The sequence below is a fragment of the Vipera ursinii genome (genome assembly GCF_947247035.1).
Source record: "Vipera ursinii genome assembly, chromosome: 2".
Lineage (NCBI taxonomy): Eukaryota > Metazoa > Chordata > Lepidosauria > Squamata > Viperidae > Vipera > Vipera ursinii.
In genome coordinates this window covers 199,347,228-199,466,185 of record NC_139513.1, presented here as the reverse complement: position 1 = coordinate 199,466,185, position 118,958 = coordinate 199,347,228, and the positions used below count along the sequence as shown (strand labels likewise).

The 118,958-nt window shown below is 41.2% G+C and overlaps 4 protein-coding genes across 4 annotated transcripts; 3 read left to right on the top strand and 1 right to left on the bottom strand.

The window, feature by feature from the left end:
* Positions 1-13,240: 13,240 nt before the first annotated feature.
* LOC310633279 (purpurin) lies at positions 13,241-25,379 on the top strand (the record flags this gene model as incomplete). The annotated part of the gene is made up of 5 exons (XM_083350979.1): positions 13,241-13,360; positions 15,229-15,365; positions 21,623-21,735; positions 24,226-24,438; positions 25,262-25,379. The coding sequence occupies 5 exons, from the start codon at positions 13,241-13,243 to the stop codon at positions 25,270-25,272; spliced, it is 594 nt and encodes a 197-aa protein (XP_083207105.1). The 3' UTR covers positions 25,273-25,379.
* Positions 25,380-28,312: 2,933 nt separating this feature from the next.
* Positions 28,313-83,718, bottom strand: IDUA (alpha-L-iduronidase; the record flags this gene model as incomplete). The annotated part of the gene is made up of 14 exons (XM_083353739.1): positions 28,313-30,261; positions 31,287-31,387; positions 33,079-33,155; positions 34,768-34,893; positions 39,830-39,951; positions 41,276-41,485; positions 42,421-42,637; positions 48,822-49,001; positions 51,428-51,630; positions 53,604-53,699; positions 60,019-60,126; positions 63,782-63,864; positions 81,605-81,745; positions 83,576-83,718. The coding sequence occupies 14 exons, from the start codon at positions 83,716-83,718 to the stop codon at positions 30,164-30,166; spliced, it is 1,905 nt and encodes a 634-aa protein (XP_083209865.1). The 3' UTR covers positions 28,313-30,163.
* Positions 73,289-78,719, top strand: SLC26A1 (solute carrier family 26 member 1; the record flags this gene model as incomplete). The annotated part of the gene is made up of 2 exons (XM_083351944.1): positions 73,289-73,894; positions 77,108-78,719. The coding sequence occupies 2 exons, from the start codon at positions 73,289-73,291 to the stop codon at positions 78,608-78,610; spliced, it is 2,109 nt and encodes a 702-aa protein (XP_083208070.1). The 3' UTR covers positions 78,611-78,719.
* Positions 83,719-84,101: 383 nt separating the features above from the next.
* Positions 84,102-111,055, top strand: LOC310633514 (protein regulator of cytokinesis 1-like). The gene is made up of 15 exons (XM_083351234.1): positions 84,102-84,146; positions 84,993-85,216; positions 87,749-87,881; positions 89,477-89,599; positions 91,587-91,820; positions 92,961-93,134; positions 94,867-95,019; positions 95,129-95,276; positions 96,943-97,079; positions 98,984-99,079; positions 99,616-99,756; positions 100,213-100,302; positions 102,374-102,466; positions 104,712-104,813; positions 110,465-111,055. The coding sequence occupies exons 2-15, from the start codon at positions 85,194-85,196 to the stop codon at positions 110,537-110,539; spliced, it is 1,722 nt and encodes a 573-aa protein (XP_083207360.1). The 5' UTR covers positions 84,102-84,146; positions 84,993-85,193; the 3' UTR covers positions 110,540-111,055.
* Positions 111,056-118,958: the final 7,903 nt, after the last annotated feature.

Genomic DNA, 118,958 nt, shown 5'->3' with positions numbered 1-118,958 from the left:
CAGTGGATTTGGGGCACATGGGTTGGATTTCTGCTTAAGGCATTCAAATACTTTGTGTCGTCTCCTGCTTGGATAATCAGCAAAGAGGGAAGCACACACGGATATCAGTTAGGTTACCTGAAATTAAATTATCTTGAGTCGGGTGCAAAAGAAGTCCTCCTTCCTCTCAATTCTGCATTAGCTAGAGTTCTCCTCAAAATATTAGCTTTAGTTCCGGATATTGCTGTCCTGGAAAAACAATGGAAAAAATGTGGATTTCTCCAGAGGAAAGCATACAAAGATCTGGAAGGAAACTCTCACATATAATAGAAGATTTGGATATATCTAGCTTGGAGAAACAAAGGCTCAATCAACGGCAATGAGGAACACAGGGGACTGCAAGGTGTGGTCCAAAAAGTCTAGAATTGTGGCTGTGGCTATGTGTACATGTCCCTTGCCTGCTTTCCATATGGGACCAAAACATTTCCTTGTTTTAGAGTATTTCATTTCTTCATCAGTCCTTTAGATGGCACTACAGCCCAACAACTGCAATTTCAAAGGCTATTTTACTCAAGAAAAATTTCTCCTTCCAGCATATGTTGAAGATCCTGAATTAAATTAGGAGGTACAAATCACGAAAGACCAAGGCATCTCCATCCTCAGCTTTGCACAAGTTTATTAAGTTGGAACATGCACATGATATTCAGAAAACTGAATCCCAAGAAACAGCAGAGATTCCATTTGGGCCAGATCTGCAGTAGCAACAGCCATAGGACTTAGACTTATAGACTGCCCCATAGTGCTTTACAGCACTCTCTGGGGCATGTCAACTGTCCAGTTGGCGGATCCAGAAAAAGAAAGACCTCCTGGGACATTATTTTACCAAGAGTATAAACTTTACTGAATAAACCATATTGGCACAGACGAAGCAAATCCAGCTCTGGGTTTCCCGCACAAAAACTAGCATAGTTAATCTCCCCCTTTGCTTACACAGGGGGCCACCCATAGTCCATTACATCCACCAATCGCTTCTGTTCATTTTGCTATGGGAACCAGTGAGACACATTAGTCCACCTGCTCGATGAGCTTTGGGTTGGAGCCAGTGGTGGGATTCAAATAATTTAACAATCGGTTCTCTGCCCTAATGATTGTTTCAAGGAAAAACGGAAGCAGGAAACAGTTCCAGAGCCACAACCCCAGCTAATACTTGGTGGCCTCTCCCCATTTCCCGTGTGCACCAATCGGGAAACTAGAGAGATAAAGCGTCCATTCCTGAAATTACCTCTGAGAAGCAACACCTAGCTTTTGCTTGAATGACGTGATTGAAGGCGCCACATCTCCATTTGGTTTTCGTCGCTCCTCTCTTGGACTTTTGGGGAGGGTTTCTCCCCCTCCCCCGCCGCCACCTGGAAGGAAGTTGAACGAAAACCAGAAGTGTTCTGGAAAACACAGATTTATTATAACCGGTTCGCCGAACTCAACAAAAAATTAGGGATCGGTTCTGCTGAACCGGTGAAAACCGGCTGAATCCCACCACAGGTTGGAGCACTCTCTCATGGGAACTGACGATGATCAGAGGCAATTGCCTTCACCCTCCTCCATTTTCTTTGTCAAGCTGTGATCGAAGTGGAATATAGGTGAAAGTGCAAATCAACGTCAGCATATTGCCCCCAACAATTTGGGTCCTCATTTTACTGACCTCAGAAGGATGGAAGGCTGAATGAACCTCAGTAGTTTGAAGCAAACTGGGACCAAACAGAAGTAGCTTGATTTGAATCTGGATTTCAAGAAGCTCCAATCCAATTCATAAAGCTAACGATGCTAAACAGGGCCATTGCTTCTGTTAAAAAAAATATTTTAACTTCTTTTGCAAATGCCAAATAATGGAGACAAATGATAGAGAAAATTGAATTTGGTATTTTTTTGACAAGGCTTACTTCATGTCAAAGGGATCATATTAATAATTAGACCACTGCGGTCAATCTAGTCATAATGGAATTATAATTGTCTATTATGATTTGTTTCATGTGTATCTTTATAATTTCTCAGTAGTGCACACACCATGAATACTGTTGGTTGTCAGATGATCCTACAATTACTCACTGGTATTTAGATAAAGCTCACTAGCCCTTAAATGACTCCTTTTTTTTCTTACTTTATTCTTTGATGGCATGAATATCAGATCTTGTTAATCAAGTTACTTGTGGAAACTTACACTTACAAATAATTAAGTAAAAGACTTTATACATTGCCCCCTTTCCGGGCCTTACCAAAGAATATTATTATCTGGAATGTTACTTCCTTCAGCACATTTTGACCAAAACTCCTGTTCTTCTTTCTGAAAATTTAAATGGCTGTTTCACAGAGAATGAATATTGATGGTAAATGTCATTAAATCTATCCCCAATGTATAGGTGGTCCTCGACTTACAGCCATTCATTTAGTGACCATTCAAAGTTACAATGGCCCTGAAAAAAGTGACTGATGACCATTTTTCATACTTATGACCATTGTAGCATCCCCACAGTCATGTGGTCAAAATTCGGATGATTAGCAACTGGTTCATATTTATGACGGTTGCACTGTCCTGGGTCATGTGATCACCTTTTGCAACCTTCTGACAAACAAAGTCAATGGGGAAGCCAGATTCCCTTAACCACTATGCTATGAATTTAACAACTGCAGTGATTCACTTAACAACTGTGGCAAGAAAAGTCATAAATGGGGCAAAACTCACTTAACAACTGTCTCATTTAACAACAGAAATTTTGGGCTCAAATGTGGTCATAACTCAAGGACTATCTATGCTTTTTTCTTTTCCTTTTACAAAAAATATAGAATTGGGTTCTTCCTGTACTAGATAATGGGAAGCATGAAGCTTTAAACTGATTTTAAGTCTAGAAGATTGAGGACTAAGTCCAAATTGAGATGGGACAAGTGTTGGGATTCAGTAGAACCGGTAGCCAATTTTTTGTTGACTTTGGCAAGCCGGCTGATGCTCTAATCTAGCCCTTTTTTGCAAGGCCCAGACTGGCCCACTGGAAGTGGTGTCCACACACTTCTGGAAGCCTGTTTTGAGCCGGGGAGGCCTCCCAGAACAGCCCACCAGAAGTGTGTGGACGCTACTTGCAGTGGGCCATTCTGGGCCTGGGAGGTGTCCCCCAGGCCTCCGTGGATCAGAATGGACTTCTGCAAATGGTGTCCAGGCACTTCCGGTAGGCTGTTCTGGGCTTGGGAGGCCTCCCTGGACTTCCGGAAGTGGTGTATACACAGGTATTTGAATCCCACCACTGGGTGGGACAATTCCCAAATTCTGAAGCTGGTTTCCCAATTATTTCCAAGACATTCCTTGGTCTTCAATGAAAAATTTAAGAGTAGGCAACTCATAGCAATGGAATAGAATAGAACAGAATAGAATAGAATAGAATAGAATAGAATAGAATAGAATAGAATAGAATAGAATAGAATAGAATAGAATAGAAACTTTATTGTCAGTTTAAATGTATATTAATCAGCATACATTAAAATGAAATTTTGTTGCATTCAGCTCTCAGAAAAAATATGTATATACCTACACACATACACATATATAACACAGAGAAACATCACAGACTAGTTCGAGTATATACATATACATGGCAAAAAAAAAGAATCCTGCGAATTTACAAGACAGATGTAATAAGGAACAAAGCTCTTACAGAATCTACTAGTTCTGCTATAAATACTTTAAAACCTCCTCCCAGAGGGAAGCAACAGAAACAGACCATGAAGTGGGTGTGTGGGGTCTCTAACAATGCTTCGAGCTCTAAGCATGCAGCACTTGTAAGCAGTGTCCTGAACAACAGGAAGCAAGCTTCCTATAATCTTCATCAAGATCCAATGCAGTCAGTGGTATTGACTGATCAAATAACAATATTAACACTTACCTTGGTAGTCCATTCAACCAACATGGCCAATAAATTATTTTAAGTTCCCATTTGATAAATCGGTGGGTTTTGACAAATGGATTGAGAAAATTGTTGTAGTCCTGCAATCAAGTGCAGTCATATCCACAGACCTCTTATTTGTCCAGGCAGATGATCTGAGTATTTTCTTTCTTCCTGATTTATACTAAATAGTTTACATTTGTGGTTGAGGATCATTCTCTACTACCGTATGTTTTCAATCATTTTCCAATCCACTATTTATCTTAATGTCAAATGTTTGATTTTTGTCTTTCTATAAAAATATTAATTTCCAATGTCTTATACTCTATATGCTCATATTTGTAAAAAAGTCAGCTTTGCTATGATGCCTTGGTTAAAGATTCCTGGTGGCGCAGTGGTTAGAATGCTGTACTGCGGGCTAACTCTGCCCACAGTATGGAGTTTAATCCTGATGGGTCTCAAGGTTGACTCAGGTTTCCATCCTTCTGAGATTGGTAAAATGAGAAGCCAGAGGTTTTTTTGTTTTGTTTTGTTTTGTTTTGGGGGGAGGCAACAGGTCGACATTATAAACTGCCCAGAGAGTGCTGTAAAGAAGACTTTGGAGCAGTATATAAGTCTATACATTAAGTCTAAGTGCTACTGCTATTCAAGTGCCCATTTAAGTATCCACATGCTATCTTCTCTCATGATAAACCTTCTTGGGCCTAAGGGACAGCAGTAAGCTAAGAAAGCCAAAGTCTAGTTGCCACACTCCCCATCCATCTCTGGACCTTCATATCTCCTCCATTCTGTCTCACTGATCCCATCCATCATTCATAGATACCAGTTCATGCTTTATTTGTTAAGAAAAGCAGAAAAGCAGGTTTCCTTTTGCCAGTGGTCAAGAGGCAGCATATTCTGGTATCCTTCCCATGGTTACAATGGTTTAATACTACCCTGTACTTTGAACATTAATATTTATTTCTTTGGATTATTTTAATGATGATGATGATGCTCATTGTCTTTGGAGTACTTATGCCTACTCTCTTTCCTATTCTTTTCCCAGCCTTTCTTGCCCTTCCCCTGTAGATACAACTGAGTTGGCAATAAATAAAACCAATAACTAAGAAATAACATTCAGAGAGGAATTGGAAACAAGAAAGATTTCAGTGGTTGTGGCTAGCAGCCCAGATTATCTCAATATAGCAAGCCATTATTCTGAATTTATTTATTAAATTTCTAATCTGTGGTTCTGTCTATATGTCACTTAGGGCAGCTTACAACATTACAAATGAAAATGATAAAACATAGCCATTAAAAAGATGGAATGAAAACCAAGACCTAGTTAAAATGAATCTTAGGAAAGGAATACATTAATTCAATGAACCAGTAAAAATTGGAGAAAATAGATGGATATTGCCATTTTGCTACTGACTGGTGATGTAGGATCCAAACACCCCCTCCTGGGGGAGAACATGCTGGCTGGGGAATTCTGGGAGTTGAAGTCCACAAGTCTTAAAGTTGTCAAGGTGGGACATTCTTGCTGTGGAGAGACTTATAACCTGACTATAATTTATAACGAAATGGCGCTATCATGTGTCTCCCGAGATAACATATCATTCTATTAAAACAGAAAAAGCAGTTTTGACAATGTCCCTCTCCACTTTTAGACCATGGGAATTTAGCAAATTCCATGTTTTCTCACTTCAAAAACCAGCCTCCACTGGCCTCCTTAAAACGTTTTATTGACATGTGTCTTTTTTCCACAGTTGAAGCAGTATCTGATCCTGACTGAAGGACTGGCTGCCTAGGATACGAACTTCTTTGGCCTTGGACTCCTTAGCTATTTAAATCCAGCTTCAAGAGAGTTATCATATTAAGCTTAGCTTATCCATAAGTGAGTAGGCTGGCATTTCATTGCCCTCTGGAGAGCTGTGGGGACATGGCCTGGAAGCAGGTGTAAGGCACCCAACTGACTGATTAGATGCAGAACACACAATGACTGCAAATGAATTGGATCAATTTTATGCATTTGGCAATGCTCCTGTGTTTTCTTTTTCCCTTGCAGATTCTTTTTAGAACATCCAACTGCATTAAGCAAAGGCCACCGGTTAGATTAGGTGCTCTTGGGCAAAATGGCCTCAAGAGGTGTATTTTTCCTCTCTGCTATCACTCCTTTTTTAAATTCTATTCTCTCTCCCACTGAATCCAATCCATATAGCTCTCTACAGGACAGATTCCTCTCTTCAACCTTGCTTCCTTGGAGATGGGCGGTGAAGAGGAAGGGGCAGCAAGAAAAAGCAATCCCTGGGGCATTTTGGAAGTCTTATGATGTGAGCTTGTGTTTAGAGCAGTTGAGGAAGGCTAGGATCAAATAAGATACCGCAAGGGATGACTGTCTGCTATCAACCTTTTGCAGACAGCAAGCAGTGAAAACAGAAGTACCTAGGAGGCTGTGTATAGATTAATCCACTATCTGTCAAGTGCAGAAAATCTGAAGTCAAGACAGTTCAAATGAGTACAGGCTAACACTCTCTACAACAGGGGTGTCAAAGTGCTGGCCCACGGGGCTGTTGCATCATACCGAGACTGTGCCCACCCCAGCTCCGGCAATGCAAAAAATGACACGATACATCACAACACTTCACATGACGTGGCGAGTTTGACACCTATGCTCTACAAGAATCTGAACAACTAACAATCAAATCAAATTGGTGGTAGATAAGAATTCAAGGTGGGCTGGACGTAGATCTCTTGTGGGCACAAAGGAATTCGAGACTGATGATACTCTTGACCCTTCCCTTGGGTTCAGTCTGGTCATCTCCTATACTATTGTTTCTGATTGAAAAGTTGTATCAGAATTTGAAGACCCACAACACCCCAGAAAAACAGGGCGATATCCTATGCACAAGGACAACTTTCAAGGCATCCTTTGCTATTCTTTTAATACTTCTCACTATATTAAATCTCCAACAGGTTTATATAGCAAGCCAAATTTCAGTTTGATCATAGCCACTTTGTGAAAAAAAAATGCAGAGGAATGGAAGTGAGATTCCCTTGACTCCTTTTTTCACACCTTCCCACTTTAAGAACATACATACAAAATACCAGAGCTAAGCAACATCCTGACAAATAAACATTATATGAATATTGCAATCTGTAGGCAAATTTTGATAGAGTTAATCAATATTCTACTGTCATCGCAGTGCCATCTCTATCACCCTCATCCTCAGATCATGTTTGAAGCCATTCCATGCTCTTAAAAGTGAATGCATACCTACTGTATGCCTATAATCTTGATTACAAGAAAATCTTCATATCCTCATTATTTTGTTTCTCAACTGTTGAATGACTAGAATGTCCCTCAGATTTATGGCCTACTATTGCCTGGATCTGGTTGTCTGTTGTGAGCTGATCCCATGTGAAAGGAACATAATCAGTGAATAACCTAGTCCTATGTAGCCCATTCTTATGTTCTAGGTATGGCACAGAAGATGAAAGAGGAAAAATTATGTTACTAGGATATTTTTAAAAAGTAGCATGTGCGAATCTACTTTCTCTAACAGCTTTGGTCAGGGGTCTTCAAACTTGGCCCTTTTATGACTTGTGGACTTCAACTCCCAGAATTCCTCATCCAACATGCCTGGCTAAGAAATTCTGGGATTTGAAGTCCACAAGTCATAAAAGGGCCAGATTTGAAGACCCCTGGCTTTGGTGAATAGGATTATATTACATTCCTCCAATTAGCTAAAGATGATTAGTTATAAAGAGGTATCATAGAAGTGAATGTTCATTGATAAAGCTGCTTTTCTATGTGTTTACGTTTCCTGTTGAGATTTGGTAACAATAAATCTCAGCAATAGCTATAAACAGTGCTTTTTTTGTAAAAAAAAAAAAAGCTGCCAGAACTTACACACGTCATACAACCTGCCTTGCCTACCCTACAAGGTTCCATCCAAAAAAGGTGCCGGAACTCCATTGTGGGTGTTCTATGACAAAAAAAAGCCCTGGCTATAAATATAGGATAATCTATTCTCGGAGATAAATGGATTCTAATTCTAATGAATTTCTTATATTCATTTTAATAAAAAATATAACGTTCATTCAGGATTTTAATTAGAGTAATAAAATCTAATAAAATTAAAAGAAAGAAGAATAGAAAGAAAGGCAAAGGTGCAAGAGAGAAGAGAAATGGAGAAAATAGAAAATAGAAACTATAATGAAGAGAAAGACAACAAGCCTCTTGGTTTGTTAGTTCTCAGCTAGTAAGATATGTGTGAGCAAAGAGCTTTTGTATTGCTTTTGGCAAGAAAGAAGCAAAATGGTATAAAGGTCTCACTGGTCTTAAATATTTTGCAAAAGCTAAGTAGACATGGGCTTAGCTAGAAAAAGTATGTTTAACCTAACACAGATCTTGTGGTGCAGATTTAACTGCCTCTGTTTCACAAGGCTGAAATGACATGAAGTTTTGGTTCTAGAGGTTTTGGGGTTGGGATGGTTTCTTCTGTTATGTAAAAGATGCGTGGATTGAAAATTGAAGATGGACAGCCTAGTACAAAGATTACAGGTGATGTTTTTTACATAATGGATAATCCACAGCTAAGCATCTTATTCAGATTCAACAGATAAATAGCCAATCAGGGTCTTTTCAAGCTTCCTTATTTAAAGGCAAGAACAAGCGGAGTCACCTATAGCCCAACAACAACAAGAACTATTCGCAATGAATTCCAGAAGCTCCAACAAGGTATCAAGGTAGGTTTTTCAGCGAGTTTGTTTAGAAAGTCTGTTTTCTTTCTCTTATTCGCTTATTTAAAAGAAAGGCCATGTTCCTTGCTGGCAGATATTAAGTAAGATACAATGCTATCTTAAAGTATTATCTGTTTATTGTCTTCATGAGAGAGAACAGATAGCTGGATTCTATGGATAAATGCCTGAAAGACATTTCATCGGTAGCCCATGAATGTTCTTGGCTATTCTTCAGATAACAGAGATGCCAGACCTTGTTAGGAAAGATCTTGCTGGCTTAAATCAGTTCATTCTAAGCCGATAAACATTGCAGACAAAGTCTGGACTTCTCTGCGCAGCAGGAAGAACTCTGGTTTTGGGATAGGTGTGTGTGTGTTTGAATCTTCTGCCATTTGGAGAGTAGATTTAAGAACATTGTCTCAGCAAAATATTAAAGGAGCTGAAAAATTATGCGAAGGAAAAAAAATAAAGTTTCCTCTGAGATGAGCTCAACTTACGATGATTATACGAATAAATCCATGTGATATATACAGTATATATATATATATATATGTGTGTGTGTGTGTGTGTGTGTATGTATGCATATGTATATGTATATATATATATATATATACAGTATATGTATATGTATATATACAGTATGTGTGTGTGTATATATATATATATATATATATATATATATATATATATATATATATATATTTGTTTATATATACAGTATATGTATATGTATGTATATGTGTGTATACACACACACATATTCATTTATTCATCTTCTTAGCTAATAGGCCTCAAATTTCCTATTAGTCTCACATCCATGTATTAATTAGCTCTGAGCCTGCTTAGCTTTTTCAAGATTAGTTAAGGTTAAGTAGGAGTTACAGTATTCTCTGCTGTTAATAAATTGTTAGGCAAGAAGCTGCCATCTGTGATTATCATCAGCTTGACTATCACTGAATGGACTTTCTAGACCAGTGTTACTCAACCCTGGCAACTTTAAATTGTATGGGCTTAAACTCCCAGAATTCTCCAGCCAGTATGCTGGTTACAGAATGCTGGGAGTTGAAGTCCAGACCTCTTAAAGTTGAGAAATAGTGGTCTGGACTGTTAAAGGGACTTCACACCATTTTGCAGTTTTAGATATTTCCAACACTGGAGAGATAGAAATTCTGCTGGGAGTTATAGCTGTAATATTTGAAGAATGAGGATTACGTGTTATTGTTTAGGCAACAACTCAAGAGAGACTTTACGTTTTGCATTTTTGTAAAGTTTCAGTTGTCGAAGAACTAAAACCTGGAAAAAAACTTTATCATTTGAATCTCCAGACAGTGTGAACTAGTAGGGCAGGCTGTTCGAATTGTTAAAGGACAGCATCACAAAACCCAAAAAAACACACACATTTAGTCTTTGGAACCAGGGAAACCAGAAACTAGACTTTGCTCAGAGATCAAGGCCAAGCAAGGTGTAAACTTACCTGCGACATTGCTCTTCTTATTTTCCGTAAAACATTGAAAAAGGGCCACAGGCAAGTTACAGGGTGCCTTATCTAGCTTAAGGGAGTCCTGGGAGAATCAGTTAGGAGAGAGCAACCCAAATGTTGATTGCAGTATAATATAGTTCCTGATATAGATTCAGAAGTATGCAAACTCCAGGTAGTGGTTTGGGAAGAGCAATGCTGATAGTTTTGCAAGATGACACATTTGATCGGGTGATCTCTTTCCATTGGTATGAAGTGGTGTGGCCAGAGGTTCAACAGGTCTTTTGAGAAACAGGCCATTCCTCACCTTTTTGTTTTAACTCTTGAGAGAATGAATATGGATTAAGGGTGAGTTTTAAAATCTTGGAGTTGTCTTTTGAATGAATAGTCTTAGAATAAGACTGCAAAGGTATCAGAAACAACCATCTTGAGAAAAGGAACATGGAAGCATGTGTAAATTAATCAGATCACGAGAGGACTAGAGCCATTTGCATTAGAAAGCCCAAGAGATAAATGACATCTGTGATCATAAGCAGATATTAAGCGGGGAGATAATAACCTGCTGTCTTTTGCATTCAAACAATTCTCTCTGCTGGTGTTTCAGCAACCATCTATCTCAACAACTGCAATTCTGGGATGGTAGCAGGCCTCTTTAGGAACGAGCCACTTTAGAAAAAGCCTTAATGGATACAGAAGAAAGAACAAGATTTGAATAAAATTATTCAAAGGAGGAGCTGTAGGACTTGTCTGTGAGAGAGGAGGGACAATGGCGAAAGGATTTACTCTACCAGTGCACATTTAATGCATGCATGGAAAGTTTGGGGGGTAAATGGTCCAGGTGAAGTGTTTCCACCACAAGGGGAAATAACGAATGTCAGAGGGATGTTTAAGACAACCTATGATCTACACAGAGTCTCACATTTCTTTGTTCTCTCATTATAGCCCCAAAAGGAGCCCTCAATCATTTTCATCGTAGTTCTTACAATCTAGCTGAGCTAAATAACCAGAAGAACATACCATATAACCCCTGAAAGTTGCTGCCAAGTTAGAATGTTAAATGTGGCCCAAGGGGGACATTATTACATAGATGGAAAATTATTGATAATTAATCATATTAATTGAGCTAATACGGTTTTGATTTAATTACACTCTAATTTCTCTTTAGATTATATTAAATGAAATCTAGCATTTGTCCTTCTCACAGCCAGACGTTGGTGATGACTTGGCCTTTTTTTTGGCGGGGGTGGGGGTGGATTGTGGTTTATTATCATCATGCACCTTTAAAAGTCAAGGGCAACCTTCCCAAAAAGGTTTTGAAAATTTGAGCTAGAGAGATTGGAGGAAGGGACAGCAACAGGCACGATGTAAAAAAGCAGAGCCTGGGATGGAGTCAAGAGAGGAATCAGCCTGAGTCCTTACCATTCCCACAAGCGGTCTAAGTTGAACCCCTCTTGCATTCCACTAATTCTTATCTAGTGCTAATTAAGTGCTGACCATTAGTTGACTCCATTATTGTGTATACAATAGACCTGAGCAATAAATCAGCTTAACTGAAACTCAGCATGTGCTCATGATTCTTTGTGCCTGACACAGGCCCAGCGGCCGACATGAATATGCAGAGATCTCTAGGGCAGCTGCTGCTTTCCACAGCATTTTTTTCTTCCTATTGTTTTTAAAAATTATATTGTTCAGAGGGAGTCACCTAGACATATATATATACTATTATGTATGCTTTCCCCACCTTTGTTATCCTTTATTACAAGCTTAAAAAAGAAGCCTAGCATCTAACTGCAAAATGTAAGGTCTAAAATTATGTAATTGTATCACAGTCAGAAACTGATGTAGCACATTTCCACAATTTGATTTAAGGAAAAAAGAGCATTGCTCCATTTTTCTCCATGAGAAAAATGTTTCCTTACCTTCCTCAGCTGTAGCTCACTGATACAGTTTAAGAGGGGCAGGATCTGCCACCCATAATCATCTACTACCTTGGAGATATTCCATAATAGATATAAACAAGTCAGAGTTTGGTTCAGTAAAATCTAGGACAATTCTGCACATTGCTGTGGCTCCACCCCCATGCTTTTTTGAGTCCATGGTGATGTTGCTGTTATGGTGCATATTAAGATGCTGAGGGCCTGGTTTTCCAGTGCAAATGCTGGAATTCTGCAAAGTTTGGGAGCAATCTATTCCCACTGGCAGTGATTTCAACTTCTTAGCTCTCTGTGAAGGAAGACTTTGACCCCAAATGGGTAATTATGAACCCTTTCTAATATCAAGAGTAAAGAACATGTGGTTTGAATTAAACTCAATAGTTTCTCAATCTCACAACTTTAAGATGTGTGGGCATCAACTCTCAGACTTCCCTAGCTTGCGTGGCTGGCTGAGGAATTCTGGGTGTTGAAGTCCACATATCTAAATGTTGCTGAGGTTGATAAACACTACCAAAGAGATTTAGCTGCAGTAGTAACATACCTTCTTGTTCTCATCCGAACATTTGTCACTTTTTAAAAATTGTGAACAGAGAGATAGTCCTTTGACAACTCTCCTGAGTTTTATCAACTGAGATATTATTATTTTTTTACAAAATACCAAAGAAGACAACAAAAGTGTGGTGTGGTGGCATACAGGGTGCTTTTTTAATGTTCTCCCGTTGGTCAGCTGGAAGATTCATTAACTGGATCATATGGGGAATTGCAGCATTTGAGGTCTGAGGTATGGACAATTGTGGTTCAGGATGGAACTATTGCTAAGGAACTATGGCATTTATCAGAAGAGTGTTATGGAAGCTATTTCACCTCTTTTTCTAAAAAAACCTTCGAAAATGTATGATGCTATGTGAAGTTAGGAACTAGTCACCTAATTATTTGGCCTTTGAGTGGGCTGCTAAGTGCTCACCTTGTTCTGTATCTTGACGTCAGATTCATCTCCAGTTTATCCTCTTGTGACAGTATCTTGCAGAAGTTACCTGTAGGAATGTATACCCTGACTTTGAACTCAAAGCAAGGGAAGAATCTTTGTAGTTAAGTACTAGTAGATGAATGCAGGTAACCAAGTCAATAAAAACAAGACATTACAGTGCATACAGCTGGGTTTTTTTTTAAATCTCGGCTGAATTGTGTTGCTTTACAGAATGAAATACAATCACTACACCATCCTGATGACCCTGATCTTCATGATTAATGATTGCATGGGGCAGACTTCATGTGTGGTAGACTCATTCTCTGTGAAGGAAGACTTTGACCCCAAACGGGTAATTATGAACCCTTTCTAATATCAAGACTAAAGAACATGTGGTTTGAATTAAACTTATTGGTTGAAGTCCACATATCTTTGTGCACATGAACCGGAGAGTGATCACCAAGGCAGGTAAAACAGCCTAAAATCTCCTTCAAATCCAACTCTACTCTTGCTGATTTCATAGTAGTCAGGTCCATATTGGTTTTTATGACAATAATATTTATTTATTTATTTTTATATACCGCCCTATTCCCGAAGGACTCAGGGCAGTTTACAGGACAAAGTTTAAAAAACAATATAAAAGTTAAAATAGAAATTGAATTAAAATAAATTAAATTAATTACTAGCCCAACAAATTAAAACAAAGTTTAAAACTTAAAACCCCTCAGTCCAGGCCAGATAGATCAAAGAGCCAAGTTTTCAGGTCCCGACGAAACGAACGAATATGAGAGCAGTATCACATTACTTTCTCTTGATTGGTTGTGTTGTTTCTTGAAAACTTTTAGTTCATCCATTCCATTCCATTCTGTTCCGTTCCATTCCATTTTGTTCTGTTCCATTCCATTCCACTCCGCTCCATTCCATTCCTTCATGATTTTTTGCTGCCTGGAGGCAATGCTGGGTGGCTTACAAACATTAAAAGTCAGTAAAACATTACACAATAAGTAACTATAATAATTTACAATTGAATGTTGGGGAGGAAGGGGGCATGAGACACCTGGGGAGAGATGGGATCTTCTCTTAATCCATCAACCACCTCCAGTGTAATGCACCCCTGTTGGGCCCCCAGGCCATCTGGCAGAGCCCGGTCTTCAGGCCCTTACAGAAGGATGAATAGGGATCTCACTTGTGTGTGTGTGGGGGGGGGAGTACAATGTTCCAAAGGGCAGGAGCCGTGGCCAAGAAGGCTCTTCTCCTGGATCCCATCAGTCAAAATTCCTTGCCTGATAAGGTCCACAGCATACACTTTCTGCAGGCCAATCCTATTGGGGTGAGAGGGTTCCTTGGTTAGCTGGACCTAGATGAACTTCCCAGTCTATTCCACACTCTTTATATTTCTTGGTGGCACTGGCTCCTATTCAAGTTCTAAGAATGCCTGACTCAATTTAGTCTCCTAGCCCAAAGAAGTGGCTTCCAACTCTGAGGCTCTTCCAGGCAGAAGCGAAGAGGTGGTGGTGGTGGTGGGGGGGGGTTGGGGGCCTCTCAATCCAAAGCACTGGAACACAGTGTCTCATGTAGATAAATGGCAGATTAGTTAACCTGTATCTGTCCACTTCTTGCTGAATTATACTCTCAGCAATAGCTACCTAATATTGCCCTCACAAACAACAGTGAAAATTACCACTTTTTTACTGCAAGAAATAGATTATTACTCGATTCTTCTGTTTGACTGGCTTTCAGCTTTCATTAATTTACTTGTATCCTGCCTTTATATATGTTTTTATAAGTAACTCAAGGCGGCAAACGAACCTAATATCCTTTCTCCTCCTATTGTCTCCACAACAACAATTTTGGGAGGTAAATTGGGCTGAGAGAGAATGACTGGCTCAGTCACCCAACTGGTTTGTATGCTGAGGTGGGAGTGGAATTCACTCTTCTAGTCTCTAGCCTGACTCCTTAACCACTAGACCAAAATTCCAGCTATTTAGACAGATTCAGGAGATGGTATTACCAGTAGGTTTCACTGTATCCAAATTAGACAATTGTTTAAGATCTGTGTTTAAATTAAGGACGTACAGGCAATCAGTTTGCAAGAGTATCTCCATCTCTCCATCAGATCCAATTCATACTTTAGCTTGTAATCATGTCTTGTGTAGTGTTCATCATGAAGATGCATTCACTGTCCTTGTAACCTTACATATATATTTTTTTGTATTTTAGTATGCAGGTAAATGGTACGCACTGGCCAAGAAAGACCCCGAAGGGTTGTTTCTACAGGATAATATCTCAGCTGAATACACTATTGAGGAGGATGGGACTATGACTGCATCTTCCAAAGGCAGAATGAAGCTTTTTGGGTAACTAGTGTTTCTGTGTATCATTGGGCACTTGTTCATTTTATACAGAATTACGTTTTTGCGATCAAGATGCCCAGCGACTGTGATGTGGAAGTCACGAACTGGAAGCCCTGACCCATATAGCCATGGTTCATTGAATGAAACAGAATTTGCTGAGTTTGCACATATGTAGCCCACGACTCACAAATCACAATGACTGGTTTTGCCCGGCATGATAGCCCCAAGCCAAACAACCTATGTCATTATTTATTTATTTATTTATTTATTTATTTATTTATTTATTTATTTATTTATTTATTTAATTTATTGGAGTCTTATCCTGCATTTATTATTTTTATAAATAACTCAAGGTGACAAATATGCCTGGTAATCCTTCCATTCTCTATGTTTCCCACAATAACCTGTGAGGTGAGTTGGATGGAGAAAGAGTGACTGGCCCAAAGTCACCCAGCAGGCTTTCACGCCTCAGGGGGTTGGGGAAAAAATAGGTCTCCTGTTTTCCTCCTAGTGCCTTAACCGTCAACTTCCCTCCGTCCAGTGCGCTCCCACAGAGAGGGCCTCCTCAGGGTGCCGCCGATCAAAGAATGCCGGTTGGTGACCCCCCAGGGGGAGAGCATTCTCTGTGGGCGCGCCAGACCTCTGGAACCGCTTACCGGTTGAGCTCTGGATGGCCCCCGACCTTCACTCCTTCCGGCGCGATCTCAAAACTTTCTTTTTCGAACAAGCTGGCCTGGTCTGACGGGATGGGGTTGGGTTTTTTATAAATAGCTTTAATTTTAATATGTATTAATTTTATGGGCATAATGTTTAATGGCTTTTTAATTTTTGTATTCTATTTTTATTGTGTATTGCCCTGTTCACCGCCCTGAGTCCTTCGGGAGAAGGGCGGTATACAAATTAAATTATTAATTATTAATTTATTTATTTATTTATTTATTTATTTATTAGTTTTTATAAACCGCCCTTCTCCCGAGGGACTCGGGGCGGTGTACAGAGGAAGGGAAGGTATACAGACCGAACAATAAAATAATAAGAGACACTAATGCACACAAACTGGGACCCCAATTAACGCTATCATGCCAGGCCAGCCTGCTGGAACAAAAAAGTTTTTAAGTCGCGACGGAAGGTACGGAGGTCAGGGGCCATCCGGATTTCGGTAGGTAAGGTGTTCCAGAGGGCTGGCGCACCCACTGAGAATGCCCTCCCCCTGGGGGCCACCAGCCGACATTCCTTGAGCGGTGGCACCCTGAGGAGGCCCTCTCTGTGGGAGCGCACAGGACGGTGGGGTGCTGACATCGGCAGAAGGTGCTCCCGTAGGTAGTCCGGACCCATGCCATGTAGGGCTTTGAATGTCATTGTTAGCACCTTGAACTTCACACGGAAGGCAACCGGAAGCCAGTGCAGCGCACGGAGGAGAGGTGTGATATGGGAGTATCGGGAGGCTCCCAAGAGTGTCCGTGCCGCCGCACTTTGCACCAGTTGAAGCTTCCGAGTGGATCTCAAGGGCAGCCCCATGTAGAGAGCGTTACAATAGTCTAGGCGAGATGTCACAAGGGCATGGGTGACTGTACGTAAGGAATCCAGGTCTAGATAAGGCCGTAGTTGGCGAACTAGTCGAACCCGGGAGAAGGCCCCCTTGGTCACAGCTCCAATGTGGTCTTCCAGGGAGAGCTGCGAGTCTAGGAGGACACCCAGGTTGCGGGCCCTATCAGCCGGGGGAAGTAACTTGTCCCCAATGTTAAGCAGTGGGACGTTCTGACTCTCCTGGCTTGCCGGTACGTACAGCCATTCAGTCTTGTCCGGGTTCAGTTGAAGCCTGTTTCTCCCCATCCATTCCCGGACCGCTTTCAGGCAGCGGGACATCATGTCTAGGGCATCACTGATATTGTTAGGAGTTGAGATAAAAAGCTGGGTGTCATCAGCATACTGATGGTACCCTACTCCAAAACTGCGAATGATCTCACCCAGCGGTTTCATGTAGATGTTGAACAGGAGAGGCGAGAGGACCGACCCCTGAGGGACTCCGCAAGCGAGAGGCCTCGGGGTCGACCTCTGTCCCCCTGTCAGCACCGACTGCGAGCGACCCTGGAGAAAGGAGGAGAACCAACGTAGAACCGTGCCTCCCACTCCCAGTCCCCTGAGGCGTCGCAGCAAGATACCATGGTCGATGGTATCGAAAGCCGCCGAGAGGTCTAATAAGACTAGGACAGAGGAATGGCCCCTGTCCCGGGCTCTCCAGAGATCATTCATCAGAGCGACCAATGCCGTCTCCGTGCTGTAGCCCGGCCTGAAACCCGATTGGTACGGGTCTAGATAAACCGCTTCATCCAGGATCTGAGGAAGTTGGTGCGCCACCACGCTCTCAACAACCTTCGCAAGGAAGCGAAGATTGGAGACTGGACGAAAGTTATTCAAAGAGGATGGGTCCAAGGTGGGCTTCTTGAGGAGAGGTCTCACCACCGCCTCCTTCAAGGCGGTGGGGAAGTGACCCTCACTCAGAGAAGCAGAGATGACCGCTAGGAACCAGCCTCGTGTCGCCTCTCGAGCTGTATAGGCCAGCCAGGAAGGGCACGGGTCCAGTAAGCATGTGGAGGAGCTCAACCTTCTCATAATCCTGTCCACTTCCTTAGGAGTTACAGGATCAAATTCTTCCCAGATGACGTCGACAAGACTGTCCATGTCTTGTTCTTCCATCTCAGCCCAGTTGGAGTCCAGACCAGTTCGAATCCGAGCGATTTTATCCAGCAGATATTGACCAAATTCCTCGGCTCGACCCTGCAAGGGTTCCTCCCTCACCTCTTGGTTTAATAGGGAGCGAGTCACCCTGAACAAGGCAGCCGGGCGATTATCTGCGGACGCGATGAGGGTGGAAAAGTAGTTGGATTTTGCCACCCTTATCGCAGCGAGATAAGACCTGGTGAGGATTCTTAGTCGCAATCGGTCGGATTCGGATCGACTGGACCTCCAACGGCTCTCTAGGCCCCGTCTCCGACGCTTCATCTCCCGGAGCTCCTCGGTGAACCATGGGGCTCGCTGGGATCTGCGCCGGGTCAGAGGCCGCAAGGGTACAACTCGGTCCAGAGCCTCCGTGGCTGCCTTTTCCCAGGCTTCCACTAAGGCTTCTGCCGAGCTGTGAGCAGGGGGTGCATGCGAGTCCCTAAGCGCTGCCTGGAACTTATCAGGGTCCATTAGGCGCCTAGGGCGGTACCATCTGACTGGCACCGTGCACCCACGGTGGGGGGTGGCAAGGGGGAAGTCTAGCCGCAGGAGGTGGTGATCGGTCCATGACAGGGGCGTAATAGTTGTGGCACCCCCACCGACATCATCACGCCACCGTCCAGACAAGAACACCAAGTCTGGGTTGTGGCCTCTCTCATGAGTCGGCCCAGAAATTATTTGCAGCAGGTCCATGGCCGTCATGGAAGCCATGAACTCCCGAGCCAGTTCGGACGATCCTCCCAGGGACGGTAGATTAAAGTCGCCCAAGACCATGAGTCTTGGGAATTCAACCACCAACCCTGAGAGGACATCGAGTAGCTCGGGTAGGGCCGCCGCTGCACGATTAGGTGGTAGGTACGCCAGCAGCAGACCCAACTGCGCCCCTGGGCCGAATCTCAGTAGGAGAGACTCACACCCGACCATCTGAGGGACGGTGGTCTCTCGCGGGCTAAGGGATTCCCTGATGATAACTGCCACTCCCCCGCCCCTCCCATGAGCCCGGGGCTGGTGCAGTACCTGGAAACCTGGCGGGCAGAGGTCTACCAGAGGAACACCCCCCTCTGGGCCCAGCCAGGTTTCCGTGATGCAGGCCAGGTCCGCATGCTCACTCTCCACTAGGTCACGAATGAGGTGAGCTTTGTTAGCTGCGGACCTTGCATTCAGGTAGACCAGCCTTAGCATGGGAGGGTGCGCACCTTTGCTCCCGGGTCCTCCGGGGGAGAACAGAGGGTCGGAGCGTCTCACCGCCTGTACAGAGCGGAGATGACACTCCCGGTGACGATACGGCCCTCTGTCTGTGCACCTTCTGCCATTCCCCACCATCCTAGGGATGGGACGTTTGTCAGTACGCCACTGGGTGTTATCGGCGACTGGTCCTCGTTGTACGCCGTCGCGAACGGCCGTGGGCCTGGCATGCGTTATGGTGGCTGGAAGGCGTGCCTTTCCCGCACAACCATAGTCTCCTCCCTCCCCCCTCCCTAACCCCACAAAAAACTTAACTAAGAACTTAATCAGGGGCCTCTTGTTGGGCTTATGCTGGAGGCCCCTGACCCTGCCTGGCCATCTCTCAGAGGCCCAGTGGTTGGGTCCGTCATCAAGATTGGATGTGATGCAGGCGGGTCGCACCCAGGAGAGTGGGGAACCCCTGAGGGCGTGCAGTGCTATGCTAGAGTATTGAACGAGCATAGTCACAGGTGGTTCCGGGAAGGCTGTCCCCCGGATGGTGAATTTGCAGGAGGGTCGAGTCGGGTAGGTGCGTATCTGGATCGTCGCCCTGCCACTGCCACTTGGCCGGGCGAACCCCCAGAAGCAGGCCACTCCTCATCCTCTCACGATGGGTTGTGTCTCTGCTTCCGGAGGTGGTCCAGAACGTACTCTGGGTGAGGCATACCCCATAGAGCTCTCACCTCTATGGGGTAGCAGGTGTAAGGCCCAGCCACTCTGCCACTGTGGCTAGCACCCAGGCCCGTTATGTCCTGTGGGGAGAGAATGGGCAAAGATGGGTGAGAGTGGGCAGAAGGCAGGATGGAGGGATCCATTAATTGGCGTCAGCTCCGGTGGTTCAGCCGCCCCAAACAGTTCTCTCCCTGATCCTCTGGGCGTTGCTCCCGGCCTATTGATTGAGGACCGTCCAGAGCGTGGTCTCCCAGAGGTACGGGAGTCCCTGGTGTCATGCCCCTGGTGTTGCCGTCTCCGATCAAGGTGTCTCGAGGAGGTGGCTCGGGCCGTCGCCTCCATTGTCCAGCGTCTCCTTTGGTGTGAATCTTTCGGAGGCACCGCCGTCCAGGTGAATTGAGGCATTGTGAAGATTTCAAATAAGTAAAATGAGGGTTTTCAAGATGATTGGGTTAGCGAAGTCTTCAAACTGCAGAGTTAACCATCAACAATGTTGGGAATTGTAATCCAAAGTTATAGAGGGCACCAAGTTGCCTTTGCTGAATATTACACTGTAAGTTTAGATCGTCTAGCGTGCCTGGCTGAGGAATTCTGATAGTTGAAGTCCACAAGTCATAAAAGGGCCGAGTTTGAAGACCCCTGGATTAGTATGTGTCATTTCAGTTCATTAAGTGACCATTCAATTTTAAAACGGCACTGAAAAAAGTGACTTACGAACCATTTTTCACACTTATGACCATTGCGGCATCCCTATGGTTCTGTGATCAAAATCAAGACACCTGGCATATTTATGACAGTTCCAGTGTCCTGGGGTCATCTGATCATCTTTTGCAACCTTCTGGCAAGCAAAGGCAATAGGGAAGACAGATTCATCGAACATCCGGGTTACTAATTTAACAAGTGCAGTGATTCATTTCAGTGCTTCCTGAATGTACACAATATAACAAACCAGAACATCACAGAATGACCTAAGTTTGTGCATCATACCAAGTCACAAAAATGCCAACCAAGTTTAAAAGATACAACATGTAGCGTTTTTGTGCAAATGCAGACCCAAGGTTTGTTGTACATGTTGCATGAACAAAAAGGAGGAACTAATGCAGAGCAGATGCGAGGCAAGCAGATTGCACTTGGCATAACATGGCATGGCTTTGAGCTAGCATCTTAATTTATTTTTATTTATTTTTTATTTTTATTGCATTTATATCCCGCCCTTCTCCGAAGACTCAGGGCGGCTTACAAGCTTAGCAGTAGCCTTCATTCCATGTATATGCCTGCTTATTAGGGCTTTCACACACACCCCAAGCGGCATTATTACAAAGTCAGCTTAATTGCCCCCAACAATCTGGGTCCTCATTTTACCTACCTCGGAAGGATGGAAGGTTGAGTCAACCTTGAGCCTGGTGGGATGCGAACCTGCAATAATTGCAGGCAGCTGGTGTTACTTAAGGAGGCGTTAGCCCACTGCTCCACCAAGTGTTTCTCAATTTCAGCAAGTTTAAGAGGTGTGGACTTCAACTCCCAGAATTTGCCAGTCAATATGGATTTATTGTTATAAACAGGATGCGAGCACAATATATTCCAGAGCAAAAGAACAAAATGTTAGTGACATATAAAAATTTTAAAATTCATTTCTGTTCCAGATTCTGGATGGTCTGTGCTGATATGGCTGCTCAATATTCGGTGCCTGATCCTACCACACCAGCCAAGATGTACATGAATTACCAAGGACTGGCAAGCTATTTGTCAAGCGGAGGTCAGTTTTTCCCCCTCACTTTTTAAACTTTTAAAAATGAAGTTAAAAACGAATACAAACTGATATAAAGTAAGAAAAAGGAGAAATCAAAGAGAAAGCTAACAGTGAAAGAAAGAAAGTGAAAGAAAAAAAAAGGTATCATGGGGCTGTTTCCAATTTTCTTTACAGTAATTAGTACAATTACAAATTTACTTCTTTTTCTGAAATTAGTTCATACCCTCTTCTTTCTACAATCTATCCTGCCTAATCATCAAGTCATTTATATTATTTCTCAGCTAGAAAGAGACATTATCATCTCTGATAGTGGAGTAAATATGCGGTACATTGATTGCGTTGTATGCCATTGATATATCTTTAAAGGCTATTATTGCATCTTCTGGTAGAGAATTCCATAGTTCAATTAGGTGTTGCACAGAAGAAAATGGGAAGTTCTGAATCTCTCACTAGTTTCATTACATGACTCCAGAATGAAAGAGGAAGAAATACTTCTATTTACTTTCACCATATTGTGCATAATTTTAGGCTCCTCTACTCTATTGTTTCCAGCCATATTTTTTGGTGCTTTTCCTGTAAGTTTATAGCCAAGAGTGTAGAGGAAAAATTATGTGTTGTACGTCCTAGATATATCAGAATGTTCTGAAATGGTGCTTAAAATCCAAAATTATATCCATTTGAGATTCAAAAGTGCTTCTTCAAAAGGCAACTGAACTGTTTTTTCCTTGAGGAAGAACTTTTTTTTCCCCCTTGAGGTTCTTCTTCCTCAAGGAACAAAACAGTCCAGCTGCCTTTTGAAGAAGCACTTTTGAGGCAACTATGACGTGGATGACTGAGAATCTCCACAGACATATATATCCATTCGAGTATTTGCAGCCTTTCTGGCATTATCTTAGTCCTTTGTATGCGTACCCCTCTTTTTATTGTTGATTGTATGACTCACTGTTTTGTTAAAAAAAATATTCAGGATGGCTTCAGTAAGAATGAAAATTATGTCCTAATTCTAAAAAAAACCCTCCGACTGCTTCTTGTAATGCCAGCAGAACATTCTGAAATAAATTCAGCTTAAATTCTAAGCAAAGTCACACAATCCACTAAGAATGGAACTTGGCGCTGAAGCAGATGGGGAATTCTGGAAGTTGAAATCCACACATTTTAAAGTTGCCAAGTTTGGGAAACCCTGCTTTAGAGTATTTTGCAAATGGCGGGCATCGTGACTTGAAAAACGTCTTAGTAATGGCGGGAAAACCTACACTGTTATATTTTCTGGAAAGAAAAGCTATGTCATCCTGCTTCTTTATCCTCTCTCCTTTCTGCTGCTTTCTATCTTTGTTAAGAAAGATGAGCAACAACTTGAAGACATTAAGATTTTAATCCCTCAAATGACAAATCTGGAAATTCAGCTGTTATCTTTGTCTTTTCAATGTATATGCCCTGCACCAGCAGCCTCCAACCTTTTGGGAACCAGGGACCGGTTCCGTGGAGAGAGTTTTTTCCATGGACCGGAGGGGGCGTGGTTTCCTGTGCTGCCTGCATCCCATGGATGGGGCTTTGCTTATTTTCACAGCCCAGTTGCTGGCATGTTGCGGCCAGGTGTTGGTCCATGGACCGGAGGTTGGGGACCCATGCCCTACACCAGACATGTCAAACACAAGGCCCGGGGGCCGGATCCGGCCCGTGAAGTGGTTTCATGTGGCCCGTGAAGCCATCCTGGAAACATTGAGGGAACGGCCCCCTCTGCCTTGGCCCTGGCCCAGAGACCCCCCCGTCTGCCAGAGACCCTCAGATCTGTCCCACTCCTGCCCGGGCCCCCATAGGCACCCTTGATGCAAACGAGGTAGAGCTGGCCACGCCCACCCAGTAGGCCATACGCACTCTAGCCACGCCCACCCAGTAGGCCACACCCACCCAGGCCATACCCACCCGGCCCCCTGAGGGCAACCACAATGCTGATGCGGCCCTCAATGAGATTGAGTTTGACACCCCTGCCCTACACACTCTCAGGAAGTACTGTATTATTTTGTGTGTGTGAACAAAAAAGAAGCAGGAAGGACTGTTAGTGAATTCTCAACATCAGCATGTTTATCAGGAACCCTAGGCTTGCCATGAGCAACCTGTGTCTTATTTGTTCTCCTGTTAGCTTTAGGAGCCTGTGGAGTAGCAACAGGATCTCTCTCTGGGACATCTCTCACTGGTCCTGTGCTCTCCCTTTTTGGAGCTTGTATACTTGCCTGCTCTTGCGGCTTAGACGTTGGACAGTGGAGCAGCATTACATGTTACCTACAGAAAAGAGCTGTACACAGAGATGCACGAGCCTGAATCTAATTTTGTGAACTTTACTCTTTTTCAAATCATCCTGTTCAGGTCATGGGAAAAGGAACTGTTTATACTGAAGAGCTTGGTGCATGGGGTCCATGAATTAATATTGATCCTCTTATTTCTGATACTATCAATAGTTATCAGAACTCCTTATCTACAGTGGATTTTGTATTCCAGGTGATAATTACTGGGTGATTGACACAGATTATGATAACTATGCCTTCACCTATGCCTGCCGCACTCTGAAGGAGGATGGGTCCTGCGATGATGGCTACGCCATCATTTTCTCCCGCAACCCTCGGGGTCTTCCCCCTGCCATTCAGAAAATTGTGCAGCAGAAGCAGGAGGAAATCTGCATGACTGGCCTGTTCCAGCCTGTGCTACAGTCAGGTATGTGGAAAGACCCTATTGCTCCATTTGACTTCGGTGGGGCAACATGAGGCATCGGAAGATAGAATTTGGTATTGTCCATGGAAAGGAAGAATGTGGAAAAGCTGTTTCAACCTAGGCAGTGCTAGCCTTAGCCTCAGATTCTGAGATCATGAGAATTCCCAGTGCATGATCAATGCCATTCAGGATAGTGATCTGGTTCATAGATTGCACCAAACCATAATGTTAGCACTGATAATGTTACCTAGTTGGGTAATAAAACGTCTAAAAGACAACAGCCAAGCTCAGAGAGCACCAAAGACCCTTCATAATATTGTTTAATTGGTTTGGCTTAGCATGTTGTGTGAACCTAGCTGAAACATTTAATAAACTATAATAGGATCTAAGAAATGGTGGTTTAATAAATTATGGTTCAATAAACCACACCATAGCATGATGATTCAGCCAAAGTCCCCAACAGCAGATGACAAAAATACTTCTGCGAAGACCACCTATAGAAAGCCTTCCACATTTAGTTCAACCACAGTTGAGAATTTTTAAAAAGTTTTTAAAAGCTGTCTCGGGCTAGAAATTGCAATCATTTTTTTGTAGCAACGAATCCCTTAAATAAAACTGAATCTGCCTTAAAATTCAAATTGTACTATTGCCAGTTAATTTGATGGCCTGACCCCAGCTGCAGTATTTATTGATTCTCCTCTACATAGAAGTAAGAAATGTAAAAAATGCCTTGTGGAATTGCCAGGTATAAGCTAAATAAATGTTCTGAGCAACTTTTTGTTACATTACAGGCATTAAAGGATGTTTCTTTTGTTTGTCTCCACAGGGGCTTGTTAAACCAAAACTCCACCAGTCCACAGATGGAGTTAAGGCCTAATGTTGACATCTCAAACATTCTTTCAATCACAAATTCTTTGAAACATTTTTTTCCCCAAAGCACAGTTAAGTGCTGGCTTCTGGTATTTAGTTTTTTAAAAGAAAACTGACCCAGAGATACAGCACATTACTTCTTGTATGAACTCTTAAGAACCAAAGTGATGCATCAGTTTAAAAAACTAGAGGTTTTTTTTTCCCCCAATTATCTTTTAATTTTAATTTACCCTTTCTTGGAATATATTCATCTCTGTTATGGCGCTGAATTCTTCAGCAAAAGATACAGGCCTTATGAATGTAATTTTCCTACTGCAAACTTCATCAAAATTCTATGCCAGGTTTTCCCTGTCCTGCATTAATTTCAACTCTTGACTTATTAATTTAAATACAGAAGCATCAGTTATACGCAAGATGTCAGTGGAGATTCTTAATCATCGAAATCATGGTTGTCCCAAAGGTGCTTTCTTCCAAAAGGCAACTGGACTTTTTTTGAGCAAAACAAGAAAGTCCAGTTGCCTTTTGAAAGAAAGCACCGTTGGGTTATTCGCAAGAGTTATGTATGGAAGGACAAACTATTTGAAAACTGTAGTTCACAGCATACATTGACCTCGATCAGGAGTCTTCAAACTTGGCCCTTTTATGACTTGTGGACTTCAACTCCCAGAATTCTTCAGCCAGGCACGCTGGCTGAAGAATTCTGGGAGATGAAGTCCACAAGTCATAAAAGGGCCAAGTTTGAAGACCCCTGACCTAGATATTGCAAAGGTATACTTTCTATGGGGCCTCCACTGTTCTTTGTGTAGTTCCATCCAAGATGGACAATCTCCAATAACCTGTTGCCAGAATCTTCTAGATCCATGTGTGATTGTCCCATGTGGAGAATTATACAATTGAGGAAGCTTCTCCATAAAGATCCTGCAGGCCATCTTTCCTGCTTACTAAGGAAAGAGAACAACATGGCTTTCTCATTTGAGTGTTTTATTCAACAGATGAAGTTTTCCTGAGCTCTTGATGGTTCCTTAATCCTGGCTTCAGCTTTACTACTTAATGCGCTTGTTTAATCACTTAGCAAATTATCTGGCATCCTGGCTCATCCCAGACTTCTCAGTAGGATTCAGTGCTGGCAATTATATATTAAACTATCAGAAAATTTGCTTGCATTACAGACATTTATTTTATAAGTTTGAACTATGGAGGTTGTTTTTGGATGTTGGTCAAAAGGGCCATTGCATCCATTAACTAGCCCATGCTTAAATATCCTTAGAAGTCTATCTTCCTTATGATCATTTCCAAATTCCTCAGTTATTCAAAGATTAACCATTTCAGCTCCTACACATGCAGGACATAGTTTATGGATGATGTCAAAGTGCGTCTCATTTAGCTTAGGCAGTCTCTCCTTCTCTTTATTCCTTGGAACATTTTCTTCAATTCCTATTGGTATAGTGTCTTGGAAGTAAGGATAAAATGGTCCTAGTGATTGTCTTTATAGTACTGCAATGTAATTTATAACTATGTAAGAATGAGCATTGGTGTGAATAAGGATAAGAATCCATTTGAATGAATAAACCTCATTGTGAACCTTTCTTGTCAATTTTGTATCGTTGCTCAGTTGCTAAGTCATATCCAGGTCTTCACGCCTCCATGGACCATAGCATGCAAAGGAGGCCCCCCGTCCTCCATTGACTCCCCAAGTCCGCCTAAACACATGCCCATTGCATCAATGACATTAGCTAACCATTCTTGTCAACAGAAATGCCTTTTTTTCTCCTTCTGACTAAATTTGCAACTGTAGCTTTAGGAGAGATCATTAAATAATTTTAATAGTCATAACAGTTACAAGTTTTCCTATGGATAGCTTGCATAGCACCGGTAGGCAAGATGAGAAACACACCAAATCAGCCATCTCAGAGAAGGGGAAGACATAGATATTCAGTTCATTGGGGTAAGTTTTCATAATATCCAGCCTGTTGCACACTTATGGAATTGTTAATTACTTAATGACTATCCCCTAAATCAGCAGCCCCCAAACTTTTGGCTGTCAGGGACCAGTTCCATGGAGAAAGGTTTTTCCTGTGGCCCGGAGGGGGCGTGGTTTCACATGCTGTCTGGATCCGAGTTTCTGGCATGCCGCAACCCGATACCAGTCCACAGGACGGGGATTGAGGACCCCTGCCCTAAATATATAAACTGTTCTCCAATGAAAAACACTGAGCTTGTACTCATACATGAAGATGTGAAGTGGTGGGTTGGCTTATTTAACCAGTGATGACCATTTCAGATATATAAACCGTTATTTTGTATTCACCAAATGAACTCCTTCTGAGGCTGCCAGAGAAGCAATGGAAAGGACTGCACTCCTATGAACAACTATTAGTGGTTGTACAGAAACCTCCACTTCCCTGTAAACACTTCCTCAGTCATTTCACATTGCTGGCAATGATACCGATCTAAAATGCAAAGCAAGATTGTGTACTTGTCACTGCAGGAACAGGTTGAAATTCTGTGTGTAGCAAGCATGCCTGAAGTGGAATTACTGGTAGATAACTTCCACATGACTAAAACGTGCCCAGGCTATGTGGATCCCTAATTATTCCCATATAGATATATATGCACAATTTTGTTTTTATAGAAAATATTTATTTAAGTAAAATATGCATTCAGTATCAAAGCTGAACATTTGAATTCCTATAATCAAATGAAAAACCTTTTGGCTAATGAAGGCAAAGATTATTTATTTTTATTTTAATCCCATTTATATCCCACCCTTCTCCGAAGACTCAGGGCGGCTTACAATCTAAGCACAAATCAAATGTGCTTAGCAATAGCCTTCATTCTATGTATATGCCTGCTTATTAGGGCTTTCGCCCCCCCAAGCGGCATTATTACAAAGTCAGCTTATTGCCCCCAACAATCTGGGTCCTCATTTTACCTACCTCGGAAGAATGAAAGGCTGAGTCAACCTTGAGCCTGGTGGGATGCGAACCTGCAATAATTGCAGGCAGCTGGTGTTACTTAAGGAGGCATTAGCCCACTGCTCCACCAAGGCTCGTAACACTAGGAATTATAACACTAGGAATAACACTTAAGACTTATATAGTGCTTTACAATACTCTCTGAGGGGTTTACAGAGTCATCATATTGCCTCCCAATAATCTGGGTCTTCGTTTTACCGATCTCAGGATGGGAGATGGAGTCGACTTTGAGCCCGTCAGGATCAAACTCCTGGCAATGGGCAGAGTTAGCCTGCAATGCTGAATTCTAACCACTGCACCACCAAGGCTTATTTCTGGACATTCAAACTGTGTGTTTGGGCAGGTGCAAAAAATTTAGTACCCTTATTGTTTCCTCTTAACATTTTCAAAGATTTTTAAAAATGTATTGGGCTCTGATGCTTTTAGTTCTGCTCTCTATCTTTTGTTTCCCACGACCCAGAAAATTGCTAATTTTTTCTCATTTATGTGTGTGTGTGTGTGTGTGTGTGTGTTTTAAGAATTGGCAATCTTTGCAAACATTTAGAAGTGAGTCACCTAAGAAAACCTAATAGGCTTGTAACTGAGGTGATATTTGAATTGAGAATGCTTGATTCAAACTTCTCACCTTGCTTACGTCTCAACACAGAGCTACTCATATTTTCAGCCCCAGTTGAAGATCCTTAAACTATAAAGCTAACAATGCTGAGAACAATTCAAGGACATTCAAGGGTGTGGTCAGGAACCCAAGAGGGCAGCCATTACTGCACCAGGGATCCACAGGGTATGGTCAAAAATGTCAACTTAATGGTGATTACAGTGCAATCAAAGCTCTGCAATCTACATGCAAAAGAGGTGCTTTGATCGCGCTATTGTTGTCATCACCTTGACTTTTTTTTTTTAAACACACCTTGTGTATTGGAACGGCATACATTTTTTTAAGAAGGCATACTTAAATATTCTGACAGGAAATCGGAATATGTTACCTCACCCATCTCTACGTAAACCGTTTTTTTCAGATAAATAAATATTTATTGAAAATACACAATCCCTGTGCTAATATTATCCTTGTATAATAGAAGCTTCACAGGGATGTTTCTCCTTACATAAGTATTCAAGCTTCTGCTGGCTTCCACTCTTTGGAAGAAGGTTTCCTGCTGCCTCTTTCCTGAGGCTGCAAAAAAAAAAAAAAAGCGAGTGCGTGATGGGTTTGAACGATGCGAAGTTTGAAGAAAAGAACGAAGTGGACAGAGGTGGAAGAGGCTTCCTTATTCCAAGGCTTGAGTAGAAGGTCAAGAAAGGGATCTTCTTTGAGCTGAACTGAATTATTGGGAATGAGTGCTCATGTTCTCTATGAACCGACTAGGACAGCGGTGCCCAACCTTTCTGGCTTTGTGGACTGGCAGTCGGGGGAGGGGAGGGGACGGTTTCATGCCTGTGTCGCTTCCACAAATGCAACTTCACACTAAACAGTGTGCCCCTAAGTGTGTAGCTTTAAGAAAAGGTTAACAAATTCATCTTGTTTTCATACAATCCAAATTCCGCAGCTTGAAATTACCATTATTTCAGTTCAGGTAATAAGTGGATGTTCTCGTTGCCAACTATGGCAAGCTAGGGAGGAAAATGGAGTTCAGCAGTGTTCTACTTTGTTATCACGATTTCCTGGGTGTGATTCCAGAATAGTGCTTAAAAATGATCTGGAAAAGTAGAGTCTTTCAATATTATTGGTGGAGGAAGAACAGAAGGCTAAACCAATGAAAAGAGAAGACTTTTGTCAAGAACAACAAAACCATCCTTTTAAGGGTTATGGTTTGCCTGTAATGAAAAGCGAACTGCAACTTGCATTTTTAAATATATAACTTCTGATGAAGATTTTCTTCTTCTTTTTAAGATGGTTCTTTGTAAAACATAGGCACAGAAAAGGGACCTGGCCTGTCCCAGTAATCCACAGCACAGATTTTGTAATAACCCACGATTGTTGTTCCTGTAAAGAAAACCCAACAAATAGAGAAATTGTGACATTTTAATTTCTTTATGAATTAAAATAGTTCTATAAACACAGTTGTGATTGACCATTCCATTTAATTCACATTCAGAATATTCAATTATAACTGAGATTGCAAAACCTCTTATCGTGCTCCTGAAATCAATGTCCATCCATTTGTATTTTAAGTATCATTTTCTGCATTAAAAGATAATGAAGAAAACCTGTTACCAATGGACAATTTTGGAAACAGAATAATCTGAACAATGGATTTGCACTCCAATACAATTGAAGAGACTTTCAAACTGGGGTAGGGAAATGTGTTGGGGCTACATTTCCTCTGTAGGATCTTTTTTTTTTTTCAAGAAACAGGCAGGCCCCGTTCATCAAAGTTCAACTACAGGATATCTGAGATTTGAAAATTGTGGGTGGCGAGGACTGCAGGCTCCCCACTTTAAATTCAAGAAACTGTCCTCCAGAAGATACACTGCAGAAATGTTTAGTAATCCTCCCTTCAGTTCAAAAACCAACTCATAGATTTGACATAAAGCACTTAAAAGAAGATACTTTCTTTATGCAGATGCCCATTGTCTTTCTTGAATTTCCCCTTTTAAAAATTCCAGAAACTGCCTATGGAGGCTTCAAAACATTATGCATGGCAATGAAGGTGTCATTACATATTTCACTAAATAAGGATCTGAGGAATGCTTAGATCAGCAAAAGCTGCAACACAATTTTGGGAAAGATCTTAAAGATACTTTTTGGAAAAGAAACTATTTCCCACCTATTTTCCTAATTCAGAAAAAGGCTTAAAACTAAAGCTTCCTTTCTTTCCAGAAGCAACAAATTTATACCGTATTAATGACTATAGTTCTAATATGAAATACAGTGCTAATAATAAACAACATTGTAAATAATTTTAGTAAGAATTGTAGTTTCCAATGAAATTCCCAAGGCATGCTTGAGGTTTTAAACTGAAGTTGCATTTGCTGTACCTTTAAAAATGCAGGAAGTGTTTTTTTTACCTGGGCTGAAGATTAACAGTGTAAATATACTGTCCTTGACACTGATTTGGTGATACTCTTTCCCATCCACTGAAAACATCACTTCAAATTTTTTCAAACATCTGTGTGAAAACACAAATGCATATATATCACAAGGGTTACAGAGTTATTTTTATTTTTTCCGCAGAGTAAAGGAGTTTCCAGGAAAAGTTGAAGGTTGAAGCAATAAGGGGGGGGGGGAGGGATCCAGTAGCTAAGTATGTCATTGCAAGAACAGGACTCTGAATAGTACAGTACCACATTGAAAAATAATAACTAACAATAACAACAACAATAATAGTAATAGACGAGAAAGAACTGGAGAAGATAACAAAATACAAATAGAAATAGAAAGTCTGTGGCAAAGGCAAGCAAGGGTAGTACCAATCGTAATAGGTGCCTTGGGTGCAATCCCAAAACAACTGGAGCACCACTTGAACACCGTTGGCATTGACAAATTCTCCATTAGTCAATTGCAAAAGGCGGCCTTACTAGGAACTGCTTCCATCCTGTGACCATATCTGTAATACCATCAAACATCCACATCTGCCTATCCCAGGTCCTTGGTAAGGCCTCGATAGGTAGACAAAAATACCAAATCCAGTCTGAACATCTGGCTGACTGTACGATGATTAATAATAATAATAATAATAATAATAATAATAATAATAATAATAATAATAGTAATAATAATAAATCCATTCTCATGCATTGGACAAAGAGCTGTCTTTGAGATTGATAAATACATGTTAAATATTAAAGCTACTGATTTTGCTGGAAAATGGGGGCAGATTGAACTGTCTCAAGGATATCTGTTTAGTACAGTTTCTCAAGCCTGGCAACTTTAAGATTTGTAGACTTCGAATGTCAGAATTCCCCAGCAAGTCCTGCTAGTTGGGGAATTCTGGGAGTTGAAATCCATACATTTTAAAGTTGTCAAGGTTGAGAAATACAGGTAGTCCTTGGCTTACAATCACATTTGAGCCCAAAATTTCCATTTTTGCTATTCCATTCCATTGCTCACTTAAGTTGTTAAGCGAATTGCGCCTTATTTTAGGACTTTTTGCCACCTTTGTTAAGCAAATCACTGCAGTGCTGAGTGAATCATGCAGTTGTTAAGCCAATGTGGCTTCCTCCATTGACTTGGCCTGTCAGAAGCCATCTGGAGAGGTTACAGATGGTGATCACATAAATACATGCCAGTTGCCGAGCCCCGAATTTTGATCACCAGATCACGGGGATGCTGCAACTGTCGTAAGTGTGAAAACCGATCGTAAGTCACTTTATTCAGTGCTATTGTATCTTTGGTCACTAAATGGATGGCTGCAAGTCGAGGACTACCCATACTGTTCTAGTAGAATTCTTATGAGAGATTCTGCTCTCACCATTTTTCTTTTCCACTTGTGGAAGGTGGCCTTGTCTCTAGTAAATGGAATATTGGTGAAAATATGATAGAGGCACAGATTTCAAGTCTTTCCTGAAAATGTCCCAAACAGCACAAGCCACTTCCTATACTATACGATTCAGATGTTTTAGTGCTACAGATGTAGGTCAAGATAAGCTAAAACGTATTAATCGGTACCGGGTTTCTGTAGTCTTATGTAACTATACTGGAGGTTAGAAGTACGATGGGGAAGAAATTTTCCAGCTAGTTGCTTGCTAACAAAGAACCATCACAGTATGCACAATTGCAAATAGCTATCAAATGAATAATACCTTATCTGGAAAATGAATGAATGGAAAACAATGGTGGATTTCTTGAAAAATGACCTACTTTGAATTCACACAGCTGTCATCCCATGTTATCAGAACTTGCCCTTTCCTGAGACCAATGAAACGAACGCCGTTCACCTGCCCGGACAGAAATCACCTGCGTTAAACACTGCATGCGTGGAAAATATGAGCTCAGATTCAGTTCAGGTTATTTCGTGTGTGGATTGATTCATTTAAGGTTACGGGGAGTCAAAAATGCATCAGTGGGCACACAAATAACAAAGCCCTCAAGGATGGCTGACTAACCAGGAAAATTAACCAGGCTTTGGATTTTGCTATAATATTTTCAAACTAGCATTTAGAGCGGATTAAGTGGAATGTTAGACTAACTCTGTGCACTCACCATGCACTTAATTTGTGTGCAATAAAGAAGCCTGGCCTTGGAGTATCATCTCACGTGCTCGAAGAATACATAGTTGTTTATTGATGTTTTGTCTTTAGCAACTCTCCCTAACATCTTTTAAGGAATTTGAATTGACAAACTGGTAAAAGGAGGACTGCTGGGGGAAATATGCTGACATTGTAAACAGTCCAGAGAGTGCTGTCAAGCATTAATGGGCGGTATATGTCTACATGCTGCTGCTATTGCTATCTTGGAGAATGCAGCTTTTTGACTGTAAACTGGACACACTTATTCTCTGAGACTTGCTTGTCTTCCAGGCCTACGTGTTGTGATTCAGGGTCAGCCTGTGGGTTCGGCAGTTGGGTCGGACGACTCAGAGGAGGAGGGGGGTGTTGAAGAGCTTGCTGATGATGGCTTTGAGGCTCTGCAGAGCCCTCAGCCAGGCCCCTCCCACCTGGTGGAGACCCAGCTGTGTGAGCCTGACAGCGTGGATGAAGATGACCCACAGCTGGCCCTGTTCAAAGACGCCCGACGCAGGAGGCAGTCAATCAGGAGTAAACAGAGGAAGGCAATGGGGCACCTCAGAAGGAGGCAGAGAGAGGCCACGCCCTGAGCTGTATTTAAGGGGAATGTGTGGGAGGGCTGGTTTGCTGAAGGCAACCGCTTGGATAGTTCCTGTTTCATAGCTCCTGTTTCATGGTTGGTGTCTGTTTTATGTTAATAAATTTGGCAGGCTTTATTCCAGCCTCTTGCCGTTTGTAAAGGGGTTGTCCCTGCCTTTTCTGCAGGGCCGGTAGCAGGCTGGTACAGAACACTACGATCCTGTGCACCCTTTATGAGCAGCCAGAAGCAATATCCCTAAGACATATATTTACACCCCAGTGATAATTATGTCTTGAAGCAAGGATGGAAAACCCGTAATCCTTCCTATACTGTTGGACTATAACCACGAGCGCTGCCAGTGGTGAGAGAACAAGACACCTATAGTTCAACAGCCAGATGGGCCAATGTTCTTCACAGATGCTTTATAGGCCATGCTTTCCCTTTGGCTGGGAAGCTGCCTTTATCCTTTCTAACCTTGATGGTTTTTATCAATTCTGTACAAGGGTACTTGCCAGTGAAAAAAGCGGCATCTGGTGCACAGCAGTGTAAAAACCTTCTTTGGATCAAATAGTGCTGATAAAGGATAATAAAAGAACTGTGGGAGTCATGGGAAGAATGCCAAGAATCTCCCAGCCTCTCCTAACTCCAGAGCAAAGTCAGGCTCGGAAACAAAACCAAGTCACTTGATTTGCAGCTTACTAAACTTTCTGTGTTTGCAAATGAGTGGCAAAAGAAAGCACCCACCTGGTTGGGAGCAGAGAGGGGCTTTGCACAAATATGAAGGAGGAAAACAGCTGGAATTGGAAGTTCTTGCTTCAGCATTAAATGGTCTTTTCCAGGTAATGGAAATGGTCCTTTCACCACAGGGTCCTAAAAAATAGATTTAAAATTAATTTGCAAAAAATGCAGAGATGCTGGAGAATTATCCAAGCACCCCAGTGACACCTAAGAGTTGCGCAGTTATAGTTAAGCAAGTTGAATGTTATCAGTAGAAGACCATCATCAAAAGCAGGGGGTCTCCAAACTTGGCAACTTTAAGACTTGTGGACTTCAAATCCCAGCTATGCTGGCTGAGGAGTCCACAAGTCTTAAAAGTTGCCAAGTTTGGAGACCCTGATCTGAAAAAAGTGACTTGTTTGACTCTTGCATTGTAATTGGGGTGGCTTCTGCATTTTTACATAAGATATTTCATGTTTAAGCCTTCATATAAAAATAGGGTTGTTGGGAAGATCAACTGGCCTCTTAAGCTGAACCCTGGGAATCCATCATGATCATCTGGAGAAGAAATCTCTACCTCTTTTCTTAACTGTATACTCCCAGGCCTAAATGTTGCTCCAGAAAATGCAATCCCAGGATGAGGTGCAACTGACTTCAAGAACAGCAGAAAGGTGTTACATTTGCACCCCTGTAAATTCAGACATTAGACAAGGACAACCCAGCTTCAAATCACTCTTCACCCATGGAAGCTCATTAGCTGACTTTGGGCCCTTCACTCTCTTTCAACCCAATCTGCCTCTCAGGATTGTGATGATGAGGAAAAATGGGAGGGAGAGTCTTGTACACACCACCCGCAGGAAAGGTGAGGTGTCATTCTAACAAGCAAATAAGGGCCCCCAAATTTTATTTATTTGTTTAAGTATATGGCTTCCCAACTTGAATAATTGTGGCTCTGGGTGATGTACGATCCACCAGCAACGTGTCAATACATCAAGAACCCAAATTTATATTACATCCTTTCACGCAAGCACTCCAATCAATTTGGCTGGGATAGGGATGGGGCCAACCATAGATAGATAGATAGATAGATAGATAGATAGATAGATAGATAGATAGATAGAGATTTAGAGATATATAACCACACATGGATGTGGGGAAGGTCATTCCAATGGGCAGGCACTACAAAGGAAAAGGCACATTCAAAAGAAAAGTGGAGAGGAGGCAAAGCCAACTGGTCCTGCTTCCTGCCACTTGGGGGTGTATATTTAGTGGAGAAAATGTGGGAGGCATAAGACAAAGAGAAATATGGAGAAATATAGATGGGACATCTATTTCTTGCTTAGACTCGCTTTTCCTGTTTATTTTATTTTTATACATGGCATGGGTCCGGAATACCTCGGGGACCACCTGCTGCCGGCATCGACTCCCCTCCGCCCTGTGCGTTCCCACAGAGAGGGCCTCCTCAGGGTGCCTCCGGTCAGAGAATGCCGGCTGTTGGCCCCCAGGGGGAGGGCCTTCTCTGTGGGCGCCCCGGCTTTATGGAACCAACTGCCAGTTGAGCTCCGGATGGCACCAGATCTTCGCTCCTTCCGGCGTGGGTTAAAGACCCATCTATTCAAACAAGCTGGCCTGGCCTGATGGGGAATTTTAGGGTTTTAATGTTTTTTATATTTTGATCATTTTAATTCGGGCAATAATTTAATCTTCTTTTAACTTTTGTATTTCTATTTATATGCCCTGTTCACCGCACTGAGTCCTTCGGGAGAAGGGTGGTATAAAAATTCAATAAATAATAATAATAATTTTAGATTTGTCCCCTGGTTGCCACACAACTCCCAGGAAGGAATATTGTTCCCAGTACGTGAAGGAAGCTGAGGCCAACATTTCTGATTTCCAATTCTCCTCAGAAATTCTGTCTGTGTTTTGTTAAGATCATCTGCAATGCGTTCCTTTTGTTTTTAAAAAGAGCTCCGTTTGCACTGAACCACTGAGCGGCTTCAAGGGGACCCGGGTGGTGCTTAAGATTCCCTAGTGTTCAAGCATGTCCTAATAGGAGAGCATGGGGAAAAGATCAAAAATGAAATCCGAAGGGAAGCATTCCTTCTGGCTTGGTTTGCTAAAGAGATCTATTACCCATAAACATTTACATAACCCCTTCCAATTGTGTCAGGTCCATGGAAAAAGCTGGCCCGCAAGGAGCAAACATCTGGTTAACATAAAAGGAACGAATCCGATTGGGACAACTCCCTGATTTATTTCTACGGGACAAGACAGAAGAGATTCAGAGGATAGGTGAGTAGATTGGGGGGGGTGAGGGGGAGGTGTCCTCACTTAGAGATTATTCTATGGAACTAGTGGTGTTACAGACCATATATTAGCTTTATGCCATTTTGACTCTCCCCACAAAGCATCCTGGAAAATGTAACTTGGGGAAAAATGATGACAGTTCTTTTATTTGAAGGACTGTGGCATTGCCTCTCCTCAGAATTAAGAGTTCCTTCAACTGATTGGGGAGAAGGAATAACTACATATCTGTTACATCTGGAGAGTAAAGAAACTATCAGACACAGCGGGTCAAACTATTTCCCGAAGCACCAAAAGGCAAGTCGAAAAACAATGGATGGAAACTAACCAAAGAGGGAAGCAACCTAGAACTCAGGAGAAGTTTCCTAACGGTGAGAGCAATCAACCAATGACACAAGTTGCCTTCAGAAGTTGTGGGGGCTCCATTGCCAGTGGTGGGATTCAGCCAGTTCGCACCACTTCGACAGAACCGGTAGCTCATTTTTTTTTATTGCCCAGGCCCAGAATGGACTTCCAGAAGTGGCATCCACACAGAGAACCGGTTGTTCACATATCTGAATCCCACCACTGTCCATCACTGGAGGCTTTGAAAAAGAGACTGGACAATTGTTTATCTGAAATGGTATATAGGTTCCCCTGCTCGAGCAGGGAGTTGGACTAGAAGACCTCCAAGGTCCCTCCCAACTCTATTTTTCTATGTACTAATATAAGGGTACAAGTTCAGACAAATATTAAAGTAAACTTAGGTTCTGAAGTTTTACCAGGAAGGATTTTTCAAATGAGAGTAGTTCTTGGATTATATAGGCATTCCTCCCTGACTTCCATACAGTACAAATTTCTGTTAAAGGCAGGGATTTAAGGAAAGCCGATCAGAGCAAGACACTGGAAGCAAGGCTAGAGGTTGATAGCCAAATATGAGTTTTCTTTGAAACTTTTCTTTTTCTTTCTTTTGAGTTCCTCTCAAGGGAGCTCTTTAGTGCTATGAAAAGCAGACTGTTCAAAAGGGCTGCTAACATGAAGAGATCTGGAGAGTTAGATGTTTTGTTTTTCTACTCAAGAAATTGTAGAATTTGAAGTATTGCGCTTTTTAAACAAACAAATGAGAGCAACTCTAAATGCACTGAGAAGTAAATATGCCTGTATCCAGTGGGGCTTATTCTTTAATGCAGGGGTCTTCAAACCTGGCCCTTTTATGACTTGTGGACTTCAACTCCCAGAATTCCTCAGCCAGCCATGTTGAAGTCCACAAGTCATAAAAGGGCCAAGTTTGAAGACCCCTGCTTTAATGCTTAGGATTCATTGAAAAACTGGTGGCTGAAGCTTTCATTGTTATGAATGCTATGGAGAGAACAGACCGTTTTATTTATGTTCTATCCCAGAAAAACATGAAATGAACCTAACCAAGGCTACAGTAGGTAGTTTGTTTTGAACAATCAGGAGTCGATGGGAACTTCTTTTGACTAGAGCCGGCTGCCTCTGAATACACAATACAGCCACTCTGCCTAATGAGTTCTCAGAGATCTTCAAGGAGTTAAAAAGAGAATGCTGGACTGGGTCTAATTTGCAGAATAGTACTGACACTCAGCAAAGAGGGAGGACAAGCCATTTGAAATAAGGGACCAGTATAACGCAACATTATACAGAAAATATGCAAGCCTTGCATATGTTTGCCTTGTTGCAAAGGTTAAACTTATAATCGATGGAAAGAAGTAAAAATGCCTCTTCTCCCTCGGCTTTTAGATGGGAGATGGTAGGGATCTTCTTCTTGTAAGATTGAGCTAAAATCTTAAGGATTTTATCCTATCATCTGTTCACTTAAACAGCAATATATCACTCAAAGCTATTAAAAAAAGCTTTATTAATGTTTATTCTTACCTAGATATTTTAATGCAGGCATTACCTAGATATTATAAGCAGGCATATACATAGAATGAAGGCTACTGCTAAGCTTGTAAGCTGCCCTGAGTCTTCGGAGAAGGGCGGGATATAAATGCAATTAAAATAAATAAAAAAAATAAATAAAAATGCTTTCCTTCCTTCCCTCCTTCCTTCCTTCCTTCCTTCCTTCCTTCCTTCCTTCCTTCCTTCCTTCCTTCCTTCCTTCCTTCCTTCCTCCCTCCCTCCCTCCCTTCTTTCCTTCCCTCCTTTCTAAGCTTTCACCAACCATGGCTGAAAATTGTGGGAGTTGAAATCCAACACATCTTGATGAAGTCAGACAAAATTAACAAATGGTTTCTAGCACAGTCTGTAGATCAACAAAAGAGTTTACTCTTTAGTTTCAGGTTTGCACCATAAACATGTATACAACGCAATGGTGATTATTTTGAAGTAAATTTTCATGTGACAGAGATATAGGGTGACAAAACGTACTTAGGGAAAAAACTCACTGAATTCAGAAACATTTGCTCTCAAATATAACAAGAGCCTTGGTGGAGCAGTGGGCTAATGCCTCCTTAAGTAACACCAGCTGCCTGCAATTAGTGCAGGTTTGCATCCCACCAGGCTCAAGGTTGACTCAGCCTTCCATCCTCCCGAGGTAGGTAAAATGAGGACCCAAATTGTTGGGGGCAATTAAGCTGACTTTGTAATAATGCCGCTTGGGGGGGTGTATGAAAGCCCTAACAAACAGGCATATACATAGAATGAAGGCTACTGCTAAGCTTGTAAGCCGCCCTGAGTCTTCGGAGAAGGGCGGGATATAAATGGAATTAAAATAAAATAAAAAATAAGCATGTACTGGGTTTGATTTCACAAAGAGCCATTTCTCAAATGCACGATACTCTACCTGAGCATCTCTTATTTGCTCCCATTGCTTCTGAGAAGGAAAGTCTGGCATTCTCATTTTCTTCCACTGCAAATATGGATTGGTGAGGTTGTTATCCATGTAGTATGTTACGTATACCAGTTCTTTGGGAAGAGAAAGAAAATGTAATAGTTTAAAAGTTTGGCTTAAGCTGAACTTCAAACCAAACGTGGTAGCTTAGAAATACAGTCTTCTGGTTCACAGTCTGTTATTCAAGTGATAGGTTTTTGGGCCTGAACTCTTAGACAAAGTAGCTTTAGAAAGAAACAGAGAAGTAGGTCATCGGGAATCTAAAAAACCCAAGCTGATGCTGTTTCATCCTGTCAGCAATTGAAAAGGTTTTGCATCCTGAAATATGAAAGGGAATAGGGGGAAAAAATCCAGCTGAGCTTGACTAAGATACAATCCTCAGAAGGTTGTTCTGATGGAAGGCAAAGCTCGACAGCCAAAGCTCAAAGTAGATACTTCAAGCCCTGAGTTGATATCTATGACTCCCAATAGCTGCTCACCATTTCTCACTCTCCTGCAAATTAAAAGGTGGGGGCTTACTTCAAATGTCACTTGATGAGTGAGGGACAACAATCAAGAAACTCCAACCCCGGCTGTTGTTGAGGTGAAACCTGGGAAGCAGATTCACTGTTTTCGGACTCTTTCTGAACCCTGCTTGGGAACAACTCTTTTCCATGGGAATGAAAGCAACACTTTGCTCACGAGAACGATCCAAAGGGTGACAAGCTTTTCACCAAGTGAATTTTTCTCACAGTTAGAAATTTAAGAGATTAAATTAAGTTAAATTAAATTTAAGAGATTAAATTAAGTTGTCTGTCTCAGTCTCAGCACCAGAACCAAAAAAACCCCCAAAAACCAGAACAGTGAACGTACAATTGTTTCACAAAACACAATTCTGCATACTTAACATATCTTAATTAGATTCTGTGAATTATCTATTCAAGTTAAGCCATCAGGGATCATCTGCTGACCAAGCGCCTTCTGAATTCAAATCCCCAAACCGATTCCCCTATTGCAGGGGTGGGCAACCTTGGCTCTTTTGTGACTCATGTGGACTTCAACTCCCAGAATTCCTGAGCTAGCATAGCTGGCTCAGGAATTCTGGGAGTTGAAGTCCATGAGTCATAAAAGAGCCAAGGTTGCTTACCCCTGTCCTATTGCATAAAGAATGACCCTCCCGCGTCACGATTCAAACTAAATCCTAATTTAAAAATAAGTAGTTGGTGATCACTTTAGAATGAGGCAGTGTGTGTGTGTCATGCTGTAGTTGTTAGGAACTGTCCATTGCCCTGTGAGAAAAGACCTCTCTTGGATTTGTTTAGCAGTGCATGAAGCCTACTTCTCCCAATTTGAATGTAAATCTCATTTCTGGAGGGTATCAGGTTAATAGCCCTTCAAAAAGTCATAGCAAAATTTTACCTCTGTCTTTAGGATAATTGGCTATGTTTAGAATCACAGTACTGATGTTTGAGGATGTCTTGTTATCGTTGCTTGAATAGATCAGTATTGATGCCTGCCAGCTGTCCGACAATTGTAGTCCTGACGGTTTATGCAAGCTGGCTAATATTCCCAAGGCATTAAAGTCTTCTGATTTGTGACTAGAAATGTTGGCAGAAACTTGCTCTTCTCCTGCACAAGAGGGAGAAAACCTTGAACCAAAAAAAGGGCTTGACATGAGAAACTTGCAGAGGAGCATTTAAAGCATGTTGCCCTAGTTCCAGAAGTTGGCCTCATGAACTGTAATTCTGTGACAGAACATTTCATCAAAAGATTTGAATTCCATGTGGGCATAAGAAGAGCTGAAGTTTGAAATAACAGATAAACCTTTAGTTGAAGACACCTAAGTTGCTGTTATTGTTTCTTCTGTTTGTTAAAAGCTGTCCTTCTAAGATTGGGCCATATTTTTTATTTTTAGATTTTGTTTATCCCCTCTTTATTATTTTTATAAATAACTCAAGGTGGCAAACATATGCACTACTCCTTCCTCTCCAATTTTCCCCACAACAACAACCCTGTGGAGTGAGTTGGACCGAGAAGGAATGACTGGCCTAAGTTCACTCAGCTGGCTTTTGTGCCAAAGGCAGGACTAGAACTCACAGTCTCCTGGTTTCTAGCCTGGTGCTTTAACCACTAATTATTTGCTGTTGGAAGGCAAATTCCTATTACTTACATTGTTTCCCCCACACCAGTATGTGGTGACAGGTATGAAGTTTTAACTGATTGGCTTATTTCCCAGTTCAACTGAATTAACATCAGCTGGTCAACATAATATATTTCTTCCTTCTTTATTTAATACCAGATACTTCATTTCCTGGAATACTTAAGGGTGTGTAGGAAATGACCAGGCTGAGCCCGAGGGAGAGGGTCAAACGCATCATCAGTCTCGAATCCCTTCATGCCCACAAGAGATTTAAGTCCAGCCCACCTTGAATTCCATTGACCCTTATCTGTCGCCAATTTGCTTTGACCATTGAACTACTAACCTTGAACTGCCTGGACTATTGATTTGACAGTGTATTTAGCAATTGTGAAAATGAAGTGGGGGGGGGAAAGGGGTGTTGTACCTAGCAAAGCCAGCAAGCCCATTACTGTCAGCACCGGCTTCCTCACCATCTGGATGTGGGGGGGCTTTGTGTTATTCATCTGAAAGCGTGCCGTAAGTGTCCTCTGGGTGAAGTAATAAGGATGGTAACTCAGAAATGCATTGTCATTGCTTAACAAAGTGTAGTTGATGGTATTGTTGGGTTTAGCAATGAGAAGATTTTGATGCTGAGCAATTACCTGTAAAGGAACACCATTTGAAAATATGTGAGTTATTATGTTAGTTCAATAAAACAGGTATTCTTCTTCTATTTTACCTTACACTCTTTTAACTTTATTTTATCTTACCTACTATATTTTATTCTATTGTATCTCACCATAGCTATTTGATCTCATTTTACTGTATTTTACTGTGGCTGATGCTCACATTTGATATGGTCAATTGACTAATCAATAAAGTATATCGTAACAAGTGATAGAAGTAATTTTCACAGGTGGCTTTTCAAGATTTTTGACAGCAAATCCACTGCAGGACAAGGTCATTATTTTAAACCAATCCTATCTAACTTGCTGCGCTTCAAATGTATTTGGATAACAATTTTCATCATCCACAAGCAGGTTAGGAACATTTGAAGGCACTAGGTTGGGGAAAGGGTGATTTGCATCTCCCATATGAAATTATATAGTATATAAATCATGGCTATGAGTATTCAGTAAAAACTTGCAACAAAGCAGCTCAGATTATGAAATGCATATATATTAAAATCTGCATGCTTTATTCTGTATGAATACTATTTAGCGTATGCTTAACAGAATTTAGCCTCCTTTGGGTTGCAATACGGAGAAATACGGCAGTGTGCAATGCACTGAAACTCTAAAGTTATTTATTAGTATAAGACACAGTATATAAATTGATTAAATAAGTAAATGATTTGTTTCTTTTGGCTACTAGGAATTCAGCAGGTATTCGACATATGTTTTCAAGTATAACGCTGCAATAAGGGGGAAAAACCAGGTTTCAGCCAGTTAAAAGAAAAACCGAACTTTTCAGCTGTATGCTGGGTCAAAAATCCTCTTTGATACTTTTGCAGTCTTCCTTAAAAAGCATACAGTATACATAGCTGAATACAGATATTTCGTATTGGGATTACTGTACAGCTTTCATTTTTTTCTGCCTCATTTCTAATTCCAAACAGATGACTGCACTGTAAATTTTCTCTGCCTGTAGAAGAAATTAAACCCAGGATCACTGTGACAATTTGAAAACAAGAAAAGTACTGTAACATGTTAGCATCAGGGTCTACTAAGTAAGCCTTTCCAATAGCTTAAATTGACCTAATTCCCTAGCCAGCTAAAATTAGGAATTTAAGAGGAGGATTGCGACAGCATAACTAATCAGATGTAGAAGGATTAATGTTCCACGCCAAAATGCGCACAAAAAAGCAGATTAGCTCTCAAGAACACTGAGTTGTGCAGAAAGGAGTTGTATAAAACTGCATTTAAAATCACAAAAGGTGTTCATGTTAAACTGAATGAGGCCAGAGAAAGACAATTCACACTATTTCTAGCCCTATTAATTTATGGAAGGTTTGTGTGTGTGTGTGTGTGTGTTTGTGTGTGTGTGTGTGTGTGTGTGTGTGAAATAAACATTCCTTGGTCTTCAGTGAAAAACTGAAGAGTAGGCAACTCATAGGAATAGAATAGAATAGGAATACGAATAGAACAGATTAGAACAGGAATATAGAACAGAACAAGAATAGAACAGAACAGAATAGAATATAGAATAGAATAGAAATATAGAACAGCACAGGACAGAACAGAACAGAATATTTTTTATTGGCCAAGTGTGATTGGACACACAAGGAATTTGTCTCTGATGCATAAGCTCACAGTATACATATAAATAGAAAGTGATGGGTCATAAATCATAAATCATAGTTACAATCATTAATCATAAGTTACAAACAACAATAGGAGAAGATAGTAGGAAAGACGAAAAGACAAGAAAAGATGAGAAACAAGACAGTGCTGTGGGAATTAAGTGTTCAGCAGAGTGATGGCACGGGAGGGGGAAAAACTATCTTTGTCTCCAATTCATACTGCATGGCATTCAACTAAAGTTCAGTGAATACAAATTCTGGACTTTCTGTCAGGTAATACCATTCCTTCCCAACATTCAGAAGCTGACGTCAATTGCTTGAAATCCATGCTGAAAAGTGAATTTGGAAAAAGATGCAAATTACATTTGACTCTTTCTCCTTCTTTCTGTCATTCCTTGATCTTTTAAAGCACGGGTGTCAAACTTGCCACGTCACGTGACGTGTTGCGACATATCACAACTTCTCTTGCATTTGCCGGAGCGGGGGTGGGCGGGCCTCCACATGATGCAACCGGCCCGTGGGCTGGCAGTTTGACACCCCTGTTTTAAAACGTGAGGATAAATTGATCAAATGCAAGGAGTGAGAAAGTAGAGGATTTTATAGAACTGGTGACTAAATTGTTGAAAGAAATCCTGTTATTCCTAAATATATATAGAAAAAGGATTGGTTACAACCTGGTTTCCAACTCAAGTCAAAAATATTTTCATAACCTCTCTCCATCTCATACATTCAGACTAGCAATAAAATCTGAATAATGGCATGTATCTATTTCACTTTGGGGGCAATACATCTCAGCAGTATGTGTAAACTCTCTTATGTTAATAATGACAGGTTGGTTTGAAAATCTTACTGCTTAGCTCTCCCTCCCCACTGCGAAACCATGACTAAAAAGTATGGAGTGACTCTTGGTGGTCAAAATCAGCAGCAATGCCAGGCACATCTCCTGTTAATGAAATGGCTCCAAGAGCTATCTGACCAGCACTAAAATCTACTTCTGTCCTAATGGCACACAGAGAAGCAAGGAATATAAGCAGGGTGCAGAATAATTCCGATACCCTAAACCAGGGGTAAGCAACCTTGCCTCTTTCATGATTCGTGGACTTCAACTCCCAGAATTCCTGAGACAGCATAGCTCAGCTTAGAAACCTCTCCCTTTCCCCTCAGCATAGCTGGCTCAGGATTTCTGGGAGTTGAAGTCAGAGATGTTAACATAAGCAATTAATTATTTTGTTATCTAATTTTACCTTCCAAAAGACAGAAGCAGATGAAAAATGTGAGGTTCTTTCCTGTTGGCTTTTTTGAATTAGCTGTTTTAGATTCTAAAAGTTTAGTTCCTAAAGAAGTAACCCTGTAAATAACTTTAATGTCCTCCTCTAGTGCAGGGTAGGCAACCTTGGCTCTTTTATGACTCAAGGACTTCAACTCCCAGAATTCCTGAGCCAGCATGGCTCAGCTTGGAAACCTCTCCCTTTCCCCTCAGCATGGCTGGCTCAGGATTTCTGGGAGTTGAAGTCCACGAGTCATAAAGGAGCCAAGGTTGCCTACCCCTGTCCTAAACATTCATCTAATTATTTAAGGAAGGCAGATATTGCTTTTCATTATACAACAACGATACAGACAATAAACCTACAGGAATTTTCTTTTTTGAAAACCCAAATCTCTTCTCTCCTCAGGGAAACATATGGAAAATACCACTAGGGCATTGTTTTCTCAACCTTGGCTACGTTTAAGACCTATGGACTTCAACTTCCAGCATCTGCTGGCTGAGGAATTCTGGGAATTGAAGTCCACACGTCTTAAGGATTCTGGGAGTTGAAGTCCACATGTTTTAAAGTAGCCAGGGTTGAGAAATACTGCTCTACGGTATTGCTTAAGGGAACAGCTGCTGGTCTTTTGGACCAGTCAGAAGTTAATAGAGACTTCTTAAGATGATCTTTCAATAGCTAACGTAGGAGAAACTTGTCAACCAGACACTCATTCTCCAACTGCAAAAGTTAGCCTTCAGATAATAAAACTCACACGTAGGGGCAGAGACACTTCATCAAATAAGCATTTTATTTTATACTTAATTCTCAGTAGTTAAAAAGATCTACCACTGTAAAAAAAAAGGGGGGGAAGAGGATTTATTTTTATTTTATTTTTATTTTAATTCCATTTATATCCCGCCCTTCTCCGAAGACTCAGGGCGGCTTACAAGCTTAGCAGTAGCCTTCATTCTATGTATATCCCTCTCCCCCTTTAAAAGGATGACCTTTATTTTTTAGTCCTCCAGCTTCTACTTCTTACCCAAACACAGGTAGTCCTTGACTTACAACCACTGGTCTAGTGATTATTCGAAATTACAATGGCACCGAAAAAATGACTTACGACCGTTTTTTACACTTAACGACCACTGCAGTTTCCGCCATTGTCACGTGATCAAAATTGGGACACTTGGAAACTGGCACGTATTTATGACAGTTGCAGTGTGCCGGGGGTGGGGGGCATGTGATCCCCTTTTGCAACCTTCCGACAAGCAAAGCCAATGGGGAAGCCAGATTCGCTTAACAACTGCATTACTAAATTAACAACTGCAGTGATTCATTGAACAACCGGGACAAGAAAGGTTGTAAATGAGGAAAAATACACATAACAACTGTCTGGCTTAGCAACACAAATTTTGGGCTCAATTGTGGTCGTAAGCTGAGAACTACTGTATACAAAATAAAAAAAGATTTGAGGTATACAACCAATGTGTGTGAAGTGGGGACAAACCCTCTTCTATCTTTCCCTTTTTTAACTAAGAGTTCATCTGAGACATCAGCTGGCTGTTTTGAGGCCATCGACTATATTAAACAGAAAACAATGGTCAACATGCTGATGGGCGATTCCCATCCCACATTTGTACACAAATGCCTAGTTAATTGTTGAAATACCTTATTTAAGATAGTGTAAACTTATGATATCATATATTTTGGGATACTGTTTGATTGCTCTTATGGTTTTTATGATATGACTGAATTGCAAGTTGCTTTGAGTCTTGGATGGAAAGTGTGTGCAAATGACCGAAGCAAATGAAATAAATTCACTAATTCCATCCAGGAGATCATCCAGGTTTCATCTCGTCTTGCCTCAAAATCTACAGTGATGATTCTCCCACTGTTGACCAAGCTATAAGCTATGATGGATGGATTTGTGTTTAGTAGCCTAAAATCAAGCAGTATTCACCGATTGAAAATTGTCGGATTAAATGGCAAAAAGGAATGTAGCACTATGGCGAAGCCAAGATGACAGACTTGCTGGACGTACACCCGCTCTACCCCAAAGTGTATTTTAAATTGTAAAAGAGCGGGCAGACACTCCTTTTACAGCGTGTTTACGATTACAAAAATTGCAAGGTGCAGATGCAGTTTCCCTCCATTAGGTGATGCACAAGTCCTGCCTGTGAGATATTGCAAAGTCTATAAAACAACAGACAAAGCTAAAACCACGTTCGTCAGGCCAGTTCCAGTTTAGCACCTGCCCAGCTTCAGTCCAATTCTTTAGGCAGAAGCAGAGGAAATCAATTCGGGTATGCCTGCATGGCTTAGTATTTCTGAATAATTCATGGGTGCAAAGGGAACATAGCGGATCATAACATTCATGGACATTTGCAGGGAGAGTACTTCCGTTCGGGCCTAAGCAGGAATTCTTTAAATAAAGCTTTCTAAACTGAAAACAGGTGAGAAACAATTGCAGGGAGTCCTCAACTTGCAACAGCTCGTTTAGTGACCGTTCGAAGTTACAACGGCACTGAAAGGAGTGACTCGTGACCGTTTTTCACACTTACGACTGCTGCAGCATCCCCAGGATCGTGTGATCAAAATTCAGACGCTTGACAGCTGACATGTTTATGACGGTTGGTCTGTCCCGGGGTCACACAATCACCTTTTGCGACCTTCTGACGAGCAAAGTCAACGGGGAGGCCCGATTTACTTAACAACCGTGCTACTAACTTAACAACTGCAGTGATTCATTCAACCGTGCCAAGCAAGATCGTAAAATGGGGGCAAAACTCACTTAACAAATGTCTCCCTTAAGAACAGAAACGACGGGCTCAATTGGGGTCGTAAGTCGAGGACCCCCTGTATTTACTTCCAGTTCTTCTGAGCGGAAGTGCTTAGTCACAGCGTGGTCTTGAAACCCAGAAGTAACAGGGAATGCATGATGTTGGCTCCTGCAACATAACAAATACGTTATGTCGGCAGGCAGTATTAAGTCAGTTGGGAAGCAATGCCGGTCAAGTCTAAGAAGGACTTGGTTTATGATTTGAGATCATAAGAGTATTTAACAACTTCCAAATGCTCCAAGGACTTCAAACTGGAGCAGGTCCCTTTCTGGTCTAGAAGATTGAAGTCTAAATGCTTAGCACCCTGTCCTAACCCTGACAGCCTGAATGTTTGTCAGAGCGAGCAGAGCACATTGAGCAAGATAATCTAGACGAGCCTCTGTTTACTTTTTGATTCCCCATTATCCAATAAAAAATCCCCAACAAAAACTTCTACTTTTACCAGCATCAACCTTACCTTTACCACCATAGCTGCATAGGTCACATCAGCTCTCCACTGCTGGGGAATCGACCATCCTACCAGAGGATCAGCCTCATCATTGTATACAGGGACCGAGGCAAAATTGGGGAACATCTTCTGGATCTGCCCCATGGCCTCAGTTTCCTGTTCCAAGATATGAAGAGAACTCCCAGCCCCCTGGGGATCAGAAGCATTGTGATGACTGTTATTATCTAGTAACCGCACACCTGTTCTCCTATTCTTATACTGTTTTGTCAAAATGAGGCCAGGGAATCTCTCTCTTTTTGAATGGGGTCCTCAGAAGTTCCAAAGTCTATCACCAAATTAAGATTTTTTTTAAATATGCCATTTAAAGAGGAATACTATTAAATAATGATAGGAGAGTAACAAATCCAACTACATTTCTACAGACGTAAATAATATTAAGCTTGTAACATGAATTAATATTAGGCTCCAAAAGCCAGTTTGGTCTCTGACAGCTAGTTTGGCCTAATGGTTAAGGCACCAGACCAGAAAGCCAGAAACTGTGAGTTCATGTCTTACCTTAGCCATGAAAGCTAGCTGGGTGACTTTAAGCCAGTTGCTCTTTCTCGGCCCAACCTACCTCACAGGGTTGTTGTTGTAGAGAAAATAGGAGGAGAAAAAGTGTACTGGGCATATTTGCTCCCTTGAGTTATTTGTAAAAATGCACAAAGCTGGGATACAAATAGATAAATGGCTTCTATTTTATTCTTACTCTACCTGTGATTCTGTGGCTCGCTAAAGCCCTTGTTTGTACTAAGCTGTCCGTCCTGATCAATGAGCTCTGCTGGGAGTATTTCTACTTGAAGTTTTATTTTATTTATTTATACAGCGTATGCCATAGTGGCAAATATCTGTAGCTCAGGTGTAGGATGAGGGTGAAGGTTCATTTCTCCGAGCTTGTGGGTTGGCTTCTGAATGTTTCGTTACCAGGCTAGGTAACATCTTCAGCAGAGCTTAGGGGATGCCAGTGTTTGTGTTCTTCTGTTTATAAGGGCTTCAGGGGTGGGTGTGGGTCTTGTGAGGGTCTTGTGATGGGTCAGGTGTGAGTCCTGAGTGAGAGGCTTGTGTTGGGTCTTGTGACGGGGAGGTTACATCAGATCAGGGTCATTGGGAGGTGAACTGCTGGTGGGGGGGCTTGCGTGGGTTGGTTGAGGGTCGTTGCTGTCTCTGATTGGCTGTGCGGTTGATCTGGATTGTGAGGGGTTCGTAGGCTAGTTGTAGGTTATTGTGTCTGTTGATGGAATTGCTTGTGGAGGGCCAGGCTTCACGAGCGTGGCGGGTGGCAGCATGGCCGATGATTTTTGTGTTGCTTCAATCGAACGGCTGCTGTTTGGTGTCAGTGTGGGTGGAGATTAAGGATTTGGGATTGTGGTGTTTGACTGCTAGCCGGTGTTTGTGGATCCCACTTTTTAATTGACGTGATGTTTGTCCCAGGTAGAGTTAGTTGCAATGGTTACAGTTGATTTTGTAGATTATATTGACCAACTGATGACTCACACCTGACCCACCACAAGACCCACCACAGACCCTTACTTGACACACCCACACACCGAAGCCCTTATAAACAAAATACTGACCCTGACATTCCCTAAGCTCTGCTGAAGATGTTACCTAGGCTGGTAACGAAACATTCAGAAACCAACCCACAAGCTTGGAGAACGAACCTTTACCCTCACATTGTATAGTTCAGGGGTCTGCAACCTTGACAACTTTTAACACTTGTGGACTTCAGCTCCCAGAATTCCGCAGCCAGCATAGCACAGCTGGCTGAGGAATTCTGGGAGCTGAAGTCCACAAGTCTTAAAAGTTGTCAAGGTTGCAGACCCCTGGTAGAGTTCATCCAACTCTCAATAACTCTGGGCAGCTAAAAATTCAAAATATAAAATACAAAAACATATTCCCCCCCCTCCAAATAAATAGCCCCAAAAGCAACATATAAGCAAGAAAAACTCACCCACCAAGGACACAGACTCAACTTTGCCCAAAGTTTGGGAGAAAAGCCAGGTCTTCAATAGCTTTCTGAAGGATGGAAGCCACCCAGATCTCTGGAATGTTATCGTTCTCCCCAAATCCCACTAAGTGACACTGCTTAATCAATGGGACCAAGAGAGAATCCATTCTGCTTCATCACACCAGATTGGCAGAAACAATTGGAGACAGGTGATCCCTCAAATAAAGGTGATAACCAAGCACCTTAAATTGCACCAGGAAGTTCATTGTTAACCTGAGCAGCTCATGAAGCAATTTTGGGGGGGGGGGGGCACGCAGGCTTAATGAGGCATGCCCAACATGGCCACCACTGCTGCATTCTGGACTACCTGTAGTTTCCAGGTTTAGTAGAAGAAACCAAAGCGTCAGAGATAAATAAGCCAACAAGGTAATATACACAGTGGCACTTTGAACATGCCATATAATTCTCTGCAAGAGGTAACAGCCCCTTTTTTATTCAATCCAATATTTTCCACCTTGTCTGTATTTTTTTTTTGATCGGATAAAAATAAATAAACGAGAACGTTTAACTTAGATCGGGAACTTTTCAAGTTCTCAGCCATTAAAAAACAAACAAACAACGAGCTGACCTTTTTATGCATGGCGATGTAGTCTAGCCGGATTCCTGTCTCTCCGGTGAAAAAATTTGTGCCGTTGTAGCAATGACTGAGGAGGTTCCAGCAAATTGGAGACTTGGGCAATGGATGAAAGGAATCTCCGGGGCCTCCCAATTTTAGCTGACAACTGGCTTCCCTTAATCCTTCAGAACAAGCATCGTAGTAGTTGAGAAATCCTGGATGTAAGGTGGAAGAGTTGTGAAAGACTCAGCGTTTGATATCAATACACTATCTTATCAGTGGAACAGGAAACTATCTCGCTCTTCAGAATGCGCTAGGCCAGGGGTAGGCAACCTTGGCTCTTTTATGACTCGTGGACTTCAACTCCCAGAATTCCTGAGCCAGCATGGCTCAGCATGGAAACCTCTCCCTTTCCACTCAGCATGGCTGGCTCAGGAATTCTGGGAGTTGAAGTCCATAAGTCATAAAAGAGTTAAGGTTGCCTACCCCTGCACTAGGCTGAAATCTAACAAAGCAGGGCATATTTCAGAGCATTTCTGTATTAACAATAGCTGATTCAGAAATGTAACACTTGCCTGAACTTGTGTGTCTTCTTTGTGGCTATGGAACTTGCGACTATAGATTTGATTGTGACTGCCAATAAAATACAGTCTTATCATGTTTTAAAGCACCCTGCGGGTTCTTGTACAGGCATGGTCTTCAATATATAAATTCAAGGATAATTTCCTTTTTATAAAGCTACAAAGGAGCAGCCGAGGGAAGGGCAGCTTTACAGGTAGTCCTTGACTTACGACCACAACTGAGCCCAGAATGTATATGTTGCTAAGTGAGAAATTTGTCCTTTGCCCCATTTTACGACTTTTCTCGCCACAGCTGCTAAGTGAATTGCTGCGGTTGTTAAGTTAGTAGCATGGCTGTTCAGTGGATCTGGCTTCCCTGTTGACTTTGCCTGTCAGAAGATTGCAAAAGAGGATCCTATGATCCTGGGACCCTGTAACCGTCATAAATGTGAATCAGTTCTCAAGCATCCGAATGTAAATCACATGACCCCCAGGGATGCCGCAACGGTCATAAGGGTGAAAAATGGTCATAAGTCACTTTTTTCCCCAGTGCCGTTGTAACTTCAAATGATTACTAAATGAAATGTTGTAAGTCAAGGACTACCTGTATTGTGGTTCAGGCTTAAGCACGAGAAGTCCGCTTCACCCCACGAGTTACAGCATATGTCTGCTAGAATTATACACACACACACCTCTCAAATATTTGGAAGAACGGGCCTGAGTGCAGGACAATTATTCAGCAGCAGTGACAGAATTCCTGTGGGTTATTTTATTTATTTATTTTAATTCCATTTATATCCCACCCTTCTCCGAAGACTCAGGGCGGCTTACAAGCTTAGCAGTAGCCTTCATTCTATGTATATGCCTGCTTATTAGGGCTTTCACACACCCCCAAGCGGCATTATTACAAAGTCAGCTTAATTGCCTCCAACAATCTGGGTCCTCATTATGAGCCCATAAAGACCGGGATGCGTCAAATTTGTACGTATATAATTTAGAAACAAATGCAATGCAAACTGTTTTGCATAAGACAAACAGATTTCTCATTGAAATTCTGGGCGCAACCAAATACGATCAAGCCCCTTGTGACAATATCATTATACGTAAATGCATAAGATACCCTTTCGCAATGAAAGAAACTCTACAGTTCTCACTGTCACTCCAATGATCTTCCCTTCTGGCTACATTACTTCCCTTGACTTATGATCCCGAAACAGCTATGGGAGCACCCAAACTCTGATAGGGGAGAGAATAAAATAACAAGAGGGAACTCCCAACAGCCACTCATACTGCTATGTCCCTTCCTTTGGCAAGTCCATGAGAATGCTTGCGATGGCTCCTCTTGATGTTACAGGTAGTCCCTGATTTATGACCACAATTGAGCCCAATATTTCCGCTGTTATAAAAGACTAAATAACATTCCTGTCTGCTAAACTAGGCACAATAACTTAGTTTTGGAAGAGTTTTGATGGCAAAATCAATTATCTATTTGATATTTATCTATTTGATCTGAGCTTTACAAGATCTAAAATGAGCAACGTTTTCCTTGCTTGCATCTAACGTCTGCTTGGAATTCTTTCCATATTATTAACATTTTTTTTTAAAAAAAGGCATTTAAAACAGCTTACCATTTACAGTCATTGATACATTGTCAAAGTCATGGTGATCTGGTTCATTCCAGGTCTCAAAATTCCACTTTGAAACATGTTTCAATCCATACCTCTCTGGAAATTAAACTTAAGAGTTAATGTATTAAACTCATTTATTAAGCTCTGAGCAAAGTCTCAGGTGAATGACTCTTGGGCCAAATAATTCTATGCTAGCAGATTTTGCCTTTAAGAGACATAGATGGATGATCAATCTGGGATACAACAGATTTACACATAATTTATTCCACAAAGGGCAGTGGGGCGGGGGAGAGTCCCAGTGAATTTTACTCCGCTATTTGTTGCTGCCCCTTCATGGATTACTGCCTTGTCGTGGCGAAGGGGCTTGCGTAATTCAATGAAGCTATGAGCTATGCCGTGCAGGGCCACCCAAGACAGAAAGGTCATAGAAGAGAGTTCTGACAAAACGTGATCCACTGGAGAAGGAAATGGCAACCCACTCCAGTATCTTTGCCATGAAAACCCTATGGACAGTACCAAAAGGCAAAACGATATGACGCTGGAAGATGAACCCCTCAGGTCGGAAGGCGTCCAATATGCTACTGGGGAAGAGCAGAGGGCTAGTACTAGTAGCGCCAGAAAGAATGAAGCGACTGGGCCAAAGCCGAAAGGACGCTCAGCTGTGGATATGTCTGGTGGTGAAAGGAAAGTCCGATGCTGTAAAGATTTTTTCTCCATAGGAACCTGGAATGTAAGATCCATGAATCAAGGAAAGCTGGACGTGGTCAAACAAGAGATGACAAGACTGAACATCGACATCTTAGGTATCAGCGAACTAAAATAGACAGGAATGGGTGAATTTAATTCAGATGACCATCAGGTATACTACTGCGGGCAAGAATCCCTCAGAAGAAATGGAGTAGCCTTCATAGTCAATAAAAGAGTAGGAAAATCAATACTGGGATACAATCCTCAAAATGACAGAATGATCTCAGTTCGAATCCAAGGCAAACCATTCAATATCACAGTAGTCCAAGTCTATGCCCCAACCACCAGTGCTGAAGAGGATGAAATTGACCGGTTCTATGAAGCCCTACAGCACCTTATAGAAATAACACCAAAAAATGATGTCCTTATCATCATGGGGGATTGGAATGCTAAAGTAGGAAGCCAAAAGATAACTGGAATAACAGGCAAGTTTGGCCTTGGAGTACAAAATGAAGCAGGGCACAGGCTGATAGAATTTTGTCAAGAGAATACGATGGTCATAGCAAACACTCTTTTCCAACAACCCAAGAGACGGCTCTACACATGGACATCACCAGACAGTCAACACAGAAATCAGATTGACTATATGCTCTGCAGCCAAAGATGGAGAAGCTCTATACAGTCGGTAAAAACAAGACCAGGAGCTGACTGTGGCTCAGACCATGAGCTTCTCCTTGCAAAGTTTAGGCTTAAACTGAAGAAAGTAGGGAAAAGCACTAGGCCACTCAGGTATGAATTAAATCATATCCCTGTTGAATATACAGTAGAGGTGACAAATAGATTTAAGGAATTAGATCTGATAGACAGAGTGCCTGAAGAACTATGGACAGAGGTTCGCGACATTGTACAACAGGTAGCAACCAAAACCATCCCAAAGAAAAAGAAATGCAAGAAAGCAAAATGGCTGTCTGAGGAAGCTTTGCAAATAGCTGAGGAAAGGAGGGAAGCGAAAGGCAAGGGAGAAAAACATAGATATGCCCAATTGAATGCAGAATTCCAGAGAATAGCTAGAAGAGATAAGAATGCCTTCTTAAATGAACAGTGCAAAGAAATAGAAGAAAACAATAGAATAGGGAGGACCAGAGATCTTTTCAAGAAAATTGGAGAGATGAAGGGAACGTTTAACGCAAAAATGGGCATGATAAAGGACCAAAATGGCAGGGACCTAACAGAGGCAGAAGAGATTAAGAAGAGGTGGCAAAATTACACAGAAGAACTATACAAGAATGAGCTTAACGTCCCAGATAATCACAATGAGGTGGTCACTGACCTCGAGCCAGACATCCTAGAATGTGAGGTGAAGTGGGCCTTAGAAAAGCTGAGCAACAACAAAGCTAGTGGAGGTGACAGTATTCCAGCTGAGCTATTCAAAATCTTAAAAGACAGTGCAGTAAAAGTGCTACACTCAATTTGCCAGCAAATTTGGAAAACTCAACAGTGGCCACAGGATTGGAAAAGATCAGTTTACATTCCAATTCCAAAGAAAGGCAGTGCCAAAGAATGTTCAAACTATTGCACCATTGCACTCATTTCTCATGCTAGTAAAGTCATGCTTAAAATCCTACAAGCTAGACTTCAGCAGTATGTGGATCGAGAACTACCAGAAGTACAGGCAGGATTTCGAAGAGGCAGAGGAACTAGAGATCAAATTGCCAACATACGCTGGATCATGGAGAAAGCTAGGGAGTTCCAGAAAAACATCTACTTCTGCTTCATTGACTATGCTAAAGCCTTTGATTGTGTGGATCATAACAAACTGTGGCAAGTTCTTAAAGAGATGGGAGTACCAGACCATCTTATTTGTCTCTTGAGAAACCTATATGCGGGTCAAGAAGCAACAGTGAGAACTGGACACGGAACCACTGATTGGTTCAAAATTGGGAAAGGAGTCCGGCAAGGCTGTATACTGTCGCCCTGCCTATTTAACTTATATGCAGAGCACATCATGAGAAAGGCAGGGCTAGATGAATCAAAAGTTGGAATTAAGATTGCCGGAAGAAATATCAACAACCTAAGATACGCAGATGATACCACTCTAATGGCAGAAAGTGAAGAAGAACTAAAGAGCCTCTTGTTGCGAGTGAAGAAGGAGAGTGCAAAACTTGGGTTGAAACTTAACATTAAGAAAACCAAGATCATGGCATCTGGCCCTCTCAATTCCTGGTAAATAGATGGGGAAGAAATGGAGGTAGTGACAGATTTTATTTTCCTGGGCTCCAAGATCACTGCAGATGGGGACTGTAGCCAAGAAATTAAAAGACGCTTGCTCCTGGGGAGGAAAGCCATGGCAAATCTAGACAGCACACTAAAAAGCAGAGACATCACCCTGTCAACAAAAGTGCGTATAGTCAAGGCTATGGTCTTCCCAGTTGCAATGTATGGCAGTGAAAGTTGGACCATAAGAAAGGCTGAGCGCCAAAGAATTGAGGCCTTTGAACTATGGTACTGGAGAAGACTCCTGCGAGTCCCTTGGACTGCAAGGCGATCAAACCGGTCAGTCCTAGAGGAGATCAATCCTGACTGCTCTTTAGAAGGCCAGATCCTGAAGCTAAAACTCAAATACTTTGGCCACCTAATGAGAAGGAAGGACTCACTGGAGAAGAGCCTAATGCTGGGAAAGATCGAGGGCAATAGAAGAAGGGGACGACAGAGAATGAGGTGGCTGGATGGAGTCACTGAAGCAGTAGGCGTGAGCTTAAATGGACTCCAGAAGATGGTAGAAGACAGGAAGGCCTGGAGGAATGTTGTCCATAGGGTCGCGATGGGTCGGACACAACTTCGCAGCTAACAACAACAACAACAAATTTGTTGCTGACTTTTGGGAGTGGTGCTCATCTCCTTTTCAAGGCCATCGAGCCAATAGTATCCGAAGACATTTCCAGTCATGTGACCAGCATGATGGAACGATCATCATGGAACGATGTTACCTTCCCACCAAAATGGTACCTATTTATCTACTTGCATTTTCATGCTCTCAAACTGCTAGGTTGGCAAGAGCTGGGGCGAGGATGGGAGCTCATCCTGTCACATGGAGCTTGGATCTCACACCTGGGCTGCTTGCTTTCCAGTTGACAAGCCCAGCCTCTTAACTGCTGAGCCACCGTGCCACCCATTTATTCCACAATAGGACCCCAAATTTGTCTACATAGGAGAACACAACCAGGAAGCTCTGAAATGGGTGCGATTTTCCCAAAGACATGCACCTAATTTCCATGGCTTTTCACAGATCTGTTGCTGAATTGTAATGTGTAATGTAAAAGAAAAGGAAATAACCATATTAACGGGATTGAATTAATGTAGAGTTCAAATATCTATATTATGATACCCAGTATATCACTCAAAGGCCTAGTGCAGGGGTCAGCAACCTGAAACAGCGAAAGAGCCACTCAGAACCGGTTCCGTCACAAAAAAACCCCTGGGAGCCGCAAAAAATGTGTGCGCATGCGCATTCACAGAACAGAGGGTTTGACTGAAGAGTGGAGCCTAAGGCGAGACATGCACCTGCCCTGCCCCCTCCGCTCTCATTCACTCACGTTTTGTTTGCAAAAGCTTCTCTCTCGCTCTCTCATTCATTGACATTTTGCTCTAAAAAGCCTCTTTCACATTCTCATTCACTCACACTTTGCTCAAAAATGCTTCTCTCTCGCTCTCATTCATTCGAAAAGCCAGCCGCGGGGCCTCCATTTACTTCCAGGGGGATGCTTGGCAATGAAGGGGATGATTGAAACCGCTCCTGGTAGTGCTGCTACTGCTAGCTTTTCCACTTGCTGCTTGGTTCCGATGAGACTGGAGAACCCCCGGATGCCACTGCTGGGGTGGAGGAGGCTACCCGGATTTGGCCGTAGCGGAAGCCGATGACAGTAGTGGTGGAGGCGGCGGCAAGAGAGACGCTGGAGGTCTGCCGCACCTCCGTCAGCCTCCGCCTCCCCCGCAGAAACAAATTCCCGTGCCAGCCCCCATGGCAGCAGTGGGCCCCAAGTGCTGGGCAATCGGTCTGGCGGTGGTGGCTGCTGTTGGGGCGGCCTAGTGCGCTTGCCGGGAGATGCTGGAAGCACTCCAGGCCCGGCGTGGTAGCCACTGCGCTCGCCGTCTTTGGCGGCTGTGGCAGCACTGCTTGCCTGCTGGGTGGAAGCAACAGGAAAGTGGCAGCGCTGGCCGCTGCTGTTGCAGCAGCCTAGTGCGCTCACCGAGAGACGATGGAGGTGCTTTGGCCATAGCAGAAGCCGACGACAGTAGCGGTGGAGGCGGCGGCAAGAGAGACGTTGGAGGTCCGCCGCATCTCCGTCAGCCTCCACCTCCCCCACAGAAATAAATTACGTGCCGGCCCCCATGGCAGCAGCAGGCCCCAAGGGCCAGGCAATCGCTCCGGCGGCTGCTGCTGTTGGGGTGGCCTAGTGCGCTCACCGAGAGATGCTGGAGGTGCTCCAGGCCCGGTGTGGTAGCCGCTGCGCTCGCTGTCTTTGGAGGCTCTGATGGCAGGAGCAGTGGTGTGTCCAGGCAGGACCATCTGTTACTTGGAGGGGCGGGAGCTGCCAGCGCATCGCCCATGCCCGCTTGCCGAGTACTGCCTGCCGGGCACTAGGCTGCCCCAACAGTCACCGCCGCCGCCTTCCTGTTGCTTCTGCTCAGCAGGCAGGCGGTGCTGCTCCTGCCGCCACAGCCGCAAAGACGGTAAGCGCCATCTTTCTGGGTTTTCTGAGGTAAAGAAGTAGGAAATGAAGTGCGGGCTGCTCACCATCGCGTTTCGGGTGTGGACACCGCGGGGCTTAAGCGGCGGAAAGGGCGAGCCGAGGCGGACTCTGCTTTCATTGTTTAAGTTTGCCTGCTCGGCTTCTCTCCAGCCCTCCAATCGCACAGCTCTTCCCTCTTGCAAGCCTTGAGCTCGCCAGCCCTCTCTTTTTCCTACAATTCCCTCATCATCACAAAAAATAATGAAAGGCATGCATGATTTTCCACCTGCTGTGCCTTCCTGGGGCTGCCCTCCTCCACTGTTTCGCCCAGTGGGATGGGGAGGGAGTCGGGCGAGGCGGCAGTGGTGTGGTCAGAGGAGGGGAGCCCGAGGAAGGCGCAGCAGGTGGAAAAAGGGCCCACTCACCTTTCCAGCAGTCCTCCCGTCTTTTCCTCCACTGCCGCCATGTGCAGTCCAAAGAAGAAAAGAGGTTTGTGGGCAGTCCCACAAACAGTTTCTGGGCAGTCCCACAAAGCAAAGAATTTTAACCAATCAATTCAAACTTCGTGAGGTTTTCTTTTTTTGTGAGAAGTTTGAATTGATTGGTTGAATTTTTTTAGTCCACTTTTTTTTTCCGGGACTGCACATGGCGGAGTAGGACTGGGAGCTGCAAGAGATGGCTGAAAGAGCCACATGTGGCTCCGGAGCCACAGGCTGCCGACCCATGGCCTGGTGTGATCCTCAGCTAAAAAGCTGATATATCCAGAATATGCTTTATCTCAGCATTAATTTAGCCTCTAAATCCCATATCTAAAGTTGTCTGCTGCCTGTGGAATTCCCTACTAATGTTCAGCTATTTAGCCAACCAGAGCCATACCCGGTTGCATAAATTAAGTCACAGCATATTCAGACCAAAAAGGGTTGAACAAAAAAATATAGATTTTCACTAGCGTGGCTTTTTATAAATGTTTGCACCAACACTGAGTTTGGTTAACTCACCGATATATCTTTTGGCCAACTGTACAATCAGGCTCTTCCACTCTACCACTTGCTCTTTATCATCAAAGTCAGTGAAGTATCCTGAAGGACTTCCCATCAATTCAAAACCTTCATTTAATATAAAAAAACAAAGGCAAAATAATTCAGTCAAGAATTGATAGCAGTTTTGAATTTTTCTATGTAAGCTGCTTTAGTCCTCATTTGTGAATTATAGCTAATATCCAAGGAACCAGGGGACCAATTTCATTTACAGAGCGTAAAGCAGGGAAGGACCTCTACAGCTAATAATTTAGGATAACAACAGGCAAATAAGCCTATTAAATTCTTAAAAATGCAAATCGCCTAGTGGATACATCCGAAGGAGGCACTTCAGATTTGAAACGATAATTATAACCATGTGCCCTCTTACCAATAATTTAAACACTATCAGTTTAATTATTGATGTTCAGGTGAACAAGGCAGGTCACTGAGAAATACTTTTAAGTATTCACCCACTCTAATACAATATTTATTTTACACAGCACTTTTTTCATAGCTTTCCACACATTCTCCAGATCCTTATAAATGTTCTATGGGATGAATACATTTTATTATGTACATTCTGCTATCCCCTTATTACAGACTTGGAATAAGAAATAGGTTAAAGTGTAGTGTTCATGGCTCAACTGAGAATTCATCAAGAACTTCATGGCATGGGTCCGGATTACCTACGGCAACACCTGCGGCCGGCGTCAACCTCCCTCCGTCCAGTGCGCTCCCACAGAGAGGGCCTCCTCAGGGTGCCGCCGATCAAAGAATGCCGGTTGGTGACCCCCAGGGGGAGGGCGTTCTCTGTGGGCGCGCCAGACCTTTGGAACCGCTTACCGGTTGAGCTCCGGATGGCCCCCGACCTTCGCTCCTTCCGGCGCGATCTCAAAACTTTCTTTTTCGAACAAGCTGGCCTGGTCTGACGGGAGGGGGTTGGGTTTTTATAAATAGTTTTAATTTTAATATGTATTAATTTTATGGGCATAATGTTTAATAGCTTTTAAATTTTTGTATTCTATTTTTATTGTGTATTGCCCTGTTCACCGCCCTGAGTCCTTCGGGAGAAGGGCGGTATAAAAATTAAATTATTAAATTAAATTAAATTAAACTTGCCAGACTATTTTAATCAGTACACTCTAATTTCCTCCTGTTGTGCATTCTTAAAATGCCGCTGAGAAACTGAGGTACAAAACAATTTGAGAAATCTTTTTGCAAAGTTCTACTTGGGTGGCTAAGTGGCCATGTCTGCTCAAGCATTCGTTTGGCTCAGATATAATTCTCCATCATTGGACAGCCTGGCTCTGGTCTATAAAGGTAGTCCTCGGCTTATAACCATTTGTTTAGTGACCGTTCAAAGTTACAATGGCATTGAAAAAAGTGACTTACGACTGGACCTCACATTTACAACCATTGCAGCATCCCCACAGTTATGTGGTCAAAATTTGGGTGCTTGGTAACCGGCAAGCATGTACAATAGTTGCAGCGTCCTGAATTCGTATGATTGCCATTTGCCAGCTGGCTTCCAACAAACTAAGTCAATGAAAGAAGCTGGATTCACAGTGATTTGCTTAACAACCATGGCAAAAAGGTCATAAAATTAGGTACGGCTCACTTAACAAACACTTTGCTTAGCAATGGAAATTCTACGCCCAATCTGGTCATTAAACTGAGGACTGCCTATACCTATACTCAGATTGCAGTGGAGGCTCTTATAATCGTATCAATTCCTACTTCATTTCAAATAAACTTCACACTGAAGTTACTGGTTTTATTTTCCCATTGAAAAATGAACCTCAAAATTGCTTTAGGGAAGGCACTAATTGCATCCATTTCCTCACTACTTTTTCATATTGTTCCCTTTTTTTATGAATAGCACAAAAAAGTCACAGCTTTGCAACAAAGCACGTTGTTTGCTGGCAAGTTCATATAACTTGTTAACCAACAATCAGTTTGTTTCATTTTGGTTTAGCCTGCCTGCTATGTGAACTCAGCTCACTGAGATTATTTTTTTTTAGTAGCTAGCTAAAGAAGTCATCTCTTTACCCTCTTCACTTCAAGCAAAGGGGCTTTGGTAGAGGTGCTAAGACAAACTTACAAGAATAGCTGACAGTTGGAATTGACAAGATTACTCTTTAAATAAGAGCTCTGCACCTTTTTTGGCTTATGGACATGTGGAATTATGAGAGCAGAAGGGAATTCTTACAAGGGTGTGTGTGTGTGTGTGTGTGTGTGTGTGTTGCCCATTCACAAAGTGATAACATAATCAGACTACTAAACAGTCTCTCCCTCCACAATAAATACTCAGTGTTCCTCATCCTTCCTTCCTTCCTTCCTTCCTTCCTTCCTTCCTTCCTTCCTTCCTTCCTTCCTTCCTTCCTTCCTTCCCAAATGAAGCTTAGCCATAAGCTAAGCGATAAATGATGAGGAAAGGCTGAACCTGATTTTTATGCATTTCTCCAAAATATCATTTTCTTCCTCTATTTATTGTCTTATTGAGTATTTCATTATAAACGATCTTGAGTCTCTCTGATTAGGTGGCCTAATGAGATAGCATCATCAGCCAAGAAAGCCTTTCGAGATCTGTTTGCAGTCCAGACATTTTTAGAAATAACAAAGAGCCACAAATTATTTTAAAATCAAAATTGCTTTGTTGTACTATAAGCTTACTGTTTTATTCACAAACACATATGTGTGTGCATGTCTATGTAAAAAAAAATCACCCTTACCAGGGTGACTGTCAGGTATCAAGAGAGCTGTAAGCCAATAAATAGACTAATCTATAGGTAGGCTAATGGAGTAATATGAAGTAAAATAGTTTCACATGAACAGGAGTAATATTTAGCACCGCTCTAGAAGCATTGAGCAAGATCTTCTAGTGCAGACATGTCAAACTCACGATGTCATGTGACATCGCACAACGTATCGGAGCCTTTTTGTCACTGCCGGCAATGGGGTGGGCGCGGCTTCTGGATGACACATCCAGCCCGCGGGCCGTCAGTTTGACATCCCTGCTCTAGTGTTAAAAGACACAAGAGATGAAGCCAGAATATATACAGATAAGTCCTTGACTCGAGTGCTTGAGCTCAATATTTCTGTTGCTAACTGAGACATTTGTTAAGTGAGTTTTGCCCCATTTTACGACCTTTCTTGCTATAGTTGTTAAGTGAATCACTGCAGTTGTTAAGTGAGTAACATGGTTGTTACGTGAATCTGGCTCCCCCATTGACTTTGCTTGTCAGAAGTTCTCAGAAGGTGATCACGTGACTCCAGGACACTGCAGCCGTCATAAATATGAGTCAATTGCTACATGTCTGAATTCTGATCATGTGACCATGAGTATGCTGCAATGGTTGTTAAGAGTGAAAAACGGTCATAAGTCACTTTTTTTCCAGTGCTGGCATTTGATAAGGTGCCCATTAGACTTTGTGTCTATCCAGTGCTAGTTATGGATTTTTCCGGGATCAGATATAAAACAATAATTGTTCAGCTGTGTGGAGTATAAGCACTTCAATGCTAACATTATTTGCAAAGGCTGTGTGACTTCCAACTGATCTTTGTCCTTAAGGCCATGTAAAAATATCCATTAGCTATGGTGGAAGTTTAACTTCTTGAATTGCAACATTTGCTTGTTAAAGTCTTGTAGTCATCAAGATAAGCAAATGACTGCACATAACTCCAAATATCTTCACCTAAACATTGTAAAACAGAGCTATGAATTGACTGGTTTTATATTTACCAGGACGTAGCTTATTTTCCCAAAGAAGATCCATGAAGTTATCCAGGTTTGTGAAATTGTAGTGAAGTGTCCCATTTATCACCCTGAAAAAGAAATTGCACGCTTTTGATAGCTGCTTGAATTGAAAGCTATTTTTCCCCAAGCATAATTTCACAAACTTTTATTCAATAAGATAAAAGAGCAGCAAACTAATTTACAATTAGTTTGATTTATTATTATTTTGCAATAATAAATTTCTGTTAACAATAGGATAGTGTCTATGCAATTCTATATACCAGAAGAACTTTCCATATAGAGAAATCAGCCAGCTGAATTGACTTCAGCAGAATAAGATGAACTGGAAAATAAAAAAAAATACCACATACATTAGCCTTTTCTAATTTAGTGCATCCAAAGACATTCAATTATAACTCTAGAATTTGAAGCCAGCATGCAGAAGGCTGAGATAGAAAGCTTTCTACATGCTGACTGCAAACAAAATGAGACGTTACATGCCTGTAACATACCTATGTACATACATGTACATATATTATTTGGAAAATTTAACTGATATTGTTTCTATAAAAATATCTCATTACTGAGATTGCCTTTTATAATAAGGTATTTTTTCTTATTTAAGAAAAACAAAAGTTGTTGGAATTATATAGAGGCCAAGATTTCATGAAAGTATTCATACTTTGATAACTGTATGCAGTAATCACTTCTGGTTATTCCATGAAGCAAATATGTTTAGTTCATATTCTATTGTAAAACACATCTTTAGAAAGTTTAGATTGGTTAAATTAATACCAGCCATGTGCTATGTTAAACAGCATTAAACATTTCACATATAAACAAATATTGGAATTTGTATCAGTTGAATTCATCACTCAAGTGACATGCAGACCACAGAGTAAATGTACTATATTGCAGAAATGTTAAACATACCTTCATATGTATATTACATAGTAACACAGGTAATATACTGTGAAAAAATTATCATTACCGTCTTTATCCCTCAAAATAACCAAATATTTAACATCTGCATATGGATGTGGCTAAAGATATATTATGCTCTAGATATGTGAACAGCGATGAGCTGGATCCTCACTGTCACAATTGAAATAAACCATTGAAATCAGTAGTGTGAGTTGATCATGACTAGTTGAATCTAAGTTTAGATCAGATTAAATTATCATACAGTATATTTGAAATATACACATGGAACTGTTCACACATGAAAAGCAAACACGTACAGCTCGCTTATAATAGAACTCACACTGTTCTGGACAGATGATAATTCCTTTGTATATTAAAGAAACCTCCAAGTTATATGACAGTGGAATACATGGGAGGAGGAGGAGGAGGAAGAGGAGGAGGAAGAGGAGGAGGAGGAAGAGGAGGAGGAGGAGGAGGAGGAGGAGAAGAAGAAGAAGAAGAAGAAGAAGAAGAAGAAGAAGAAGAAGAAGAAGAAGAGTAGCAGCAGTAGCAGCAGCAGCAGCAGCAGCAGCAGCAGCAGCAGCAGAAGAAGAAGAAGAAGAAGAAGAAGAAGAAGAAGAAGAAGAAGAAGAAGAAGAAGAAGAAGAAGAAGAAGAAGAAGAGTAGCAGCAGTAGTAGCAGCAGCAGCAGCAACAGTCAGGCCTTGAGCTTCTAAGGAGACTTTTATCTTGTTAATTGATTGGGCCAAGCTCTCCAGGACCAAGGACAGCTCCATAAAGAAAGATAAACACTCCAACCAACCTAAAGCTGACGGGTGGCTGAATGTCCGAGTCCCTCAAACATTATTACAGTAAGCAACAGCAAGACTTTAATGTTGCTAGTCTAATTAGAAAACTCTCACGTACTGAAAAACATAAAATCCCAGATTCTGGTAGGCTGGAACTTTGGTTCTTCAAACTCACCTCTCAGATTTTGCTCTATGCTTTCTATCATTCCTGCTTAATCTTTTGGGAAATCAGAAGGTGCCTTAGGTAGAATCAGAAGGAGAAGCTTCAAAAGCTAGTCCCTAAGGAAATAACTTCCAACTGTTTAGCAGTGCTTAGGAATAGCGAGTCTGACATCCACATTTGATTTCAAGCAGTGGAAGGAAGCTCCATGTATCTTTGCTGTTCTTTCTCCTTTCCCCCAACAAAATCCCTCCAACGGGTTTCTCAGCACTGAAAGCCAATAATTCTGCAAATGGCCACAGCAAAATGCCTATGAATAAGCCAGGCACACATAAAGACACAAGTGGACAAAGAGAGCTTTCAGCCTGATCAAAAGGATGCGGCCTGCCATTTCCTGCTTCTCCGCCAGCCTAGCTCAGTTAGCTAATTCTCCATGCTTCCCTCGGCAACGGGGATAGAGCGAGAGGGAGGGAAGAGACGGAGAGACATGACAATCAAGAACCTTACAGCTCCTTGCCTGATGGAGGTATGTTTCAAAATTAACCTTCAATATTTTTACTGTAACTCAGTATTATTCATTCTGGCATTCTGGGGGGGGGGGGGGAAACAACAGCAGAGCTGAAGTAAAGTAGAACTGTTTCAAAAGATTTTTAATCAGAAAACAGGCTTGAAATGAATAGATCCAGACTGTCATTTTGTTGATACATTTCTGAATTCAGCCTCAAGCCCTGAAATGTGGCAGCAGAGTTATCTTCTGATTATTAGTTTTGCTGTTTTTACAAATGCTTTAATTACAGTTTTGTTGCATATCTGTTTCTTACTGTAAACCACTGTGAGTCAGTTTGAATATGGCAGTCAACAAACCTATTAAATTCTGCTTTAAATGTGTGATATAAACAAAGCATTCGATAGCTCTGCTTTTTAAAATACTTCTTCCTAGTATGAGAATGAATGCTCAAATCTCTGGACTGAATGCTTTATGCTATTCATTTGTAATACAACAGGTATTAGACAGCCAACTTCCACCAGGAATGAAAGTGTTAAAATTTTCCCTTGCAATATACCCTTTGGTCTAAGTCAAGACAAGAAAGTCCCTAGGTAGGGAGAGAGAAAAAAATGCAAGAATTAACCTTTAATGGTTAGCCTTCAGTGGAAAAACAACATTATTTTGTTCTTAGTTAGGAAGGTATTCTATTATTACATTGTTAAAGTCTGAACCAGCGACTCAATCCAATTCTTGGTTAAAAATCAAAGGCAATTGACGAAATAACGGTGTCACAATTTAAAAACTAACCATTGTCAGGTTAAATGTTATTTGGATGCAATAGAAGACAATATTGGAAATGGTACCAAAGTTCTAAATTCCAGCAAAAAAGGTCATTCAGTACATAAGAGTAACTTTTTAAGGGATAAAGCAATATAAATTCATTAATCAACAAACTGACTCAAAAACTACAGCCAGAGGAAGTTCTGGATATTTCACCACAAAAGATTTTTAGGGTGGTGAAAGAAAGCATTTCTATGAATAAATGCATTTTCCATCATGGAAATGGAAAAGACAAAGTAGATTTCTTGATTCCCCCCCCTCCACTCAAAAATGGCTTTCTTGTTATAAATGATTCCATTGCAGTTTCACCCAAACCATAATTTCTCACTACATTTTGCAAAACATGTTATGAGAAATTGCCTGATATGATATTAAGAGGAGTTGAAGAATTTGTGAACGTGAAAGAGGAATTTTAATTATTTAGGATGCAAAGTGTGCTGCCCTTTTTCAATGTATAAAATTATTTTCATTGATCCAAGTTTACATTTCTTGTCTCACATAGCACTATTTGTAAAGCAAACTACGCCCCATCCCGTGCCTCCTTTATTTGGTGAGATTCTGGAGTAGCGGTGGAAAAATGGAAGCATCTGGGTTTTATATAGCTACAATTTACATTAACCATGGCAGAATACACTGTTTGGCATAGTTTACATAACTCATAGCCAAGACATGGCAATCCACAGATTGCATCTTGCCGAAGGTGCTTCATGGGGTTGTTTTATTCCTAGCAGAATTGTTCTTTTTTTATGGTTAGGCAGCACTGGAACTCATGGAGGGTAACTCTGAAGGCGCCAGTGTTTGAGATTACCTGGCAGAAAAAGCTGATAATTGGGATAATTGATCAAGTTCAATATGTAGGAAGTAGCAAGAGAAGCGGGAATGTGGATATGCTGTTGGATACCAAACTCCTTACCAGCGAGCAAGTTATCAAGCATGAGAGTTGAACCGCGAGAACTGTAGGTGGTTCTTGAAAATCAAAGCGATAATGCTTTTGCTTGAGAAGAAAGACTAGGGCTGACATGACAGCAATGTTTCAATATCTAAGGGGCTGCCACAAAGAAGAAAGGGTCAATTTATTCTCCAAAGCACCTGAAGGCAGAACCAATGGATGGAAACTAATCAAGGAGAGAACCAACCTAGAACTAAGGAGAATTTTCCTGACAGAACAATTACTCAGTGGAATGGCTTGCCTCCAGAAGTTGTGGGTGCTTCATCTCTGAAGATTTTTAAGAAGAGATTGGACAACCAGCTGTCTGCAATGATATAGGGTTTCTTGCTTCAGCAGGGGGTTGGACTAGAAGACCTCCAGGGTTCCTTCCAACTCTGTTATTTTGAGATCAGAGCAAAGGAATGTACTATTTGCATGTGGGAAGGAAGTCAAACCTTCCTTCCATTCAATCTTCCCTTCCCTCACCTCCTCACAGTTATTTCCGGGGCAAAAGGTGAGAAATTACGCTAAAACAAAAGATAACAAACTGGACAGAGGCAGAGACTGGCCAAAGGTGGTAGCCCATTCAGGTAAACATTCCTTTCAGGATAAACAAAAAATTCCTTCCTCTGCATGACTGCAACCGTCTCTGCCTCAAGCAACTTGCCCAGTGTGTTCTATGGAAAACCCAGCCTAAATTTGAGCCTAGAACTTTCTTCTGACAAGACATTCTCTCCAACTTGATGCCACCCTCATGCTTTAGACTGGAACTTGCACTCTCCCATTCGCCATGGCAGTGAAAGTCAGGGGAAGCTATAATTGTTTTTACTTAAAATATATTTGCATTGGTATGGCATCTTACGGCATATCGCCATTTGGTAGACAACATTTTACAAAGCAGAGCTCTTTAAATTAAAGCATCACCATAAAGGGGTACAGTACTATTTTTTATAAAAAAACACACAAAAATCTTACTTTACCAATAGGAATTCTTACTTCAACTAAATCTGTTGTATGCCAAGTCTGACAACTAACACGTGCTTCCCCAAAACTGGTGCCCTTCAGATGAATACAGTTACAACTCACATAAACTCCCACACTTGCTGGTAACTTGACAGAAAATATGACAATTCAGCCCTGCAAAGGATAAGTACGGTAGTTATTAATCCACTCATGTTCTAGTGGTGATTGACGCACTAAAATGGCATCCACAAAAAGTGATGATTTGGTAAAAGTAATATTAAAAGCAAAATTTTTCCAGATATATATTTAGCCAATTTAACAGGAATATAAGGTATGAGATCAGGGGTGTCAAATTCGCAATGTCACGTGACGTGTCACGATGTATTGCGACTTTTTTTGCCATTGCCGGCAATGGGGTGGGCGTGGTTTCGCTATGATGCATCCGGCTCGCGGGCTGGCAGTTTGACACCCCTGATCTAGATGAATAATATTTTCAGACTATGGGTATAACTAATTGCTCATAAACACGTAATATTTCTCTGTTATTTTGAGAGTAATTAAAATAACAAATACAAGGATGATAAGCTAAACATTTGATTGGTTCAACACCAAGAAAAACAAAATATCTGAAATGGGTTTCTGTCCTCGCACAATGTAATTACATATTCCTTCACCTCATTAGTTCTAATTGACACCTGAAATTATTGCCTAGGATACATAGTTTAAATTTCTGCATTTTTCTTACATATTCTGTCATAAGGCAAACACCAGTTTTATTTATCATGTAGAGTTCTGTGGCACATAAAGGCATACATGTTATCTTGCGAGCTAATATTTTTATTATTTTATCAACTTTATTGGCTGCCCATCTTACTGGAGGCTAACTCTGGCAGGATTACAATATTAAAACACAAAACTATATAAATAGAATACTACAAAACTATAAAAATATAAAATACAGTAAGTTTCATATATTACTAATATGGGTTTTTGAATTTTCTGTCGAAAGTAACTGAAGCTATATCTTAGAAGGCGACCTTGCTTCAATGATAGCCATTGTTGTTAAAACTAATTTAATCCATGCCATATAAATACTTCAGAATTCCTTGCTGATTTTCCAATAGGTTAAGCCAGCTAGGTGCGTCATATGAAAATAAGCACAAGTGGTTTTCTAAAAAGGTTCATCAGGGAAGAGAACCAGGTTACTGGGATTGCTCTTTAATTCGTAGCTTCTTCCAGTTAGAAAACTATTGGGGTGGAGGGGACTGGATCAATCATTACACAGTCTATGCTTTAAGGGAATATTGCTTGTTTAATATTTACCATTAAACATGAACAATTTGGAAGGAAATTGGGCAAAAAGACAAGACCAAACATGAAGAAGCTTCAGATTGTACTTTGTAATCCTTCGTTCATGCTCTTCAATCTTTACCTAGCTCTGACTATTGCTTGTTCGTGTTACCGCCTACATTTACTAAAAGGTATCTTCTACACCTACAGTCTTTAGTGCTGACTTGCTCCGATGCGGTTGACCAGGAAAACAGTGAAATTCAAGTGGACTCTTCATTATCATACCTACACTACAGAACAAGAAAAGTAAGAATAGTTTTTTGTCCCCCTATGTTTCACAGATGAAGGAGCCACATGTTACTGCAGCAGCAGGTTCATTAGAACAAAGAATAGGGGTGTTTTTTTAATCAGAAGAAATAGGTTGTTTTTTTGTAAATGCAGTACAAGATTTTATATTCCTATGGCTATTTATATTGGGTGTTCTGCAGGACATGTAGCTCAGTTCTCTTTTAATAAACTTCAAGAGGATTCTTAAAAATAAGTGAAATATTCCCCCAGAACAATTACTTTTGAGAATTTACTGTATGCAATATATATTTTTTAAAAAAAATCTTAAACGCAGATTTCTATTCAATAAAGACTTTCCTCCATTTTTGTTCAGCAAGGAGTTCTAAACACACTCTCTATTTGTTATAATGGATCATACAAAGTCATGAGACTTGCATAGCATTTCTGTTAATTATTACAAATATGTACTTTTATGGTATAAGTCAGTGGTTCTCAACCTGTAGTCTGGAGATCCCTGGGAGGGGGGCACCGCGATGTCGTCACAGGAGGTCACCAAGGCTTGAAATAATGTTATGATTTAAATATTGAGTTAATCTTGTGGACCTGTGGCCACAAAAGGTATTTAAAGGGGGTCTGTGGTGAAGAAAAGGTTAAGAACCACTGTTATACGCAATCTTGATCATAAATTAATTCGGCCTTAGATTTTAATAATCTTGCTATTAAGAATGCAGATCCATGATTCTTTCAAAGTGGAAGATGAGTTCATTCATTTTATTATTTGATCTTTATTAGCTAAGAGTTAATGTTATCAATTACAGCACTGTGTACTGTCAAACGCTCTTCCTTCCTATTCCCTCAACTATCGGTGCTCAACTCACTTAAAGCTGGGAAATATTAAGAGTTGCTGATTGATTGTCTGCTTGTGGAGCTTAGAAAACCATCGTAATAGTTATTTATTTTTAAATTTTTTTTGCATCCGTCCTTCTATTCTGCTTTTAATGTAGGATTATCAATAAAGACCTTGTAAGACTGAGCAAAAACATCTGAAATAAATATTATCCCTGGATGGAGATGTGCATATTAAAAGGATGACCTAAAAACAGGTTATTCAGTACATCTCGTGAATGCAATGAGATTCTTAATTAGCTGCTTCACACTCTTTGCCTCATATTCCTATGAATTCAGAATAAATATACTATATTTATTCTGAATGGGTCCCTGATTTATCCAAAAAAAATTAAAAAACCAAAACGCTTATGCTTTTATCATGAATAAGGTGATAAATAAAAGACACTTATTGCTGTGAAGAAACCCTAAGCCAAGAAAAAGCATTTGTGGATTATATATGGCCCCAACCCATATTTGTAATCCAAGTATCCCATACCTTTACAGCACAATTTCTATATTTTGTTCAATTTCTCCAATGTACAAAACAGATGCCCTTCTGTTCACTAGGAAATGAGAGAAAAAAACCCCAAGCCTGATGACGACATAAATGCTACGATCAAAATCTGTGGACTTATCATTTTCATCTGATTTTTTTTAAAAAAAATTAAAATTTGAAAATAAGAACAGTATAATAATAAAAAAATGAAGTCATTGTAAATCATCGTGGTCATTAAGAAGGTCAATATGACCTGATTTTACTGAGTTACTGCAATTGTTAAGCAAAGCCTTGGTGGAGCAGTGGGCTAATGCCTCCTTAAGTAACACCAGCTGCCTGCAATTAGTGCAGGTTCGAGTCCCACCAGGCTCAAGGTTGACTCAGCCTTCCATCCTTCCAAGGTAGGTAAAATGAGGACCCAGATTGTTGGGGGCAATAAGCTGACTTTGTAATAATGCTGCTTGGGGGGGGCGAAAGCCCTAATAAGCAGGCATATACATAGAATGAAGGTTATTGCTAAGCACATTGATTTGTGCTTTAGATTGTAAACCACCCTGAGTCTTCGGAGAAGGGCGGGATATAAATAGGATTAAAAAAAAGCCTGTGGTCGAATGAATCCATTCTCCTGAATGGGCATTTTTGACAGAAACTGGCAAAAAACAACAACAACACCATTGCAAATTGCAATCATGTGACTTTGGGATGCTGCAATTAGTTATAACTGTGAGCCATTTGCGAAGTGCCCAAAATGTGATCATGTGACTGTGGGGGAGTTGGCGCAATCATAGCTTTAAGGATGGATTGTAAATATTTTGCGGGGCTCTGTGTAACTTCAATCAGTCATTAAGCAACCGGCCGCTATGCAATTTATTGTCATTTAGCAGATTTACATCCCGTCTTTCACTGTTACTTTTTTATAATAAAACTGGCAGGGACAAAAATCCCCATTTGCAGCCTTCCCAGGTGGCTTCCAAAAAAGAAATGGAGGAATCGTGATTTGCTTAACAACCGTGGGATTCACTTAACAGCTGCCTCACTTAATAGCAGGTTCCTGTCCCAATCGTGGTCAAAAGACGAGGACTGCCTATATTGCTTCAAAGCTGTGCAATGAGTTTCTCATCTAAGTTTCTGTTGTTCGTAAAGGTTTTTTTTTAAAAAATCAGATGATGTAATATGTAGTTATGACCATCATTAAAAAAACAAAAACAAAGTACAACTTTTTTTTCTTGCTTCCAACTATTAAAGTAAACTTAACATTTTTTAAAAAAAATTGGTTTGACTGACACAGTGTCAGTTTGATTAGGATACCTACCGCATAAAAATAATAACGAATATTCAGATAATACAGCAGGTTTGCTTGAGTCCCAATATATATAAAAAAATTGCAAGTATCTTTAACGATTACTCCATTTTCAAACAGTAATCTTTTTCAATCACAGGAACCGATTAAAGCTGCTCCAGAATGAGACAAGAAATGGAAACAGTCACGACAGAAAACGGAACTCTTCTCCAGTTTTATATGGAAAGAAAGATTCCCGAAAAGGTTAGCAAAACAGCAGTTATCAAGGAGCAACTAAGAAAAAGATGTTCCTGCAGCTTGAAAACGACGAAAAAGGCCATGCTGGATTTCTTTCCCGTGTTACAATGGCTCCCCAAATACAACTGCAAAGAATACATCTGGGGAGATGTTATGTCGGGACTGATCATTGGGATCATTTTAGTTCCTCAAGCGATAGCCTATTCTCTGTTGGCTGGCCTTAAGCCAATATACAGCCTTTACACCTCGTTCTTTGCCAACATCATCTATTTTCTCATGGGCACCTCCAGACACGTGTCCGTGGGCATTTTCAGCCTGTTAAGCTTAATGGTCGGGCAAGTCGTGGACCGAGAATTGCTGCTGGCAGGATTCACCCTGAATGATGACCCCCAGCCAGCTGTTGGTGACCAGGCCCATTTGAACTTCACCGTCTACAATTTTACCCTGGGAATGACGGTGCACGAATGTGGGAAAGAATGCTATGCCATTGGGGTCGCTACCGCACTGACCTTCATGGCTGGAGTTTATCAGGTACGGTCTTTTTCACTTCCATTCCTTAACCCATCTAGATTTTGTAAATGTAAACTTAAAATACGCCCCCTCTTAAGAGGCAAATGTTTCTAGAGAGACAAGGGCAAACCCCATAAGAACAATGAAAAGCGACCCAATGTCCAACAGAAACAAGCAGAGTAAAGACCATGTTGCATCTTTTGCGCAGGTAGTCCTCGACTTACGAAGATAAGTTAGTAACATGGTTGTTAAGTGAATCCGGCTTTCCCATTGATTTTGCTTGCCAGAAGGTTGCAAAAGGTGATGACATGACCCCGGGACACTGCCCAACCGTCCTAAATATGAGCCAGTTGCCAAGCGTCTGAATGTTGATCACATAATCCCTGGGATGATGTAACGGTTGTAAATGTGAAAAACGGTCGTAAGTCACTTTTTTCAGTGCTGTCGTAACTTTGAACGGTCACTGAATGAATTGTTGTAAATCAAGGACCACCTGTATTATATTTGCTGCAAAGGAAATTGGAAACTTAATGAGCCTTGGTGGAGCAGTGGGCTGATGCCTCCTTAAGTAACACCAGCTGCCTGCAATTAGTGCAGGTTCGCATCCCACCAGGCTCAAGGTTGACTCAGCCTTCCATCCTTCCGAGGTAGGTAAAATGAGGACCCAGATTGTTGGGGGCAAGTAAGCTGACTTTGTAATAATGCCGCTTGGGGTGTGTGTGAAAGCCCTAACAAGCAGGCATATACATAGAATGAAGGCTACTGCTAAGCTTGTAAGCCGCCCTGAGTCTTCGGAGAAGGGCGGGATATAAATGGAATTAAAATAAAAAAATAATAAATAAATAAATAAATAAACTTCTATTTTCTTTTCCTGCACTTTTTTCTTTGCTGTTTTTTTTACTCTTTATTGGTTTATGTTCTTTGTACAACTTTTAATAAAATGTATTTAAAAAGACAGATGTAAGCATAGCGAAACAAATAAAGAGCAAATAACCAGAGCAATAAAGCGAATGCCTGTAATTAAAGGGATTCTAGAAAAAAAGCCATGGCAGCTCTTTCTGTGAAGATTCAAATTAAGTTACTTGGCTGATTTATTTCATGTGTTTATTTAATTCAACTCTGAGCCACCAAATGTATATCAATAACCCAACCTAAAACATCCAATTAACAGACAACCAACTCCACATCACAAAAACAAAGAAACATCATAGGAACTTGACCATGAGAAAGCCCAGAAATATTTTTTTTAATCTGCTGTTTTATCTGCTTTATGTTATGGTCGTGCAATTATTTCGTCTCTTTGTTTTTATTTTATCTGAGTCTAATACCTAGAGAATATTAAATGAGCCTTTAATGAAATAAATACAATTTATTTATTTAAATAAAATTTAAAGGCTAAGGAGGGGGAAAAAAAAAGACCGGCTGTTTTCCTTATTATTTTACTTATCTAAAAGCCACACTTGGAAATGCAAAGCTTCTCCCAGCTGCGAGGCTGGAAACAGATAAGCAGGCACTCAAAGATACAAGGAATTTCTGATAAGTAGATTTTTAAAGCAGAAAAAGAGAAACAGGGTAATATGAAACAATAACCAGATCAAAGGTAGAGCTATTTGTAGTGAAATCAAAACTGAAATTCTTGTACCTCCTTTTCCTACGTGCCCTGTTTGAAATCCTTCTTAAAAGCCTTTCTCTTCTGAATGGGAAGACACTTATCTCTTGTTTTGCAAACAGACTAATCTGTTTTTAGGCTATTTATTTGTGGCCTCCTGAAAGCTAGGTCTCACATTGAGAAGTAGGGTTGCAAGTTTCTCACTTTGCCCCACCCCCTTCCTTCTGGTCCTTCTGAGATTTGCTAAATGCGATCTTAGCAAAACACCCAACATCTGGACCTAGGGATAGTTCTGTGTAATTTCATGCATACATATAACTCTTTTTCAATGACGCATCAAGCCAGGTCATAAAGAGACTGGGAGGCAAAGTAGGTTGAAGAAACACAGGAGAAAGAGGGTTAGGCACAGTAGTAACTTCTTACTTGAAACTTAACATTAAGAAAACCAAGATCATGGCATCCGGCCCTCTCAATTCCTGGCAAATAGATGGGGAAGAAATGGAGGTAGTGACAGATTTTATTTTCCTGGGCTCCAAGATCACCGCAGACGGAGACTGTAGCCAAGAAATTAAAAGACGCTTGCTCCTGGGGAGGAAAGCTATGGCAAATCTAGACAGCACACTAAAAAGCAGAGACATCACCCTGCCAACAAAAGTGCGTATAGTCAAGGCTATGGTCTTCCCAGTTCCAATGTATGGCTGTGAAAGTTGGACCATAAGAAAGGCTGACCGCCAAAGAATTGAGGCCTTTGAACTATGGTGCTGGAGAAGACTCCTGTGAGTCCCTTGGACTGCAAGGAGATCAAACCGGTCAGTCCTAGAGATCAATCCTGACTGCTCTTTAGAAGGCCAGATCCTGAAATTAAAGCTCAAATACTTTGGTCACCTAATGAGAAGGAAGGACTCACTGGAGAAGAGCCTAATGCTGGGAAATATTGAGGGCAATAGAAGGGGACGACGGAGAATGAGGTGGCTGGATGGAGTCACTGAAGCAGTAGGCGTGAGCTTAAATGGACTCCAGAAGATGGTAGAGGACAGGAAGGCCTGGAGGAACATTGTCCATGGGGTCGCAGTGGGTCAGACACGACTTCGCAGCTAACAACAACAACAACAAAACTTCTTACATCATTTTCTTAAATGGTAAAGACAGACCTGCCCCATATTTGGGGAGTGGGTTCCTTTAAAATGTTAAATATGTGATGCACAGACTTTTGAAATGGCATACTCTTATTGTACTAATAATTGACTGGATAATTATATTATTATTATTCTGCAAAATTGTGTTCTTCTTTGGTCCAAGATAAACCGGGGGAAAAATAAGACATTCTAAAAAAGGTAAAGGTTCCCCCGCACATGCGTGCTAGTTGTTTCCGACTCTAGGGGCCGGTGCTCATCTCCGTTTCAAAGCCGAAGAGCCAGCGCTTGTCCGAGGACATCTCCGTGGTCATGTGGCCGGCATGACTAGACGCCAAAGGGGCACGGAACACTGTTACCTTCCCACTGTAGTGGTCCCTATTTTTCTACTTGCATTTTTACATGCTTTCGAATTCTAAAATGCCACAAAAGATAGAAACGTCTTCCTGCTGAATATCCGAAGCAGCGTTAACCCCTGTTTTTTTCTTGCAGGTTCTGATGGGAATTTTTCACCTCGGGTTTGTATCCGTGTATCTTTCTGAACCGGTGTTGGATGGCTTTGCCACTGGTGCTTCTTTAACTATTTTAACAGCTCAAGTTAAATACCTCATTGGAATAAAAATCCCACGCGCCCAGGGATATGGGCTCTTGATTATCACGTGGGCTAATATTTTCCGGAACATTTCTCAAGCAAATCTGTGCGATGTGATCACCAGCGCTATCTGCATTGCTGTCCTGGTCACCGCAAAGGAACTGGGGGATAAGTACAAACACAAGCTCAGGATCCCTCTTCCCACAGAGCTGGTGGTTATTGTGATTGCCACCGTGGTGTCCCATTATGGGAAACTGAAGGAAGTTTACGCATCCAGCATATCAGGTGAAATTCCGACTGGATTTATACCGCCTAAAGTGCCCCGCTTCCACCTTATGCAAAGAGTTGCTGTCGATGCTCTCCCACTCGCCATCGTTGGCTTTGCTTTCACGGTTTCGCTCTCTGAAATGTTTGCCAAAAAGTATGCCTATACTGTCAAGGCCAATCAGGAAATGTTTGCCATTGGCTTCTGTAATATCATTCCAGCTTTCTTTCACTGCTTTGCCACCAGCGCAGCTCTGGCTAAGACTCTGGTCAAAACATCCACCGGGTGCCAGACCCAGGTATCCAGCATTGTGAGTGCAGTGGTTGTACTGCTTGTGCTGCTATTCTTTGCTCCCCTCTTCTACAACCTCCAGAAATGTGTTTTGGCTTGCATCATAATAGTGAGTCTAAGAGGAGCTCTTAGAAAATTCAAAGATATTCCTCAGCGCTACCGCCTGGATAAAGTAGATGCGCTGGTCTGGTGTGTTACCATGCTCTCATCTGCTCTGATCAGCACAGAAATGGGGTTGTTGGTTGGAGTTGTTTTTTCAGTCTTCTGCATTATTGGCCGCACCCAGTGCCCACATGCTGCCTTGTTAGGGCAAATCGGAAACACTGTCTTCTATGAAGATGATGAAGAGTATAAAGACCTTCTCCCAATTCCGAAGATCAAAATCTTCCGATTTGAAGCACCACTTTATTATGCGAACAAGGACTTCTTCCTTAAGTGCCTCCACAACAGGACAGGGTTGAACCCTGCACTTGAAGTTGCAAAAAGGAAAAAAACCAGGAGGAAAGGGCAACAAAATCTGGACAATAAACTAGGACAGAAAGAAATGTCACCATGCTTGGCTGCTGAAGGCGGTGACTTTCATACAATCATCATCGACTGCTCTTCCATTCCATTTCTGGACACAGCTGGGGTGAGCACATTAAAAGAAACTTTCAAAGACTATCAGGAACTGGAGATCAGCATGCATTTGGCTTGTTGTAATCCTTCGGTGATAGCTTCCCTGGACAAAGGAGGCTACTTTAAGAGTGCAGACAAAGACATGCACGAATTGCTGTTTCATAGTATATCAAGTGCTGTCCAGTTTGTAAGAGAGAGGGAAATTACAAGTGACGACTCTGTTGTCTAGTCCAGTAATTGGCAGTTTGGAGATTCTGTGTTCATTATAGACAGATTGTGGTTTCACAACATGCCTGAACTGAATTCTTCCTCAAAACCCATTGGATTATATTGAACACATTCCCAAAGCCTTTAGTTAAGTACTGTAACACCCCGCCCCCTCAAAAATGAAATCTTAATCAAATAAAGTTAGACATTGTCTATGGTTCAATGTAACTAGAAAGAAAATACATTTTGTTCTAACTCTGATCATTGGATGGTGTTTTGAACCCTGCCACGGGCTTCTGTGTTCCTCATCCTATTCTTCATCTGAAGGAAGGAGACCAAAAGTGTCTATCCTCAGTGCTGAAAAAAGCAACGTTTGCCCTTACCTTCAATCTCAAGGAAATGTGACTTATTTCAAGTGTTTCTTTAAGCAAATAAGGTTCAAGATGGTGTTTGCTGAAGAATTTGTTAACTAGCTGCAACTCATTTTTGTAACCCTAAACCATTAATTAGCAGTGTATCTGCCTCAAGATATACTGTACTCTTAAGTCTTCTTTAATGAAGATGAGGCATTTTTTTTCATGGAGTCTTGTACTTCTTTTTTTTCCCAAACTTCCTTTTCAAGGTTTTATCCAGCATGAGGATGAATGAAAGCTCTATTTCGTGATTTATCTTAAGAGCAGTTAAGATAAAGCAAGAAACGTCAGAAGCCTCGTCTGGAAAGAACAAGCCACACAGAGAAAATAGCTTCACTTCCTTATGTCGGAGGTTCTCTGCTTGCTAAATTGCAGAGCATCTTCTCCAAAAACAGTATTTTAAACGTATGTCCTATCAACATGAAACACCTCACCGCATTTTGTGATTAAAGACAAAATCGATGCCTTTCGCTGTAGTAGAAATAGTCTTGCTATCTAGGGCAGACATGTCAAACTCGCAATGCCACGTGACGTCGCGCAACGTATCAAAACTTTTTCCCCATTGCAAGCAATGGGGTGGGCATGGTTTGCTCGTGTTACGTCTGGCCCGTGGGCCGGCAGTTTGGCAGCCCTGATCTAGGGCATTTTAATCAATAACAGAGAAGACTTAATTGTATTTTTTCCCCTAAACCAGGGGTCGGCAACCTCGGCTCTTTTATGACTCGTGGACTTCAACTCCCAGAATTCCTGAGCCAGCTATGCTGGCTCAGGAATTTTGGGAGTTGAAGTCCACGAGTCATAAAAGAGCCGAGGTTGCCGACCCCTGCCCTAAACCATAACTGCAGGTAGTCCTTGACTTAAGACCACAGCTGAGCCCAAAATTTATGTTGCTAAGTGTGATAAGTTAAGTAATTTTTACTCCATTTTATGACCTTTCTTGACACAATTATTGAGTGAATCCCTGCAGTTGTTTAGTAACACAGTTGTTAAATGAATCTCTCTTCCTTATTGACTTTGCTTGTCAAAAGGTTGCAAAAGACCCCAGCACACTGCAACTGTCATAAATATGAGTCCATTACCAAGCGTCTGAATTTTGATCACATGATCATGGGGATGCTGAAACGGTTGTGTGTGTGAAAAATGGCCGTAAGTCAGTTTTTTCAGTGCTGTTGTAACTTTGAATGGTCACTAAATGAATGGTTGTAAGTCGAGGACAACCTGGACTTTATTTTTGGGAACTAGGAGAAGGCATGATAACTGTTCCAATATCTAAATGTTTGCCATAAAGAAGAGGGGGAGGGTCAATCTATTCTCCAAAGCTGTAATAGATGAATTAACATTGTGCATAATCACATAAATTTAAGGAAACCTTTCCTATTGTTTCTTCAGAGATCCATCACACACACACGTTCCAAATTACAGTTCTGATATATATTCTTGCAATTTTAACTCACTGTCTGAAAAATCTCTGAACTGGAAGTCAGCTGCTTCTTTAAATGAACTCCAAATGTTTTTTTAAAAAGATAATTATTGATTCAATGCCCATCAGAAGAGAGGGTAGTACATAGTTCTTCACTACCCCTTGCAGCGAGTATATATAAATTCTACTGAAAACTAATTGCTGTTCATAAATCTGGCTTGTACGTAAATAAATAAATACATACATCTTATACCAGTGAGCACATTTAAGTTCCTCCGACTGGACTTTCCATTGAAGCAGGCCCAATTCAAAGTACCATAAAGAATCACATACACTCAAAGAAGCTGCACGGACCACGGAGTCCAAACCCCTTGTGCTACTCAGTACTAAAATCCAAATAAAACTACCGTATCCTCATTCGTGCGCTCCTTGAACTCTGCTTGAATACATCTAGCGAAATGAATCTAGCACCTTCCAGGTAATCATCTCACATCACTCACATTTCTCCAAATATAAACCTTGCTTACTCACTTTCTGAGGATGGAAATTAGAAGGTTAGTCAAGAATGATGTACCCCTAACTTAATTGACATGTTTTAGCTGTCTGGCTTGCACTATTTATTGCTTTGTGATCAAAGACAAACCACACTGTGTCCACAGAGCAGCCATGCCAGTCTGTTTTTTTTCTCAGAAACAACAGAAGTATCATCTTTTTCTACCCTATTCTGAGAGGCTACACAGACATCTTCTAAATTTATAAGAAAATACAAAAAAATACAAGACCCTAATCAAGGGATTTCACATGCAAAGGACACCTCTTAATTATTCAACCGTAAAATCACCTTTAAAGCCAAAATGCTGTCCTTAGCATTTTCTAGGTAGTCCCTGTAGTAATCAACCAGGCCCAATGCAAACTGAGATGTTATGTTTTAGAATATGCTAAATGATTCCTTATGAATATGCATGCTGGGAACTCTTGTAATAACATATTTCAAAAAACATTTTCTGGTATAAGAAATTATTTTGAAAAGCTAGTTTTTCATCCAAACTAAGCATAGCTTACAAATGGTTCCCAAGTTGTCTCTTAATCACACAGTTCTTTAATTCAGGAAAAACTTTTTGACCACCTAGAGACAAACCTAAAAAAAAACTACAAATGAAAGGGAGTAAAGAATTTAACTTACACAGCTTGAATAAGTTCCAGCAGCCAATGGATTCGAATTTGTTCAATACCATTTTGCGGCACAGATGAAATATAAGCCAAATTAATTATTTGGTCTTTACTGAGATTAAACAAATCTGCTTGTCTGTGTGGTAGAGGAGGACTGGAAAAAAATAAGGAAAAGATATTATTTAATATAGTTTTGAGATCTTAAAATTCCTCACATCAGATATCTTAACAGTCCATATAACAGCTTTCTAAATGGAGATTTCTTATCAGCTGGCAGAACTCAGATACTGACAGCCCTCACTTTCCAACCACAACTGGGACTGGCAAATTCTACTGGGACAAGGCAGTCATAAAGTAAAAAATAATCATGTGACTGTATCCAATTTAAGTGAACCACTCAAGCTTGATTTAGCACAGCATCATGTGACTTTCTGCTGACTTCCACATTGACTTTGCTTGTCAGAAGCTGGCTATGAAATTCACAAATGACAGTCATGAAACTCTGGGACATTGTGACAACTGCAGCATTGAAAACTGGTTGTAGATCTTTCTCCCCTCTTTTCCTTTTTATTCTCTTCAGAAAACTATGGAAGATTCCTTCTGAAATATTTCCCATGCCCCCCCTTCTTTTATGGCAGGGGTGGGGAACTTTGGCCCTTTTATGACTTGCGGACCAACTCCCAGAATTCCTGAACCAGTATGAGTTCCTTTTAAATCTTAAGAGATCATGACAGGGGGAAAAAATAGGAGGGAGAGCTGCAGACTGGATCATCAGCGTGTAAAAAATATCTTAGCCCATAGGACAGGGGTGGGGGAACCTTGGCTCAGGAATTCTGGGAGTTGAAGTCCACATGTCCTAAAAGGGTCAAGATTCCCCCCCCTTCTATGGGCTAAGATATCTTTTACATGCTGATGATCCAGTCTGCAGCTCTCCGTCCTATCTCTCAAGGTCAAAGCCTTGGTGGAGCAGTGGGCTAATGCCTCCTTAAGTAACACCAGCTGCCTGCAATTAGTGCAGGTTCGCATCCCACCAGACTCAAGGTTGACTCAGCCTTCCATCCTTCCGAGGTAGGTAAAATGAGGACCCAGATTGTTGGAGGCAATTAAGCTGACTTTGTAATAATGCCGCTTGGGGTGTGTGTGAAAGCCCTAATAAGCAGGCTTATATATAGAATGAAGGCTACTGCTAAGTTTGTAAAGCCGCCCTGAGTCTTCGGAGAAGGGCGGGATATAAATGGAATTAAAATAAATAAAATAAATAAAAATTTCCACATATCATTACATTAGATACACACACTGCGACTGGGGAAGGAGAAAACACAGAGGGCCTCTCCTTATCACCATTAACTACCAAGCTGCACCCCAAGGCTGAAGGGAGCTACAGTGGGGAGTCCCAAAGGATTCAGAGAAAACTTCCAACCTTTCACCTTCTGCTCATCTTTTCTGCTATCATTGGGTGGCCCAATATTTTTATTTTTCATATCTCTGAACCACCCATCTTTCTTAGGGATATATTATTTGTATATTGCAAAAAGAGGGATGGTTGCATTAGATCATAGCTTGCCTATGGGGTTCATGGTTTGAGATTTTGAAGAAGGTATTTCTGAATTCATAGCTCCTATTTCCACAATGCAATTATGCTTTCTTAAAGAAATAATTCTTGCTATAATGTGCCAAAGCGTCTTTGGAATTGCAACCTAACTTCAGGGCTAAAGGAAATTGTATTAAGTCTCACTTTGAGCAGATTGTATGCACAGGCAATTCACATATAAAAACCACATCACAAACCAATCTTGAAAAGTCATTGGTATCTAATGCCTACGTTGATTACCTTTGCTTTATCTTACTTTTGTACTATAAAAAAAGGGAAAACTTGGGACTTTGCGAAGTTAACTGCAGATATATAAATAATCTGTCTTCAATGTGCTGATTTCAAACTGCAAACCTCATGACCTCACTGCATAAACAACCCGTCATTTCTTACCAATATCCCGTGCTTTTCCAAAAATGCCTCAACTCGCCTATAGGGCGCGAGAGATCCACGTTTATATGAACAGACCCCACAGCGGCTTTCATTACGATTAGGCTCAATAACCCCGCCAAGTTCCATGTTTTATCCAACTTCATAGCGCAAAGGACCTGAATTTCCCCCGCCTTTCTAGCTGGCGCTTGACACCCCTATCCGGCACATTCTATTCCTCAAAATGGGGGGGGGGGGAGCAAGTTGATATCCAAACTATTATTAGCTATTTTTTCCATGCTTTACGACCCAATGTTATCTTCCCTAATATAGGGGATAGATTTTTTTTTAGCAGAAAATGGACATTGGAGACATTACTGCCTCCTGTTGTATTCCCTAACTGCTCTCACCGTATTTTTGTCCATACCCCCCCACCTTCTTTACCAAATACGGTCGCTCCCTCCATTTTGCTTCCTGCTTTTCCTTTCAAGCCAGATGGCATTTTGTGCCAAAAGCAAGCGAACGGTTTCCGTCCGATGCCAAGTGAAAGCCTCGTTGGACGGAGCCGTCTCGCAAGAAATTTATCCTCATTGGAGTAAGAAACCCCAGCCAGTACTAGGGGGCGCATTTCCGAGGAAACGGAAGGATTGCGATGGGAGAGGAAAACAAAGGCTGTAATCCAGGGGTCTTCAAACTTGGCCCTTTTATGACTTGTGGACTTCAACTCCCAGAATTCCTCAGCCAGCTGGTCCCTTATTTCAAATGGCTTGTCCTCCCTCTTTGCTGAGTGTCAGTACTATTCTGCAAATTAGACCCAGTCCAGCCTTTTCTTTTTAACTCCTTGAAGATCTCTGAGAACTCATTAGGCAGAGTGGCTGTATTGTGTATTCAGAGGCAGCCGGCTCTAGTCAAAAGAAGTTCCCATCGACTCCTGATTGTTCAAAACAAACTACCTACTGTAGCCTTGGTTAGGTTCATTTCATGTTTTTCTGGGGTAGAACATAAATAAAACGGTCTGTTCTCTCCATAGCATTCATAACAATGAAAGCTTCAGCCACCAGTTTTTCAACGAATCCTAAGCATTAAAGCAGGGGTCTTCAAACTTGGCCCTTTTATGACTTGTGGACTTCAACATGGCTGGCTGAGGAATTCTGGGAGTTGAAGTCCACAAGTCATAAAAGGGCCAAGTTTGAAGACCCCTGCACGGTGTAATCAATGAATTTGTAGCTCAAGGGTTGACACGAGGGGGTCCTTGGTGTTCTCTGAGCTTGCTTGTTTTCTTGCAGACGTATCACTACCCTAACTAAGTAACGCCATCAGTGGTAATAAGGAGTGCTGTTTGCTGTCAGTTATAGCCGGGGGTGGGTGGGTGGGTCTTAAAGGCGAGCGAGCTTCACCCTCTCTCATTTCCTTCTCTCCCGTTGATTTGCTGCTTCGGCAGTGCCGGAAATGACGCCCTAATGGTTGTCCGTTTGACCAATCAAAAGGCGCGCCGGGCCCAGCTTGCCGTTCGATCGAACGGTTTGAATTTTGGCGGCGTGGGGCGTCTGCGGCTTTTAGTCTTGGTTTAAGCATCCCGTTCGGATTTTCCTTGGAGAGGGAACGGCGGCGGCGGCGGCAACGGCCGTCTCTAAGGCTTCTCATGGCGAAACTTCTGCGGGAAAGGTAAGAGGGGGAAGGACTTTTCTGAAGCCAGGCTGGGTGGGTCGTTGGGAAGGGAACCGTCTGCCTCTGCAGAGCTGAGCGGCGACCGGACTTCTCGGCTCCCTTGGGAGTGGGGAGAAGCCCTTTATCGCCATGGCGCACTCTCTGCCCCTCGAAAAGCAGCCTCGGAAGGTCAGAAGGAGGCTAATCCCCCAGCTGCAACAGGGTTTCATCTTTTGACAGCTAAGCCCTGAAAGCTTTGTATGGCTGGTTATAATTCACACCCAAAGACCAGGGTTATGGTCTGGGAATTTTTTTTTTAAAAAAAAAAGATGGACAGGGATGGATTTTGATAAACATCAATTTGCCTATAGGGGGAGAACAGGTCGACAGACGATGCCCTAGCTACTGCTTTACGCTCTGTAGCAAGTCATCTTGAGAAACCTGGAAGTTATGTCAGGATGCTTTTTGTCGATTATAGCTCTGCTTTCAACACCATTTTGCCGAGCATTCTCATCGAGAAGCTTGAAATCGCCCCCCCCCATCTGCAATTGGATTCAAGACTTTCTTAGGGACCAGTTACAAACATCGAGGGTCGGGTCTGCTTTGTCTACCCCCCTGAAGCTTTGCACCGGCTCTCGCCACAGGGCTGCGTGCTTAGCCCCTACCTCTACTCTTTGTACACATATGACTGTGTATCATCCGACCCATCTACTGTGATAATTAAGTTCGCAGATGATGCGACCGTGGTGGGTCTTACTACAGGTGGGGATGAGACAGCATACAGGGCGGAGGTACAAAAACTATCCATATGGTGTTGTAACAACAACTTGCACCTGAACATCGGCAAGATGAAAGAGATGGTGCTAGAGTTCCAGAGGAAAAAGGAGGAACCTGCCCCACTTTACATTGGGGAGGACTGTGTGGGGAGAGTTTCCTCCCTTAAATTTCTGGGAGTCTACCTCTGCGAAGATTTGACCTGGACAGTTAATACAACCCAGGTGGCCAGAAAGGCCCAACAGAGGCTTCACTTTCTCAGGGTCTTGCGGAAGAACAGGGTAGAACAATGGCTAATGACCCTCTTTTACCGGTCTACTATAGAGAGTGTCCTCTCGTATGGTATTGTAGTTTGGTATGCTGGTCTGACAGCCAAGGATAGGAAGGCATTACAGAGGGTGGTGAGCACAGCACAAGACATTGTGGGCTGTTCCCTGACACCACTGGATGACATCGCCAGGGCTCACTGCCTTGGAAGAGTGAGGAAAATTCTCAGGGATGACTCACACCCTGGTCTGTATCTCTTTACTCTCCTACCATCGGATAGGAGTATAGCCAGCCGCACCAACAGGCTGAAAAACAGCTTTTATCCATGGGCTGTTAGACTTTTGAACGGGAAATAATTTTTATAAACTTTATGCAGAATTGACTTGCAAGGCCGGTGTGTTGTGCAATTAGTTCACATGGTGTAATAAGATGGAGGGTTTGTTGTCACTGTGAGTTGGGGGATGGGGGCACGAAGGGAGGCTCAGCCAATCTCAATGTATACATGGTTGTACTTTGACAATAAAGGTTCATTCATTCATTTAAAACAAGACTAAAAGAAGGCAGTGGTTAACCACTTGTATTTGGCTGCCCAAAATAATAATAATAAAAAAAATTAGCATGGGTGTGTCCATGAAGTCCCAGGAGTCAAACCGGATTCTAGGATGCCTTTATTCTATCATATCGCCGCGACCTCAAAACTTTCTTCTTCCATCAGGCTGACCTGGATTGATGATGGGTTTTTAAATATGTTTTAATTTTTAACTGTGTAGTTAATTTATTTTGGGGCTGTTATTTAATTCTTTTTTAATTTTTGTATTGTTTTTTATTGTTGTTAGCCGCCCTGAGTCCTTCGGGAGATAGGGCGGCATATAAGTCCCAAAAATAAATAAATAAATAAATATCAATTGTGGGTTTTTTTAAAGCTACACAATTGTGTGTCTTTAAGCTACATAAAGTCACCGGCTTGCTTTGGGAAAGATGTTCTGGGGCTTCCCTGTCCATCTCCGGTTGCATCTTATGTGGACAGTTAAAACTACACAGTGGACAACAACATTTGCTTATTTTACAACTTTGTTTCAAAACAAGGTGTGTGTGTGTGTGTGTGTGTGTGTTCTGAACACTTAAATGCATTACTGTAAATTAATCTTTTGTTATTAAGCTTATGGCGTTTTCCACTGAGATTTATGGTTGAGTGGAAATCTGGGAAATTTATGTTTATATTTAATGTACTTAATCAAATTTCTAGTCTTCTCAGTCACGGGAGCACCTGTATCCTTGTAGACTTCTCTTTGATTAGGTATTTACATTTATTGTACTTTTATGCCTCCAATAACAGAGGTTTTGGAGAGCCAGTTGGTATAGTAAGTTCCAGTCCCACCTTAGGCATTGAGCCAGCTGGGTGACTTGGGCTACACTCGGTAATTACTTGAAAAAGCACATTTGGGAGTAAAAGCAATGCGTGCATTAAGTGTCATCGTGACATTGAAATTACTCTCTTTTCTTTTTCAGTGAAATTTTGGCTTCTTCCCTGGTTAATAGTGTGAATCAGTCACTGGGAAAGCTCCTAGATTTGTGGAATGCAATGGGAATTAGCAAAGAGTTGCAGCTTGAACGCATGCAGGTTGCAAAGTCCCACATTGAGGTATGGATCAGAGTGACAGCTTTGAAATGTAAAGTGTCTTGTGTTGCATTGGATTGCACGAAACATCCAATACCTATTCCCAGAACCCATTTTAGGGGAAAATTGCTATTTTGTGGTATAATTTGATATCGGGCATCAAATGTTGTTCCATTAGAAATGTTGGTTTCATTGAAGAAAAATAGAGATAGGTTAAAGGCAGTCTGCCTGTGATCATGCTAGCTTATGATTATCTCCAAATAACCATTCTCAGCAGAATAATTTTTAAATAGTTCTTGTCTAAGTTTAAGATGCATTTTCATTTTCAAATTGCCCCCCCCCCCAAAGGTCCAATATGATTTCACTCCACGTACCTGGAAATGTCGCAGCGTCAGTGGAACATCGCAATTGTAGTACTTTGAGGCCTCAAATAGGTAAAGTTGCTGCCTGAGACAAAGTCAACAGCTGGGAAAAATGTGGACAATGCCACGTAAAGTTTCTGAAATGTATAATGTGTTTGGAGATCAGACTATTCTGCGTAATTCTAGCCTTTCATTGTAATGATAAAAATTCAGGCTTTTCAGAGATTTTGAAACTAGAAAAGGAAAGCTACTTGATGGGAAGATAATTGGGAAAATATTAAACAGAATGTTATCTTGAATTCTTCAAAATACAACACAGAAACTGGAGGAGGGGCACCTTAGCAGATTGTCTTATCATTTTCCCCCCCCTATTTAGTCGTCCTGTGCAAAGAAGCTCTTTGCAAATTTTACGGGAAATATGTTTCTTAAAGGTTGCATGCTGTATTCAAATAAAGATAGCTAGCATTTCTTTTTGTAAAACCTTGGCGGGGCGGGGGGGGGGAGGGATGTTACTCTAAGATGTATTACGCTTCAAGTAAAATTCGCTTGTTTGAATATATTATCCCCTTTGGAAATGTGTGAAAAACATTGATGTGCTTAGGGCAGCTACTTAAAAACCTGGAAAGCTGGCCTTTGAAAGATCCATTAAATCCAATACATATCTCTCTAACCATACAGGAAAGTTAAAAGCACCAAAAACAGGGTACAGTACTTTTTTCCCCCCTGCAAAATAAATTGTGCAAGGGAAGAGGTGTATATCTTTAATGCAAGTATCAACACGTCTCTCAGCAACTGCCACTTTAATATAGTTTAGATCAAGGTATTATAAACTCAAAGCCTTCTTCCCAACTACAGGTACTCGGTTTTTCACTTTTTTAGTAAGCAATCATTTTATTTGCCTGATGTATCGCAACATTTGGCTTGTAGCAGGAAAATATGGAGGACTAGTTTTAACTATTCTCGATTTTGTTGTCATGCCCCAAATTTGTTTTCAGTGAAACCTTGTGTAAAAATGGCATGAGGTTTACAGAGGAAACAGAGTCAGCAAAACTCTTCATTACACTCATGAATGAAAGCCATGACTAACAACAATCTGATACCTTTTTTTGGCTGCCCCTGGACACACATCAAATCCTGGGTTATTTGACAGGCTTTATTCTAGCTACAGATTCTGATGGGTTCTGGTCAAGTAAGCAATTCAACTGTTAAATCAGTGAGAAACCCATGCTGACATGTTTCATGGGGGTTTCTGGACAGATGCTACTGAACGATATGATCGATGAAGAAAGGAGTTTGAAAGAAAAAATTGAAAATGACATTGAAATTCAGAAAAATCAGCTGAATATATTGAGAGATCAACTTGGTCTGGACCCTTACAAGGTAAGTGCTTTTCAGCTGCTGATTGTTCCCAAGAACAGAAAACTAAAGTGCTATTAACCTGCCATAAATGACTTTTATTTATAATTTCATCTTGGCACAATTCTGAAAATACCATTTCATTTGTATTTCACTATCTGTGATGGAATACATGGAATCTGTGTATTATCAAAAATAGGATATTATCCGATATGTGACACATGTTTTGAGAATGTCCAATGTTTGTTTCCAGTGGTTTTGTATTATAATTTTCTTGGTAGGCACATTCAAAGTGTGAAATAGGAATCTGGTGGAAATTAAGTTGGTCTTTATTATAAAGACTTTGCAGAAAATAAAAATCATCCAGACTGTCTCTTCTTCTCCTTAATTTCATGCCCTAATTGATTTTTTAAAATTGCAGTACAAATTAATATCCAATGGATGGTTTCGGTATTTACTGCTTTTAATGTTTTAGAATTTTTTTATTAGCATTTTCTAAACGCTAAGCTGCTTTGACTTTTTTAGTGATGAGTATTTAAAAAACAACTGTAAATTAAATTGAATGCAGCTTGATGATGGAGATAGGAATTTTCTGAGGGATTTCTTTTTGAAGCAAATTGGGGGGAAAATAGTGTGTTTCTCAGGAAAAGGGGAGAGTAATAAGCTTATTTCAGTTGATTGTTCAGTTGTTCATTGGCTAAGGAGTTTTGTAAACAGCTGCCTATTGTTTTTTACTTCTATAAATTGGAGTTCCATGCTACCAATGGTAAGTGTGAGGCTTCTCGCATCTCAGTGTTGTAGAGTCCCAGCACCTATTTAGCACCAGATATTTCTTGCTCTGCAACTCCCCAGAGATGTTCTGCTATTTGAATATTTTGACCTTTTTTTTTAGCCAAGACTCAGCAGGCAACATAAAGCAAACTCCACCCCCCAAAAACCCCAAAACCTCTTCCCTTGTAGGAAGAGAATTAGCCAAGATAATTAATAACCACTGTAGCCTCACCTTTGGAATTTACACTTAGCTACCTATATTGGGGAAGAAAATAAAAAGAATCAAGCTGTAAAATGCCAATGTTAGCATAGGGTTACAAATCACCCACTGGTTTGCTGAAAGAACCATGTTTTAAGTCTTTCCCTTAAAACCACAGGATCTGGGCCAGGTGGACTTTGTGGGTGAGCTGACATTGTTTCACAGCATGAAGGTTAGCCATAGAAAAGGTGTGTCTCCAAGGTCCAGTTGTAATGATGGAACACGGAGCCTGCTGTACTAGATCTAGTGAGCTGGGAAGTCTCTCCACATTTCTCCTTCACTCTGGGACTTTTCCTGCCTGGGGGTGGGGGATGGTTGAGGATTAATGCTCCCCAAACTCTTTGGCGACCATGGGGTGGCTTGACTCCGGCTCTTTTCACATAGCAGAACCAACCCTATTTAATTGTGGGCGCTCCATCACTGGAGGTTTTTAAGAGACTAGACAGTCACTTGTCTGAAATGGTATAGGTCAGACATGTCAAACACAAGGCTTGGGGGCCAGATGCGGCCCGTGAAGTGGTTTCATGTGGCCCGCGAAGCCATCCTGGAAACAGTGAGGGAACGGCCCCCACTGCCTTGTCCCTGGCCCAGAGACCCTCCTTCTGCCAAAGACCCTCAGATCTGTCCCACTCTTGTCCAGGCCCCCATAGGCACCCTTGATGCGAACGACGTAGAGCTGGCCACGCCTACCCAGTAGGCCATATGCGCTCTAGCCACGCCCACCCAGTAGGCCACGCCCACCCTGGCCATACCCACCCTTGAGGGCAACCGCAATGCTGATGCGGCCCTCAATGAAATTGAGTTTGACACCCCTGGTATAGGTTCTCCTGCTTGAGCAGGGGGCTGGACTAGAAGACCTCCAAGGTCCCTTCCAGCTCTGTTCTGTTCTGTCCTAGTAGAATCAGCAAACAATCGGAGAGAGGCCACTCACAGAAGTGCTAAATATATATATATATCTATATTTGCTGTATAACTTTACAGGCTGCTGATGGGCTAACTATTCTTCAGTTGGAGAAGGAATATCGAATAGCTTTAGAAAGGGCTGTTAAAGAAAAACAGGAGAGGCTGGAGAAGTTGACACAGTTACAGCGAAAAGATCAAGCGTTGTGTACAGAGCTTTGTGTAGCCCCTTATTATATCCCTACTGGCAGCATTCCGAGTAGCGCAGAGCTGGAAGAACTACAAGAACATATTACAGATCTTCTGGAAGTAAAGGTACGGTACTGATTTATATTTCTTCATTAGCAAATCAGACATTGCATTGAAAAAAAATAAGCTAAATGAGCGCTTTGTTTTCTTGAGCGAAAAAGAATGAGTGAGCACGGTGAGATCTCTCTGTTTTTCATCTCGTCTGCACTGAAAATTATATAAAGTTTGCTGCCAGAAGATAAACTTCAGAATATGCGAAGAATTTGTAATCAAATTAAGCATGAAATGGAGGAACGTGCAGAGATTCTATTTTATGATTAATGGAAAGTCAACTAATAACCTCTTCTTACAAGGTTCTTTGTGGGGGACAGTTTTCCCGAGGACCTTCAGGGTGGCATCTCCCTAGCTAGCTGGACCATAAGTGAATTATTTATCGAATTTACATGGCTGCCCATCCCACCCAAGTTGTCTCTTAGCAGCTTAGAATAAAACCAGCCTTTGGAACAGTATGCAAAAACCAAGTAAAACAAACATAAAGAAGAAAAGTAACGAAAGAGCACATCAGAATATTTTGCACGATGCAGCCAATACATGGAGTCAGGTTTGTTGAAACGGCCATGTTTTAAGGGGGCTGTCTTCTCTTTCGTGCTATCTGCCTGGCTGATATGAGCCAACAAGATGGGCATGCTCCAGACCAGGGGTCGGCAACCTCGGCTCTTTTATGACTCATGGACTTCAACTCCCAGAATTCCTGAGCCAGCTATGCTGGCTCAGGAATTCTAGGAGTTGAAGTCCACGAGTCATAAAAGAGCCGAGGTTGCCGACCCCTGCTCCAGACCCTTTCAATCGGCGTTATCTTTTAGGAACTACGGTAGGAAGTGTATCTTCACTGCTGCCGTGCCTGCCCATCTTATTCGTTCTTGTATTTGTTTTTTTTTAATCTTGGTTTTCCCCCCCCCCCCCTTATTTATTGATTGATTGATTGATTGATTGATTTGATTTGATTTGTATACCGCCCTTCTCCCTAAGGACTCAGGGCGGTTAACAGTGACATAAATAACAGAATGCACAAATACAGATACTGTATTAATACGGTATTTAATTTCCTTTGCGCTATTATGAGTTGGGCAGATTCTAAACAAATGGAACAAATTAAAACGAGCTCTTTAACTTTTAAGACGTTTCATCTATTATTTCTTTGAACAGGAACAAAGATTAGAGGCGTTTCATAAGCTGAGAAGAGAAATCAGACTATACAGTAAAGAAATTGGGCACATACCCGATGGAACACTGGAAAATAATACATTATGTGACGACGAAGAAGGGTATATTTGCCTTACCCAAAAATACCTTGAAGATCTCCAACTGCTTATCCATCAGGTCGGGCTTTTTTGTGCAAAAGATTCTATTCATATGAGTGAATCGACGACTTGGAACTATTAACTTTTAACATCCTATTTCATAAACAGCAAGGAAGGCTCCAAAGGGAAAGCATCTCAGTTTTTCTTGGTGTGGATTCATAGCATTTATACAACGTGGTTTATCAGTCTGCTAGACCAGGGCTTTTCAACCAGTGGTACGTGTACCACCTGTGGTACATTAGCATCTAGCAGGTGATATGCGACCATCCTAGAAAAGTGGTAGAGAGGGAGGGAAATGAGCTGAACCGGTGGGAGCACCACACAAGCCTGAGTGAGAGATGGCTGGAGCTGCAGGGCTGTCAGGGCTCAGTGGAAGCGCCAAGATCAGTGCCAGGGTCCAGCTGGAGTTCGGCGCTGATCCTGGCGCACCTGCTGAGCCCAGAAGAAGCGCCGATCAGCTGGAATGTTGCAGCATCTCCAGGGTCATGTGATTTACATTCAAATGCTTGGCAACTGATTCATATTTATGACGGTCACAGTGTCCCAGGGTTATGTGAAGTGACCAAAACCTGCTGCAACCACCCAGCAGAAGTGGGGGGGGGATAAAAACCAAACACCCCCACCCCTGCTGCCAATCCACAACAGAATGAAAACCTCGGACAGGAGGAAGAGCGCTGCCGGGTGGGCAGGCAGGCAGGTGTCTTGCTGGGCTGTGGCTTGGGCGGCACTTTTTTCAGTGCCATTGTAACTTTGAACAGTCACTAAGCGAACTATTGTAAGTCAAGGACTACCTGCACTTCATTTCATTTCCTTTTTTTGTTTGTTTGTTTTTGGTCATCAAGTTTTTGACACCTTGCCAGGCGACAGGTGGTACTCGGATGTTGCCATATCCTAAAAGTGGTACAATGGGTGAAAAGGTTGAAAAGCCCTGTAGTAGACCAGGCATGTCAAACATGCAGCCTGTGGGCCGGATGTGGCCCTGCAAAGGCACCACAGATCCCGATACATCGTGATACGGCCTGTGATGCGATTGGGCTTGACGCCCACCCCTATACTAGACTTTGTAACATTACAAAGGGGTGATGGTAAAGATGATAATAAATCAGGTTTTAATTAACTTAATCAGTGTTTCCTTTAGTTCAGGCTCATCTTTTGGATCTGTCCAATATCAGCAGCCTGTGCAAACGATTGACAAGGTTAAGGTTATGCTTATTAAAAGCTATTTAATAGCGTTTTAATTATTGTTGTTTTCAGTCTCTTACAATGTTTGAACATACATACAGAGACAGAAAGAGATCATGTTCCAGTATCAACCATTATCCTTTACTGAGCAAAGGGACATGGAAACTGGGCCTTTTCCCCCTATTGACTTATCTGGTCAACATAGGTTCTGTTAGATCTGACTTGCTTTTCCCTTTAGGCTACTATTTAAAGAGAAACACACCTCACTTGCCTTAGCTTTTATTTGTATCCCATCTTTATTATCTTTACAAATAACTCAAGGCTGTGAACATATCCAACGCAGCTTCCTCCTTATATTTTCCCCACAACAACAACCCTGCAGAATGAGTTGGGCTGAGACAGATGACTGGCCCAAAGTCACCCAGCTAAGTTTTATGGCTAAGGTGGGATTAGAATTCACACACTCCCACTTTCTAGCCTAGTGTCTTGACCGCTAGAGCAAACTCTTAGTTCTCCATTCTTTAGATAACTTTTTTTTTGCATATACTGATTTGAGTGTGCCTTTGTAGTTGCAGAAGAAGAAAGAGTCTCTGACAGCCGCCAAGGAGGGCGTAATGAAAGCGGTTCAACTTCTATGGGACAGACTTCAGTGGCCACAAGAAAAACGAGAACAGCTCACAAAAATGACCAGCCAGTCTTCCATCTGCGAAGCCATAAATATGGTAATAGAAGGAGAATTTTGACTTCTCTCTCCACGACTAATGCGAATGTAGCAAGTTAAGTGTGTTTTGTAACCATTGACAATTAATGGTTTCATCTTGTTTTCATTAGTGGGAGGAAGAACTACAAACCCTAGAAGAGCTGAAGAAAGAGAAACTTAAAGAAATTACTTTGAAAGTCCGGCAAGAGCTTGAGAGCTATTGGCAAAAATGCTTTTATACCGATGAACAAAAAGCCGCATTTCAGCCCTTTTATGATGGTAATTCATTGTAGCATATGTTTTTAAATTTTAAATGCAATCATTATTTACTTTACTCATGGGAAGTCCTGTGCTTGAAAGCAGAGATAAAAAAAAAGCAAGTGAGAGGGTTGCTGTGGGCATGAGTGAAAAAGTAGCGGGAACAACTTTAAACTTCCTGCTAGCTTCCCCATTGACTTGTGGGAAGTTGGCAAGAAACATACGAAATCATGATCATATGATTGCAGCTAGCCTTGATGACATAGATGATGTCCCCGATTCGGGTCTGAGCCTGGTGCTGAGGCCGATGAAGAACACCAGACACGAGGTGCAGGTTTTGTTGTCTTTTATTGAAGCGCTCCAAGAAAAGGGGTCCTGGCCAAAATGCCAAGGAACCTTGAATCAGAATTAATAAAGTTTTATATATTTGGTCTAAAGTAGAAGGTGGGATAAGGTGAGATATATAGGAAATATCATCTAATAAACATTTCAATAATCTAACAATTATTCTATTGGTCTCTAGCTGTCCCTATTCCTAAGCCTTGGCTAATGAATGTTTCAGGAGTTATCTAATGCACATCCTATTTGATCCAGGCCATCTCTGTTCCTAGCTTTTAACTGAGCTTGCAAGATACCTAAGTCTTCTGTTACTATTACTGGCTGTTTAACCACACAGAACTGTTACAAGCTTTACACCTGCATATTCCCTGTGAATAAACATTCTTCTTGCCACACAAACCCCCCAATTACAAGCTTCCTGACCTCTTTTGAAGTATATGCTTAATCTTGCTTTGTTTTGGCATCCAGCCCATCATTTCCCCCCCCCCCCCTTTGAATCTGAAAATGATTTAATTTTTCAAGATTCACCCAGCATTAATATCCCTGTACAGGTAGACCCCATAGTTTGCCTACAGGCAGAAAGGCAAAGTGGAAGGCATTGTAATCCACAACAGGTGATTAAGAGAACAATGACTACCCATCAGCCTCATTATTAGGGTTTTCAACTAGCTGAAATCAGGTAACCATCCTGTCAGCCAATGCCACCAGCCTTCCCATTTTTTTAATGTGTGGGATTGCAGCTATCATTGCTATGTGTGCAGCTCAGTTCTGGATTTCCTCTGATTTGTCTGGAATATACATATAGTAAATACACACACAGCACTGTTGTCCAATTAACGCACGCACACCTCTCTTGGATGACAATACCATATCTAGAACCATTCTATTCTCAGTTATTATTTGTCATATAGCTTCTTGTTCTTTTGCTGCAGCAATAAAATGCTCCCGTCTTAGCTTGCTAGGATTTCCACCATGACATTATTGAGCCCCATTTGCGGGATTCAGGCAGGACATAAAACCACGCCCCCTCCGGTCCGTGTAAAAACTCTCTCCATGGAACCGGTCCCTGATGCCCCAAAGGTTGGGGACCTCTGGCATAGAGTACCCAGATCACAAACACGTCACTGGGAATGCTACGACAGCCAGAACTCTGAGGACTCTTTACAAGTCTTCCTATTTCAGCAGCATCATAACTTTGAATGCAACCCAAGGACTATCTCTCTTGTTTACTGGAATAGTGGGACAAATGGTAAAACATTTTCTGGGTTCAGACACAATGAATTTGTGTTTTCTAGTCTTGTTATTTTTTGCGAGGTTTAATGAAAGGTGTGTTTTCTGGTTTATATAGAAAATTTCTCAGAAGAATTGTTGAACCATCATGATGAGGAACTTTTCAAAATAAAAGTGCTTTATGAAGAAGCCAAGTGTGTTTATGATAGTATTCATAAATGGGAGGCCATTCTGGATCGCTTCATTGAATTACAGGTAGATGCTCTTTCAGTGCTTTTTTTTTTTAATTGCCTGGGATAATTTATTATTTAAAAAAAATTTTTTACAGCAAATACTCTTTTCTGACATGAATTAGAACACAGTATTTGCCCAGTGCTGGAATTTTCCAGAAGAGTTATAATAGCTCCCCATTCTCCCCAGAAAAACAGATTTTGAGAATGTCAGCCTAGTAAGCTGAAGAGGAAAAAAGATATTTGATTTTTAAATGTAGATGGTAGAAAAAGGGTGTTGCAATTATGATGATAAAATTTAAAGTAATAGGGTTTTTTTTGCCATGAGATCAGTGAAGCTGATTTCAGTATTGATCTTATTCTTTATATCTTATATTTTAATTTCAATAGACTGAGAGAAGAAATCCAACTCAATTTCAACTCTGGAAACTACAGTTCTTTTTTTAAAAAAAATAATTTCTAGCATTCTTAAAACTGATTCAGGTACAATATAGGCATTACTGTAGGAGAAAAGCAGACAGGTGGGGGGAGAGTTAATCACATCATCAGCTTAGAGTCATTACATTCCTACAGGTCAGATGCAAAGAGGCAGGACCATCCATTAGGTTGCAGCATAGAAGATTTATACAGAAGAATCTAGTCAACTGAAGTTCAACATGAACTTGGTGCCGGATAAGGGTCAGGGGAATTCAGGAGGAGTTGGACTTGGATCAGTTGTGGGAACGTAATGACTCTAACCTGATGACACACTTAACTCTGTCCCCCTCTCAGCTCTGCCTTCTCTTTTCCTACAGTCCCTGGGTTATGAACGAGTTCCATTCCCTAACCTTGTCTTTAACCAGAATGTACATTAAGTCAAAACTCTTACATACAGATGGACTGCCTATTACTAAAAATAGCAAAAGGCATTCTCCTTCCTGCAGCCAATGTAGCACTAAACCTACTCAATGCTTTCAGGAACTGCTGAAAATAGACTATATATGAAAATGTGAGGGACGCAGTGACTCAGTGGGTTAGGACGCTGAGCTTGTTGATCAGATGGTCGGCAGTTTGGCGGGTCAAATCCCGAGTGCCACATAACAGAGTGAGCGCCTGTTACTCGTCCCAGCTTCTGCCAACCTAGCAGTTCGAAAGCACGTAAAAATGCAAGTAGAAAAATAGAGACCACTACAGTGGGAAGGTAACAGCGCTCCATGCGCCTTTGGCATCTAGTCATGCCGGCCACATGACCACGGAGATGTCCTCGGACAAGCACTGGCTCTTCGGCTTTGAAATGGAGATGAGCACCGGCCCCTAGAGTCGGAAACGACTAGCACACATGTGCGGGGGAACCTTTACCTTACCTTTATAAAACATGCCGCTTTAGCGGGTCCTCAAGTATTGTGTGGCTTCCGTGCTTTGTCAGTTTGAGAAAAGAGAACGTCTGCCCTTTTTTTTTTTTTTTTTTTTTTTTTACTAATAGGCAGTCCCTTCATATCTAGCGGATGTCCTTAAGTCAGATATTCTTAACTGGGGGACTGCCTGTATCTAAATTGGAAAATGCATTATTTAGAAATATTATCCTATAATTTGTTAGGCTAGTACAATATTTTGCCTCACCCATATGATTTTACTTTGGTGTTATACTTTCAATTTTTGCTGGTCATTGAGTGAATAAACAGTATTTTCATTTCATTACTTTGATATTCTTGGACTTTTTAGACTTGTCTGGTTTGCTTTCTTGTTCTAAATAGATCACTAAAATCAAAGCTACTCTAGCGTTAAGTTGATGAAATCAGAAAATTACCTCCAGCACACGTGCAGTAAGCATTATGCTTTGGCGGTAGGTGTGAGGGAAGATTCCCCCTATGACAGGATTGATAGTGAAATCGAAGTCGCTGTCGGTAAATACATGTTTGGTTATCCAGTATGTACTCTGTTTGTGTTTAGAAAAAATCAACAGATCCAAGCAGGCTCCTAAACAGAGGGGGTAACTTGCTAAAAGACGAAAGGGAACGTTCAAAGATCCAAAAGCAGTTGTTAAAGGTAAAATGCCAGGACAATGTTTTCAATGCTTCTCTCATTTGTGTATGTGTGTGTGTTGAGAATAGGGGTAACTGGGGAAGATTAGCAATCTTGAATCTCTCTAAATAAAAAGACAAACATCAAATACTGTAACAGTGCAGGTTAAAAGAGCTGCAATGTAACATGAAGTTAAGATAATTATATTGGCTCTTTTATTCTAGCTTCATTTTATAAGGCTCTTCTGTAGATTGCAAAAACTTTAGTGTATGTATATAAACCTGTCTGAATTCCTCAAATGGAAAATATATGTTTCTATTGACATACCTCTTAGAATTATTGATGATTTCTTTGCATTGTGTGTTTTTAACAGAATACAGTTAAGACGTAAAAAGTCTTTATTCTGAAGTAGTATTATGAAACTGATCTTGGAGTAAGCCTTTTTTATCTGAAACTACTTGGGCACTTGGTTGAGTTGGGCAGCTATAGAAATAGAATAAATACATACGGTAGTTAAAACTACAAAATAATTAACGTGGACATTTCTTTTACAAATTTAGTTAGAGGAAGAACTGAAGACAAAAATTGAAAATTGGGAGAAGGAACATAATTCAGATTTCCTTATTAGAAGCCAGAGGTTTCTTGATTCCATGGCTCATCAGCTGCAACAATACAAACTTAAAAAAGATCAACCCAAAACAGTAAGTTGTTATTCATGATTTTGATGCTTTTATTGTGGAATAAAATGGCTTCATGCTTGAAGACAGATCTTTTACATATTTTTTTTAGCTGTAAGCATCACATTATTGAACTAATAATGCTGAAACTTAGTAAAGTGATTCTCCCCACACACACACACACTAATTGTATCTTTGCTATCTTTTTGTCCCCATTTTGAAGTTGCTCAATGAGTGAGCTCGAAGCATGGTTAGGAGCTGTTTGCAAATTATGTTAGAGGTGAATTTTGGCTAGATTAATCAGTAACAATTATCCGAATGTAATTCATTTTTGAAGGATAGAATGAAAAGACAGAAGGGTCAATATTCTCGTCCCATCTTTTAACAATAATTAAAAGGTGGAGATCATGGTGACCTGCGTGATTGGATGTAGATTGGTGTAAAATGTATCAACATTTACTATAAATTTTTATGTTTCAGTCAGTGAAGTGGGATGAGCCTGCAACTCCAAAAGGAGCTATGAAGAGACCTGCCCATCTGAATACTGCAACGCCCAACAAAATACGCAAAGTAAAATATTTTCTGAATGCTTAGATGGTAACAAATTTTCATTGTGTTTGTCCTGTGTGTAAATGAGATGTGGTATAAAAAGTCAGGAATATAATATAATATTGTAGGGTCTATTGCAGGGGTAGGCAACCTCGGCTCTTTTATGACTCATGGACTTCAACTCCCAGAATTCCTGAGTCAGCTATGCTGACTCAGGAATTCTGGGAGTTGAAATCCATGAGTCATAAAAGAGCCGAGGTTGCCTACCCTTGGTCTATTGTGAAAGGCTGATCTTGAAACTCCTATATCCCAGGACTGTTGAATTTTCTCCTTGTCTTTCCTTGCCTCCAAATTGCTCCCTACTTCTTATTTTTGTCTTTTTTTCTGCGCAGGTGAGCAGAGGTTCAAGTCAGATAGTAGGCTGAAACAAATGACTATTTTCAATTTGTAAAGCTGTATGGGACTCAAACGTACTCTTGGAAATAAAAGATTATGTTTGAAGCTTTCAATTTTTTTAAAAAAATAAATCTTAAAAAACCTGGAACCTGACAGATATCTTGGGAGTTTTAGCAGGTCCATTGTCGTCAGGAATGCCTTAAACATTTCTACCATAGTTTCAGAATAGCCATATAACTATTCTGCACAAAAAAATGGATAAATATATTGGGATTACTGTATGTTAAAGGCAATTTCTGGATTACTAAGTACCGTACTTTTAAAAAATGAGAGTAAATCTATTAGAATCCTATCTTGACTGTCTGTAGTATAGGCCACTCTAAAACTTTCTTCCTGCTCAGCAACTCTGACATAATATAATAAAAATATAGTTTTTAAATATTCTAACACAAGTTGCAGGGTATTTCCAGTTGAAAGAAATAAAATCAGCTTTAAAAATAATTATAACAGTAACAATTATAATAGCGATAATAGCACAGCAATACCAATACTTGTGGCAAAAACAGCATAAAACAGAAAGATAGCAACTTCTGCAAAAGGCTGGGAGAAATCTTTTGCCAAGGTATCCAAGAGATCAGAACAAAGATGCCTCATCCTCTTGGATGAGGCCATTTCACAGCTAATGCCAGTACTAAGAAGATGCAGTCCCTAGTAGTTACCTAGCTCACTTCACTTGATGAGGTTCTCTTTTGATAGCTTTTGATAAAGAACTCAAGAAGTCAATCTTTAGGTATGCTAGTCCTAGACCAGGGATCTTCAAACTTGGCCCTTTTATGACTTGTGGACTTCAACTCCCAGAATTCCTCAGCCAGGCATGCTGGCTGAGGAATTGTGGGAGTTGAAGTCCACAAGTCATAAAAGGGCCAAGTTTGAAGACTCCTGTCCTAGAAACCATGGCTGGCTTTAGAAGCTAAAATCAGCAGAATGTTGTTTTTTTAATTAGGTCTGGAAATCCCACAGTATTAGCATATCAATCCTAGCTTCATTTGACCAAACTTGCTATTCTGTTTGGAGTCAACTTCAGTTTCTAAATAATATTGAAAAACAGCCATATGGAAAGGAGGTTTGCAGGGCATAGGTAATTTTAACAGGATAACAGAGTTGGAAGTTCTAAACCAAACCCCTGGTCAAGCAGGAGACTCCAGACAAATGGCTGTCCAGCCTTTTCTTAAAAGCCTCCAGTGATGGAGCACTCACAATTTCTGAGGCAAGCCGTTCCACTGGTTAATTGATAGTTACTTTAATCCAGATATCAAAGAAAATTTATGTAGCTCTGGATTGAACTGTGGAGGTCTTGAGGTCTCTGAGCTTGCTTGTTTGCTTGCAGATGTTTCATTTTCCAATTAGATAGTATCACCTGCAAACAACCAAGCTCAGCACCAAGGACTCCACAGTCCAGGTACAGTTGTTACCCACTAAATGGCAGTAAGAAGTTATGTTTTTTCCTGTCTTTCTTTTATCTGAATTTTTGTTGCCTTAATCTAGTACAGGACTGTAGTCCTGAAAAAGAAGACTCTTAAAGGTCTTTATCTAGACTGAGATAACCTAAGAATATCTTCGTGTAAATTAGTATTAATGTGCTGCTAATTGAAATGTCCACAAGTTTTTTATCTCCGACTATGACTATATTTTTCAGGTGGCCTCAAACCTAACTGTACTTAAAGCATCCAGTTGTAGTAAGATAGCAACCAGCTCTTCTGTTCCTGGTAAACTGTTACCTCAAACTAAAGTGAGTAAAATTGATCACATTTCTGTTTAAAACTTGGTCTGGTTGTTGAAGGTAATAAAATAATGAGGAGTTGTATCTTCAGGTTTGGGGGAACACAGTGCAAATCCACTTTTTGATCAACATTGGCTGGGTTTCTTTCATTGTGGGCAAAGCATTTGTGGATCACATGACACAAGAGCCAGCCTGATTTATACTTCTCCCTGATTGCTCTATTACTGGCTGATCTGCTTGGTGATTGAGATCCAGGGAAGTTTCCCTCAGGATTAGAGAGAGGATAACAAAGTGTTTGAGAGGCCACATATGATACACTGGATTTCATTTGCAAGCTTTAACCTAAACTCCTGAATCAGTACAGCTTTGAACAAAAAAGCAAAAATCTGAACTCAACTTGAATTGACAAGTGTTAATAATCTTTCCATAAGTGCTTATTCAAAAGTACCTTAAGCTCCTCTAATTTCTTGTTTGTTTTGGATATTAAAGGAATACAAGCTACGCTTTCTATGTTTGTATGTATAATTAACATATCTAACTGGTTCTGGCAACATAATTTTTATTGTAAAAATGTATCAGGAAAGATTATTTAATTTTGCTCTGTGTATATGAGGTTAAGATTTTTTTTAGAAAGAATTTAGTCTTATTTTGGTAAGCAAATAATTGTACCTCTTGTGATATTACTTTTCAAAGTTTATTTGATATATAAATGATCCCTATTTATCAATCTATGATAAATAGATTGGTGGTGCAATGGTTAGAATGCAGTATTGCAGGCTAACTCTGCCCACAATATGGAGTTCAATCCTGACAGGACTCAAGGTTGACTCAGTCTTCCATCCTTCAAAGGTTGGTAAAATGAGGAGCCAGATTGTTAAGGGGACAATATGCTGACATTGTAAACCACTCAGAGAATGCTCTAAAGCAGGCTCCTCAACCTGTGGGCCAGGGATTTACAACTGGGCTGCGGTGATGGTGAGTGTACACGCACATCCTCATTTGCGCAAACAGTGGGTGAGCGCATGTGCTCTAAGTAAGTGGCAGGCATGCCACTTGCTGCCTCTTTACTACTGTAACATATTCTCAGTGAGTCAAGGAGGATCCCATTCATTTTAGATAAATTATTCAGAGAAAATAAAAGGTCTGGTTTACCTTTCAGGTAAATACTATGTAGACCTAACTATCTGAATCCAATGGGTTACTCTTAACTATGTTTAATAATTGATTGATGACATTCAAGCAATAACTCAAAAGGCCAATTGAAGCAAACTATCGCTATGAATGCTATTCTTGATTTTTTGTTTTAACCAGCTGGATGAGATAATGAGTTGCATAATAGTGTAAGACATGAAACAGATGTTATACGCCAATGCTCTAGTCCAGGGGTGTCAACCTGCCAGCCCACGGGCTGGATGTATCATGGTGAAACCGTGCCCACCGCATTGCTGGCAATGGAAAAAAAAATCATGATAAGTTGTGACACGTCACGTAACTTGGCGAGTTTGACACCCCTGCTCTAGTCCTCAAACAAGTCTCAAGTTATGTTGAACTGCATGGACACTTCTGGGAAATTTTCTTGATAAGAAATTATTCCCTTCTTCCAGAATGGATTTTTTTTCCTTTCCTTTTTATTTTTCTAGCTTAGTGGTCTCCCATCCAAATACTAAACGGTCTGACAGTCCCCTCTCCCCCATCACTCAAGGCAGGTGTGGTTCTGCAATTTGCATGTCAGTGGTTATCTGAAATCATTTCTAATTAAATGCTTATTTTATTCCATAACTCATGTTCTTTATAAACTAATAATTTGCCCGATAAAGCTGCACAGTACAAGAATATTGGGTAGTGTCCCTGTAGCGAAAGAGCTAGAGAGCAGGCACTGGAACAGTGCTGGAGTAATTTACGTGCTGTCAAACAAAATTCTTACTCATTGAATGTAAGAAAGGCGGTAAAAGCAAAGATAAGGCCTAACTCAGATATGCTGCTAAGGGGATAACTTGGAATGGTTTCCAAATGGTAAATGGAAAATAGATATAGTTTACCAGTAAGATTTGCTGGCAGATAGTGTAAGTAAATGAGTAGAGAAATGGAAATATATGAATCTTAAAAACTTCATCCGTTTTCAGGCTTTTGCTTGATCATTTTTTTTAAAGTAGATGCAATTATTTCCTCCAGATCTACAACAGCAATTTGCTTGGCTATATTTTATATCTGATGTAATTTGAGACTAGGTGTGTATTACAATTACATTTTGCAGACTCCTTCCAAAAGCACACCTCTATATTCCCTGAACCAACCATCATTAGAAGAGTGCAAGAAAAGCAAATCTGCCAACCAACCTAGTTATTCAGATTTTCTGGTATGTCTAACTTGTGTTTCCTTACTGCATAGATTCATAGGAAATAAGTAGAACGTCTGGAGCAATAGGCTAAATATTGGGTTTATTACAGTTTAGTAATGGTATTGATAGGAGCCAGGGGTTTCCTTAAATCACGGTATCTTGGAAGAAGAAATAATCATTGGCTGTGTGAATGTTTTGCACGAAGGGAATGATAATCCTTATCCTGTCTGGGATTACAGGTAGTCCTCAACTTACAACAGTTTGTTTAATGACCGTTCAAAGTTACAACAGTAACTGAAAATAGTGACTTATGACCATTTTTCCCACGACCGTTGCAGCCTCCCCATGGTCATGTGATCAGAATTCCGACGCTTGGCAACTCATTCGTATTTAGGAAGGTCGCTGTGTCCCAGGGTCGTATGATCAATTTCTGTGACCTTCCGGCAAGCAAAGTCAATAGGGAAGCCAAATTCACTTGACAACCAGGCTGCCAACTTAACAACTGCAATGATTCACTTAAGAACTGTGGCAAGAAAATTTGTAAAATGGGGCAAAACTCACTGAACAAATGTCTCACTTAGCAGCATAAATTTTGGGCTCAATTGTGGTCATAAGTTGAGGACTGCCTACATTTGAAGATTGTTTTATGAATGTCGAGTAACTCAAGGTAGAATAAAGGCACATGCTCTTGGGATTAATTTTTCCAACTCTCACAATTTACATTCTTTTAATTGCACTTGCTCTTCGGCTACTTTTTCTTTCTTAAATTCTGTCTTGTCTTAATCCAGACATGTCAAACACAAGGCCTGGGGGCCAGATCCAGCCCGCAAAGTGGTTTCATGTGGCCCGCGAAGCCATCCTGGAAACAGTGAGGGAACGGCCCCCACTGCCTTGGCCCTGGCCCAGAGACCCTCCTTCTGCCAGAGACCCTCAGATCTGTCCCACTTCTGCCTGGGCCCCCATAGGCACCCTTGATGCGAACGATGTAGAGCTGGCCATGCCCACCCAGTAGGCCATACGCACTCTAGCCACGCCCACCCTGGCCATACCCACCCGGCCCCCTGAGGGCAACTGCAATGCTGACGCGGCTCTCAATGAAATTGAGTTTGACACCCCTGTCTTAATCCTATATAAATAGCCCCATTGTTTTTTATTCTCAGCTCAGTTAAAAATAATATTCTCTGCACAAAAGATTCTCTGACCATAGGAAACCTTGATGTCATTTCTGCTACTAATACCTTTTTCTTCCTCAACCCATAATGTTGATTCTATGCCCACCTGTAATTTAACATATTCTATAGTTATATGAAAAGGGACGCGGTGGCTCAGTGGGTTAGGACGCTGAACTTGTCGATCTGAAGGTCGGCAGTTTGGCGGGTCAAATCCCGAGTGCCGCGTAACAGAGTAAGCGCTTGTTACTTGTCCCAGCTTCTGCCAACCTAGCAGTTTGAAAGCGCGTAAAAATGCAAGTAGAAAAATAGGGACCACTCCGGTGGGAAGGTAACAGCGTTCTGTGCGCCTTTGGTGTCTAGTCATGCTGGCCACAAGACCACGGAGACATCCTCGGACAAGCGCTGGCTCTTCGGCTTTGAAACGGAGATGAGCACCGGCCCCTAGAGTCGGAAACGACTAGCACGCACGTGCGGGGGAACCTTTACCTTTACCTTTACCTTATAGTTATATGAAACCAAATTTAATTTTTTAATCAACGAAACTTGATTCTGCTTTTTTATCAAGAGATCTTAGCCATTTGCAACAATGGCTAACAAATCATTACATTTTTATGTAAGTCTTCTAGCTTGGGTCTCAGGCCCTTTCTTTGGTCCCTTTTTCAAATCCTATTTCTAACTGCACCTCAAAACAAATGTGTAAAAAGAGTGTTCATCTAATATTTTCATTTCATATATCCCAGTTGATAATCAAGCTACTATAAATTTCAAATGGTTTCCTTGAACAGTTCTCCCTTCCAGCTTATTTTGCTGAGGATCGTTTTATTCCTAGGAGAGTTTCAGCTAATGGGTCTGTTAAAATATCCTCTGTCTGCTAGTTAAAAATCATGCTTTGCTCTTCCTGGAAGAAGAATCCTTTCTAACTAGCTGTAGTTGAAAATTCCGCTCTACTCTTCCCTGACACTCCCCCCCCCAGAAATGTGTTTCTTTTCTTTTAATTATCTACATTCTTTTTACTGCATTTTTCATCCCGATTTGTTTTGAAATGGATGGTTTACTGCCTTCACCAGAACCCTGTGCATATGTTGTCACCAAGTTTTGCCACGACTTAAAAGAAAAATATAACATATATTAAAATAAACTTTAAAAAGCCATTTGAAAACTGATAACTTTAATCTTGGATTGAAGATCCATATATTCTTTGATTATTGACCAGATGGAAAAGCATGTGGTTAGTTCAGTTTCAATTTTACTAAAACTTAGTAGCTTCTCTTAAAAATTACTTTTGTAAAACATATTTTTATGTAAATTCGAAAGCACGTAAAAATGCAAGTAGAAAAGTAGGGATCACTTCGGTGGGAAGGTAACAGCGTTCCGTGCGCCTTTGGCATCTAGTCATGCCGGCCACATGACCACGCAGACGTCCTCGGACAAGCGCTGGCTCTTCGGCTTTGAAACGGAGATGAGCACCGGCCCCTAGAGTTGGAAACGACTAGCACGCATGTGTGGGGGAACCTTTACCTTTATAATGTAGCATACACACACACTAATTTTGAAATTTACACCAATGTAAACATTAGGGTGCAAAAGATAGCCATTGTGGGCTTGGTTTTACAAAGGCTTAAGCTTATCTAACCAAAGCATGGATAACTTTTGATATCACTGCATATCAAAACTGTGGCAAATAACATATTCAGGATCTAAGGATTGTTTAGGATTGATGAGAACTACAGATTATCCCTTTTGATTCAACTCTATGGTTATATTTTTAACTATTTTTATTCTCATCTCCCTTTTTCATAGCTTTTTTCACACATACTTCTGTCTCCCAGTGAAAAAAGCCAAAAACTTTCAACCAACCCTCTTCCCCTTGATTACATTTTTTGCTTTTTTCTCAGACTACACTATCACATCATAAAATTTTCCCCATTTCTAAAGTAATATAACATTCAAAATACTGAGGCAATATGATGCATGTTTACAATTCATTCACTAATTTTCTAATTTGTACAGATAGTCCTCGACATATGACTGTAATTGACACCACAATTATGGTCATAAGTTGTTGTAGTCGTAAGTTGAAGCACCCTCATAACCAGAGGTAATTTTAAGGACTTCTTTGCAGCAGTTGTTAAATTAACACGGCAGTCATTAAATGAACCCGTTCATTTGAATGGACTTTTTTTTTGCCAGAAACATCACAAATTGTGGTTATAGGACCATCGGAGGCCACAACTGGTCATAAAGCTGGCCCACTCAACATGTGATTGTGAAGGGGGGAAGTGACCATTTCTGACAGCCAGGAGTGCTTAACAGGCTATAAAGCATCCATTTCATGGCCCTTAATAACGTCGAACTATTGTAAAGCTACCAGTCTTTAAGCAATCCCTTTTCTATCCAAATCTAAGATTTTTATTTACCCCAGTGAGTGTAGCCAGCGGTTCCGTTTTAAACATGCAGCTTTTCCTAGTTTATCCTACTTAATGATGTCTTTAAGTCATGTCTTTATGAGTTCATGATTTTTGCTCTTCACTCTCACTGTCTTCATTTTAAACCACTTCTGTGAATTATGTCTTTGTTTTTTCAAGTTCTTCTTTTAAATCCAGGGATTGTTTAGAGAAGGGTCTTTTGGTTTGTTTACCTGATCCTCTTGACTCATCTCCATTTCTCTGCTTCCTAATAATTTGCTTTGGATAATTGGTTCTCTGTGAAATTCCTTTCCATGCCTTGTCAAATAATGTATAAAGGATATGATATGATCATCTGTCTCTTTGTGATGTTAATCTTCAGAAAAATCTTTAGCACATGTTTGTCTGTATTGAGTTACACTTTAAGAATCACTGCTAGAAAGAGCTGACTAGAATAGCGCTAGTCTCAATGATTTTATTACTATTTGGAGTATTGTGAAAGTATAATTAGTAGTGCTTAGCACTATTACAGTTTAATTCTGACAGTTAATATGGAACTGTCATGGTTGAAGTTTTAGGAAATAAAAACAGTTAATCTTGAATTTAATCCCACCAAGCAACTTTAATTCCACCAAGCAATCCTACCTAGACTTAAGTATATGTAGGCATATAACTCCCACTAAATCTTGTGGGGATTATTTTGGAATAAATATTGTATAGGATATTACTCTTAAATAAAAACATCAAAGTAATTTCAGATCAGGAATGTAAACCGATTATGTTCCAGATATGCCTGGTACCTAACAGCAGCCCAACCAACATGGCTAATGGTAAGTGATGCTGGTTGGGCTGCTGGTCACAAACTCCCTACCATCCAGCTTTAGGTGTGTTGACAGAGCAAGTCACTGGGTTCCCAAATCACTCTAAACTATAGCATGGATTACTTGGTTGGCTTGTGTAGAGCAGACATGTCAAACTCGCGACGTCATGTGACGTCGCGCAACGTATCGGAACGGTTTTGCCATTGCCGGCAATGGGGTGGGCGTGGCTTCCGGATGACGCATCCAGCTCGCAGGCCGGCAGTTTGATACTCCTGGTGTAGAGCACATCCCTTTTTTTTGGCATATATCAATTCTGAGAACATGGTGTGGGTAAGGCTTGCAAAATGGGTGCTGCGAAGGATTACCCTGTCGAGGTATGGCAATCTGATGGGGTATAACTAGTTATAAAGCCTTGGCTTGCCAAAAGTTGTCCCTGCCCATGTTCTAACATCCCTGCTTATCTTTCTCTGTTATCTAGTCAGATGTAGATACTTCTGTACCAAGCCCTGTGCTGCAACTTTCATGTTTTGGGGACATTGAAAGTAGAGGCGATGCTGGCAGTTTGCTTTGCAGGGTGCCAACTTCCTGCTTTGTTTTTTAATTAAAATATTTTAGTCAGGTGAGGCAGGATGTCTGGCCCCAGGGGAATGTGTTCTGTAGACTCAGCCAATTTTGATTCATTCAAGTAAGCTAAACAGGTAGTCCTTTCTTACCAACCACCTGTTCCAGCAACATTTGTAGTTACAATGGCACTCAATAAAGGAGATTTGCAACCAGTCCTCACACTTACGACTGTTGCAGCGTTTCAGTGGTCATGGGACAGCAGTTCAGGTGCTTGCGGCCAGCGTCACATTTACGGTGGTCGTAGCATCCCCTTGGTTGCCATTTGCAACCTTCCCAGCCACTTTCAAGAAGCAAAATCAGTGGGAGAGAGCCAGGAAATTACAAGTCAGAGTCACCTGACAGAGATTATGCTTATTAAAGACCACAGGTGATTTGCTTTGCAACCAGAGCCAGAACTGACATTGTACGTCGACATTTGCATAGCAATGGAGTTGTTGATTCCAATTGCAGTGAGGACTACCTGTATTTAAGCAAGGCAGAATTTAGTGCAATATGTAACGTGAACATATTCAGGAAATGTATTTGGTTGTTGGGATTTACAGCTTTACTGAAGCATGAAAGAGAAATGCATTGACATGGAAACTGATTTATGAATTTATTTTTTGTTAGCTCTACTGCATATTTTTGTTATTCTTGTAATATTACAGAAAGAACTTACAACCAAATCAAGCATCCACAACAGGATTCTGAATTCCACCCTGAAAGAGAATTTGGATGAATGAGCTCTTCTTGATTTCTTCTCTTACAAAGCTCATCAAGTCAATGGGAATTGTAATTATATGATGAAGGAACACTATATAATTATATAATAAGATACTAATAGGTCACCTTTTTGTAATAATCACTAGTTCTGTTCTGGTTTTATATATATATATATAAATAATGTCAGAATACCATCACTTATGTAATAAACGCTATCTTTAAGGAGGAACAACTTAAGCAAACAGAAAGCTTAAACAGTTTCCTTTATCTGTGTTAAATACAGAATGTAATTACAAAATGAGGGGTGTGTGATTAAAGGAACAATTATGTATAAACTGAGGGGGTGCTAAAAAGCAGATGTACAGTATAGTATCAGAAAGCCTTTACGTTTTATTTAAGAGAATATAATACATGAAAGTCAGGTTAGCCATTTATACCTTTTCCTGTTTTCATTATCAACATTTTAAGGTTACAAAACAAGTGTTTTAAAAAATAAAAAATAAAAGTTTCGGTTCTTCGATTTTGAAAAACTCTTTTTTTAAAAAAAAATAATATGAGCTGCGTCCTCTGTCAATGTTGATATAGTAGCAATATAAGCTGTGTTGGAATGCATTGGAGGCATTTCAAGGAAGGCATTCAGGTCTTCTCAAATCATCAGAATATTTTACCACAGAATTTGGAGGGACTCATAGTAGCGATGGCTATTCTTTAAGCAATAATAAAGGTACAGGTTCCCCCGGACATGCGTGCTAGTCGTTTCCAACTCTAGGGGCCGGTGCTCATCTCCGTTTCAAAGCCAAAGAGCCACCACTTGTCCGAGGACGTCTCCATGGTCATGTGGCCGGCATGACTAGACGCCAAAGGTGCACGGAACGCTGTTACCTTCCCACCGTAGTGGTCCCTATTTTTCTACTTGCATTTTTACGTGCTTTCGAACTGCTAGGTTGGCAGAAGCTGGGACGAGTAACAGGCGCTCACTCTGCTACACGGCACTCGGGATTCGACCCGCCAAACTGCCGACCTTCTGATCGACATGCTCAGCATCCTAACCCACTGAGCCACCGCATCCCTTAAGCAACAATGCCTACTGTTAATAAAAAATTAATTTCTGAGATGGCTTTGATAAAATGGTTTTTGTATGGATCCTGAAATTGTCCAGTAAGTTTCAGAAACATTATGGAAAGGGATTAAAATTCCTTTTTGTTCATATTATGTGCTTATCTGGTTTAAATTATATTGATTGTTAGAGGGTTGGTTGTGGTCCAGAGTCTTTTTAAGGAAGAGGACGAGGAAAAGAAGAAGAGAGCAAAGATAGTAATAGGTCCCTTGGTGTAATCCCAAAACATATGGAGAACCCTTCGAACACCAGTATAGATAAAATCATCAGTCAATCACAAAAGGCAGCTTTCTAGGAACAGCTTACATCCTATGGATACCTTTAACACCATCAAAGAACAATATCTGTCCCAGATTCTCGGGAAGGACTCAATAGATGGACACAAATGCCAAATCCAGTCTAAACATCTGGCTGAGTGTGTGACCAATTATAATTATGCAATATAATCATACCATATTATGCCATTGATTATCAGCACACTGGTGGCATACCAAAAAGCTTTGGACAACACTTAGAAAATCTGCACATTGACACAATTTCTGTAAGTTAATTAGAAAAGGCCACACTACAAAGGGTGCTTGTTATGTTAATACATTATGAAATCATAGGTTTTTGTCAAGCTGATCTGTATGAAGGCCAATACTAGCTAAAGAACTGCCAGCTATCATTTCCAGTTGTGTATATCAGGGGTCCCCAACCCCCGGCCCACGGTGTGCCAGCAACAAACAAGCAAAGCCCCATCCGTGGGATGCAGGCAACACACAAAACCACACACTGGTCCGTGGAAAAACCTTTCTCCATGGAACCAGTCCCTGGAGCCCAAAATGTTGGGGACCTCTGGTATATATAAGAAAGTGTAGAACAGGATTGGTTTCTGATAGTGGTGCGAGATTGGTTTCTGAATAGTGGTAGCATTTTTTATTGAAAGGTAATTGGGAAACCTGCCGGCCTCAGTTCTAAGGACTCCCTTTGGAGCCTCCAGAACTACTGTATATGCCGAAAACTGGCAGGATCATGAACAAAAACTAGAAGGTAGAGATGGCAGCTAAAGTGTACAGTATGTAGATGGAAGCCCAACAAGGTCAAAAGCTATTTAACCCACCGCTCCTTATGACATTAAATGTTTTTGCCACTTGGCAGTGGTGGGTTAGTGAATTTATGTGCTTACCCATTTATCAAATTTATATACCGGTAGCTGCCCACCTGACCAAACAAGTGACTTGGGCAGTTTCTGGTTCCAAGGCCAAAAAAGAACTACCAATTTTCATTTCTTAAGATAATCCCTGTCTCACATGCATACAAGCCAGCTTAGAGCCTTATCTGTAATCACATCATTAAAATGTGATTACAGATAAGGTGGTCCTCGGGGACCACCTGCTGCCGGCGTCAACTCCCCTCCGCCCTGTGCGTTCCCACAGAGAGGGCCTCCTCAGGGTGCCTCCGGTCAGGGAATGCCCCCAGGGGGAGAGCCTTCTCTGTGGGTGCCCCGGCTTTGTGGAACCAACTGCCAGTGGAGCTCCGGATGGCATCAGACCTCCGAACCTTCCGTCGTGGCCTGAAGACCCATTTATTTGAATTAGCTGGTCTGGCCTGACGGGGGAGTTGGGTTTTAAATTGTTGTTTTAGAATAGTATTATTGTTTTTAACTGGGCACTGATTTAATCTTTGTTTTAACTTTTGTATTGCATTGTATTGTTATTTATATGCCCTGTGAACCGCCCTGAGTCCCTAGGGAGAAGGGCGGTATACAAATTAAATAAAACGTAAACGTAAAATACATTACTTGCTAATATCAGAGTTCTTAGAATAAATAAAACAGGGTCTAATACTGAATAGTATGTCTAGGATAGGATAGAAATGATTGTGTTTCCAATTTTAACCCAGCAAATTTTTATAATTTTGAAAGATGACATTATGCTTGCAAATGCATTTGTAATATAAGGAAAATATTTCTTTGTGCATTATAAATATATGGGATAAAAGTGACACAGCGCATTTATTTTAGCAGACTGCAGCTGGGGGGAATGTGAAATGTTTAAGTAGGTTACCATATCCTTTTTATATTTATCTCAGGCTCACAATATACTTCTAAATGACATACCTATATCATTTCAATTTCTTCTAAGAAATGGTAAGTGCAAGAAATTAAACCATGCATATAATTTAATTAACCACATAAATATTTTAACTATTGGATTTTCACACACACACACTCCCCAAAACAGTTCAGAAAACAAAGTTGTGCTGTAATTGTCAAACCTTATGTAGCTGAAGGAACAAAATCTCACATATTTCAGAAAGATAGCTAGTTTAAGTTAAAAGCAGAATCTTTAAAACTTCAAGAGAGAATTCCCAACTGCTATTGGACTGGGTTAATTAAAACAGACTTTTTCTGAAATAATGTATTTCCATAGATTCTCATACTAATATTGCAAAAATAAAATTGTTCCATCCCTACGTTTCATTGTGGTTCTGACAGTATGCTGTGTAGAGGTCCTGCTTTCTATCTGTTTTCAGTTTTACTGTTGTTGTTTTTTACCTATTTTCCAAAGCACCAGAAGGCATGAGAAGAAACAATGGAGGAAAACTAACCAAGGAGAAAACCAACCTAGAACTAAGGAGAAATTTCTGAACAGAGAACAATTGACCAGTGGAACAGTTTGCCTACAGAAATTATGGGTGCTCCATCATTGGAGGTTTTTAAGAACAGGTTGAACAGCCATTTGTTTGGAATGGTAAGGGGTCTCCTGCTTGAGCAGGGGGTTGGATTAGGCAGAAGATCTACAAGGTCCCTTCCAACTCTGTTATTCTGTTCTCTTCTGTTTCATTTCATTACGAGTTTTAAATGGGTACCTGCCAGTGTAGAAATGCAGATTTTACATATATCTAAAACTACTGCAATGGTAAAAAAATCGAAACAACCCAAATTAGAATTGCTAGTGCTGATCAATAATAGTAATAATAGTATTAGCGTTGTTTTAATTCTTCCTATAACCCTACATTCTTCTCTAGCTAAATACTGCCCTCTGGAGCAGGCCTGTCAAGTTGCTGGCCTGCAGGTTGGATGGATCATACTGAAACCGCGCCCACCCCATTGCCGGCAATGGAGAAAAAGTCGTGACACGTTGCACGACGTCATGTGACGTCGCGAGTTTGGTCTGATATGTGGTATCATACTTAAACATCTAAACACATCCAATAGTTGTCCTCTGAATCAGTGGTCCCCAACCTTTTGGGTACCAGGGACCGGTTCCATGGAGAGAGGTTTTTGCCAAATTTATTTACCAATAGCAATTAGACATTTATACCACATCATAGTGCTTTACAGCCCTCTCGGCAATTTACATATTGTTTTCCCCACAATCTGGGTCCTCATTTTACCAGCCTCGTGAGGATGGATGTTGAGTCAACCTTGAGCTGGTGAGAATTGAACTGCTGGCAGTTGGCAAAATAAGCCTGCAATACTACATTCTAACCACTGCACCACCATGGCTATTTATTATTTCTGAGAGGTCATAACAATACAATGTACAATGAATCCTGAGAAGGTAAACTTTTTCCCCACCTTGATTGAGCAAAATCCCTTTCTGTTCACAAGAAGCTACTACTGAGCTTCAGGATTCTTACTGCAAGACTATCACCTGGGGGCATCCCTTGAAGACTGCTTAGGAACTATAGTTATGTGTGTCTGATAGGGATCAGTCTTTATAGGACACCCTGCTTGTCCAAACAGCAGGAAAAGGTTGAGTTTCTGTGTCACCTCTAACTCTATTAAAAATAATGGGATTTAAATGTTGATTTGTCTTGATTCCTTGTTAATAAAATCAAATATGCACTTGGGGCAGGGGAGCTAATAAGATAAAAACTAAGCATTCAAACTTTCACCATTCAAGAGAGATATCAATATATTTCTCTTTATGCCTTTAGTTCTCTGAATAAAGCAGCCAGAACCAAGTTTTCAGAGAGAGAGAGAGAGATGTCATCTCAAAAGAGAATTCTTTATATTGAGTACCCTACTTTACACACATCTGTTGTATTCCAGAATCTACTGCGAAAATGAAAGGAAATGAAGAACAATGCTATGTAAATATTTACTGTTCATGGTTTGCCTTATAGGATTTTTTTTCAACTTCCTAGTCTAGCATTCTGGTATTCTATGGAAGTTTCCCAGCCAAGTACTAAGAATGTCAACCAAGTTTAGTGTTGAGGCCAGGGAAAGTTAGAAGTGAGTTCATGTGTATGTAAGAGGTCTTCCATTACTTAGGACCTGGAACCTTAAACGTCCATCTTATGCACTTTGGAATGAGAATCACTTCAAACATACAGCCAATCTCTGTTTGATTGATCATACTAATTAAAGGTAAAGGGTTCCCCCGCACATGCGTGCTAGTCGTTTCCGACTCTAGGGGTCGGTGCTCATCTCTGTTTCAAAGCCGAAGAGCCAGCGCTTGTCCGAGGACGTCTCCGTGGTCATGTGGCCGGCATGACTAGACGCCAAAGGGGCACGGAACGCTGTTACCTTCCCACCGTAGTGGTCCCTATTTTTCTACTTGCATTTTTTACATGCTTTCGAACTGCTAGGTTGGCAGAAGCTGGGACAAGTAACAGGCGCTCACTCGGGATTCAACCCGCCAAACTGCCGACCTGATCGACAAACTCAGCGTCCTAACCCACTGAGCCACTGCGTCCCTTACTAATTAGTGAGATCATAAAAACTGATTTTGTTGTCATCAAGGAATTCCTGCTACAGTGGGTAGCTTGAAATATTTTGAAAGGTACAAGTTAACAACTGAATGATCGTGGAGAAAATGCATACATTTATTCAATGGAAAGAGGACCAGAATGTAAGGCACTCTGAAAGAGGAAGTCAGAAGTTTTTCTGGGAAAAATCTGCCTTGATTACTATTCTTAACATATTTAGCAAATCCGAGATGATCTTTGCACATGACAGTTAAATTATCTGGAGAAAACCTGTTCTTCATTATGAATAAGTGTGTTACTTTGACAGAGGATGGGGTTACTTTGTTTTCCTTATAATACAAACAATATATTTAAGCTAAGTTCCTTCTAAAAGAAAGCGCGCACACCGGCAGGAATCTTTGTAATTCCTTTTCTTGAAAAGTGGAGACTGGTGGAGACTTACCATCTGCAGGGTATCGTAGGAGGGCAACTGTCTTACTGCATGGTAGCAAAAAATCGGGAGTCTGGTAGCTCTTTTTCTGACTATGGATAGTGCTCATTTAGTGACTGCCTCATTCAGCAACTGTTCATAGCTGCGACAGAGAAGAAAAAGTAACTTTACAACCAATCCTCCTTAGCAGATCTGTAAAGCACCAGAAGGCAAGAGTAGAGACAATGGATTTCACTTATTGGCCATTTGGCTTATTGGTCCCACCAGGCTCAAGGTTGACTCAGCCTTCCATCCTTCCGAGGTAGGTAAAATGAGGACCCAGATTGTTGGGGGCAATTAAGCTGACTTTGTAATAATGCCGCTTGGGGTGTGTGTGAAAGCCCTAATAAGCAGGCATATACATAGAATGAAGGCTACTGCTAAGCTTGTAAGCCGCCCTGAGTCTTCGGAGAAGGGCGGGATATAAATGGAATTAAAATAAAAAAATAAAAAATGTGAAATACTTGTAACACGTTTTATTTATCGAAAGACAGTTTTCTTTCTGATCATCTGCAGAATGGAAATCTACCACTTGGGGGCGCTCATTTCTAAGACCCTTGCTTCTTTGAAGTTCAATAAAACCAAGACTTCCTTAAGATCTTTTGAACTGGGCTTTTATTTCATATTTCCCCATGGGTCTAGATAACGCCTTCCATTTGTAACTTTCCCATGTCTTGCATATCCTTCCTACCCTAGGGCAGAAATGTCAAACACAAGGCCCGGGGGCCAGATCCGGCCCGCGAAGTGGTTTCATGCGGCCTGCGAAGCCATCATGGAAACAGTGAGGGAACGGCCCCCACTGCCCTGGCCCAGAGACCCTCTTTCTGCCAGAGACCCTCAGATCTGTCCCACTCCTGCCCGGGCCCCCATAGGCACCCTTGATGCAAACGATGTAGAGCTGGCCACGCCCACCCAGTAGGCCATACGCACTCTAGCCACACCCACCCAGTAGGCCACGCCCACCCTGGCCATACCCACCCGGCCCCCTGAGGGCAACCGCAATGCTGATGCGGCCCTCAGTGAAATTGAGTTTGACACCCCTGGTCTAGTCTAACAAAGAGAAAGGGTTAGCGGAGATTTGACAGCAGTCTTCCAGTATTTGAGGGGCTTTTCACAGAAGGAATTGGCAACTAACTAAGAAGAAATTTCCTGACTGTTAGAACAATCAGTGGAACGGTTTGCCTTCTGAAGTTGTGGGTGCTCCATCACAGGAGGTTTTCAAGAAGAGACTGGATAGCCCTTGGCTCGGAATAATATAGGGTTCATGCTCCAGCAGGAGATTGGATTGATTTAGAAGGCCTCCAATATCCAATCCTGTTAGTCTGTTTTATTTGGAGAGACAGTCTACAGCCATGGCAATAGAAGGCTGGGAAAATATTAACGAAGGCTAAGGTCTTAATAACAGAAGCAGACTTCAAAAAATAAATTCCCTAAGAAAAACTTTTTTAGATCCACGATCTCCTTTCAATTTATTAGTCACTTTTTTATATATAATAGAAAAAGGAAATGTTATGGGGCTAGGGGCAATAAAAAGAAGCATTGTGGTCGAAGAGGTTAAGGACTTAAATGGCATAGGAAACTTGAAGAGAGCATTTGATTTGGTATGTGGCATTTGAAGTTCTGTTTATGTCAGCAAAGAAGTTGACGTAGATACATTCCAGAAGATAAAATCAAATCTATAGTATATCTCACCTAGATTAGCAACATTTTCTTAAAACTTTGAAATTATGACGCTGAAGATAACTGCCTATAAAATAGAGTGGGATTCACAGACACGTACAAAATATATGTCCTGAGCATGCTGAGACAGCTTTCACTGATAAAACAGACAAAACATGGATAAATGCCAAAATAAGAATTTAAGTTGAAGTTTCTCATTTCAGGTCCTGTTGGTATTTGGAAAATAAATAAATAAATAAATTCCCTCCCCCAATTCTATACCTTAGTATTTCCAATCCCCCTTTTCAATTTTTAACTATGAAGCCAAGGAAAATAATCTATGAAATCTGATTATGTGACAAAACTGGTTTTGCATTAGGGAGAGCCTTGCGTTGGATGAATGTGTTTGTGCAAAGAGACCGACCTGGAAATAAAAGAGCTTTCCATAAATAGATATATTATTTATTTATTTATTTTTTATTTTAATTCCATT

Coding starts and splice junctions, on each gene's coding strand:
- LOC310633514 (XM_083351234.1), top strand. CDS start 85,194: ATGGCGAAACTTCTGCGGGAAAG. Junction 87,882..89,476: donor TTGCAAAGTCCCACATTGAG/GTATGGATCAGA, acceptor GTTTCTGGACAG/ATGCTACTGAACGATATGAT. Junction 95,020..95,128: donor TCTGCGAAGCCATAAATATG/GTAATAGAAGGA, acceptor TGTTTTCATTAG/TGGGAGGAAGAACTACAAAC.